The sequence below is a fragment of the Mesoplodon bidens genome (genome assembly GCF_964165515.1).
Source record: "Mesoplodon bidens genome assembly, chromosome: 18".
Lineage (NCBI taxonomy): Eukaryota > Metazoa > Chordata > Mammalia > Artiodactyla > Ziphiidae > Mesoplodon > Mesoplodon bidens.
This window is the reverse complement of record NC_138175.1, coordinates 43,741,439-43,883,997: the sequence shown is the minus strand read 5'-3', so window position 1 is coordinate 43,883,997 and position 142,559 is coordinate 43,741,439. Positions and strand designations below refer to the sequence as shown.

General features: G+C 51.5%; 2 protein-coding genes and 1 long non-coding RNA gene across 4 annotated transcripts; 1 reads left to right on the top strand and 2 right to left on the bottom strand.

Moving 5' to 3' along the window:
• Positions 1-30,665: 30,665 nt before the first annotated feature.
• Positions 30,666-46,810, bottom strand: KCTD15 (potassium channel tetramerization domain containing 15). The gene is made up of 7 exons (XM_081217137.1): positions 46,646-46,810; positions 44,934-45,029; positions 43,292-43,384; positions 42,468-42,643; positions 37,292-37,436; positions 34,311-34,616; positions 30,666-33,182 (listed from the first exon to the last, which is right to left on the bottom strand). Exons 3-7 carry the CDS (start codon positions 43,355-43,357, stop codon positions 33,024-33,026), a joined length of 852 nt encoding a protein of 283 aa, XP_081073263.1. The 5' UTR covers positions 43,358-43,384; positions 44,934-45,029; positions 46,646-46,810; the 3' UTR covers positions 30,666-33,023.
• Positions 46,811-50,880: 4,070 nt separating this feature from the next.
• LOC308606078 lies at positions 50,881-52,527 on the top strand. Its single transcript, XR_014013771.1, has 3 exons — positions 50,881-51,105; positions 51,815-51,873; positions 52,414-52,527. It is a non-coding gene; the product is annotated as an uncharacterized lncRNA (long non-coding RNA).
• A 22,133-nt stretch (positions 52,528-74,660) lies between these two features.
• CHST8 (carbohydrate sulfotransferase 8) lies at positions 74,661-142,297 on the bottom strand (the record flags this gene model as incomplete). 2 transcript variants are annotated; one of them, XM_081216586.1, is made up of 3 exons in its annotated part: positions 74,661-75,767; positions 76,326-76,363; positions 142,168-142,297. In XM_081216586.1, the coding sequence occupies 3 exons, from the start codon at positions 142,295-142,297 to the stop codon at positions 74,661-74,663; spliced, it is 1,275 nt and encodes a 424-aa protein (XP_081072712.1). The 2 variants fall into 2 exon arrangements, with proteins under 2 accessions (XP_081072712.1, XP_081072713.1); XM_081216587.1 differs by having other exon boundaries at positions 74,661-75,743.
• Between the last annotated feature and the right edge of the window lie 262 nt (positions 142,298-142,559).

Below are 142,559 nucleotides of genomic sequence, written 5' to 3'. Positions count from 1 at the left end.
TTTGCCAGTCTTAAAATGCACAAAGATTCTGCGCATATGTGCCCATTTTAACCTTGAATCCTGAAGTGTATCTGGGGTGATTTCCTTCCTCCATTGGTGGATCTGGGGGAAGGCTCTCCTCCCCTCCAGATCTGAACCTCTAAGTGCCTTGTGAGAGAAAAGTGCCTCTTGAAGGTCTGTGTGCAGTGAAACTTTGCACAGGCTTTGAGGGTTGCAGCATGTCCCCACAATCCCCTTTTCCAGATTAAACGTTTGCATCTCTTGTTGTATTAGGAATTTGATCTGCTTTGTGATCATTGCACCTGAGTAGCTGTAAAATACAAAAATACAGCAGTGGCTGGTGTCTACGAATTGGCTGTTTTTGGTGTGCATGCGTGCCTCCATGTGTGTGTGTAATATATATTCAAGGCAGGCAAAATGGTTTACATATTCCCAACCCATGTTAACAAGATGTTCTTTCCTGAACATGTTTCTGAAAATTCCTGAATCTTTCGCTCTGAAACTCAACAATATTGTTATTAAAATGGTTCTGTTTAAAGAACACCTTGGTGAACTTTGTTTCCTTTTAACAACATGCTCATTTTAAAGGTCAGGGTGTTGAGTTGCCAGAGCAGTGGCCTAAGAATAACCTTTCCCTTCTACCTGAGTTTCTGATCCGTGATGTTAGCATTTGGAAACGCTCTTTCCCTTCTAGTTTTTGCAGCTAAATAAGTTGCAGCCCCTTCAGCTATACTCATAAAAATTTGCTTCCAGACAACATGGTCTGTTTATTGTGTAATAATCGGAATGGCACTAAATTGCAGTGATTGCCGAACACCGAGGAATTGTATTAACCTCTTAAGTGCTAAGTGGTTTGCTGTCGGCTACCCACTCAGGTGTGCAGCCCCAATGTGCTTCTGTCCCTTTGCCTCCCTCAGTCAGTGCCATGGGGGAAGCAAGTGTCCTCAAGCCCAAGTCCTGCCTGGGAGCAGGCTGGACCCTGCTGGCACCACACCAACCAGAATAGAGTCCTGCCTGACCTGTGGCAGAGACGATAAACTGTCCCTACCGGGGATCCCAAGAGGCTGGATTGGCCCGTCTTGGCCCACAAAGTCCCACTTCTGTGCCCTGGCTTCAGCTGTGTTGTGTGTTTTATGACAGTTGCTTTATAGCTCAGTTTGAGAATTGATTCTCCAAAGAGCAAAGAGAATAGCTGGTCTTCCTGCCAGAGCCATCATCTTTGGGAAGCTGCTCCCAGTTGGGCGAGTCCCAGCTGCCCTACAGGAGGCCAGGTGGCCATGACCTTGGCGTCCCTGGGCCCTGCCCGCCGCCAGCCCTGTCCACACTGCTGTGGCGAGCGGCAGGCCTGGGAAGGAAGAGTTAACCAGAAATGGAGCGGCGCTGCTCCAGGGCAGGCAGCCTCGCTGCAGAACCGTTCTGCAGCGTTCGTGCAAAGGCAAGTCATTTCCCGAAACACTGCAGACACACGGCCTCAGGCAGCCTAAAACCTTTGGAGACCAAAATGGCTCGCAGGGGTTGGAAGTAATAAGGTGTTTTTCCCTTCTTTCTCCTTCACTGAAATTCTGTGAGGTTGCTCTGCATTGCTGGGGAACAATGGTGCTCTTTTTGTGTTTTCTATGGGTATTAAGATCCATTACGCTGTGACATTTTTAAGATTGGTTATCCTGTAGTTTGGTGTTAAATTGAAGTTGTTTGTTTTGAATTTAATTCTTTCATTTTTCAAATGGAAAAAGGCAGCTCTGCGGTGCGGTGAGGCTGGCTCACTGAAGTGTGCCCGTACTCATTCGGGGGTGGATATCTTTGCCATCCCCAGACCTCGGCAGAATTAGCCCTGATACAACATGACCTATTTCTCTATTGGAAAGTCCGTAAGAATCCTGGGAGACGACTTTAAACACTAGGAACTAGGGGTCGTCTCCATTGTATGTCCAGAGAGAAACAGGATGTGAGCTGGTTTTTAGCAGAATGTTATACATCCAATCTGTTATGCCTAATGCAGCCTGCATATAATTATTACTACTCTCTGTTGACGACAGCAGCAAAATCAGCTTCCATCCAACAAATGACCCAGCAGCAGTGGGCCAGCCGCCTCTGAAAGGACATCTGTTAACTCTTTGTCAAATGCCCTCTCGTTGTCCCTTTCTCCCAAACATCTCTGTGGTTAATTATGACCTGAGCATATGACACAGTCTTTTCGAGTGGAGAGAACTGCTTAGGGGCAAGGAGAAATCTAGCTCCAAGAAATTGTCTTCTCTCGCCCTTCAAAAAAAAAAAAAAAAAAAAAAAGCCATAGCAAATTGTTTTAAAATAAACATTCATTTATTGCACCAGAATAGGTTGTTGGACTATGTTTTGATTAAGCACCCAGATTACAGGGTTATTGTATAGCATTGTGTCGAGAGGCCCAGCCATTCACGGAAAAAAGAATCACATCAAATTCTTGTCAAACCATAAAAAAGTTTCCATCAGAGGAACTTGGGCGGCCTTGATGCCTGTGAGCGGGGAGCTGGCATACATCTGTGCCACTCTTATCAACTCACTAATGGTGAAAGGCAGTTTCGTCTTAATTGGTCACTGGAACTTGGAAAGACCAATCTGATAAACCAGAATTTAGGCCCGGCCCCAATGAAGGAAGTATAAAGTGCCTTCTGTATCTGGCTGCCCGGGGTTCGTGTGGGCTGGGTTTTCTCCCTGGAGCCTGTGTGGAGTGGCTGGTTTCCGGTACTGGAACTGATGTTCCATCTGGGGGCCTCCTTGCCTTCACCTCCTATGAGATGAGCTCAAGGATGCGAGTCCTAAGCCTTCACTTTGGATGCATACATCAGCGCAGGGCTGCACATGTGCCGATCTGGGTCTCTACTCTCTGCCTGCTCACGACCCTGGGCTCTTGCAAGTGTCTCCTGCTGTGGTAGCCCCCTAGCTTCTTTGTGTGGAGATCATCAAAGGATTGCCGGGAACTGGGCTGAGCTGCCCCCCACAGGGCCACAGGACTCAAGCCTGCCCTGGACACCAGTCCTTAAGAAATCCAGAATGGCATCCCTAACCTTGCCTGGGAAGGGCACTCGGGGGTTGAGGGGGTCCCAACGTGACTCAGGAGGGTCTCCCAGGCCCTTCTAGCCTGAAGGAAGCTCCTGATAGCTGCCTCCCAGCTGGACCCCTGCCTTGAGATTGAGGGGCGTAGTTGGTAGCCTGGGAGATTCCAAAGCTTTCAATCTAAGACCCCAGGGAGCCCTGCCCTGTGTTTGGCAAACCCTGACGAGATAGCCTGGCCACAGACGTGACCAGGGACTGTTCTACAATCTGGAGACAGTAAATGGAAACCCATTCCAGACTGATGTTCTCAGATACTGTTTTCATTTCCTTTTTTGCTTCTGAAGGAAACGCATTTTAGTATAATTCAAAAACCACATTATCTGCCCAAATCCCATCTTTCCAGCAGCATCCTCTGAGTTGCCGCCCGCATGGGTTCTGAGGCCTGCTCCTACCCCTTGCCAGCTGAAGGGTCTGTGGGCTCACCTCTTGGAAACCACAAGGGTGAGAGGGGTCTCTGAGGGCCCCAGGTGTAAGCTTGTGTGAACACAGCAGTGCTGCCTCAGACATCAGTTTCTTTTTACGCAGGCGTTTAAATGTGTCTTTGCTTGGAAGCCAAGCCCAGGCCAAGTAGATGGCGAGTTTTGGGGTAGAGGGAGCAAGTCCAGAGGTGGCCAGCTTGGGGAAGGAGGAGCAGCGTTTCTGCCTGGATTTATTCATTCCCTAAGACCCTGACACGGAAGCCACCCAGAGGCCCTAGACCTTGAATCAAAGTCGGACATTTAGGCTCTGTCCTTCCGTGCTGTGTCTCCAATCCCAATCGGGAATAAACATCTGTGTGAGAGAGGTCCTGTTTCCTAATTTGTGGCAACTGGTTCCTCCAGGTAATATAATTATATTCAAAATAAGTTATGTGATGGGAGCAGAATTTGAAGAGAGTATTGAAATGAGCGCTCTGGCTTTGTTCCCTGCTGGCTTTCTGCCAGTGAGGGGTGGGGCTGCGAAATGAGTTTCCGAAACCATGCCCCACGATGCACAGCCAGATGCTGGGACAGATCTCATGTGGTCTTTTTTTTTTTTTAATTGAAATATAGTTGATTTACAATGTGTTAGTTTCAGGTGTACAGCAAAGTGATTCAGTTATACATATACCATATATATATATATATATACACACACGCACACACACACACATATATATATATATATTCTTTTTTAGATTCCTTTCCATTATAGGTTATTACAAGATATTGAGTACAGTTTCCTGTGCTATACAGTAGGTCCTTGTTGGTTATCAATTTAATATATAGTATTGTGTATATTTTAATCACAAACTCCTAATTTATTCCTCCCCCCTCCCCAACTTTCCCCTTTGGTAACCATAAGTTTGTTTTCCATATCTGTGAGTCTATTTCTGTTTTGTAAATACTTTCATTTGTATCATGTTTTGAGATTCCACATATATCTCATGTGGTCTTATGCCTCATCGCAGAACCTTGGCCCTGGCTTATCCCTGGTCCATCCTGCAGACGGCATCTTCCCTGCGTGATTGGGTAAACTGCCTTGTGTCACCCCTGCTTGCTTCCAAGTTTTAAGAACTTGATCCTGGGAAAGGGAGGAGAAGGAGCTGATTAGGAGTCAAACCCCTCATGCCCGGACCCTGTGCCCACGCTGCGCTATAAGGTACAGGCCATAGAAGCTTCCTTGCAAGCCTCCTTTCCCAAGATGCTCCTCTCCTGCTCGCCCAGGACACAGGTGGGGTGCGGACTCGCTTCAGGAGGGGCCCTGAAAAGTGCATCCGGGTCAGTCCTGAGGCCAGGACCCTTCTCTGCCACATCCACAGGGCTGAGGCTTTGGGCCTGAGACTCAGGACCTGAAGTTTCCTGTTAGACTCTGTCCTGGGGATGCACATGTGGATTAAATTAGAGCAATATGTTTTTCTAACAGCATCTTGGCTGAAAAGCCAAGCAGATAAATGAAGACAAACCCAGCTTTATGTGAATGAAAAGCGGCTGATGGGGGAGCCACTTCTGCCTGAAGCACCACAGCTGGCAGGGCTGCCCTCCTGGGCTTGCCCACCCTCCCACCTCCCCCTCCAGCCCTGACCCTGGAAGCACTCACCGCAGGGCTCCTTCTGCCTCTGAATACCCCTCACCGGGCCTCTGCTCTGGCCAAACCAGCTTCCTGCCCATCTCCAAACCTGCTGTGTGCTGCCCACCCCTTGGCCATGGCCGTCACGCATGCTGTGCTCTCTGTGCAGGATTTTCCCTCAAGTTCGTCTGGCACCGTGGTGAAGAGTACACAGTCCACCAGAGTCACCGTGGGCAGGTCGCTTACCTGCTTCGTCTTCAGTGTCCTCACCTGTCAGTGGGGATGATGATGTCTACCCCGCAGAGCTCAGGGAGGACTGGGGAATGAGTCACACGAAGCCCTTAGCACAGCACCTGGGACACAGCTAACATTTGTTGATCGATTTGTTGATCGTCATCACCATCATTACTATTGTTACTACCACCTCCCCAAACACCGCCTGGCCTCGGGGCATGGTTCTGTCTCTGCCCCACTGGTCAGCTTCCTGGAGGGATCATTTCCTCCATAAGGAGTTCCTTCTGCACCTCTGATGGGTGGTTTCATGCTGGCTGAAGGCAGGGAACCCTCAGCGCAGGGGCCTTGTCAGGGTAGCAGCAGAAGTGGAGATGGCAGGTATTTGGGTAACATTTGTTGGTAGATTGGTTCGTGATTATGGGTTTCGGTGTTGGTTTTAATGAGAAGGAAGAGTGGGCCAAGCTCTCCCACAAAGGCAGCCTGTATCCATCACTCCTGGGCCCGCTCACAGGTCTTTCTTATGGAGCTGGTCCCGAGGCCTCCTGGGGAAACAGGTGGTAACTTCCTAGCAGTTGAACACTAGTCAGGAACTGATTAGTCCCTGCATGACTCAAGAGTTTAGGAGCAGTGTTTCACATTATTTGAAGCTGCTCTGTTTTGCAAACACTTTCATGGACTTTCACTAAAGGAGCCCCTTCCTAGTATGACAAAAGCATAAGTGGAATCCTTCCTTCTCCCCACCTAGTGCCCACTGGCTGCTTCCCCACCATAAATCCTTCCTCATCAGACAGCCCCACTCAGCTGACATCCCCTAATAGACGGTAATCTTCAAGAGGGAAGGGAAGGGGTGGTTCTCCGATTCGTACACCTGCCCCCAATGCCGAGGCACTTATACAAGTTACGGGTGAGGCAAGTGCTCCGTAAATCTCGAGTGCCTGAGAGTACTACTTAGGAATGCCAAACCCTCCCCTCCTCTCCTCTCGGCCCTCGCAGCGCTGTATCTGCACTTCTCTTCCGGATGCACAGCGTTCTCCAGGAAGGTAGGGACTGCATCCATCTCCTTACTGTCATCCTCCCAATGCTGAGAACACGGCAGGTGTTGCATAAATAGATGCTGTGAATGAATGAGTAGAAGGAGAGAGAGTGTGAGATAACAGAAAATACATACCGGTCTCTGCCTTCGGTTCCTGGCACGGGGCTCCTGAAACCCTGGTCATTTCCTGGGTGGTAAGAGTGTCTTTTGTTCTAATGAGGTGACTCTGTGGGGCTCCTGGATGACGGCTGGTCCCCAGAAACACCAAGCCATGGTTAGAAGCGTGGAGTTTTCAGCCCCACCTGCGATTCTCTTGAAAAGGATGAAGGGCTGAAAATGGAGTTAATGATAGATCATGCCTACGTGGTGAGGCCTCCACAAAAATCCCAAAAGTACAGGGTTCAGAAACCTTCAGGTTGGTGAATACATTCACGTACCGGGAGGGTGAACCACCCTGACTCCACGGGCACAGAAGCTCCTGTGCTTGGGACCCTCCCAGACCTCGCCCTATGTATCTCTACATCTGGCTGCTTATCTGTATTCTTTATCATATCCTTTTATTACCTGGTCAATGTAAGTAACTGTTTTCCTGACTTCTGTGCGCTGCTCTAGCAAATTAATCAAACCCAAGGAGAGGGTCGTGGGAGCTTCTGATTTATAGCTGATCCATCAGAAGCACAGGTGACAACCTGGACTTGTAACTGGCATCTGAAGGTGGGGGGGCAGCCTTGTGAGACTGAGCCCTTAACCTATGGGATCTGACGATGTCTTCAGGGAGATAGTGGCAGAATTGAGTTAAATTGTAGGATATCCAGCTGGTGTTGCAGAATTGCTTGCTGTGGGAACCCTCCCACACACGTATGGTGATGAGAAGCGTTAGAAGTGAAGTGTTCCATGTGAAAAGTAAAGGAGAGGAAGCAGGAGGAAGGACTGAGTTTTCTTCCTAATACATAGAGAGGGATTGCTAAGAAAATGGCAATGCAGGTTTATTTTACTTTTAGGATATTGTCACAAGAAGATGGCTGTGAGTGTGAAAGAAAACAAGGGCCCTGTGATACCCCTCTGGACAGTGACCTTCACCAAAGGTGGCCCTGTAGGGAATAAATGCCCTCTCTCACTCTCCTCTCTCATTCCAGTCTTGAGCTGGCGAAGCCTGGGGGCTTGACCACCACTAGAAGCCAGAGGCAAAGAGCCCATTAATGTGGACCCCCTGGGCCAGCCCTGAGGGCAGAGAGGGATCTGGAAGTGCAAAAGGAGCATGCTTGGCTCTCCTGGGAAGCAGGGAAGTGATTCCCATTTCTCAGCACTGTTCTCTGATAGGTACAAAAAGGGCCTTCATCAGCTTTGCCGATTCCATCCAGCTCAGCTTTTGACGCTTTTTAAATTCCCCACGGAAGACAGACAAAGATGGACTCAGGTAGGGTCCTGCTCAGAGACAAACCTCTGACATCCCCATCTTCAACCTACTACACCCCAGCCTCAAACAGGGGATCAGAAGTCAGGAGTTTAAAATCACAGCCAGGCTCCATCCCCAAGCTGGTTTGGGATTATCCAGGTCAGAGAGCATGGGAAGGAAAAAAGCAGATTTCTTTTTTCTCTTTGAGTTAAAAGCCTACAGCATACAAGCTACTCTTATATGCATGTCTTTTTGGAGACAAAGGGCAGTTGGAAAATTAGGAAGCAGTTTTTTTTCTTTTCTTTTTCTGATTTGATGCTGGTGTCTTAAGAATCTGAATTTATATTAAAAATGTGAAAGTGCCAAACCTCAAAGCAAGTCTGTGGAGCCAAAGTAAGTGGAGTGCTAGCGGAGAAGAAAAACGAAGGCAAGGTCGTGATGTGGTGTGGTGCAGGAGGCCCTGTGGGCCCGCTTGTCTGGAATTCTGCAGCGCTTGGGTTGTGTGGGATCACAACGCTTCCCAGCGCTTGTTCATATCTTATTGCCACGGGTGAGATGGGCGGGCAGCAGCATCCCACACATTCAAAAGACCTGTGTTACTGGTGGAGGGCTTGGATTGGGTCTCTGTTGGGAAGTCCGAATCTGGGAGACGCCTTATCACCCAGCAGCTCCCCCTTCTTTCTCCATAAAGTGGGGACCCCCTCTCAGGGTCCCGCTAAGCACCTCCCCTTCTGGGTGGTATATATCTTTCTGTAGCTTGCTTTTACACTCTCTCTCTCCCTCTCTATATATAAACATATGTCATGATGATGTGTATAGATCTAGGTTATTCATTTTAATTACTGAATATATTTCATTATATGACTTACTACATTTTATTTATCCACTGCTCAATTAATGGAAATTTACGATAGTCCCACTTTGGGGCTAATAAGCAATGCTGCACTTAACACATTTTAATGTCTCCATGTGCACCTGGCCTTGAGGACTCTGGGGTATGTAGTTAAATGAGGAACTCTCAGGTGATGAGTAAGTGCATCTTCAGCTTTTCTAGCTCTTGCCAAATTCAGCTCCAAATTGTATCGTGAAAGTACACTCCCACTGGGAACACATAACTGGTCCCATTTCCCACATCCTTGCCAACAGTTGATGTTATCAGATGATTACATTTTGCCATTCTTCTTCCTATTTCCCTATTTAATAGTGAGCTTGAATATCTTTTCACCAGTTTATGGACTCTCTCATTTTTCTCACCTATGATTGCCTGATAATATCTTGACATTTTTCTACTAGATTATTCGTATTTTTCTTATTTATTTATAACAGTTTGTGAAACACTCTGGATATGATTTTTTTTTTTTCGGTTATATGGGCTGTAAATATCTCCTCCCAGTCTGTGGGCTGTTTTTTTTGTTTTGTTTTGTTTTAACATTGCTGATGGTATCTTCTGATGTGCAGAATTTTTGAATTTTAATGTAGTAGAAGTCTCCTTTTCTTTTGTGGTTTATAAGTTTTCTATCTTATTCAAAAAATTCTTCTTTAACCTCAATGACATAAAAATATATTCCTATATTTTTTTCTTAATTCAAATTGATTGAAATATAATTTACACACAATAAAATGCATCCATTTTAAGTGTAGAGCCTGACACATTTTGACAAATGTGTACAACCGAATAACCCCGCCTACCAAAGAAAATATAGAATGTTCCCTCACACCTGCCCGGACAAGCTGCCTTCCTACCCTCAGGACCCAGGCAATGACTAATCTGCTTTTTGTCACTATAAATGAGCTTTAACTTTTCTAAATTTCATTTAAATAAAATATACTGCATATAGAATTCTGGCTTCTTTTGCCCAGCATAATGGTTTTGAGTTTCATCCATGTTGTCACATACCATTTATTTTTTATTGCTGAATAGTATTCCGTTGTATGGATATAACACAATTTGTTTTTCCAGTTAATCTGTTACACATTTGAGTTATTTCCAGTGGAGCTATTATGAATAAAGCTGCTATGAACATTTGTGTACAGGTCTTGATTATGTATATATATTTTGCTGTTTCTTGGGTAAATATCTAGGTATGGAATCTCTGGTTCACACAGTCAGTGAATGTTTAACATTATGAAAACCGCTAAGCTGTTTGCAAAGAAATTGAACTATTTTACACTTCTGAAATGTAAGAGAGTTCTAGTTGCTCCACCAAAACTTGGTATTGTCAGTGTTTTTAATTTTAGCCCATTTTAGTGGGTGTTTAGTGGTATCTTATTGTGGTTTTAATTTATATTTCCCTAATGACTAATGTTGAGCATCTGTTTCTGTGCTTCTTAGCTTGTGAAATGTCTGTTCAAATCTTTTTCCGATTTTAAAATTGGGCTGTTGGGACTTCCCTGGCAGTCCAAGGGCTAAGACTCTGCCCTTCCACTGCAAGGGGTTTGGGTTTGATCCCTGGTCCAGGAAATAAGATACCGCATGCTGTGCAACACGGCAAAAATAAATAAATAAATAAAATAAAATTGGATTGTTTGTTTTAGTGAGTCCTTTGTAGACACTATGCAAGTTCTTCATAAGATACGTGTTAAGAATATTTTCTCTCCGTTTATGTCTTGAACTTTTATTTTCTTGACAGTGTCTTTCAGAAAGCAGTTTTTCTTTTCATTCTGATAAAGTCCAGTTTATCAAAACTTTCTTTTATGAAAAGAAAATAAGTGTCTTGTCCAACACATCTTTGCCTACCCCAAGTTCACAAAGATTTTCTCCTATATTTAATACTAGAAATTTTATAATTTTATATTTTACATTTATGTCTGTTAATCTATTTCAAGTTAATTTTTGTGTAAGTTTTGAGATAAGAGTTGAGCTGATTTTTTCCATACAGATGTCCAGTTGTTCTGGCACCATTTGCTCTAAGGACTATCATTTTCCCAATCAAATAACCTTAGCACCTGTGTCAAAAATCAAGTAACCCTTTAAGTGTGCGTCTATTTCTGGACCTCTATTCTGATCTATATTTCAGAATCTATATCCTCTGATCTATATATGTATCCTGACACCAGTACCACATTGTCTTGATTACTATAGTCTTACCAAAATTCTTGATATCAGTTAGTATACATCCTCCAACTTTTCTCTTTTCTTTCAGAATTGGTTTGGATGTTCTAGGCCTTTACATTTCCATATAAATTTTAGAGTAAGCTTGTCAATTTCGACCCAAACATAAAATCCCACTGACATTTTTGATTGGAATCGCTTTGAAGCTGTGGATCCACTTGGAAAGAATTGATATTTTAGCAATACTGAGTCTTCAGTCAATGAACATGGACTATTTCTCCACTTATTTAGGTCTTCTTTAATTTGTATCAACAATGTTTTGTAGTTTTAAGTATAAATGTCTTGAAAATCTATTGTTAAATTTAGTCCTATATAATTTCATGGTTTTAGATGCCATTGTAAATTTTTTTTTATTTCACTTTTCAATTGTTTGTTGTTATTATGCAGAGAAAAAGCTGGGTTTTTTATATTGAGCTTGAACTCTGAGGCTTTACTAAATTCACTTATAATTTCTAGTAGGCTTTTGGACATTCCTTAAGATTTTTATGTATGATATCATGTCATCTTTGAAGAAAAAAAAATTCTTCCTATACAAGCTGTATATTTTTAAAATTTCATTTACTTGCCTTATTGCATTGACTAGGATATTCAGTACAATGTTGAATAGAAGTGGTGAGAGTAGGGCTTCCCTGGTGGCGCAGTGGTTGAGAGTCCACCTGCCGATGCAGGGGACACGGGTTCGTGCCCCTGTCTGGGAAGATCCCACAGGCCGCGGAGCGGCTGGGCCCGTGAGCCATGGCCAATGAGCCTGCGCGTCCGGAGCCTGTGCTTCGCAACGGGAGAGGCCACAACAGTGAGAGGCTGGCGTACCGCAAAAAAAAATAAAAGTGGTGAGAGTAGAAATCTTGTTATTCCTGATCTCAGGATGAAAACATTCAATCTTTCATGATTAAGTATGATGTTAGGTGTAGCCTCTTCAGAGATGCCCTTTATTGGGTTGAAGACGTTACTTTCAGTCCTTGTTTGCTGAGCTTTTTATTTTTCATGAATGAATGATGAATTTTGCCAAAAGCTTCTTTTTGCATCTATTCAGATGATCATATGGATTTTTTTCCTTTATTCTGTTAATATAGTGAATTACATTGATTGCCTTTGAAATGTTAAACCAACCTTACATTCTTCAGTTAAACCTCATTTGGTCATCTATTGTTGGAATTAATTTGCACATATTTTGTTGCAAACTTACACACTGATGTTAATGAAGTATATCAGCCTGGAGTATTCTTTTCTTGTAATGTCTTTGTTTGGTTTCATTATCAGGTTAATATTGGCTTCATAAAATGAGTTGGGAAGTGGTTCCCTCCTTCTGTATTTTCTGAAAGAATTTATGTATGCTTCTAAATGATTTCTTCCTTAAGTGTTTCACAGAAATTCTCAGTCAAGCCACCTAGGCCCCATAATTTTCTTTGTCAGAGGTTTTCAAAGTTATTAATTAACCAAAATTTAAAAACAGATGGAAGACTATTTAGACTTTCCATTTCTTACTGAGTCAGTTTTGATACTTTGTATCTTTCAAGGAGCTTTTCCAGTTCATCTGCATTGTCAAACTTATTAACATAAATTTGTGTATAATATTTCCTTATTATTCTTTCAAAGTTTGTAGGATCTTTAGTGATGACTCCTCTTTCATACCTGATGTTGGTAATTGTCTTCACTTTTTTTGTGTGATCAGTTTAACTAGAAGTTTTAAATTTTCTTGATGTTTTCAAGGTTTTGATTTCATTGATTTTTCTCTGTTATTTGTCCGTTTTCAATTTTATTGATTTCCACTCTTATTTGTATTATTTCCTTCACTCTACTTTCTTTTGGTTTGATTTGCTCTTCTTTTTCTAGTTTCTTAATATGGTATCATAGATAATTGACTTTAGACTTTTCTTCTTTTCTAAATATATGTGTTGAAAGATCTTCATTTCCCTCTAAGCACTATTCAACTGCACTCAACTCCACATTAGCTGTGTACCAATAATTTAGTGTGTTGCATTATTATTATTCAATCAAGATATTTTCTAATTATCTGTGATTTCTTCTTTACTCATTGATTATTTAAAACTGTATTGCTTAATTTCCAAATATTTGGGTATTTAATAGATATCTTATTGATTTTCAATTTAACATTATGTTGTCAGAAAACATCTATGATTTCAATCCTTTTAAATTTATTGAGGCTTGTGTTATATAACAGCAAATAGTGTATTTTGGTGACTGATTCATGTGCACTTGAAAGGAATGTGTATTCTTCCATTATTAAGTATAGTGTTCTATAAATGTCAGTTATGGCAAGATGGTTGATAATGTTCAAGTTTTCTATATCCTTACTGATATTCCATTTACTTTATCAATTATTGAGGGAGGAATGTAGAAATCTCCAACTATGATTGTAATTTTATCAATTTCTCCTTTTAGGTATGTTAGTTTTTGCTTTATGTATTTTGAAACTTTGTTACTTAGTGCAAAAAATTTTAGATTTTTTTATATCTTCTTGATGAATTGATCTTTTCATCATTATGTAATGTTCTTGTTTATCTCTAATAATACTCTGTCCTGATGTCCACATTGTATGATATTAATATAGCTACTTCAGGTTTCTTATGAGTGTTTAAATGGTATATCTTTTTCTTTCTCTTTTAAAAAAATTTTAACCTATCTGTGTTTTTATATTTAAAGTGTTTCTTAAACGGCATATAATTTCATCTTGCTTTTTTATCCAATCTGACAATCTCTGCCTTATAGTGTTTAGACCATTTATAGTTAAAGTAATTATTGATATGATTAGGTTTAAGTCTACCATCTTGCTGTGTTTCTTATTGTACCATCCTTATTGTTCTTTTGTTCCTCATTCCTGCCTTCTTTTGGATTAAATTTTTTTATTATTCCACTTCTATGTTGGCTCATTAGCTATACGTCTTTATTTTCAGTCACGCTCTAGGGTTTATTTTGTGCATCTTTAACTTATTATAGTCTGCCTCCAACTAATGTTATACTACTTCATGTATAATGTAAGAACTATACAGTTTTACATTTTACTGCCTCATGTGCTTTGTACAATTGTTATTATATGGTTTACTTCTATATATGTTATAAACCTCAAATGCATCTTTAGTTTTGCTTTAAAAAATCAAGTATATTTAAAGAATTTTTTTAAAAAAGCAAGAAAAGAGAGGGCTTATATTTATCAACCTATTTACTATTTCCACTTCTCTTCCCTCCTTTGTGTTGATTCACATTTCCATTTTGTATTGTATTCCTTCAGCCTGAAGAACGTCCTTTACCATTTCTTGAGGTGAGGGTCTGCTAGTGACATATTCTCTGAAATGCTGAAAAAAAGGTCAACCTATAATTCTATATCCTGCAAAGGTAACCTTCAAATTTAAAGCAAAATAAAGACATTTTTCAGACAAATGTTTTTGAAGATTACCTTTGCTGAATGTAGAATTACAAATTGACATTTTCTTCTTTCAGCACTTAAAGCTGTTATTCCATTTTCTTCTTGATTGCAGTGTTTCTGACAAGAAGTCAGCATTAATTATCTTTGCAATTCCTGTATGTAATGTTGTAATCTGCCTTTAAAAAATATGTATATTTGCTTCGTCACCTGTTTTCAACCATTTAAGTATGATTTCTTTGTGCTTATCCTATGTGGGGTTTTTGAGATTCTTCTGTCTATGGGTGGACATTTTTCACCAAAATTGGGAGTTTGGGATCATTATTTCTTGAAAAAAATCCCACCCCCACTTCCTTCTTTACTTTTATAGTTGTGTTATACTGCTTGATATTTTTCCGCAGACCACTGAGACTGTTCATTTTGTAAAGTCTTTTTTTCTTTCTGCTTCAATTTATTTCTATTCTATGTCTTCAAATCCAATGTCTTCATGTTTGCTGATTTTTATCTTCTTCAGTATCTACTCTGATATTAATCCCATCCAGTGAAATTTTCATTTCAAATGTGAATTCGTCATCTCTAGAAGTTCAGTCTGGCTCTTGTCTTTATGCATTCCATTAGTCTCATTATGTTCCCTTTAAATCTTTGAATTAAAAAATTGCTGATTAAATTTTTGTTTTTGATGTTTTTCTGTAAATTCCTTGGGATTTTACTCATCAACAACATGTCATTTGCAAATAGAGAATGTTTTATTTCTTCCATCCCGATTTGTATGCTTTTAATTTTTTTTTCTAGGTTCTTGAGATGGGAGCATAGTTGATTCATCTGAGACATTTCCTTTTTCTAATGTTAAGCATTTAGTGCTAGAAATTTTCCTCTCATCACTTCTTTAGCTGCATTTCACAAATTTTGACATGCTGTGTTTTCATTTTCACTCAGTGATATATATATATATCTATATATATCTATATATATCTATATCTATATATATATATATATAGATAGATAGATAGATATAGATATATATAGATATATAGATATATATATATATATTTTTTTTTTTTGGCGTTACACGGGCCTCTCACTGATGTGGCCTCTCCCGTGGTGGAGCACAGGCTCCGGACGTGCAGGCTCAGCAGCCATGGCCCACAGGCCCAGCTGCTCCGCAGCATGTGGGATCTTCCCGGACCGGGGCACGAACCCATGTCCGCTGCATCGGCAGGCGGACTCTCAACCACTGCACCACCAGGGAAGCCCAGTGATATATTTTTAAAATTTCTTTTCAGGCTTCTTCTTTGATCCATGGACTATTTAGAAGTAGGCTGTTTAATTTCAAAGTGTTCAGAGATTTTCTTGTTGTCTTTCTGTTATTGATTTCTGGTTTGATTCCCTTATGGTCAGAGAACACACTCTATATGATTTCAATTCTTTTAAATTTGTTAAGATTTGTTTTATAACCCAGGATATGGTCTATCTTGGTTAATGTTTCATGGGTACTTGAAAGTAATGTGTTCTGCTGTTATTGGGTGAAATACTCTATAAATGTCAATTCGATCCTGCTGGTTCATAGTGTTGTTCAGTTCTATGTCTTCCCTAATTTTCTATTTAGTATGTCAATCAGTTGCTGAGAGTGGGCTGTTAAAGTCCCCAATTAGAATTGTGAATTTGCCTATCTCCTTTCAGCTCTATCAGTTTTTGCTTCATATATTTTGAAGCTCTGTTTTTTGGTGCACACACATTAAGGATAACTAGATTTTTTGGTGGATCAATCCTATTATCATTAAGTAACGTCCCTCTTTGTGCCTAGTCATTTTCTTTGTTCTGAAGTCTACTTTATATGATATTAATATAGTCACTCCTGTTTTTTAAAATTAATTTTTTTTTTTTTTTTTTTTTGCGGTACGCGGGCCTCTCACTGTTGTGGCCTCTCCTGTTGCGGAGCACAGGCTCTGGACGTGCAGGCTCAGCGGCCATGGCTCACGGGCCCAGCCACTCCGCGGCTTATGAGATCTTCCTGGACTGGGGCACGAACCCGTGTCCTCCGCATCGGCAGGTGGACTCTTAACCACTGCGCCACCAGGGAAGCCCTAAAATTAATTTTTGCATGATATATTTCTTCCATCCTTTTATTTCTATTGAAATATAATTGACATGTAACATTATATTAGTTTCAGGTGTACAACATAATGATTCAATATTTATATATATTGCAAAATGTTCACCACAGTAAGTCTAGTTAACATTTATCACCACATATATTTACAATTTTTTTCCTGTGATGAGAACTTTCAAGATCTACTCTATTAGCAATTTTCAAGTATATAATACAGTATTATTAATTATAGTCACCATACTGTACATTACATCTCCCAAGACTTATTTATTTTATAACTAGACGATTGTACCTTTTGACTACCTTCACCCATTTCCTCCACCCCCCACTTCCTGCCTCTGACAACCACCAGTCTATTCTCTGTATCTATGAATTTGGTGTGCTTTTGTTTGTTTATTTCAGTTTTGTTTTGTTTTTTAGATTCCACATATAAGTGAGACAGTATTTGTCTTTCTCTGTCTGTCTTATTTCACTTAGCATAGTGCCCTCAAGTTTCATCCATATTGTTGCAAATGGCAAGATTTCATTCTTTTTATGGCTGAATAATATTCCATTGTATAAATATACCACATATTCTGTATCCATTCATCCATCAATGAACAGTTAGGTAGTTTCCATGTCTTGGCTAGTATATGAACATGGCTGTAATGAACATTGGGGCATATTTGAGTTAGTGTTGTCATTTTATGCAGATAAATAACCAGAGGTAGAATTGTTGGATCATATGGTAGTTCTATTTTTAATTTTTTGAGGTGCCTCCATACTGTTTTCCATAGTGGCTGTACCACTTTACATTCTACCAACCATACACAATGGTTCCCTTTCTCCATGTCCTCATCAACATTTATTATCTCTTGTCTTTTTGACAATAGTCATTCTAACAGGTATGAGGTGATATCTCATTGTGGTTTTGATCTGCATTTCCCTGATGACTAGTGCTATTGAGTACCTTTTCATGTACCTGTTGGCCATCTGTATGTCTTCTTTGGAAAAATGTCTATTTAGATCCTCTGCTCATTTTTAACTTAGACTGTTTGGTTTTTTGCTATTGAGTTGTATGAGTTCTTTATATATTTTGAATATTAACCCTTTATCAAATATATGATTTGCAAGTATTTTGTCCCATTCTGTAGGTTGACTTTTCACTTTGTTGATATTTTCTTTTGCTGTGCAGGAGCTTTTTAGTTTGATGTGGTCCCACTTGTTTATTTTTTGCTTTTGTTGCCTTTGCTCGTGGTGTCAAACCTAAGAAATCATTGCCAATTAAAAAAAAATAATGTTTGCATGATATATCTTTTCCATCCTTTTATTTTTAACCTCCTATGTTGTTATGTTTGAAGTGAGTTTCTTGTAGGCAGCATATCCTTGGGTTGTGCTTTTTTACACACTCTGTCAATCTTTGTCTTTTAATTTGTGAATTTAGAACATTCATTTTTAAAGTACTTATTGATATGTTAGAATTTAAGTCTGCCGTTTTATTATTTGTTTTCTGTTTGTTGCCTCTGATTCTCATTGTTCTGTTTCTCTTTTTCTTGCCTTCCCATGGGCTATTTGAGCATTTTTAGAGTTTCATTTTGAACTCTTTATGATGTTTGTGAGTATATTGCTTTGTATAGCTTTCTTAGTGATTCTCTAGGTATTACCATATACATACATAACATCGCAGTCTATTGGTGTCAGCGTTTGACCACTTCAAGTGAAGGATAGAAATGATGCTTCCATTTAGATCCTTTTACCATCCCCACACTGTAAACATAGTGGACTTCAGAGTTTCCTCTATATACATCAGGTGGTATTATCACTTTTGCTTCAACCACAAAATATGATTAAAGAAATTCATGAAGTGAAGGATAGTCTATTGAATTTGCTTCTATTTTTACCCATTCCATCGTTTTTCTTTCTTTCCTGAATGACTCAGTCTTCTACTTTTATCATTTTCTTTCTGTTTGAAGAGCTTCCTCTAAGGATAGATCTGCAAGCAACAAATGCTCTTAGTTTTCCTTTATTTGAGAATGGCTTTATTTTCTTTTTATTCCTGAAAAAATAGTTTCACTGGATAGAGGATTTGTAGTTAACGGTTCTTTTCTTCAGCACTTGAAAAATGTTGTGCCACTTCCTTCTGACCTCCATGGTTTCAGATGAGAAATTCATTGTCATTTAAATTGATCTTCCTTTACAGGTAATGTATTGATTCTCTCGACTGTTTTTAAGATTTTTTTTTCATTGTTCTTCGTTTTCAGAGGTTTGATTATGATAATATCTTGGTGTAGATTTCTTTTAGTATTTCTCTCATACTTTTCAGTCCCACACTCTTTTCTTCTCTCCTTCTGGGACTCTGATTATATGCATGTACATCTTTTGTTATTGTCTCACAGAATTCTGAAGCTCTGTAATTTTTTTAGTCTGTTTTCTGTCTGTCTGTTGTTTAGATTGAGTAAATTCTATAGATCTGTCTTCAGGTTCATCACTTCTATCCTCTGTCATCTCCATTCTACTATTGAGTCCATCTAGCAAGTTTTTTTTCTTCCAGCTGTTGTATTTTTTAGTTTTGTAATTTCCATTTGGTTGTCTTTTATTACTGCTATTTTTTGCTAAGATTTTTAATTTTTAAATTTGTTTCTAGAGGATTTGTGTCTGTTGAAGAATTTTTATGGCACTGCTTTAAAATTGTTGTCAGGTGGTCTGACATCTGATTCATCCAGTTATGGGAGTCAATTTTCTTTTCTCATTCCAATTGTGGTTCTTTGGAATGATGAGTGATTTTCAGTTGTATCCCAGATACTTTTGTTTTTATGTTATGATACTCTTGACCTATTTAAATCTATTTTATCATGTAGGTTCTGGTATATATTCATCATATGTAGATATATATGTATACCAGAATCTATATGTATTAGTTCCAGTGATGGTTTGCCTATCAGAATCCTTTCAATGTGATTCTAGTCTTCTAGCTTCATTCTTCTAGCACTGCTGGGGCTACTGCTCAATCTCTGTTGATATCATTTGTTGATGTCATTCCTGAGGCCACCTGGTATTGCTGGGACAGCTTCTGGAGGGTTGGGGATGGGCGACAGAAGCTGCTGGGCCTGGATCTTTTTATGCCACTAGCTGATGCTGCACCTGCAGGTGGACCGGCTCACCAACCTCACCGGCTCAGACTGCCTGCCAGTGCCTCTGTCATGGAGCATGCATTAGGGGTCCCCACTAGGTCTAGTCTCTTTGGGGCTTTTCTTTACTTGTCCTTTGTCCAGAAAGAGTGGACTTTCCTTGTCTTTGTTGTTGTTGTTGTTGTTTTTTATGCCCGTTGGTGGTTCTGAGTTGTAGGAATCTTTGGTACCTAGTCCTCGGTATATGAGAGATAAAAAAGAAAACTGGGGAAATTCACTATGTTATAGTTCCTCAAGTCCTGAATCCCCTAGCTAGTCCACCTTCAGCTTTCTGGCTTTAAGAATCTTTTAATCATTGTCTATTAAATAATTTCCAAGATATTTAGTTAGAATTAGAGGGCAGTGTTTTAACACCTCTTCTTTACTCCATTGGTGGAGGAGGTCTTCCTGCCCTAGGTTTGTGGGGATGGTTGAATACACAACTGCTGAGACTGGGCAAATGAGATCAACAGCGTTTTAACAGTCACATATAGTCATAGCCTGAGGGAGGACACCACATGCCATGCAGGGTCACATGGGGGTCTCACTTGAGAACAGAGTGAACAAAGAGGGGCTGTAGGAGGCAGGCTACATAGTGTCAAGAGGGTGGGGTGCCCCCTGGTTCCCACAGGAGAATGTGATTAGCTTATTTGAATAATTCCATGGGCTGGTATGGCACTGAAACCCAATACTCAGGAATAAACTGGAGCTGTGCCTGGTCCCTTTGATAAGGAGGTTGTTTGGCTAACGGACCTCATCTGTGGGAGCAGAGTGAGGAGGGAACTTACAGTTATGCCATTTGAGGGCCTCCTGATTTTACCAGATGTCAAGGCAACACACAATAGTGAGTCTTACAGCACAGGGAGAAGCAGGGAAAAGTATCATCTTTCTCCAGAACTGGAACTCAAGTTTTATTTTAAAATTTATGAGAACTTTGTATTCTGATCCAGGTTTGTTTTGATATAAAACTGCTTTTCTCCAGATCTTCTATTAAAATTGTGGGTATATTCTTGGACCATCAGCATGAATCCTGAGCACACAGTATGCAGCTTGGGGTGATTTAGAAAGTGCTATTTAAGTTATGTTTTTCTTGAAGTATTTTAATTGAAAAGTAATACAACCATATTACAGATAATTTGAAAAATATGGAAAAGGAAAAAACCCTTCATAATTTTAACCTACAATCATATCAATTATAATTTTAGTATAATTTCTACAGTCTTTTTTCCACCCAAAATTTAAAACTGTAAGTATAGAATGTATATAGTTTGTTCATCTGCTTTTTATGCTTGATGGTTTATCAGAGTTCTTCTATCCCTCTTTCTTACCTTAACAATTCAGGCCAACATTTATTAGGTGGGGCTGAGCAAGGGAGGAAGCTGTGGAGGTCCAAAGTACAGCTTGTACCCTGAGGGGTGAGCAGGACATCTGCAGAGGAGAGTAGTTCAGTGCAAGGTTGGGGGTTGTCTGAACCCACGCTGGATGAGGAGAACATCTGCACAGTGGTGTGGCCTAGCACATGTGTCAGAGCCCAAGGAGGATGAAGAAGGCATCAGGATTTGGGGGGAAGGCAGTGACTAGATACTTTAAGCCTAGGGGAGCTGTGTTTCTCACTGTTGGAAAAGGGAGAACACTAGACTGGAATGTGGGGTGTTTGTTAGACTGGAATTAGAATTATTGGTAAGAACTCATGATTTTCTATATATATAGAAATATATACATAATATGCATAAAAGCATGAGTATATATGTGTACACACACACTTACATTCCCTGGCATTGTCCACTAAGAAGGTTTGGGAGAAGTGATACCCCAATAGCAGTGAGCACACATAGCCCTATATCTTGGTTTCTAAATGGTATTCTCCATTAAAAGGAACCAGTGTTCCTTGCAGGAAGGGCTGACTCCAGGACTGGAGCAGGAAAAATATAAGATGACTTTGTTATGCCAGGAAGCAAGGAGGTACTAAAAATGATGAGGATATGTCAAAGGAATATGAAAGCCAGCATAGAGAAGCTCCCACTGGCCAAATCTGGGGTAACTGGAGCACCAAAATAAATAAGGTAACAGATTATGACCCAATGAATAGAATAGAAATGGATGAATAAACCGATAAACAAATAGATAGAAAATTCCATGAAAAATGGGGTATTACATAGTTTCAAAGTACTATTAATTACAAAGAGGAAAGGAGTAACTTTAAGGAGGAGAAACCTGGTAGATCCCACCTTAATCTAATGATCAAAGTGAACATCATCAGTAATGGGACAAATAGAAATCATGTGCCACCTGATAGGATGCAATAAGAAAAGTAGGAATACCCTTCTGGGATATTCTGGCCAAAGATTCATAACCTGAATCTTTATTTTTTAATTAAGGTGAAATTCACATAACATAAACATCACCTTTTTAAAGTGAACAATTCAGTGCCATTTAGTACACTCACAATGTTGTAGAACTACCACCTCTATCTAGTTCCAAAATATTTTCATTACTCCAGAAAAAGCCCCTACTCATTAAGCAGTTACTCCCTGTTACCCCCTCCCCCCAGCCCCTGGAAACCACCAATCTGCTTTCTGTCTCTATGGATTTACCTGTTCTGGATATTTTGTATAAATGGAATCTCATACAATATGTGATCTTTTGTGTCTGCCTTCTTTCATCTTACATAATGCTTTTGAAGTTCATCCATGTTGCAGCATATATCAGTATCTCATTCCTTTTCATGGCTGAATAATATTCCACTGTATGGATATACTACCTTTTGTTTATCTGTTCATCCACTGGTGGACATTTGGGTTATTTCCACCTATCGGCTATTGTGAATAGTGCTATACAAGTATTTGTTTGGTCATCTGTTTACAATTCTTTTGAATATATAAGTGGAATTGCTGAATCACATATCCTGCTCTTATCATGAGACAATATCGGCAAGCCAAAACTGAGGGACATTCTATAAAATAACTGGCTTGTAATCATCAAAAACGTTAAGGATATTAAAGTTAGGGAAAGATGGGGGAAATTTCCCAGACGCAGGAACTAAAGAGACATGACTGCTAAATGCAACACATGATCCTGGACTGGTTGCCTTACTATTAAGGAAGCTACCAGAACAGTTGGTGAAACCGAATGGGTCAGAGGAGCAGATGTTGGTAACGTATCAGTGTACTTTCCTGATGTTGGAGACTGTTTGGTGGTTATATAGGAAAATGTCCCTGTACACACCAGTATTTGGGGGTGATGGAGCATCATGCCAACAAGTTACTGTAAAATGGCTCATAAAAAAATAGTTTTGCCTGGTGCTTACAAATTTTCTGTGGGTTTGGGGTTGTTTCAAAATGAAACAAAATTAATTGAAAATATTTGATATATTTTCCCTCAAGGGCTCTCCATATTTGTTTCCAATTTCCTCCTCTTCTCTCTTGAATATTCTCCATTTAAAGTCTTGCCTCCTCATTCCCACTTGATAGGGCGAGTGTTAAAGTCACCGACGAGCTCTATGCTCCTGAATCCAGCAGTCAAGCCCCAGGCTGCACCTTACTCTTGCCTCATCAGTGGCATCTGGCAGGTTGATATCTTCTTCCTCACTCAGCCTCCTGACCTTCCTCCCACCTTGTTGGCTTCTCCTTCTCAGACATCTCTCTGCTAATCCCTTCTTACCTCTCCTAAATTCTAGATGTTGGGTGCCCAAAGCTCAGTTCTGGTGCCTATTCCCTATGCTTTCGACCCTCACTCCCTTGGAGACCTCATCCAGTCTTTACCTACTACCTATCTACAGATGACCCTCTAACGTCTACCTGCAGCCTGGACTCCTCCTGAGTTCCCCACTTGTGTACCTGACCGTCTGCCTGCTCAGCATCTCCACTCATATGCCTAACAGACATCTCAACTCAACATGTTCAAACCTGAGCTCCCAGCCTTCCGTATTTTGCTCTCCCCCCAATAGTCTTCCTCATCCCAGTAAAAGGCAACTCCATCCTTCCTTTGCTCAAGGGAAAAACCTTGACTTCACCCTAGCCACCTTACTGTCTCTCATATCCCATACCTGAACAGACAGCTAATCACAAGGATTCTTCCTTCAAAGCGTGTCTAGAATCTAACCATCTCTGACCACCTCCACTCCTTCTACCCTGCTCCTTCACCACTCCTCGGAACTATTACAATAGCATCTAACTGGTCTCTCTGCCTCTCCCTTTGCCCCCTCAGTCCATGTCACTCCTCTAATGACCACTCTTCAGTGGATGCTCATCTCACTCTCTTAGAAGCCTAAGTCCTAATAATGGCCCACAGGCTATCTTAGATTGGGATGCTCCAGAGGCTGATGCTGAGACAAGAGCTTGAGTACAAGTGGTTCATCTGGGAGGTGATTCCCAGGAGCAGGGGGAGATAAACAGGGAAGTGAGACAGGAAAGGAAGGAAGCCAATACAAGGTGTGTTAATAAGTGGGTTACTGCTGTAAGCACCAGAGCTCCATGCTTCTGGGGACCTCTGGGAGGCTGCCTAGGGCATGCCTCATAATTGTCAAATGCAAGCAGCAAGGTACCTGGGTATTTATTCACCAACTCCACATTGGTTGAGGGCTACTCCCAGGGAACTAACTCCCTGGCCTGCCCTGCTGCACGCCTGTGGCCAGAAGAGGCCCTCAGACAGAGAGCTACAGGGGCAGTAGGAAGCCAGAGGGTTTGCGTGCATCCAATGGACAGTGCTGAAGGGATATAGGTGGGGCACTGGCAGCATTTTCTTCAAAGGCCCTACATGCTCCAACTTCTGTCCTATACCAGGTACCCCTGTGACCTCACCTCCTCTCACTTCTCACTCCTTTACTTACTCCAGCCACACAAGTTTCCTTCCTGCTGTTTCTCAAACGCGTCATGCATGGTTCTACCACAGGACCTTTGCACTTGCAGCCACCGTGCCCAAAGTGCTCTTCTACCAGGTATCTGCCTGTCTCTCACCTTACCTTCTTTAGGGGCTTTATCTAAATGTTCAGCCCAGCAAGGCCTTCCTGAGAAAACAGGTGGCACCCTCCAGTTAGGACAATCTGAAGAGAGTTTAATAAATTACTATTTACAAAGGGTAGACAGGGTATAGGGAAACTGGAAGGGGTGGTAATTTGCCCTGGGGCTAATAAAGGCAGCCATCGTTACCATACCTAGGCCTGAAACGGCAAGGAAAGCATGTGTTCTTGGAGCTGGGTGGGCTTTATGAGAGGACTCCTAATAGGGGGTGAGGCCTTTGGAGGAGGGATGAGGGAGGCTGACCTCGGTTGCCTTCTGCCCTCCAGTCTCCTGAAGGTGTTTCCCGTCAGCCATGACCAAAAGGAAGCCAGAGGGTAAGGGAACCCCTTCATGCTGTTCACAGATGTCAGCCCACAAGGAACAAGGCAGAAAAAGAGGGACAAATGGTAGATGTCCAGCACACCAGCCAAAATAGCAATACACACATACTGCCTATCCCCTTCTCTGCTTAATTTTTCCCCTTAACTTAGTACCATCTAACCTATGATATATTTTGCTTATTTATTTTGTTTGTTGTCCATCTCCCTCTACAGGAGCATACACGCCACAGGGTTAGGGATTTTTGTCTTCTTCATTCACTACTGTATGCTGGCAGCACCTAAACTAATGCTAGGCATATAGTTGGTGTTCAATGAATAGTTTTTGATTGGATAAGGTGGCTACCTAGCTGTGGCAGACAGAATAATGCCCCCAAATATGTCCACATCCTAAACCTAGGAATCTGTAAATATGTTAGGTTATGTGGCAAAGGGGAAGTAAGGTTGCAAATGGAATTAAGGTTAATCGGTTGACCTTGAAATAGATTACCCTGGATAATCTGGGTGGGCCCAATGTAATCATGAGTCCAGAAGAGTCAGAGTCAGAGATATTTAAAGATGCTACACTGCTGGCTTTGAAGATGGAGGAAGAGGCCACAAGCCAAAGAATGTGGGCAGCCTCTAGAAGCTGGAAAAGTCAAGGAGACAGATTCTCCCCTAGAGTCACCAGAAAAGAATGTGATTCTGCTGACACCTTGAATTTAGCCTGGTAAACCCATTTCAGACTTCTGATCTCTAGAATTGCATGATGATAAATCTGTGTTGTTTTAAGCCACTAAGTTTGTGGTAATATGTCACAGCAGCAATATGAAACTAATACACTAGCTGTTGTTTTTAACGGCTGGAGCATGGGTTCTGGAGCCAGTTGAGGCTGCTCTTCTGGCCCTTGTTATCTGGGGGATCTTGCACCTTTCCTTTTCTCTGTAAATAAGACTATTGATTGCTCCTTCATCACAGCTGTGGTTTAAGGATTTGGTGAGCTCATGCATGACATGCACATGGCTCAGAGCCTGGCCTCCAGTAGCCCCTCTACTTGACCATAGACCCTACAAGTGCCTGGTAGACTGTAGACAGTACATATTTATGGGAGGATAAATACATTTCATCAAATGATGTTCCATAATAGACTTCATCTTTCCTCTGTTTTTAGAGCACTGGGCTTTCTTCTATTTTCATTTTTACTCTTGTTAATAAAACTGAGAATCTTGGGACTTCCCTGGTAATCCAGTGGGTAAGACTCTGCACTCCCAATGCAGGGGACCCAGGTTCAATCCCTGGTTGGGGAACTAGATCCTGCATTCCACAACTAAGAAGACCACATGCTGCAACTAAGAAGTCCGCATGCTGCAACTAGAAGATCCCATGTGCCACAACTAAGACCCGGTGCAGCCAAAATTAATTAATTAATTAATTAATTAATTAATTTTAAAACTTGAGAATCTTTGTGCAGTTTTTTTTGTTTTGTTTTTTTGAAATTAGTCTTCTACTTCAAAACAAGGGTCCCTGTTGGCTGCAAGGCTGGTGCTCCCCACACACAAGCAGATGGCTGCCTTCAGCGCAGCGTGGCTCAGCTCACCCGGCAGCTAAGCACCTCCCAGGACAGTGAGGCCCCACGTGGTCAGCCCAGCTGGAGATGGAAGGTGGGAGGGGAGGGAAGGCAGACTAGAGGCTGTGTCTGAAGTCGTTTTGATGAATTCCATTTCTGGGCTGGGCTTCCACTGGGCTCCTCCGCCAGGGCATGGGAAAGTAGGGGAGGCAAGGGGATGGAGAACCAAGAGCGTGAGTGATGGTGCTGCAGTCATCTGAGCCAAGGAAGCCTCTGTGAGGCAAGAGAAGTGTCAGCGGCCAGTTCAGCAGCTCTGGGTGGTGCCGGCCAGGGTGAGCGCAACCAAACTGCCCTCCTCCTGGTACTCTTCCATGATCGGCGCTCCTGAGGCTACAAACCCACTAACTGAGCAGGGGGGTGGGGGCTTCCCCAGATGTCTGGGACAGTGAGAGAGGCTGAGCTCTGAGAGAGCAGGGGACAGAGGAAGCAGGGAAGCAAGCTCCAGGCTTCTGCAGTGCCAGACCACTTTCCATTTGTCCATCTCTGTGCTGCTCACAGCTGGTGCCCCTATTACCCACAGAACCTGAGTTTGTAACTCAGAGGGGAGGAAAGGGTTGTGAAGTGAAGCCAGCAGGAGAACAAAGGAGGCTTTGCTTGAGAGGGAGGCACCTTCAAGTGAGGCCTCCAGGGCCAGGGGAAGTGACTCACAGGGCCCCGGGGATGGACCCACCCATGAGGGATCTGTGGGACTGAGAATGCAGCCCAGCTGCCCACGGGGTGGGGAAAGGGTTGTCAGTCTCCTGCTCAAGTTGGGTAGACCTCACCCAGTGCTCCCCCTACTGCCCTCCCTCAGGATCTGGTGTGCATCCACACTGGGGGTTTGGGGGCGGCCCTGTGCTCACTGGGCACTGCCAGGCCGGGCTGTTGCCACTGCTTCGGCTTCTGCCGCCTTGGCTGCAGGCACGGTCCCCTCTGCCTAAGCTTCACTCCCATTGGCCCAGCAGGGACCTGGGCTCCCCAACTCTCAGCAGAGTCATACTGCTGCCCTGCCGGAGCGAGGCCATCAGTGCCACCAAAGGTGGCACTGTTAGCGTTTGGCTCCGTCCCAGGCTTCCTGGATGCCTGTGATGAGAACTTGGAGAGCCCTGGCAGCGTACCTCGGGCAGTTGCATAACCTCCCCCAGTTATGCTCCTTATACTGTGTGGCAACCGGGCGAAAATTCCAGGACGTTGTACATGCTCGTACAAATCTGCCTTCACGCTGTTTGGCTGCAGGGAGAGGCGGTCTCTGTGGGCCCCGGGAAATGGGGGTGTGTTCGCGTCCAAGAGGGCGTGGCCCGCGTCCAGAGTGGGAGCAGCCGCCTCGCCCAGTTGGTGCAGGCTGTTTGCCCCAAACCGCAGCTTCCGCGGGAGCCCTGGACCGGGTCCAGGACGCAGATGAGGAAGCTCTGGTGACAGTCTCGACATGGGCTTTGAACAGCAGCCTTGGCTCGCTCCCGCCCCCCTCCCCGGCCCCAAGCAGCTCAAGCCCATGGCAGGTGGTGCACCTCCCGCCCCGTCCAGCCAGGGATGTGGGGACCCCCTGTTCTCCTAGGGGCAGGGCCGGCATCCTCCCAAGAACTTGGCTTGGGCGTCCCAGCGCTTCCCTGGCTCTGGCCCTGCAATTTTAAGGCTTTGTCGCAGTTTGTGATGTCTGTGTGAGGAGGTCCTGGGAGTCAAGGCCTGGATGACCCAGCTGTTGTCATCCTAGAGCCACGACTCAGTCAAGTAAGAGTGCTGTCCAGCTCGGCAGTGAGGCCCAGAGATGGCTGTCAGGATTGGCTGTTCTGTGTAATGGAAACAAAGAGGAGAATCCAAATGCAACTGACCTCCAGCCGTCGCCTTTGTATTCCCCCTTGGGAGTGTGCCTGCCTCTGTCCCTGGATCTCTCATTAGAATTTCAGAGAAGCCTTGTTCACTATGGAGGTGCCAGTCATTGAGGCCGGAGAGGTTGCTGGCTCTACTTGCAAGTCAAGGAATTTGCGGGTAATCTATATTCGATGTTATGACAAATTTGAAAACTGTAATATAGAAAGTTCTTTCCCAGATAACTTTACAGGACCTCAAGTAAACAATTCTTGTGGATAAACAGACATCTTCTCTTAGCCCTGTGGGCTGTCTTGTCCTCCAAGTACCTGCAGTGGCTGGCACATGCTGGCTGTCGATCAATCAATGGCACAGGTGGCCAGGAAGATAAAGATCTTTGCAGTAAGCAGGACCCTTTTGCTGACCGAGGTCCAAAGCCTCTGCAGCCACGTTAGCCCACTGTTCAAGTCAAAGTTACATGACCCCAAAATAGCATAAATACTGTCCAAGAGGGTGAGATTGGAAACACAGGGGGCCTCTTCCCTGTGAATAAACAACTACCTACAGGCAGCAACGCCTGGATACATATTCCAGGATTGGCCCCCACTCTGCCTGAGGCTCTGAGGTTTGAAGAGCTCCCCATGGGTCAAGCAGGTGTCTTGTTTTTCCAGCTCTGGGGCTTGGGAGAAGAGAGCTGCCATCTGGTGTTCCCAAACAAGATCAACCGGGGCAGGGGGTGAGGTTGGGGGGCTTCCCAGGGGCTGGGCTCTCCTTCCACTAACAGCTCTCAGAGCCATGCCCCTGGGCTTACCGAGGACTTGAGGGCAGGGACTGAGGCAGGGGCTGTGAGATCCTTCTCTGACCCTCAACCCTCCCGGGGGTTGGGTTCCATTTGGGTCACTCTGATTCTTCTGAGAGAATGTCACTGCTAGTCTGGCTCCTGGCAGGAAGCTGCCCTTAGCTGCCACCCATACTCTTTTCTTTCTCTTGGTCCACAAAGGGCTACCTCATGAGCCTCAATCTGCAGGTGGGGCAAGGCTTCTCTCTACATGGAGCTGCCTCCTTTGGGTGGCATGGGGGTGAGCAGAAAGAGGGTCAGCTATGTCCTCCTCACATCTGAGCCAAGGCCAGCATTATGTGGCTGTCTTTGTGCTAAACACATTTGCCCACCCACCTTAAAGTCAACAGAAGTCGAGAGCATCAAACTGTGACATCACAGTTCTTACAACATCCCTCATCAGCCCAGATATCAGGCTCAAGGGCAGCAGCTGTGCTCTCCAGCTCTGTCTAGAACCCCCCATTGGCTTGAACCAAGTGCCCTGCCTCGAACTGAAAATCCTCTGGCAGCTTCTGCATTTGAATGTTCCATCTTGTCATCCACTTAGGAGGAACTCCAACCTTGTGGGTCCTCCAGGGCCACCGCAGCTGTCATCCTGTCTCTGGGGAGTCAGGAGGGTGGACAGGGCCTGATGGGATGGGGCCATCTTGGCAGGTAGCTTTCTCCAGAGAACTCAGGTCTGCCTCCTGGATGGGAAAAAGGGTAATCTCCAACCCCGTGCTCTAATTAGGCTTTGCTGGACTCAACCAAATTGGTCTTCCCTTGGTCAGGGGCTCAATGGAGCCATTTCTCACATCCATGCTTCTCTGCCCCTTTGTCAAATGTGTTAGTGGTTTGGTTTACATATACACGTGCACAAAATGAATATAGTACAAAAGGGCCCAACCCTCCACGGCAACTCCTCACCTAGATCAGGAAGATTCAGTATTTGGGACTAGGGCTACTCAAGGTGCTTATTCAGTGGACAAGCCAAGTCCCAAGTGTGGGGAGCAGTGGCTCAAGAGTCACTCAAGCCAGAGCACCTTCTTGTGGCTGCCTCGGTAGATTAGAAACGAAGTGCTAGAGCTGGGTGTATAATTTATAAAATATCCTTTATTTATTCTATGGAACACAGTCAAGTGGTAGCTTTAAAAAAAAAAAAAAAGCTTTTAAAAAGATATTAGTGTCGTGACCCGACTTTGAGCTCCGTGTCATTAGGACAGTGGCCAAAGCCACCTGCTGTAGCTCTGCAGCGTTCTCTTCTGCACGGGCAGAGGTCTGGTGGGGAACAGGGAAGTGTTGGCACAGCTATCTGTCCAGTTGCTTATAATCAAGAATAATTTATGAAAAGCAGAAGTAACACTTATATCGCTGGCAACTGATCAAGAGATTACTTACAATATAGTATATTCATTCCAGGAAGCATAAAAATGTTTGTACTTATTGTTTATGGGGCCTATCTTAGAATTTTAGCATCACTTTGGGGACATGGTACTTCTCTACAAATTTAGAAATTCCCTAAATCATACTTCCTGGTTTGTCTTAATTAGTAAGGAGATAAGAGTAACATCCAGTAAGGTAGTTACTCTTTTTTTTTTTTTTTTTAGCACAATGGTTTAATCAAAATGATAGTTTGCTTGAAAATGTTAAGGAATCTCCACCGACCGGCAACCATGCTGGCTATCATACTATAAAAATCCATAAACACACGCGGCACTGAGCTGTTTCCACAAGACTTCCTTTCTAATAAACACAACACTTTCTCCTCTCAGATGTGAACCTCAGATGCCAAAATGCCCATGTGCTAACTGTAGGCATGTTGCTGAGCAAAGGAGAAGGCTGGCAAGTCTGTCCAGCAAATTCGATTGTACGGTGGGATGGCGACTGCTTTGCGGCCTCAGACAGCACGTGGCTGTGGCCCGTCCCCCAGGCAGGGAGAGCCTGGTGGCCCTTACTGGCATGGGAAAGGGTCCTGGTCAGTTAGAACATAAGGACTTTGAGGAAAAATACAAAAAGACTCATTAAAATTGGAGGCCTGCGTAAGTACATTCAAACTCCTTGGAAAGAGACGCATTGAGGTCTTGTGCTGAGCTAGGGTGACCTGTCCTCATGCGAAGGGCTGCGTGTCCCCTGGCTGGCCTGAGCCATGCATGGACCACCTGCCACCTTCTCCTACTGCTCTGCAGGGCTCTAAAGAGGACGTCAACCTCAACCAAAAACCAGAGGGAGGGAAAAATCACAAACATTGAAGACTGGGTTCAAAAGCCCCTGGACACTTTGGGTCTGCCTTTCCCCAGCTTGCATCTGGTCAGGGGCTGTGAATCAGAATTCCGAATCTGTGCTGCCCAGGGGGCACAGGCACAGCAGTGAGGAAACACCCAAATGCAATTAACAACAGCAAGCTCAGGACCCTTGTCCCTGCCCCACCCCCAGTTACCGCTGCTGGTTCTTCCTCATCTGAACTGAAGGAACCGAGGGAGGAATCCCATCCTCAAACCTCCCTGCACAGCACGGAATGCTGGAATCTGGCTGCCGCTTCTGCACAGGATGGAGCCTCAGTCTTTCGCTTTATAGCATCATTTATGGCATGAACTAGGAACATAATGTGTTTACACAAACACGTGACAATTGTACATCAGCATCTTTACAATATTAAAGGAGTCATATACAAGTCTACAGGCATCGTACAAGGGGCCGTGCTGGCCAGGACGCCCCACCCACCCAGCAGTTCTCTGCGGTTTCTCCAACCCGGGAAAGAGCCATCTCAGGAGGGTAGGGGAACTGTGACAAGGCAGGCGGTATCCATCTTTGGGCCTGTCACCTGAGTGGCAGCAGGTCTGTGAGGACCCCTCAGAGGCAGCCCTCATTGGAATCCAGGGCCAAGAACCCAAGGTATGACTCTGTCCGGGTCTTACTGGCAAGCTAGTGTAACAACAGTCTAATTAAAATTCAGTGTGCATGTGAGTGTGGGAAAATCAGAGTGGAGGACGGCTTCCTGAGCTGGGGACCCAGAGGATGCTGCTGACAGATGGGCCCCTTCACCGTGGGGCCCATTCCTGAGGTAAGGATGTGGCGTGGCCCCGTGGCTGGTCCTGATGGGGAGATGACTTCTCTGGGAGCCCAGGTGTGTGCACGCACAGATAGGAATCGAAGGCCCTGGGCATTAGTTAGTCAGGTGGCTCTCAAGTGTGGCCTGTGCCCCAGGCAGCAGCAAAGGTAGGGTCTCAAGTGGTTCCACAGCTATCCATCCCCCACGCCTGTACCACCCTCCTCCCAGCAGCACAACCCCGTGGGAGCCCAGTTTCAGCCCCTGTGGCACTGCCATCCCTGCATCTGCCCCTAGAGCAGGGACCAGAAGTCTCCAAGCCCTGCTCTGCGGGCACCTGGGCCCGAGTGTCCGGCAGCTCTTCCACCCCCCATGCAGGCATGCTGCGCGTCCGACTGAGCTGAGCACCAGATAAAGAAGCATTGGTCCTTGTCGGCCTCTCTGACTTGTGCACTTACAGTTACTTCCGACTTAAATACTGTAGAAAAATAAGCCATCTCTGACGCAAGGAGACCCACTGGAGTCTGCTGTGTGGTGAAGGATGGACAGCTCCTCAGTGTGCACTGGGGAGGCCTCTGCTGACCCTGCCTTGGCACATGTGGAGCCTCGAGGACCGGACTGGGAGCCGAGGGGCCCAGACAACTGGTGGCCGAGTTCTCCCACCTCGGCATCTTTGGGTCACATCAACAGTCCTTCAGTGGACATGCCTCCAGCATCCCCACATTCTGTTGCCATGACACATGGGGCCTTGGGGCTCTCTGGGCAGGCTTTGGACCCTCCAGCCCCACCCTCAGTCTCATGGCCACCGCTAAGCAGGCATAGGCAGAACTCCAGCACTGTTTCCTGGTCCCTGGGGGGTCCCCAGGGCCCAGAGGCCTCAGGTGGGCACTGAGGCAGGGCCTAGTCCAGGGGCTCCTGCTTTATTCGGACAGCAGTGGGCGTGGGCTGCGGTCGCCGTTCCTCCCGGCACAGCACATATTCACTGAACTGGGATGAGTCCACGCCACCCCCGCAGGACGCAGCCATGCTGAAACCCCTCTGGAACAGCCTCTCCAGGACCTGCCGGGGAAGAAACAGGGGTCAGTCATGCCCGGCTGCAAGAGTCTGCCTGCCCTGCCTGGTGGGCAAGCGGGCACTAGTCAGGGCAAGCTACCTTCTCCTGTTAAGACATGTCTTGCTTGCTGACAGAGGTCCCTGCAGTGGGCCAGCCACAGAAGGGACAGGGGGCAGCCAGGCCCCAGGGCCCCTCAAACAGCCAAACCTGGATGGGCGACCACCCTGCTGCCCTCAGGGGTCCACGACCTTGATTGGGCCCCTCTCTCTCCAGACACATGGTCCCAGGTCCCCCTCCCTCACTGAGGCCCCAGTAATAGAGACCCTGCCCCCAGCCTCTGGGCAGCCACCTGCTTCCCTGAGCTGCGAGTCCCAGATGGTTTGTTGCCTGGGGGCCCATCAGCTCAAGGGAGCTTGGGGTGGAGAGGAGGCGTCCTCCTGATGTTTGAGTCTCTGCAGGTCTCCGTGTCCACGTGGGCGGGCTTGCGCCTCTGTGAGGGCAGGGCCCGGTCACTGTGTGTGACACCTGGATCCTGCAACTAGCAAGTTCTGACGGACAGCTTGCGTAATTTCCCCCACAAAGTCCACTCTGTCCCAAGCCTGAAATAGGAGTCTGCTCTTGGGTCTGGAAGTGCTGATGGAAAATAGGGCTCCACTCCATGTGGGGCTTCCCAGCTCTTAGACCCATCTGGGGAAAGCCAGTCCAAACACGCACTGGGCGGCTGTTTGGGTGCTGGTGGCCCCGGGCAGCATGATGAGGAGGGGGGCTCCAGGCCGCCGCCACTCTCAGCCTCTGACCTGCTGCTCCCACTGCCTGGGTTTAATTTGAATCCAAAGTCAGACTCTGGGTGTCAAATGAAGCACACTTTGTTGAAAATACTCTAGGCCATTTTTAGAGAACATCCTTTCAGGAAAAAAAAAAAAGCATAGATCAATTTTTTTAAGTCCACCCCCCAGGCGCCATCATTTAATTATGAGCGGGACATAAATTATGCATCGACACATTGTTGCCTTTTCTGTTAAGATGGCACTGGAGGGCCTCGCCATTGCCGGGACCGAGCCTCCCTCCACCTCCCTCTGCCGCCGGAGGGCGCCGGCGAGGCACGGGGGAGGCAGCGGCCGGCCAGCCCTCACCTGCACCGAGTTGAGCCGGCAGTAGCCGTTGAGCGGGAAGCGGATGACGTGCGTGGGGTCCTGGTTCCAGCCGGCGTTGACCGAGTTGCACATGACGTCCCCGGTCTCAGGGAAGACCTCCTCGATGAGAGCCTTCTCGCCGCTGAGCGCGATCCGCTCACCCAGGTCCGGCGTGACTCGCACCACCAGGCAGTCGCAGGCCCGGCTGCGGCGCCGCTGCGCCTGCTCCTGCTGCCAGCGCTCCAGCTCGCGCACCATGGGCTGCAGCTGGTAGTAGCGCGCCTCCTCGTACAGCAGGCTGAAGTCCTGCGGGCACGCGCACACGGCTGGGGGAGGTGGGGATCTGCCCTGCCGGCTACAGGGGGCGCCCGTCTCACAACCCGCACCCCCAGGGCACAGTGTGGTCTGGGATGGTTTGTCCCCATTGTAGGGATGGGGAAAACGAGGCTCGGCTGAATGTGTGCCCCCCAAAAAAGGTCTTGCCTCCATCCAGGCAGCGGCTGGTGTGCACCTGTCCCAAGACCCCCTGAGCTCTTCCATCTGGCCCCAAGCACTGGGGGTGGCTTCATCCCCCTGAAGCAGAGAGAAGCCTCTGGATAGACCCGGAGGTGAGAGGAGCCAGAGGCTGTGCGGATGCCTGGAAACCTGCTGATTTGTCAGCAAGGCACTGGGCAGCCCCGTCCTCACCTGCCCTGGAGGAGCTCACCGCGGGGCAGGGAGGCGAAACAGATCTGTCTGGGTTGGATTTTCGGCATCATTATCTACCAGACCTTCTCTGAGCCTCAGTTTCCTCATCTACAAAATGGATGTAAACACCCAGCTCAAAGAGGGGGTGGAGCTTAAAGGACAACAAGATCGGCCCCTGCGCTTGCAGGCAGTATGAGGAGGTGTCTGGGGGGACACCCACCTCTCACCAACAGCCCACTCCCGGGCTGGCAGGCTCGCACCAACCACCCCTCAGGCCCTGATGATCAGACCACTGCCCCGGTCAAACACATGTTCACCCACACCCACCGCAGCCCTGAGTAGCTGAGGACCCATGACCACCCCACTCAGCTTAAGTCCGGCTGGTGAGCCTGAGGACCCCTGGGGGGAGGCAAGGAAGCCCAACCCGCAAAGCCGGGCCCACCCCACTGTCCCTAAGTCCGTTCCTCCTGCTGACTGACCCCAGCTTTCGGAGTCACCCCAAGGGAAGCCTCCCCAGGCCTGTCATCAGTCAAGAATGCATCCTGTGGAGCTAGAGACTGTCATACAGAGTGAAGTAAGTCAGAGAGAGAAAAACAAATATCGTATATTAACACATGTATGTGGAACCTAGAAAAATGGTACAGGTGAACCGGTCTGCAGGGCAGAAATAGAGACACAGATGTAGAGAACAAACGTATGGACACCAAGGGGGGAAAGTGGCGGGGGGGGGTGGGGATGGTGGTGGGATGAATTGGGAAATTGGGATTGACATGTGTACACTAATATGTATAAAATAGGTAACTAATAAGAACTGCTGTATAAAAAATAAATAAAATAAAATTCAAAAATTTAAAAGAACCCATCCTGTCCCTCCACAGGGGTTCCTCAGGGCACCATGCCGGGCCTCTGCTCTCATCCACGCAAGGTTTGAAATGATGTCTGCAAACCAACAACCCCACTTCCTTCCTCACAGCCCAGAACATCTCCCCCAGATGCCCCACCAGCTCTTCCACACAGGAGTGCGGTGCCTGTTCCCTGTTGTGCGGTGTGGTGCCCCCAGCCTGTTCTACCCTGGGCCTCCACACATCCACTCAGGACTGAAGCTGCAGGCCAGAGGCACCCTCGAGAGCCCCCAACCCTCACCATCCACACCCGTGGCTTCTGCATCTTCTTCCTAAGCAGTGAATCTAATCTACCACTCTGTTCCACCTTCACTGCCTCTACCCTCCTGCTCCCCTCCGCATCCTTTTCCACACAACAGATCTGATGGTCATGCCCCTACTCACAACCCTTCCACTGCATTCAGGGTAAAAAGCCAAATGCTGAGCCAGCCACCAAGGTCCTGACACCAAGCAGCAGCCTTCCTTCCTGCTCTTCCCTTCCCAGTTCATATGGTCCCAGGCTGCCACCTATCCAGCTCCTTGCCCTCCCCTCTCCCCTCCCCACCAAGGCCCTCACACCTGTCTGACCCCGTTCCTCCGCCATGACCCAGAGAAATAGCCTTGCCTCCAAACCCACCCAGGCCCGCTTTCCGCATGGTTCACCCTCACAATACTCTCTGTTTCTCTGAAGTGTTTGCCCCTGTGGAATTCAGGTGTTTCTTTGTTCATCATCTGTCTTCCCACTGGACCGTAACCACTATGGGGACAGGACCCACGTCTTCCTTGTCTTTCACTGCATTTTCAGCCCGAGTTCGGCTGTTGGTACCCAGGAACTGAATTGAATGAAGGAGAAAACAGCCCCAGGGCCACTGGGTCCTCTGGGTGCCAGCAGGAAGAAAGAAAGGAAGGACATTTGCTGGTTGGAGCTGGGGTAGCCCAGGCATGGGCTTCCTGCCTCCGGGATCCCCGTGCCGTGAGGGGCCTGGCACCGGGGGCAGGACTCTCAGAACCAGGTCGGCTGCTGCAGACAGGCTCGCCCGGAGACCTGGGGGCAACCTTTTGTTTAAGGGTGTTTGGTTTGGATCAGTTTTCCCCCTGCCAAGTGCCTACAAGGAACAGATCTGGGAACCTCTAACTCCTGTAACTCCGGCACATGACAGTCGTTCAACACGACAAACATGAAACCAGGGTAAGCGCCACTGCCACTGCTTAATTGTTGTTACACCCTGATAAATAAGCTAAAAATGTGAGAAAACAAAATTAGTTTAGAAAAACTGATTTAGCCCTCGGCTTCATTGTTTAAGTTTTTATGGTTGCCATGACAACTGTGGGTCCATTTATTAAGTCACAGCCTACCCTGTGTAATGCCACCGCACAGGCAGTGTGCCGTGCAGCTGCCGGCTGCGGACTTACCTTGAAGTCATCTGGGAGCAGCAGTTTCGACGTCCGCAGGAAGCTCAGGACATAGCGGAAAATCTCCCCATCCCGGTCGATGAAATAATGTTGCTTCAAACTGTCCAGGACGATGGGCTCGGTGCCATTGAAGAGGCGGCTTATTCTGGGAGAGATGGGGGCGGAGATGTGGGATGGAAGGGCGGGTCCACCTGCCCCACCCCGACTCCTTAGAGCTCTCCCTGCTGGAGGGGCCAGGGGCCTTACATGGTGACTCTGGGCTGCGCCAGGACTGCAAAGGATGTCTGCACACGCCAGCGGCAGCCAGGCCACAGTCAGCCGGGACACCAGCACGGCAAGCAGCACGTGCACACGCCCCGCCTACACTCACAAGCCACAGCCAGAGAGAGGCACACCCAGCTCTGTACACCCGCCCGCCCGCTGACACAGGTTACAGGCCTGGAAAACTACAGTGAGACACAGACACAGCCACCTCGTCCCAAGCACACAAACCCTTGCCAGACAGAACTGCCCAGAAAACCCCCACTGACCACCAGACATGCCAGCTCACAGCCGCCCGCCCAGTGAACACATGTAAACCAGCTGCCACGCTCCCGGATCACACACATCCATCTCGCCCACCCGCGTGAACGAGCAGTGGACAGGACACACCTGGGCAGCAGGCACGACGTCACATGGTCCCCTCCCTCACAACACACAAATCACAGGCAGACCCAGACACATCCCGGTGAGGGACACACCAGGCAGCACGGGTCCACCAGAGACAAAGCTACGTACGCTCAACAAACTCACAGACGAACCACCCACAGCCCTGCGCTCAGGGAACCCTAGGGGAGAACAGAGGCAGGCACCGGGGACAGCACGTGTGTGTGCAGCTACAGTGCACGCACGTACACACACACACACACATACCCCAGTGTGTACACACATACCAGTGTGGATGCACACAGAACAGTGCACACACGTTCTCCAATGCGTGCACATGTGCTACAGCGTGTGCGCACCGGGGAGGGGACCGCGAGGAGAGGCCAGGTCCCAGCACCCCACCTTCTGAAGGGCAGTGGCTCTGACGGAAGCACAGGACCTGCAGGAGGCTCTCGGGGCGCCCTGATGCCTGGCCCTCTCCACTCCAGGGAGGAGGAACCGGGCCTCCCCACTTCCCAGGGCGGCAGGCTCTGGTTTGGCTAACTTCCCCTGCAGACCTCAGGCCCCGGTGGGTGGGGAGAGTTAGGATACCCCGAAGAGGGGTGGGGACAGCCAAGAGCTTGACTCGGGAACCGCAGGGAGGTCGGCAGGGTCTCCCCAGGGGCAGCACCTCCAGACATCCTTCGGCAGACAGGCAGGGCCGCACACACGTCCCCAGCTGGACCCTGCACAGCCCGGGAGAAGGGTGGCCCCGACCTGGGCCCCAGGCCTTCCAGCCCAACCTGTACAAGCTGAGGCTTAGCCCCCTCACTCTCTCCCTGCACCGGCAAGACCTCCCAGGAGGGCTCCCCTCTCCCTCAGGAACCCCCTCCTCCATCTGCTTCAGGTCACCGCTCCGCAGGCCCTGCCCCACTCCGGCCACTGTGCGCCAGGGCAATGAGCTGGGGGGTCACGGCACCCAAAGCCTCTCTCGGGTCCTCCAGCCACTCTGGTGGCCTGGTACACTTCACATTGACACCAGCCACTCTGGTGGCCTGGTATACTTCAGGCATTGGCCAGGAGGGTCTGCTCAGGGGTACAGTGACTAACCTGTTCTCACTGTGGGGACATGGCCCAACAGGGCTGTATAAAGGGTAAGGCTGCCTTGTAGATGGGCATGAGCAGGCCAGAGCCCATGGGGAGGTGTGGAGAGGCCCAAGCCTGTGGAACCAGTGCTACGGTCACCCAGATACAACTCATCTCAGAGCTCCAAAGGCCACGGAGCCCTATCAACCCCCAGGCCTGATGACAGTGACACTGGGGAACACAGCCCCGCTGGAAAGCTCTGTGGGCTCCATGTCCTATTCCAGGCCTCAAGCAACCCCAAGACCTAACCTCAGCAGAGCTTGGGCATCCAGATGTCAGAATAAGGGCCACCCAGCAGCCCTGGAGACACACAGGACTGAGCGAGGCTGCCAGGTGCCATGGGCAGTCATCAGCAGACTGCTGAGGGACCCCACGTGGCACCAGCAGGGAGAAGTCAGAGCCATTTCCATAGGTTAGCCAGCAAGTGTGAAGCCTCAGCCTCCCTGCAGAATTTTCTCCACCCTTCTTGGTTGAGCTCAAGCTCTCTGTGCAGCCAGCAATGTTACACGGCTGTTTGTGTTGCAAACCCTCCTGACATCAGGCTGTGAAGCTCCAGACCTGTTGGTCTAGAGGACTCCCAATCTACCACATTCCAGGGCTTCCTGGGTTCTAGGTTGTCTTATTGGTCCAAGGCTAGAAGGCTCTCAGTCTGCCTTATTTCAGGACTGGCTGGTTCTAGGTCTTTCCACGGGTTCAGTGTCTCTTCACAGACTAAGGCCTTTCATGCCCTCAGGGTCTGAAGCTATCAAGGACATGAGCAGCTTGAGGGAAGGTTAGGACAGTCACTTCAAAGGGAGCTCCCGACAGCGTGTGTGTGTCTGTGTGTGTGTGTGTGTCTGTGGTCTTAAGGGTCCATTCCCACCCCAGGCCACTCTCTGAGGGAGGCCGCAGGTTCGGGGTACCAACTTCAGAAGTCTTCCACAGAATAAGCTGGCCAGTTCTGACCCCAGCTGATAGGGGTTGTCTTCTTTTTCTTCTTCTTTCTTTCTTTCTTTTTGTTAAGCTTTGGCTCCAATTTCCTGCATGTTTCAGTGGCAGGTTTTATTAGTTCTAAAGTTCCTGGACATCTTAATTTGTTGCTTCCCACAGCAAGGATGAACGCAAGCGTGGGGCTGCCATGGCAGGAGCTAAACGCGGTGGCAGACACAGGAGTCCACTCCCAGCCCCGGGCAGCTGGGCGGGGCCGGCTCTGGGTGAGGACCCGTTGGCGCTCCCTGCCTTGCCAAGAACCAGAAGCCCAGGCATAGCTCTGTGGGCACCGGGACCTGAGGGGCTGGTGGGGCTCCTGGCATTGCCCAGGGTGGGACTTTGCTGACATTCAGAACCCCGTCCACCCCGGGTGACCTTAACACAATTCTCCATCTCCAGGTGACTTACACATCGGTGACCCTGGGTGAGGGATTGATCTTTGTTTCCAGCATTAGTGAAAAACAGTTTTTTTATTTTAATAATTTACTCAAAGAAGGACGAGAGAGATCTGAGGGGCTCTGGCCAGCAGAGCTGCCCAACCCACTTCTCAGGCCTGGCCTGACCCACTGTCCTGACTGTCCTACAGGTCACACCACCCTCCCCTGGCCTCTAGGCCAAAGCTTCAGGCTTGAGGAGCAGCTCTCCTGTGAGCCAGAAGCCATCCAGGCAGAACAACAGATTCAGCCTGAGGCCCAGCCCCAGGAAAGAATGCAGACAGCCACCCGCTCTGGGCACATCCTGCTGGCCCGAGGGTCCCACAGGTCATGGGCCGACAAGATGGCCCGCCCCATGTCAGAGCAGGACAATGGGTGAGGATGGGCTGTGGGTCTGGCGGGGGAGGACCACCCCCTGCCCGCCCTGTTCCAGGCAGCAGCCTGGAGACAGAATGAGGAGGCCGTTCCCCGCGGGCCTGGGCCATGATTACTCCAGAAAGGCAAGTGTCTGATTTCGGAAAACACTCTTCAGAGAGGTTGTGGGCAAGGGTTTTATGAATTTCACTCGCAAACGTCGTCAACCGATTAAGGGATGATCTATCTCAAACAACGCGCGAATGCCGCAGAAGGCAAAATTGAAATTAAATAAGCAGAATCCATCTCCCATCCTAGACAGGGCTCTGCCAGAGAGTGCCAGGCCGACACAGCTGACGTGGCCTCCTGGATGCTGCCCACTCCGAGACCCGCAGGTCACAAGTGCCCCAGGCCTAGCCTCTGTCTGCTGAGGGAGTGAAGCTCCAACCGCCACCTGCACCCGATTCCCCAGATTCTGAACGACACGCTGCATCCACCTCTAGCACTGCCCCCTGGAGGGCGCCACCCTGGCCTCCAACGAGCTCCCAAAGCGGCCACTTCCACACACTATGAATCCTCCGTGCTCTGAGCAGCCACACCAGCGACGAGGCAGCCTGATCAGAAAGCTTCCCAGAGCCGATCCCCCTCGGTGTCTGGGGGATTAATTAACTCCTCTTTTTATTTTAAATGTCTAAAACAGAGGTGATGCCCTGCAGCCGTGGCCCTCCCGCCGCCAGCCCTCAGTGGTGGCCGCCTCACTGTACCAGGAGCAAGCAGTCCCAGGCTCAGCAAGCAGCATGCAGCAGCATCTCCAGGGGATGCTCAGAGACCCATCCCACCTCTGGTCAGCCCTGCTGTTAGAGGGGGAAGCCAGGTCTGCCCCTAGGAGAGAAATGCCTGAGAGGCAAAAGCAGGAGAGTCAGCAGTGCCTGGCGCCTCCCACAGAGGAGTCCAGGAGTCAGGAGCACCGGGGAGCTGGGCAGAGTGTAAAGCTCCCTGTAGGGAGGGTCCTGGTCAGAGACGCTTTGCCCGCTGATGGCGGCATGTGGCTCATGCTTATCCATAGCTGTGGATATTCCTGAACATCATGGAATTCCTAGTCAGTCACTGCAACCCCCCCAAATCCAAGGGAGCCTGCTGCTAGCCCTTAGGGTCCAGCCGTGGCCACCCAAACAGGCAAAGATGACAAACTGCAGCTCCCCCTCACCCTTCCCCTTATGCTCTATCCCAAGGGTTAGACTCGGACATAGGATGAACTATTTCTCCCCAGCATGACCCCAAGAAGTACGCAGCATTGCTCACGAATGGTCCCCTGCAAAGGCCAGGCTTGAGTCTCACTCAAGAGTAACCTGAAGAAACATGAGATTCCCCAGCCAGCTGCTGGCCAGCTGCAGGTGGGGCTGGCTCTGAAAAATGGCCTCTGCCAGTGAGTCAGGAACTCCCCCTAACACTACCAATGCCACCAGCTCAGGGTCACAGGTCCCTGTGCAAAGCAGCCACTGACAGGGGCACTCTGCTTCCTAAACCCTAGTTCCCCAGGTCTAGGAGCAGGGGGGCCTTGAAGAGCCCTGCGTGTTGGCTGGTAGCAGGTTACAGATGCTGCCTGTCACCACTGCACGCCCCGGTGCCATGAGGGGCTTGGCTCTTACCTGGAGTCAGGGTACTTGGTGAGCGTGGCCAGGCTGCTGGTGTACATGTGGCCGCCCACGTCGATGTGCACAGGCGCGTTGGACTTAGTGAGCTGGGCTGGCAGTGGGATCCCCTGGGCGGCCAGGGGAGACACAGGCGACCGGGTGAGAGACAACCGAGACATGCTTCCTCCCTCCTGGAGATGGAAACAAGGCACAAAACAAGGGTTTCTCCACGACGGAGCTCTGCACTCCTTTTATTGCCAATGTGATCACAGATCTAATCAGATCACTTCTGCCTGTGCCTGATCACATATTCAGCTGACAAATTATGGCCACCACTGTAATTAAGTGTATTTGCATCATTTTCTTCAAAGTACCAGAGGGAAAAAAGAAAGATGCTTATTAGCAATAAGAAATCAAGAAAAAAAATTTTTTTTCAAGGTGTCAGCCTCCAGGGGCATAAAACAAACTGCAAAATTCTAATTAAAGGTCGTGGGCTTATGTGTTAGATGTGAAATATCCCTTGACAAACGAATCACCAATTTGTGAATTGGGATTCAGGGGTTTTTGCAAGTTTGTCTCAGTAACGAGACACCTCTAAATTAGTGACTTCCTCAGCACCTAAGGCGTTGAGTTTTATACATGTAGTAAATTTCACATCAAATTAAGAGCATTTTTGTTTCAAAAAAAAACCATAATCGTACGGCCAGTCAACAGCCATCTCTTGAATGCCACAGCTATGGCTAGGGCTGCGAGGAGGGGCAGCCAGTGAGCTGGCGCTTGGGAAGAGGGCAAAGGGGAGGACACCAGCCCTTGACCCAGCCCACCCTGCTGGCTCTCACCGCGGTGCCAGTGCTGCCGTGGGCGTGAAGCGAGGACCCGCTCGGCCGCTCCTTGCGGTGAGGCATCTAGGCTTCCATCGCTGCCCAGAGTATCTGTGGGAAGCACCAACACAACCAGACAGGACTTACTCCTCAGTGGTCCTGGGCGCCACGTCTCCCAGTCAAAGATGCTTACAATCCTGCTTTATGAACATGCGTCCCAGGACCCCATGCCCTACCACACTGCCCGCTACTATCCTGTCCCCACACCCCAAAGCAAGCCTCCGGGCCATAGATTACTTACACAGACACACACAGACACACACACACACACTCACTCACTCACTCACACATGTGTTTTCAGGGCAGCTCCATGTCTGCTAATTCAGCTAATGACAGTACTGAAACATATGCTCACCATTATTGCCCCCCAAATGTTTCAGAACAAATCTGATTTTCTTGGTATTTTGGTTTCAAGACACGTTACCAAGCATGTCTCCTCTTGCTTCAGAGGGAACCCTGGGAACCACAGCTCAGAGAGGATCCCCCCCACCCTCCATGGGCTGGGGAGCCCCAGGACCTCTTTGAACACCATCTCTGCAGTGTTAAGATGCAGTTTGCAACTGGCTGGACACAGAGAAGCCAGGGAAGAGTGAAAGTCACTTAGGAAGCCACCGCTCCCCCTGTGGCTCCTTAGAGAAGAAAACTTGTCTTTGTTTGCCCAGCCTGCACCTCTGCAGTTTCTCCCCAGACCCCGGGAATGGTCTTATCTGTGCCTAATACATGCCAGATCCCTTTAGGATCACAGCCCCAAGGCATTAGAAAGCTGGCCAGAAGGAAACAGCAGTTCAGCTAATGAACTCTCTCCTGCCTCTCCTCTGAGCCGCAACCACCTGAAATAAGATTGTCCCACAGTCTCTAGAAGCTGTCTGAGAACACTTTGCAGGCCCTATGCTGGAGAAGAGCAGGTTTAAGCAGACCCTTCCACTGACCTGGGGCTGGGGGAGACGTGCACAGTGACTGTCATCCCCCCCGCCCCCACTGGCTTCCATATACCTAAACCTGGACTTATCCGTTGCAGGGGTAACCCGAACCTCTCTCAAGGATTGACTTTGTGCCTTGAAATTCAACATCCAGTTTTAATACATGAACCAAGGTCCAATGAGAATCAAATCCTGCAAATTTAAGCCGGGTCACTCTCCCAGGATTTGTCCTGCCCTCGGTGTCCTGGCAAGTCCTCTGACAGGAAACCGGTGGGGGTGGCTATTAGCAGACAGTAATGTTTAACGTCTAGCTGTCCGGGGTCTGCTGCTTTGGGCATTCCTGAGTTCCCGCAAGCTTCAAAAAGAAAACCAGGTCACTTATCTCAAGGAAGTTCTGAGAAACCAAAACATATCTCAGGAATGGGCTATCCTGCCCTGGGAGGCTCTGCTAGGGAGGAGTCAGAAGGAAAGCCACGCTGAGGATAAACTGTGCTGCAAGGAATTCCGATGGAACGTCTATCAAAGCAGTCTGCACAATGCCGGCCCTACTGCCAGGACACTACTCAGAAGTGACATTTAACACCAAGAACCCGTCACAAAAGCTGCTCCATCCTGTTCTCACCCAGACTTTTCCATCGCAAGCACTACTACCTGATGTTCATGGCACACCAGAAACTCACCATTGGAAGCCCCAGGCTGTACGCCTTGCCGCGAACCTCCACTGCTCCCTCTGACAAACGCATCTGTGCTGGACAACGACCCTTTCCCCGAGACCACTGCCAAGGTCAGAAGCATAAAGTGGGTGCAGGAAGAGACACAAGTTCATTCCGCCAGCACCAGCATCAAACCCATGACCGGCCCCAGCTCGCCACGCCCCTCCCGAGGCTCAGCCAAACCGCCTGTTGCAGGGGCCTCGGCGGTAGTGTGCTGCACGGCCCGCGGGTCTCCAAACTGGCTGGGTATTGACCCGCTTCTCCAAGCTGCGTAGGGAGCCCGGGGTCCCGCGCCCGCCCGCCACCGAGCCCCGCCCGCCCGAGCAGAGGGAAGCGAGCAGAATGCCATGCTCATTTACACACAAAATGATTTTGTGTCCCATTGTGCTCGCAGTTGTTCAGCTCTCTGGGGGTGATTAAACTGGCTGAGCTGCGGCAGCTAGAGACGATTTCACTAAATCGCTTCTTCGTGAAGTCGCTTCTTTGCTAAGCTGTTATTTTAACCATAAAAGGTAAACAGAAGGCGACTCGAGAACTCCCTTCAGGTCTGCGCCCAGGGCGCCAGCCCCGGGCAAGAGGGCCAGGGGCCTGCAGAATTGTCCAGGGGGCGGGCCGGAAGGGAGGCAGGCGGGCCACCTGGCGCGCGCCAGCCCGGCCGCGGAGCCCGCCGGCCGGTGTGAACTTCGTTCGGGGCGGCCGGAGCCGGCTGGGTGCAGGCCGGCGGCGCCGCGGGCGGCGGTGCGGCACCCAAAGCGCCTGGCAGGACCGCGAGGGTGTGCGGCACAGGCGGGGCGGAAGACAAAGTTAAATCAAGAAGCAGACACTTAGAGACCACAGATGGGAAGCTCGCCTAATTAAGGACGTAAAAGCGCTTTTGTTCTCAAAGTTTATTGTTGCCGGGATTTAAAAAAAATTAATTGAAACTAATGCTGTTATTCACTCGTGCACTTAAATTCCTTCATGCACATTTGAGACGCAGAGTGAAAACTTGAAGCTGATCTTTATGCAGTCGGAGGTGGGGGGAGCGGGAGGACTGAAACGCGCTCCAGCTACGGGAGAGGGGGGCTGTTTGCGAGTGTGCCGGTGCGCGCGTCCAGGTCAGGGGGTACCGGCGGGAATCGGGGATCCGGAGGCGGCGATAGCATCTCCGCGCGGCCCGCCTGGGGCTCTAGACCACCAGACCGCCAGCCCCTCCCGCTCCGTTTCGGACTCGCGGGTGGGCGTCAGAGGACGCACATCTGTCCCGTTGGAGACTTTTTCTCTCTCTGATTTGGACACCAAGCCGGGCCCGGTCAGCCGAAGCCCCGGCTGCGTGAGCCGGGTTCTGACCCCGGAAACACGCCGGCCCTGCAGGGCGCTCGGCCCGGCACTGAGGCCCGAGTGCCGGGACGTGAACACCCCCTCACCCCCACCTCCCCGTGCGGCAGGAAGCTCGGTGCCCGCCCGCGTGGGGAGGGTCCACCCAGGGCCAGGGCCGGCCCACGTGGGCAGTCCCCCCCTCCCGCACCAGGTCTTTGTGCTGGGTGCCCCCGTGCCGCCAGCCCCCGCCGCCCTGCACCGGGACAAAGCAGCCGCCCCTCCCACGTCCGAATCACGGCCGGGCGACTTTCTGGCGATCGCAGCCACTTTAAGGACAGGGGTGCGCGTCGTTGAGCGGTGGCCGCCCGCGCGAGGCTTACCTCGGAGCCGGAGCGGCGGATCGGACTCGGGCGCAGCCCCCGCCCCGCGCAGCCGCTGGTCTCGGGCGCCGGGCGCAGCCTCGTCGCCTCCGCTCGCTGCGCGGGTCGCTCCGGTCTCGTCCTGGAGTTACTTTCTCTCTCGCCCCCAACCCTCCCCCCACCCACCCCTCCCGCCCCGGCCCCCGCTTCGCGCGGCCCCTCGCGGCGCGGCGCGCCGGGGCCTCCCCTCCCCGCCCTCCCCTCGCCTCCTCCCCTCCTCGCGGCGGCCGCCGCCGCCTCCTCCTCGCGCCGCTCTCCGGCTGCCCTCCCGCCGTTCCCACCTCCTCTCCTCCCTCCTCTCTCTCCAGCGGCCTTCCCCGATTGCTGGCGAGAAAACCAGCCCCCCACCTTAGCCCGTAGCCCGCGCCCCGTCGCGGCCGAGCCCGGACGCAAAGGGCAACGATCCGGCTCCAAATTACCCAGCGCTGCGAGCGCGAGCGGGAGCGCGCGGCGACTCCTGGCTCGGGGCTCGGCTGCGCCGCGGGGCAGAGGATTAGAGTCGCAATTAGCTCCGCGCGCCCGCGCCTGCCGCGCTCGGCGACAAAAATGCGCCGTTTCCCTTCCTTTAGCCGGGCGATCACCACCCGCCTCCCCCGGAGTCCGCGCCTTCCCGTCGGGGCCTCCGCCAGGACCCTCCCGGGAGCGGTGCGCCCAGGCCCCCGCGCCCTCCGCCGCCCAGCCCCCCGCCCCCCGCCGGCCAGCCACGCGGCGCCCGGGCCTCCTCCGGGCTCGGGAGGGGGCGGGGGAGAAGCTGATTTTAATCATTGTCATTTCATCTGATGTAATATTTCCCCGGGCGCTTTCAGCTGGGCATAAATTTTCGGCTCCCAAATAAGTAACACAGGGCACGTTTCTCACATTTCTTGACTCCTCGGTTACAAAGAGGAGAGCAGCCGCCGCCGCGGCGCCCGGGGGTAGGGGCGGGACTTGGGAAGAAACTGGGCTGCGAGTCGGCCGGGGCTGCAGAGGAGCCGGGGGCCCGGTGCCGCCCCTCCCCCTCCCTGGCTTTCCTCCCCGGGTCTCTGCCCCGGCTGCCCCTCTACCAGGGAGCAGCGCCGCCCGTGACGTCTGCGGACACGCGGTCGGCCACCGCGGGGGAGGGGCGCACGGGGGGGCGCCCAGCCGGCCCCCCGCCGCCAGACGCGCCATTTCCTTTACGCGCGCGGCGCGATGGAGACGTCTACCGCCAAGACTCCCCGCGGCGCTGAGGCCTGCGCCCGGGGCGTCCCTCCTGGTCCTCGAGTCGGCTGCCCCTTCCTCGTCCTCTTCTACCTCCTCCTCCCCTTCCTCTTTCTCCTGTTTCCCTTGCGCCCCGCCCGTCCCCCCGCCTCCTCCTGGACCATTTCCCGGCTCCTAGGAAACGGAGCGCGGAGCCTCCGGTGCAGTGCGTCCGGCCTGCACTGCGCCCCCGTCCGGCTCCGGGGACGCCCGGGCCAGAGCCAGGCTCGAGCTGGAGGACCGGTGCGCTCCGGCCGGGAACGGCGCCGGGGCCCCCACCCCGAGCTCCAGCCGGACCTGGACGCCCTCTAGCGGCTTCACTCACGGGAGGGGCGCTGGTGAAAAGAGGACAAGGTGGGGGCCTTCCTCCCTTGACCAGGAGACCTCGCGCGTGGAAAGAGGGCTCGCACCGCCGTTCTGTAACTTCTCCACGCGGGAATAAGGAGAAACTTTCCTCCTAAGGGAAGGTTTTATTTATTTATTTACTTTAGAGCTCGAACTACAGGAGAAGGGGGACATTTTCTCATTAAAGTTACATCCCTGCAGTTAGTTCAATTACTTGATATATGCAGAAGATGTTGTTAATTTATAGATTTAAATAGCTTACAAAGATGCCGCAGGCCCCATCAGTTAATTTCCTTAATTTATGGATTCTTCGCTGCTCCTTGAAGAGAAAGGGGCCCAGGAAGTAGGTCAGGGATCTGTGCAGCGGCTCCCGCACGGCCCACGGGCTGCCCAGTCTGCTCCCCACGCCCTGGCGCCCCCGGGCTTCTGGCTCCCAGCTCGGGCCTGACGGCACCACTGTCTGCTCTCTACATCTCGGCCAGGCCCAGCAGATCTGCTTTGCTCCTTGGTGGCTGCCCCAGTCTCTCCAGGGCTACGCAAGGCCAAGGAGCAGCAAAGCCCCCCTCTACACCCACCCCACCCAGCACTGAAGGGATGGGCCCAAATAAGAAGTGAAACAAGTATCCAAATTCTTCGATCTCCTGTGTCCTCTCTTAAATGCTGGCTGGGATCACAAATGGAGAAAGGCGCGTGTGGATACCCCAAACTTCTTCAGGGAAAGAAACTTCCCCCTTCTCAAGCCTTGCAGTGCTTGCGGGGGAGAGGGAGGCATGAGGAAGAATGCTCCAAACCCGTTTGAGGAGCAGAGACCCACTGAAAACTTGCTTGTCATGGGGCCACCCCTGTGACCCCATCGCCCCTCGCCCCTCACCCCTCACCCGCTAGGTGCCTGCTAGAGCTTCTTTGTTTTGTGTTCAATATGGATGAATATATACATATAAATTAATACTTAGAAGATGAGTATAAACTAAACTGTTTTAGGAAGCCACATGGCGATGTGATTAGTATTGGTATTCATGATTTAACATTTCTTTTCCCACTAGATGAAGTTTCTAAGATTTGCAAGGTACATGTCAAGGACGGGTGTATAAATGGATTTTTATTTATTCACAACTCCAAGACTAATTGCTTCTCTTTGCCTCAAGGCCATGAGATTGGTTTTAATATGACACTTCAAAAGTATTCATGGAACTACAGAGATACTAAGTGTCATTGTTTAAGAGACAAATCTCACTGTGGTACTGGTGACCCTGCAAAGAGGATGATGTTCCATTTCATTTTAAATTCCTCGATGTTTTTTTAAGAGTTTCACTTTATACCAACTATATTAAAAATGCACAATTTAATTGAAACAAGAACTGACCATTTTGAAAGACCTTTATTTCCTTAATATTGCTGGGAACTTTGTTTTCATATTCCTGAATCCTTTTATTAAAGAGCTGAACTTTATACGTGTCATTAAGAAGAGTAAGTTTGGGCCATAATTTATTCTCAAGTGTTTTAAAAGTTCCCAGCTAAATGTCAACCATCTTTTACATTGAGAAACTTGGACGTGGGCTGTGATAGGCATTTAATGATCTGTGGTATATAATGTAGTGGTGAGGTTTTGTTTTTTTTAATTGAAGATGTATAATTAGGACTGAAAACATACTGCAACATCTTGTGAAATACATCGTGTTTCATTACTATAGTCCAAGAGATGAAATTGGATGTGAGTCTAATCAGAATGGAACTTGCTTTATCAGTAGATTTGACTAGCACTGGAGCCATTATGGTTCACATATTTTAAAAAGTGGGTTCAAACCTGAGCTTGCTTTGAGGCTGCTCTGCATGAGCTCACATGAAGCTGAGGCGGGTCAGGCCCTGCATCAAGGTGTTGTGGACAAGACCTCAGTCTCCAGATGTTTCAAAGTGGCTTCCAGTGTGACTTTGTTGTTGCAGTGTGCAGACTATATTTTAAGGTCAAGACCTTAATGAGAAGATGAGGTCCCAAAGTCTGCTGAACTCAACCTTCTCAGGAAGTCTGTGACCAGATAGCAGATGTACAGGCTGAGACACAGCTGCTGCCGTCCGAGAGGGGAGAGTGTGAGGGTAGGGGGATGGGGAGAGGCTGGGGTGTTAGGGCTGTCTGCTCCGCCACCCCCAGGCTCTCTGGGGTGAAAGCCAGGCCCTCCGAGGTCTGCGCCCACCTCCAGACTCAGAGATGGCCCTGACCAGGCTAGGACAAAGCCAGCCTGGCCCAGAGATCACAGTCTGACATCCACTTGGCCTCTGCCTCCATTCCAGGAATCCCCCAGTCTTCCCTGTAGGACCCCAGTGAATCTGGAAACTAAAGGGAGTGATAAAATGTGGGGCTGTTAGCTCCGCGCCCTGCAAACAGGGCCTCCTGACTGTCAGCCAGGTGACCGGCTCCCTGGAGAACAGCGGTCCAAACCTGACTGAGGGATGGCAGGTGGGGGCCAACTGCCTGTCCTTGAAGTTAATAAAACAAGACCAGCCGGCTCTCACGGAGCTCGGCTCAGTCCCCAGCACTGTGCTCAGTGGGATTTCTGGTTTCTGATGGGAGGGAAAGCAGGGCCTCTCTCCAGGGGCTACAGACCACCCCCTCCTTCTTGCCTTCTGCCTGCAGCCCAGGTATGCTGCTCAGAACCAAATCAACCTGCCCTCCCCGGGAGCCAGCATCAGGGTGACAGCGATGAGACAAGACTGCGATCTCCTGACCAGGAATCCTAACATGGTGGTGGCCTGTGGATGACCTCTGGGGGACCAGGACCCCCTCCCCCAACTTGATCAATATTCTGCATCTGAGCCTTCTTCCCAAGAGAAGTTTCAGCATGTTTACCAGATTTTCAGAGACGGTGAGTTTGGGTGCAAGTAACAAAACCTACCTCACAATGGGCTTCATGATAAGGAAAGTGGATTCTTTTGCATAATGGCAAGTGGGAGGCAGAGTGGTCCTGGAGTCCATTCAGAGACTCAGCGGAGGATTCAAGGACCCGGGCTCTCTCCACTTTCCCCTGCCATCCTCTGCATGTTCTCCTGTCCTTATGCCAGGTCCTCTCTGGTCTCAAGATATTGTAGCTCAAACCTTGCTATCTCCCTGGACATGCGTGGAGAACAGGGAAGTGATCCAGTGGGCCTCACAGCCCTCTTTGGTGCACCATTGGCCAACTTGCAAGCCAGTCCCAGGGAAAGCGTGGACCGATCAGGTCTAGTCCTGGCTTGCGAGGGGCTGGGGTTGCTGCCCTGGGCTGTAGGGTGAAAGGTAGACCCTGCGCACAGTCAAGATCTGCCTTGGGGGAAGGAGGAGAGGATGGGCTTTGTGCTGGGGGCCCCAAAGGTGAAGAGCTGTTGACCAGAACCCTGAGCTGGAAGGAAGGTAGAAGCTAAACAGGAAAGAGAATCCCCAAAGGGCACCTCCAGAGAGGCTGCAACAGAGATGATGCTCCAGATCCTTCTAGGGTCCCAGGAGACACCCGACCTGGCAGAGTATGGCTGCCCCCAGGCAACCAAGCCAGGCCACTGACCCCAGGCCCTCTGACCTCCTCACCTCTGGCTTCTTCTCAGGGCTCCTTCTCTCGAGCTGCATCAGTGAAGTCCCAAGGTCCTCCCAGCAGCCCTTCAAGGTATGGAGACGAGGCTGTTCCCTGCAAAAGCACCTGGCATTCATCAGGGCAATCAACATGTGTTTCTCTCCCCATGCAACACACAGAAAAGAATTCCAGAAAGATGAGGCTATTGCAGTTGCTGGGGGCCGGTGAGGCCCTCTCTAGTGTCCTCCAGGTCTCTCAATCAATGTCAGGCTGGCTCGGATCCCTGGGAGAACAGCCCTCAATACCAAGTCCTGTCCTTAAATGACTTTGTGTGGCTGCCACTCTGGCTCCAGGTGACCATCAAAGTGGCCCTGGGGTCACAGGACTAGGGGCCCTGCAGATGCATTTATGTGGGCCTGAGGGAAAGCAAGAGTTGAGACAGTGAGGCAGCCTTTGATCAGTCATCAACCCTGTCCAGGGCTCCTTCCTCTGGCCAAAGCTCCGTACACTGACCCTCTTCCACTTCACAGGCAATTCATTCGCCTTGGGCCTAGGCTTTAGGGAGACAGTCTATGCATGGCATGAACTTGGAAGTCTGAGTGCAACTGGGTGACCTTGGGTTTCATCTCGCAGAGTCCCAGTATCCTCCCGTGTAACCTGAGAATAACGATGATGAGGAGCTGATGCCCTTGCTGGGAGGATTCACGGTGAGAGCAGATGCAGAGAACTTGGCTCAGGCCAGTGTAAGAGCTCTTGGAAGGGTGATGGTTGCTTCCTCTTCCAACTGACCTTCCTAGAATCTCTGGTGGGGCTGTAGTTACACCCCCGGATCCTACTCCAGGTGCTGTTGGCCCAACACCCACCTACAGGAGACACACAGAAGCTGGGGAAAATGAGAGAGACGGAGGCCCCTCGAGTCCAAGATTTGGGGATTGAAACCTTGTGATTGTATAATTAAGATAAACATGTATACGTTAAAGGGGAGAATGTAAAAGTTGCCTAACATTTAAAGACAAAACACAAAACTTCAGAGAAATCTCATGCTTGCTTTGGGCCATGCCTCTGGGGTGGGGCTAGGAAGTGTCCTCAGGCTCCTCTAAGCCCAGGGCGCTTGGGGGTGGATGGAATCACAGGTTGGGACCCAGGGGGCAAAGAGGAGCCCCAGAGGCCAACAAGGGTCTGCTGATAAATTCTTCTCATTTTTCAAACTGTGAAACTCTTTACTGTCTTTTTAAAAGTAATTTTAAGTTTCAGTAAACACTGCATGATCATTGTAGAACACACACACACACACACACACACACACACACACAGTGAAACGTACAAAGGAGAAACAGAAATTAGTTTCTCCTTCCCTGAGAGCAATGAGTCAGTAATTTGGTGTTTGTCCAGCCATTCGTCTTCCTGTTCATGTACACACACAGACACACAATTACACAGACTAGCACAGATATGCACACACATACACACACTCAAGGACACACAAACACAATCACAGACACATACAGCCACAGATACACATACAGTTGCACAGAGACACACACGCGGATATGCAGGTACACACACGATCACATGCAAGTGGCAAACACAAAGGGACACGCAGCATGCACACATACATAATGTTGCACAGGCACAGATACACATGGAGTCTCATAGAACCACAGACACGTCGTGTGCACACCATCCAAGCAGGTATGCAAACATGCACATGTGCACATGGTTTTTAAACCATGGCATCAAACTACTCATACTAATCCGCAGTCTGTCTTCCCCCTTCTGTGTATTTCAAAATATAGAAAATAATCTAACAAATATCTATACACCCACCACCCAGGCATGGCAAATATTAACAGCTCAAATATTTGCTTCAGATTCCTATTTTAAAATCAGATGAAACGATACAGACCAGTTAAAACCCCTCCCTTCTTCCCCCACCCTGTAATTGCTACCCAGAAGTTGCCACATTCCTGCGCACCTTTTTATACTTTTTGCGACACATGAATGTATTCATAAACAATGATGACATTTGTGTCTGCTTTAAACTTTCACATAAGGGGTGCCTCCTCTTGCATTGTGTTTTGGCCACTTGCTCTTCTCACATCTCTGGGCCTGGTAGGTGCCCCCCCCGCCTTGCTGCCCCCTTGATCCATGCAGTGGCCTCTGCCTCCTGCCCTGGCCCCCATTCCTCAGCCAGCTCTTCTGTGTATATAGGCCAAGGGCCCCCAAAGGCCTCTCCCGTTGGAATTGGGTCTTTGATGCGTTTGCTGAAAACAGTGGTTTCTGGCCACTGTGGTGTCAGAGGTAAGGAACGGCCCCACCTCCACCTCCCACCTCCCAGCAGGCTGCTTTTGGAAGAGGTGTTTGGATGGGTGTGGTCCACTCCTCCCCTCCTCCTCCTCTCCCCCTCCTCCCTTTCCCCATCCTCCTCCTCCCTCTCTCCTCTCCCCCCTCTTCTCCCCCTCCCTCCACCTCTCTCTCTCCCTCTCTCCCTCCATCTCCTTCCACCTCTAGGCGATGCAAGCCTCTGGCTGAAAAGCTGGAAGGTCACCCAAGGAAGTGCAAAAAGAAAAGGCATCTTGATATATCTCAAAATATTATCTCCAGACTAATTCTGACAGTTCTGTTTCTGCATTTAGGTCTCTTACCCTTTTAGAATTAACTTTTGTTTGTGGTTTGAGGTCAGGATCTAAAAAAGAATTTGTTTTTCAAAATGTCTAGCCAGTCTTTCGGGTGAATCAACTAGTAAAAATTTTATATTAGGCTTTTGTCTGGGACTGGGGAGAATCAAGGTCTTATTTTTGCTTTCTAATAGAGGAATGTGGGATTACAGGTAAATTGTAAGAAATTAAAACATTTGTTATTTTAGTAATTAGAATTAGTTACAAATTAGCCCCCCTCCCCTCCACACACACCCTGGCAATCTCATATTCCTCTTCCTAGGGAACCTCAGTTTGGCATGTGATAGATTAAATTATTGATAACAATTTTTCCGTGCCCTGTAGTGGCTTTAGACATCTATGCCCTTGCCATGCTCGGCAGAACGCACTCCACTCCCCAATCCTGGGCTTCACCAAAGGGAAGTTAGCAGGTGCAGCACAAGGAGCAGAGGCTTGAAGTTGACTCCTGTAGCTGAGTTTGCCTCTCGAGCTTCTGCCATTGCAGTAGGAAGAAAATGCCCCAGGCAACTGCTGACCCTCCAGGTTGAGCCCCAGAATGAGACACGTGGGGTGGGGCTGCACCAGCAACCATGACACATGAGAAATAAATGCTTATTGTTGTATGCCACTGATATTGTGTTTCTTTGTCACACAGCAAAAGCTGACTGATACAAACTGTATGCTTTTGTGTGTGTGTGTGTGTGTGTACAATCTCAATCCAATCTGAGTGGGAATGTATATACTATATGTATATATGATACATTTTATTCTATGATTTATAATTATATGATATATATTTATTATAGATTATATATAAAATAGAGAGTATATAAAATTATATAAGTGTGTATATTATATATGTTTGTTTATTTATTATACACCTTGGCCCACCCCTAACATTTGCAGGACCAGAACAAGAGCATAAATGGAGATCCACCTTTTTTATTAATTTTATTAATTTTTTATTAGAGAATAGTTGATTTAAAATGTTGTGTTAGTTTCTGCTGTACAGCAAAGTGAATCAGTTATACATATACGCATATCCATTCTTTCTTAGATTTTTTTCCCATATAGGTCAGTACAGAGTTTTGAGTAGAGTTCCCTGTGCTATACAGTAGGTTCTTATTAGTTATCTATTTTATATATAGTAGTGTGTATATGTCCATCCCAATCTCTCAATTTATCCCCCCCCTTATCCCCGGTAATCATAAGTTTGTTTTCTACACCTGTGATTCTATTTCTGTTTTGTAAATAAGTTCATTTGTACCATTTTTTTAGATTCCACATACAAGCGATAACATATGGTATTTGTCTTTCTCTGTCTGACTTACTTCAGTTAGTATGATAATCTCTAGGTCCATCCATGTTGCTGCAAACAGCATTATTTCATTCTTTTTTATGGCTGAGTAATATTCCATTGTATGTATGTACCACATCTTCTTTACCCATTCATCCATCTATGGACATTTAGGTTGCTTCCATGTTTTGGCTATTGTAAACAGCACTGCAATGAACATTGGAATGCATGTATCTTTTCGGATTATGGTTTTCTCCAGATATATGCCCAGGAGTGGGATGCTTCTAGCCTTTAATCCCTTAAAGCCTTAAAGCTCTTTCTCAGGTCACCAAAGACCTACATTACCTCCATTTCTCAGCCCTCACGTTACTCCACCTCTCAGCAGCCTTTGGCTCAGCCAGCCACACCTCCCCTTCCTCAGCTTGATGGTGATCTGTGCCGCCCAAGAGCTCCCAGCTCTCTTCCTCTGTGAACTCCCTCCCTGCCTCCTCTGAGGTTAGGGGAGGCCCCCAAAATGCGAGACAAGCCTGAGGAGCTGTGTGCCACACCACACGCCTTCCCTGCCTGGGCAGTTGTGGAAGCTGGTTTTGAGATGGAGCCTCTATCAACCCAGTTCCCAAGTGACCATGATGAGAAGAGACCCTGCTAACCCTCATTGGCCCCAAAGAGTGAGGGAGAAATAAACTTTAGTCTTTTTCAGCCTTTGAGATTTTAGGGATATTCGTTTATGCAGCATCACTGCCCCTGGACTGGCTGCTGCACTTGACATCTGCAGAGCAAACCTCGCACCTGTTTCTTTCCCCTCTTACTCAGCCCACTGCTTTCCAGTTTTGTTTGCTGGCTCAGCACCCCTATCTGGCCATTCCCAGGCCTCCTTCTCCTCTCCTCTCACCTGTTATCCCTCCAGAATCTCACTCACAGCAGTTCTGCATGACAATGACTCACAGATTTACACCTCCTCCCACCTGCAGGTCCCGCTGCCTGCCCACCTGATGCCTCCTGGGGGATGTCCCAGAGGTTCCTCAGACTCAACATATCCTGACTCAGACTCATGATCTTGCCCCCCCTTCAAAGCTGGCCTCCCCCTGGTTTCCCCAGCTTCCCCTCCCACTCACTCATTTGTGCAAGCCAGAACCTGGGAGTCATCCAGGAACCTCCTTCTCCTTGACCCTCTTCTCCATTTCCCATCTCCGTCCATCACCAGGGTCTCTCAAATTACCCACCCACGTTTCTCTATCACCACCTGCACCACCCTGGTCCAGCCGCCTTCTCCTCTCATCTGGATGCTGGAAGGACTATCCTGTCCTCATTGCTGTCAATCTTGCCCTCACAATTTATTGTCCTCATGCCAGCCAGAAGGATCTTTTCAAAAGATCGTGTAACTGCTTGCTTAAACCTTGCCAAGACTTCCCTTGCTCTAAGAGAAGATAACACCACCCTCAGTGGTGCACGCGGACTGGCCCACCTCAGGGCCCCACTTCCCTGCTCCCCCTCAGGGAGGGCTCCTCCCTGGAAGCAGGCTCGGAGGTGGAGATTATCAAAGGAGGTTCCTTACAGAGTGCTTTTGCATCAACATTTGTGCAAGGGAGGGCAAGGAAGCAGTGGGCAGAGGGAGAAGTTGAGCTCTTATCAGTCTCCTCAGAGGTCTCAGCTGACCCCACAAGGAGCGCAGAGTTGTCCCCCACATGGGGCAAGTGTGCTGTGCTTCTGTGCCGCCATATTGGTGGCTGGATGTGTCTTTGGATGTGGGGTGTAACCTTGGGCAAGGCGTCTCTCTTCACCCGAGGCATTCTCTGAAGGGAGCTGATGGCTAAAGGCTTTCTACAGGCAACACTCCCAGAAGTTGGGGGAGTAAGTTCTTTCGTACTGAAGGGGGATTTGGTGGTGCAAGAAATGTCCGACACAGTCCATCCCTTGCATGACCAGGCTCTACTTTTTCAAAAACATGCAGGGAGCAGCTCCTCCAGGATTCTGGTGTGCCTCTGCCTGGGGGAATTTAGAAGAGAGGGTTAGTGAGATTAACTACAACCTCCACTGCAGCAGTTGGTCTTGAGGCTACAATCGATACTCATCTTCCCTTGCCTTCGTTATCAGTTCTGGATTCCCCCCACGACTGTTCTGGTCTTAATGACTTTCCTGGTGGAGTAACCAGACCCTCATCCCTGAGGGGTCTGAGACCCTGGCAAATATGACCTTCTCAGGCCAGAGTTGCTGCCCTTGCCCATTGACTGTCAAAACTGGGCTGGGAAATGCCAACAAGCAACTGGGTTAACCAGGCACCAAATCTACCTCTTCCTACTCCCTACTGTATAACAAAAAATGCTACCTCTTTCTGATGATCAGGGTCCATTACCCCTGCCAAGATGGTGAATCTTCTTTCTTGCTGGTCCCTTGGCACAAGGAGCCTCAAGTGTCCTCAAGTGTCCAGGCAGCATCTATAGCCATAATTCACAGAACTCTTACTGTGGTCCTTGACAGAAGCATTCTTTATTAGAACCAGGCTCTCTAAGCCCTTAGAGCCCAAGACCGTGGGAAGCACACATTTCCCAAGTGGGAGGCTAGGAGTGGTGGCAAGCAGGACACTCTTACTTCCACTCCTTGGTTCCCAGACCCACCTTACCTGCAACGTAGTGTATTCATTTCCAGTTGCTGTTGTAATAAATTACCCCAAACTTGGTGAGTTAGAACAAAATAAATTTATTATCTTACAGTTCAGGATGTCAGAGCCTGAAACGTATCTCACTAGGCTAAAAATCAAGCTGCGTTCTTTCTGGAGGTTCTAGGGGAAAAGCCATCTCTTTGCCTTTTCCAGCCCCTAGAGCCTGGCTCATTCCTAGTCTTATGGCTCTTTCCATTATCGAAGCCAGCTGTGGCTGGCTGAATCTTCCTCACACGGCATCGCTCTGACGCTCTCTTGCTTCCCTCTTTCACTTAGAAGCACATTGTCCCCACCCAGATAATTCAGGATAATCTCCCCATCTCAAGATCCTTAATTTAATCACACCGGCAAAGTCCCTTTTGCCAAGTAAAGGGAACATATACACAGGTTCTGGGAATTAGGACATGGACGTCTCTGGGGAAACGGGTTGTTATTCTGCCGACCACACACAAGTAGACCCATGTCAACCTACTGTTGATTTAAAGTGTACGCTTTGCTCTGGAAAATGGCACCCCATCTTTGCAAAATATTAACTCCGAGCTGGTGCTTTAGCTGTGCTTGTAACAGGCCCTTCCATTGCTTTATCAGATTGTCAGATTCAGGGTGATATAGGAAGTGTTATGACCAGTGCAAATTATAGTCGTTTGCCTCCCCTCATACCTCCATTGCTGACGCAATGTTTTGTGGGACCCTGTGTGGGTGCATCAAATACTCTGTAAGCCCTTGTATAGTTGTCTGGCTTAGGCCCTGTGGGCAGGAAAAGCAAATCTGTACCCAGAATATACTTTTACTCCTAAGAAAATGAACCACTGCTCCTTTCAGGATGAAAGGGATGCAGTGTGGTCAACTTGGATCTGTAGGTTGGTGTCCTCAAGGAATGGCACTGTGTGTAGGACTTAGCTTTGGCCTCTGTTGCTGGAAGATTGAACATTCAGCAGCAGCAGCAGCTGGATCAGCCTTGCTGGGTGAGATCCCCTGCTGTTAGACTTCTTCATAGCCTCCACCCTGCCACTTGTGCCGACAGTGAAGAGGTCAATGACAGGAGCTGGTTGATGTCACTTGGCCAAATCATTCTGTTGACTTGGTTGTTTAGTGCCTCTTCCATGATGGATGCTCTCCAGTGAGAAAGAAAGCTTCACACTTTGTGCCATGTCCCATCCACATGATTGCCCCAGATAGCCTAGCTTCTAGTCAATCTCCTTCTAGTCTCCCAACTAGAAACCCTATTAGGTTTCTATTGAGCTTCTATTTCCATCAAAGAGGATCACAGGTGCTCTGCCCAAAGGTCTACAGCTCTACCCACTGGGAAGATTTCAGTCTACCATGCTCTCTCAGGGTCAATCCTGAGTGGGGCTGCAGTGCAGGCACCACTTATTTTTTTTACTTGCTTCCACATACCAAGCCAACACCTCTGTGAACAAAGCTGGTCTTTCATCAGCTGGTCATACCCCTCATCATGTGGCCATAGGTGTGAATCAATGGAGAGTCCTTGGTGCAACAGTGGTGGATAACAAGGTAGTCTAGGCTACCTGCTCGCACACCTTGCTTATGGCTTCTCCTCCTGCTCATACTTGGTCTTAGATGTTCCACTTCTGTCTTATGATGGATGCTGCTGGGTCCACTTGACCTTCTGACTTGGTGGGTCTGACAGAACTCAGCTCATGATGGGCAGCGCTACAGTCTGAATGTTTATGTCCCGCTAAATTCATATGTTGAAACCTTGACCCCCAAATATGATGTCATCAAGAGGTGGGACCTCTGGGAGATTCTTAAGTCATAAGGGTGGGGCCCTCATGAATGAGATTAGTGCCTTATAAAAGAGGCTCCAGAAAGATCCCTGGCCCCTTCCACCACATAAGGACATGGTGAGAAAATGCTGGTTATGAACTAGAAAGAGTGCCTTCACCCAGGCATGCTGGTGCCATGATCTTGGACTTCCCAGCCTCTAGAACTGTGAGAAATAAATATTTGCTGTTTATATACTATCCAGTTTATGGTATTTTATTATAGTAACCCGGACAGACTAAGACAGGCAGTTATGGCTGCATTTTCACTTGGTGTCCCATGGTCGGTCTATACCAGGGCCCATAGCATGCTAGGAACTACTTTTCAAAGGATTTATAATTTTCCATATGGCATGGCCTTGTGACAGAACCTTAAGAGTCTGCATTGTAATCCTCCCCTTGGGGCTTGCCAAAAACTCTACATGGTATCTTTTCCCAGTGCTGATACCTCCAATACCATAGGATCCTCTGGGTCGTACAGCCTGAGTTGGCACCTCTTGCATCATAACCTGGACCTGCTGCAAAGTCCTTTCCATCTCAAAGCCAGCAGGTTTTCATGTCTCCTGGTATGTGGTCTGGAGTAGTCCAGACCACATGTATGTGGACGGTGCCTTCAGAACCCAAGGAGGCCTACCAAGCATTATACTTCCTTCTTTGAGGTGGAAGGTGCAAGATGCCATTATTTGTCCTACGCTTTGGTTGCCCTGGCATGCTCCAGACCATTGCAGCTCCTAAAAGTTTTATTGTTATGACAGGCCCCTCAAACCTCACTGGGTTCACCCTCCTAATCTTTGGAGTGCATGTGTCTTACTCAGGCCCACAATGTACTAGCCACTTCTTGTTCATTCATTCTGATGAGCACGAGGTTATTGATATGGCAGACCAATATGATATTTTGAAGGATGTGGGGCCAATCCAGATTTTGGGGCCTATAATTGGACAGAGACCTGGAGAGTTAATGTATTTCTGGGGCAAGACTGTGAATATACACTGTTATTCATTCCATCTGTCTCGTTTTTGCAGGGGCAAACTGGTCAGTTCAACAGAGCTATAATGAGGACCACTACCCTTAGATCCTTTAGCTTTTAAAAGGTAGCACCATGGGAATTCCCTGGTGGTCCAGTGGTTAGGACTCTGCACTTTCACTGCCGAGGGCCTGGGTTCAATCCCTAGTCGGGGAACTCTTGCAAGCCCCACAGTGCGGCCCAAAAAAGGTAGCTCCAATATCTGCCACCACCCTCCCCCTCCCCCTCCCCCAATTGGGATGCGATATTGTTTTTGTTTGTTTGTTTTTTGCTTTTTTTTAACATCATTATTGGAGTATAGTTGCTTTACAATGGTGTGTTACTTTCTGCTGTATAACAAAGTAAATCAGCTATACATAAACATATATCCCCATATCTCCTCCCTCTTGCATGCAATATTGTTTTTTATATACTGTCTTGGAAGCAGACAGAGGGCAGTTTCAGAGGTTTCCTCTTTGCCTGCCCCACTACAAAAGCTCTCACCCCACAGGCCAAGGAGTCAAAGTGGGGCTTGTGACAATTACTAAGTCTCTAATTACACTTTGGGGAGTGGGGAAATGACCACTGGGTGAATCTGTGGATCCAGTGGATCCACTGTAAGCCAGGCTTGGGCCAGCATTCCATCTGTTACCTGGCCTGTATGTCCCCACTCTAATGGAGGGCCGCCATGACACATCAGAGCTCAGCATATCTATATCAAGTTGGACCCTGTCCAATGTCCTAAACTTACTTGGGTAGCCTCTTTCCCCAGGATATCTTTGGAGAAGGACTGGGGGTATGATTACTAGATATTCTTGCTTTTTGTTACAGGCTCATCCTGGAGGCTTGATTTCTCCTTCAGTCATTGGGTTCCTGGTCTGAAAACTGACTTACCTCCAGAAACTGGGCAAGGAATCATGACATTTTTTTTGGTTGGGAGGATTGCCCTGAGGCTCCTGATTATCCATTCTTTTTTTTTTTTTTTTGTGGTACGCAGGCCTCTCACTGTTGTGGCCTCTCCCATTGTGGAGCACAGGCTCCGGACACGCAGGCTCAGCGGCCATGGCTCACGGGCCCAGCTGCTCCGCGGCATGTGGGATCTTCCCGGACCAGGGCATGAACCCGTGTCCCCTGCATCGGCAGGCGGACTCTCAACCACTGTGCCACCAGGGAAGCCCCTGATTATCCATTCTTGATTTCTTTGACTGTATAGATTGAGTGTAACATTTGTTGGCTGCCCACCTATTTTGCTTCCAGGGAACACCTTGTTCTCGAGGACCTGCTATAGGCCAGGTCACCTGGGGCCACTCTGACCGGACCACCCATTATAACAAGTGCATCCACCTCTCTTCAGATGGGTAAATGTCACCACTAGACCTCTATCTTTTTTGGGTTCTCTTGCCCTCATTGCTGTCAGTGACCCTTGTGCCGCAAGAGCTGATCCTACCAGCAGCCCAGCGCCCAGAGGGGAGCCGTCACCCATCATCTCAGTGATGCTGACGCTCCTCTCACGCACACATTCCCTGCTGCTTGGGTAAGTGGTGTGTCTGCCCCTTACCCAACATAGTCCTCCACCGGTTTTCCCTGCCTTGGGGCTTTAGCACATTCACTCTAGCTCGCCCACATTGCAGAGCCCTTTAAGTCCCCTTTCCACCATGACTTCTTCCATGCTTCTAGCAGAATTTTTGCACCATCTCTTGTGGTCCTTGCTAGGGACTCTTGCATCCCAGGAAAGTGCTCTCACATTGATAAGCCCTCCAATCATTCCAACCTTACGTGTCTCTCCCTGCTCCCCCGTGGACTTTGGATGATGCACCTTCAAAATCCAGTCCCACCTGTGCTCTCCTGGCTCCTGCCAGGACCCAAGGGCTATAGTTCCTTTCCTTCCTTATCAAGTCCAGCACTGCCTTGGCCCAGTCATGGTGTGACTTGACCCCTAATTAATAGGTCTAGTGGCCAGAAGGGGAGGTGGGGGCAGATCCTGTAGGGGCTGTATAATGTCTTGCAGAGCAGAGATCTCTGCATTTCTTCAAGGAATAGTGGAGCATTAGTTCTTAATAGGGAAGAATGGGTCATTTCTGCAGGCTCAGAGCGTTCGGTTCAAGACAATCTAGGGATTTCAGATTTGGGGTGCATCAACTCTGATGTCCCATCTGAAACATTAGGGTGCCATCCTCTCTCCACCAGAGTATGATCTTGACACAGAGCTGCTTAGGTTGAGTTTAATCTTCTTTGCTGTAGCCTTGATCATTTCAAGGCTTTTTTTTTTTTTTTGGTGGCGCTGTGCGGCTTGTGGGATCCTAGTTCCCCGACCAGGGATCAACCAGGGATCGAACCCGGGCCCTTGGCAGTGAAAGCGCGGAGTCCTAACCACTGGATCGCCAGGGAATTCCCTAAGTTTAATCTTCTTTGGAACTTGGCTGCTCTGAGATTCTCCACCTTGTCTGCCCTCCTGCTACAGGACTCAGGGACCTCCTTTAGGAACAACATTGTAAATCAACTATACTTCAATTATTTCACACTTAACTCTTAATTGCTCTCAGCCTTTGGTTATCTTTTTTCAAAGAGTTAGTCAAGTTTGGCAATAGCCACCTAATTCCACCGATTTTGCTTTCCCCTGATATTTCTCAGGTGTCTGAATAGTTGCCCTCAGCAGTTGCATTTCCTTCCACAGGTAAACGATCTCAATTCATGAAAGGTGAAAGTGGTAACAATTGCACCATCACCTTGTTGTAAGAGGAGCTACCCACCTACCACTGTCACCAGGCAGGCGAGATGGGTGAATCTGCTCCTGAATCCCACCCCAGCACCTGCTTTCTCAGCCTCCTCAGCCCTTGCTGCTGTAGGTGGGGTTCTCCGGGAAGCAGAACTCATTAGCATGCAAGAGGTTTATAAGGGAGAGTTCCTGGGATCAGCGCTTGTGGAATGGAGGGGAAGAAAGCAGGATTAGATGGAGGGAGAAGTTGCGCTCTCACGCTGTGTCAGTTTCCTGTTGCTGTTATAAGAAATTGCCACAAATATTGTGCCTTAAAGCAACACAAAGGTATTATCTTACAGTTCCAGAGTTCAGAAGTTGAAAATGGGTCAACAGGGCTGTATTCCTTCTGTAGGCTTTAGGAAGTATGTGTTTCCTCACCTTTCCCAGTTTCTGGAGGCTTCCTGCGTTCCTCGGTTTGTGGTTTCTTCCTTCCATCGCTCTGACCACTGATTCCATCGTTTTCTCTCCTCCCTGACTCTGACCCTCTGACTCACTTCATAAGGACACTTGTGCGCACCTGGATGAGCCAGGATCTTCTCCCCATCTCGTGATCCTTAACCGTAGTGGAAAAAATCCCTTTTGCCCTGTAAGCTACCATATTCACAAGTTCTGGGGATTACCATGTGGACATCTTTGGGGGCTGTTATTCCATCCAGGCATGTGGAGCTTTGAGTCTGGATGACCCTTCAGAATTGTTGGGTGAGCACGCTGGGCCTTTCTATTTCCATGTTGATTAGATATTGGGTGTGCCGTGACCTCAGGCAAGCAGCTGTCTTTAGCCTAGACAATCCCTTAAGAGGACTGCCTGCCAGCAGCACTGCTGACACTGGAGGGTCTTTACTCCTGAAGGGGATCTGGGGGGCTCATCATGGCATCCACCACAGCCCCTTTGCTCCAGCCCCAGCAACCGTCTTCCCTCCCTCACCTGGCCACACAATCTTCACCCCAGGACATTTGCACATGCTCTTTCCGTGCTCCGCCACCTGTCTTGATCTTGGCTCCATCACCACTTCCTCCAGGAAGCCTTCCCTGACTTCTCTGTCTAGGTCATCTCCACCGTAGCCCTCTGAAGCTCATGATGCTACACCTGCAGCATTCCTCCTTCGTTAGCATCAGACTCCCCAGGCAGAGCAAGCTTTGCAAGGCAAGGATGGGGTTTGCTTTTGCTCACTATTGTGTCCCCTTCACTGAGCACAGTGGGCCTCACATAACAAGTGCTCAGAAGGTATTTATTGAATAGGTGAATGAGAGGACCTACTGTTTTCTTCATTAGGTGGATCCGTCATATTTGGCAACACGAGTGGATCGCATTTGGTCCTTCTACTTCCCTACTGATGAAGATTCAGGCTGTTTCCAGTCCTTTGATAATTCACATCATGCTGCAATGAACATTTTTCACGCATATTCTCATCTCCCTGCCTGGAGTTTCTGCAGGACAGATCTCTAGAGATGGAACTGCTGGGCCCATCAGAGTGTCCCTGAGGCTGGGACTGGGAGTCAAGGGGCCTGTCCCTCCCTGGGCAGCAGTCCCTCCCCTGGTGAGTCCCCTGCTTGAGTTTCTGCCATGGGCACAGAAAGAGCAGGGGAAGTGGGTTCACAATGGGACAGAGAAGCATGAAACAGCCCGCCGAGGGAGTGGAGGTAAGCCCGATAGCAAGAGCCTTGGTGGCACTCAGGGTCCCAGGCCCTGGGCTTCTGCAGCCCTGCTGTTAAGTCCCCGTCTTACTGGACCCTTCATCAGGTCCTCCTTCACCTGAAATTGGTGCCAACAGATTTCTTATACTTGCTACAAAAAGGTCCCAGCTGTTATAAGTGCCAATTCTTGTCATTGCTGTCTAAATATGTGGCTTTTACCTTTTACATTCCTTTCTTGGGAAATGAGGGGTGTGTGTGTGTGTGTGTGAGAGAGAGAGAGAGAGGGGGGTGGTGGGGATGGAGGGATCTGGGATAAACTTTTGTATATATTCCAGAGGTCTCTGAAAAGATGATGCATTCTCTGGGGGTGCAAAGTTATATTTATTCTAACTATAAGCATGTCAGCGTGAGCCCCTTGTTGGCCCTGGTAGGGGGCCGGGCTGGGTCTCTGGGCCTGGCTCTGGGTCAGAGGTGGAAAGAGGGTGACATGGCCAAGCACACTCTCAGACCTGGTGCCAGATCCTGTGTACAGGGCCTGCGGTGTCAGCGGCTACAGCGGGGTAGGGTGGGGGATCGCTGCACCAAGGGGCCTGGGGTGAGGGGCTGAGGGGGAGCAACATCAGAGTCTGAGCAGCTTCTGGGGTTTGTGGCAGGGGCTGGCAGCAGGCTGGTCTGGGATATTCTTTTGTGCCCCGTGGGCCGCCCCCCCGCAGTGTTCCTGCAGGGGCAGCGGAAGCGCGAGTGACCCGTCTGAGTGGCCGAGGATCTATGAGGGGATCCCCACTCCCACTGTCATCCCACATGCTGGGCCCTGGTTCCGGGCGGGAGCACATGGGTGCCATCACCACGTGTCCCTAGCACGGCGCCTGGCACATGTGACCATTCAGGAAACGTGGAGTGGATGGGCGCCGACGGCCTTGGCCTTACCATGGATCTGTTTTTGACATAGACAACCTGTCGCATCTCCCTGTCTCGAAGCCTGGCTCCCCGTTGTTTCCAGCACAAAATCCAAATCTCCTTCTCGCGGCCAAGAGGTTCTGCCCTCCGCACCCCGCACACGTGCTGAAGGCGTACACCCTGCCCGGACTCAAGCGCTCTCTGCCTCGGGGGTGGCCCCAATTCCTGTCCTTGGGGGCAGCCCTGCGGGATCACATGCCCTCTCAGCCCTCGGGCTCCAGAGGCCTGTGATTGCGCCCCCTGGGGCCGGGCCCTCAGCCCCACCCTGGCCCCTCCTACCTCAGTTCACTCCGCACAGACCCCCATCAGGCCGGCAACCCTGGCTGCAATCCCACGGAAAGCCCAAGCCCTGAAAAATGATGGCGAGCTTTGTCCCTGTGCCATTAATTTTCCTGTGACTGAGGCCTCCCCTCAGGGTGGGTGCGGGGCTGGGGGACGGATGGCACCTGCTCGGCCTGCCAGGACTTTGCCAGTGGGTGGTGTGGATGGCGTTTCCCGAGTGAAATGCCGCGTGGAGATGAATGACCCCTGAGCTGTGGGCTCTGGGCGCACAAGGCCTGGGTGGAGCTGGCGGGGGTGCTCCGTGGCCTGGACACCCCCCTTCCCCACCCCGCCCCCCGCCCGCCCCTTCAAGGAGAAGGGCTGCGGGCTCTTCACCGTCACCCAGGTTCCCAGGATCTCCCAGAAATGCTTGCCTCGGCTTCATGCCTGAAACCTCAAACACAAATAATTTCCAATTTGCCTGAGAGTTCAATCGCACAATCCAATGTTAAATAATAGATTAGATGCCTTGGGGAGAGAAACAGGATTTAAACAGAAGAAGTAAATAAAAGGAAAGGTAAAATTCAGCACATCGGCTCGGAGGGAGAGAACGCGAGCTTCCCCTGCTGACCTGCATCCGCTGCCCTGGCCTTTCCTGCCAGGCTGGGTCCTCTTCCCTGCGTCTGCCAGGACTGCCCTTGGCGCGCCTGCGTCTCCCCACGAGCTGGTGCTGGCTCCACCCCTCAACAGCCTCTCCCACCAGCTCCCCAAATAGAGGCCCGGCTCATAGCCCAGGCAACTGCCACGTAGCCCGCGGTCACGCGATGGGGCTGGGTGCAGACACCCGTGTGGAAGGGTGGCATCTTTAGACCCAAGAGGAGGCTGAGGAAGGTATGTCTACGGGACAGGACTTGTTTACAAGCTCGGGGACTGAGGTCGCGTCTGTCCGGCAACCTTTCCTTCTGCCCACCCTGCCCTCCACACACCTCCTGCCACAGTCTGTCCCTGTCACACAGAAACCGCACCGTCCCCAAGGTTACAGATCCCCAGCTCCCACCTTACTTCCTCCACAGACCCTCCCACCTTCCCTCTGCCATCAGCCCTTCTTGTCCTCATGTCCCTCCTTGTCCACCCCAGATCCCTTGGGCCACTGTTTCTCTGTCCCCTCCCCTCTTTCCACCCCACGTGCCTAGGAGGAGCCCAGCTCTAACCTTTTCTGTGCTGCTAGAGAAGCGAGACACCACACTGGGGGACACCAGGGCCAAAATGCCGGGGTTTGAATCCTGGAACATCCTTTTAATAACTGTGTGAGCTTGAGCAAATTACTTAACCTCTCTGTGTGTCACTTGTCTCTTCTGTAAAAAAGGGGAGGATAATGACTGTATCTACATTACAGGGTTGTAGTGAGGATTACATAAGCTAGTATATACGAAATACATAAGCTAGTGTATACGAAATACATAAGCTAGTATATATGGAATACATAAGCTAGTATATACGAAATACATAAGCTAGTATATACGAAGTACATAAGCTAGTATATACGAAATACATAAGCTAGTATATACGAAATACATAAGCTAGTATATACGAAATGCTTAGAGCAATCCCGGGTAAAGCAGTAAAACCAGAATTCTTAATGTTGCTCAGGGGCCTAGGAGGGAGAGAAGCGGCTTGGGTTAAGATGAAGGCACTGGACAGAGAGCGAAGTACACAGATTGAGGACATGCTTAGGGGACAGAGAGAATGACACGTGTGAAAAGGAGGAGTCCAGGGCCGATCGGGAGAGATGGGAGGCTTGGTGGGGACGTGAGACGTGAGGTGCCCTGAGATATGCCGACAGAGGTGTGGTGTGGGGTCTGAGGTCAGGGCTGGAGGTGCAGGTTTGGGTGCCAGCTGTACAGCGGAGTGCAGCTGGCTGAGCTGGCCCAGGGAGTGTGTCGATCAAGGGGTGTCTGTCGAATTCAGAACGTGGGGTAGTCGGAGACTCTGAAGCGACCCATTTCCATGGGGGGCGGGGCACTGGAAGGCAGACCACGGTGGGCTCAAGAGCAAAAGGCTGGGGAAGGAGGGGACAGAAATGGGCAAGGGCTGGAGGGGATGTGAAGTTTTGAAGAGGGAGCTGAAGCCTGAGGAGCCGGCAGAGAGAGGGCCTGTCTCTGAGGAGGAGACAAAGGGCTGGGATCCAAGAGGCGGTGGAGGGCTGACCCTGGTCGGGCAGCGGGGAGTGAGAAGCGGGGTCAGTGCACACAGAGCATCAATTTGACTTGAGACAGTGAAGGCCTTTCTGGTCCTCGCCTTTCCTTTCACTGCAGTAAGAGGCACACCGTGAGCTGTGCACATTTCTGTGTGTGTGTGTGCGTGCGTGTGCATGTCTGTGTAAGTGTGTGGATGTGTATCTCTCTGTGTCCCTGTGCACCTGGGTCTCTGTGCATGCTTGTATGTCTGTGTGTGTGTCTGCATGTGTGTTTGTACCTATGCCTCTGCGGATGTGTCCCCAGGTCTGGATGTGTATGTATTTGTGAGAAGGGGTGTGTGTGTGTGTGTGCATGTCTGTGTATGTCTGTGCCCGTGTGAGCATGTGTGTGTGATGCAGTCACAGAAGGCCTGCGTCACCCTCATGGAGAGTGGAGGACAAACGCCGGCAGGTTTTTGGTGGCCCTGAGAGCTCTGTGACGGTGAGTGTGAGGACAGCCCAGTGAGCCCTCTCCTCCTGCAGTGGAGGGGGGTGGCTGCTCTGGGGTTTGCCAGGGGCAGGAGATGGGTCAGGATGTACCCCAAATCTAAGCTTGCCAAAGGAGGGAGTGAATCCAGCAGGGGTGATGGCAGATCCCCGCGCCAACACTCCTGGTGACACTTGGCCCTTCTGCTCTCTGTGTCCTTCGTGTTGACCAGTCTGTGCTTTCCAGGGCCTCCTGAAACCTTCTGGCCCCATTAGGCCCAGGAGGGGCGCTGGGGATGTTTGGTGTTAGGGCAGATGTGTCCTCTGCAGCTGGAGGGTTTGAGATTGACCTCCAGGGTCTGCCCGGAGACAGACCTGGAGAGGCAGGGTCCCCGTGACCCTATAGATGAGAGGGACAGAGGGCAGAAGAGCGACGCGGTCTCCAGTGGTTCTGGGGGATGCTCCGACCCGCGTGAGCTGCACACAATCGGCGTGTTGCTGCCACCTCGTGGGCCTGCCGGGGATGCTCAGGCCTCTGCTCAGGAGTGAGCGCGTAGCGCCCTCTGGTGGCTCAGTACTGTCTCTGCTTGAGAAGATGTGCGCCCTCCCGCGCTCCCCCACTCCTTAACAGTATAGACGCCCAGGGGCGGGGCGGTAGGCGGGCCCAAAAGTGAGGGGTCTCAGCTTGACTGCTTGGGTGGGATTTCAGCTCCAGGTCCTTCCGCTGTGCAGCTCTGGGCAGGCCTCTCTGTGCCTCAGTCTTCTCACCTATAAAGTAGGGTAAGGCATGGTCAGGGCTGCTGGGAGGGTATATCAGGCAGCCCATGGGAGAGGGCATCACGGCACTGGCCCATCAGGAGCGCTTGATTCGCGGTGGCAAACCCTAGGCCCCATGGTTTGGAATTACTTCTGACCTCTGACACCTGACCCTTGCCCTAGGCTTCAAGTGAGCTTGGGAGCAGACCTCCAGCCCACTCTCTCCACCTCCCCTCCTGGAGGCCGGCCCAGAGACGGGGAGGGGGCAGGAGCCTCTGTTCCCACGTGGCCCCAACCCCAGCGGCTCCCTTGGCCATCCTCTGCTGTCTTCTTACAGCCGAGCCTCCTGTGCAAAGGGCCCTTCTGGGCAGCATGAGGAGTCAGGGAGCAGCGCAGGCCTCACCGCCAGGCCAGGCTGCCCGGAAGAACCAAAGCTCAGGGCTGTCACGTGCCCTCCCCTGAGCCTGGGCCCGTGGACCACGGAGCCCCCTCCACCCAGCAAGATTAGCCAGGGCTAGCACACTCCCCATGCCAGGGGCAGCTCCCCCAGCCTCATCCAGGGTCATTGTACCCACCAGCATGGGGCCCGGAGATGGGGGTAGGATTATTTCAGCCCTGCTCAGCCCCAGACTGCCCACCCCCAGTTCCTGGATACCACCCTGGTCCACTCCTGGGTCCATAGGTCAGCAGTAATCCCCTTGTGCCCAGCTCTGGGTGAGATCGGGGGAGATACCAGGACAAAATTCCCATGGTTAGCCATGGGTGCTCCCCAGAGAGGAAAGGGCTACGAGGATGGGGAGAGTGAGGGGAGACCACCTTCTGCCCTCAGGGCTCTCCTGGGGCTCCCATTCCCCCACCGAGGGGTCTTAACCCTGAGAATGAAATTGGTAAACAGGCCCTGCCTGGGAGGGGATAGGGGCTCTGGATGACTGTCCCTCCATCCACTGCCTGCCCACCCCTGTCCTGAGCCCTTTTGTGGGTGGCCTGGCCCACGGTGACAGCAGATAGGAGGGTCTGGTCATGTCTGGGAGGCCAGAGGTAACTGAGACTCCTGTCCGACCATCTGGCTGGACCTCACATCTCATCTCCCCAGGGGACTCTGGGGCTTTTGGGGATGTTTATTCTCTTCACCACTTAGAGAGCAGGTCTCATGTCTAGGGAGGTCTCAGCTGCAGGGACTTCACTGTGGGCTGCCCCAGAGAGGGCCTATTTGGAGGGCCAAGCTGGCAAAAGGCACTGGGAGATCAGTGGTTATTTTCCCAACTTGATGGGCCGGGTTGGCCCCTGGGAGGAGGCTGTGACCCCTTCTTGGGTCCCTGACCCAGAGGGCCCCCTCCTTCACCACGAAGTGGTAAACAGGTTAAATGGGGCAGGGAGGGGCAGGGGAGGGGCAGCACACGATGGTCCCAGAGAGGAGGGAGGAAGGTCCACATTCCCGCCATCCTCCCAACACATATACGGGCTCACACACGTGTACACACCCCCTCACCCCAGACACAGATGCCCATAAGACACCTACCACACCACTCACACACACTTATACACGTACACATAGACTCACATGCTCACCATGCGCCCCCCCAGAAACACACACACACACACACACACACACACTTTCCTTTGTTGGCAGTTAAGTCCACTGTCCTTAGGGCTGTATGAGGCTGGGCCTGGGGGCTGGAGCTGGGTCCAGCACCATCTCAGTGGATTCAGGGTGAAGTCTCAGGGCTGGGCTTCTGGAGCTCATACTGGGGACCATCAAGCGGTGATCATGGTCATTGCCTGGACTGTGCTTCTGGCATGGCCACCCGGAAGGAAAGCCCCTCTTTGACGGGTGTGTTTGTGTGTACATCTGCCCAACCCAGGCCTGGTTGTCTCTGAGAGATGACACAAGATGTCTTTTCCTACCCTCAAGTACACACACACACACACACACACACACACACAGTCATTCAAACCATGGAAGGATGGTCCCTGGGCAATCCTGATCGCCTCCAAGCAGCAGCAGTGGGTGAAGGTGCCCTGCAGGCTGCCCCAGCTGGGCTTCTGGGTGTCTTCTTGCTGAGTAGAAGACCAGTGACACTGCCACAGTCTTCGCCAAATGCATCCTAGAGCAGAGGCACTGTTTCTGCATTAGGAATTCCACCTCACTTTGTGAGCACCGCAGCCTAGGGGCAGCTGTTTCTGGGTCATGGTCAGCCAGGCCCCTCCCTGCCTCCTCTCACATTGACCTGGCCCTGGCTGAGGTGTTGAGGCATCTCTGAGCCTCTCACCATCTGCCTTCCTGCCTTCCACACCTGTGAATCCCTCAGGCCCTGACCCCAGCCTCCTCCCTGCCCCTCTGGATTCCTTCTGTCCGATGGCCCAGGCCACTTTCAGCTGGAACCCGAGCGGAGGCCTCACCCTGCTCAGGGTTCTAGGACACATGTGGCCCTGAGCAGGTAGTTGGCAGCCTCAACCCCCTTGTTCTGCTGTTATACCTTTCCAGAGCCCAGAAAGAAAGATGGAGCCAATCATACTAGTGTGAACCTGGCTGGGATGTCCCACCTCGGGGAGCAGTAGCGCCCCTTCAGGGTCTGGCAGCATCTCCCTTAGCAAATGGGAGCAGACTGAGAGCAAGCTCTGGGGCGAGAAAGGCCACAGAAAGATTCAGGGGGCATGCAGCAAACTGCGGGCAGACAGGCCGACAGAGAGATGAGACCCAACGGCGGCAGACAGACAAGCCCCTAGAAACAGCCAGGCAGCACTTCCCATTACAAACAAGACCCCCAAACAGCCACAGTCATACCCAAACTCAAAGCTCCAACAAACACTTTCTCTGAGTCTTTTCAAGAATCACCCTGGGGCTTCCCTGGTGGCGCAGTGGTTGAGAGTCCGCCTGCCGAAGCAGGGGACACAGGTTCGTGCCCCGGTCCGGGAAGATCCCACATGCCGCGGAGTGGCTGGGCCCGTGAGCCATGGCCGCTGAGCCTGCGCGTCCGGAGCCCGTGCTCCGCAACGGGAGAGGCTACAACAGTGAGAGGCCTGTGTACCGCAAAAAAAAAAAAAAAAAAAGAATCACCCTGCCTTTTGACAATTTCAGACCATTTCTGCGTGTGAAAATGTATGGTTTTTGGGGGAGAAGTTTGCTCTACAGCTCCCCCACCGCCCCAGCTGGTTCACAAGTGGGCAGGCAATCCTGGTAGCTTTGAAGTGGTTCTGTCAGGGAATGCAGTCAGGGATCAAGGCTAGTTCAGGGGGTCTGCAGATGACATCTTCTGGCCAAAGCCCTGCTTATCCCAGGGTTCAGAAAGCCAAGGATGGCATCACTCCCTGCCTGGAAATGCCACACCCCCTGACACCCATGTGCAGTGTCCCATTGACCCCAGGGGCAGCCCCCAAATAGCAGCTTGCCCAGAGAGCTTGTCACTGCTCTGGCAGTCCCCAGAGGGCCCCCCACAAAGTGCACTGACAAAAAGGGACCTTGATGGTCCTCCACGGGGACAGGTCTATCTTCTTTTTTTTTTTTTGCGGTACGCGGGCCTCTCACTGTTGTGGCCTCTCCCGTTGCGGAACACAGGCTCCGGATGCATAGGCTCAGCGGCCATGGCTCACGGGCCCAGCTGCTCCGCGGTATGTGGGATCCTCCCGGACCGGGGCACGAACCTGTGTCCCCTGCATCGGCAGGCAGACTCTCAACCACTGTGCCACCAGGGAAGCCCTAGGTCTTTCTTCTTTGGGGATGAACGTGCCGGTACCAAGACGGGAGGACCCTACTGATGGAGACCTGGCCCTGGGAGCCTGAGGCGAGACGCTGCTGGCCTCCTGCAAGTGAGCTGCTGGGTGTGCTGCTCCTTCTGCTCGTGCCCTGTGCTTGCCTGGGCAGGGTCTGCAGGCGCGGGGCTCAGGCTGTCCTCAGGAGAGAGAAGGAGCCCCAGAAAGCACGGGGAAGGGCCCCTGTGTTTCCACACCAACGCACAGAGTATGGACACGGCTGCTCTGGAAACCATGTGCTTTATTTGGAACCTCATTCCAAGGGAACCTCCCCCCTGGGTCATAGAAAAGCTGCAAACCCTGTGGTTTGGTACAAGGCAATGGCTAAGGGATGCGGGAAATCCCTTACAGCCGGGGCCTTTGTCCTCTGGGCCTCAGACTTCCCTGGTCATCCTGACTCTTGGCAGAGCTGGGTATGGGCAGCTGGGACTGCTGGGGTGTCCAGCTCACCGCCCCCAGCATCTTCCTTATTTGAGGAGTATGGAAGTGGGTATGGGACAGTGGCCAGGGTCCCCATCCAATGCCTGGGCCTCTGTGCCCCCCTGAAGGGCCTGCACCACCCAGCAGGCAGGGCTTCTCAGAGCCTTGTTGCTCTGGATACATCTCAGCTCCCAGGTGAGAACCCACGGAGCGTGGGATGCCCCTGCGGGACAGGTGAGTGGGTGGGGCAGGGCCGCCCACCGCAGGTGGGCCCCGCCCCTCAGTATAGGTCTGCGAAGGGCTTGGAGTAGTTGAACATCAGGTAGTCCATATAGTAGAAGTCGTAGGTGCGCTGCCGCTGCGGGGTCGAGAGCTGGGCGAAGTACTGGTGGGCGATCTGTGCGGTGGTCCGCGCCTCTTGCGAGTGCCGGTCCTTGAACCGCGGGAAGGTCAGGTTCCGCGGCGCGCGGATGAGGCTCAGGAAGAAGTCGGCGTCATCCTCCATGCTCTCAAACTTGCCCACAAAGTCATAGTCGATGAGGCAGGGGCTGCACAGCCGGCTGACGTGGTCCCAGTGGATGTCCATACCCACGGGCCGGTGCACGTCCAGCAGGTACTGGATGAACTCGGGGAACCGCACGCCGGAGCCCGTCCTCAGGGCTTCCCGAGAGGCGTTGGCTCGGTATCGGGCCAGGATGGCCTTGCCGAAGACGGGGTGATAGTAGCTATTGGGGTGCTCAAACTTGTCGCGGAAGGCAGAGACCAGCCTCTCGAAGGGCTCGCGGACGAAGAGCATCTTGGTGTAGGTGCTGAGACGGTGAAGGATGCCCTGGCGGTCGAAGGTGTCCAGCCGCTTGAGGGCGCTGCCGTAGTGGACGGTGTTGTGCTGGATGTCGGTGGTGGACGAGGCCAGCCCGGCCAGCACCATGAGCACCCGCTTCCAGTTGGAGCAGCCTGCCTTGGGCACCTCGCAGTACAGCACGCGGTGGCGGTCCTCCACGAAGATGCGGGACACGTGGCGGGGCGTGACCGCCCTGCGGCTGCTGCTCGCCCGGTACTTGGCGCACGCCTCCCGCATCACCCGCTTGCGCTCCTGCTGGCTCTGGTGAAGGCTGACCCAACGGCCGTCCAGGGCCCGGGGTGCAGGCCGGACGAACGTACCAGCCGAGCTGTTGGCCGGGATGGCCGCCGCAGCTGGCATTTTCTTGATAAGCAGTCGCCGGCGGCGCTGCCGGGGTTGCAGACGGGCCCCCACGTTTAGGTGGGCTTGAGGCTGCTGGGACACCTGTAGGTTCAGGCCCCTCGGGGCCCCGCTGGACAAGTCTCGGGTGATCCTCTCTGTGGGTGCCTTAAAGTCACCATCCTGGGAACTGCCTGATGGGAGGTCCTGGGGCAAGAAGAGAACTGGTTAGCAGGGTGGGCAGGTCAGCTGGGCACTGAGGGTCACACAGGTCAGGCCCTCGCCACGGCCGGGGTCCCTGACCCCTCTGTAGACTGCGTTTGTTCCAAGGTGATGGAGAGGGGGACAGGCTGGCCCTGCAGGACGCGATCCCTTTGGTCTGAGCCCCCATAACAGCCCCCACAATCCCCTCTCCCCTCAAGAGGCCGTGGTGTGAGGTGCAAGTGTCATTTAGGCCACAAGATGGCGCAGGTCTCCCAGGAATAGCCTCCTGGTGACGAGGGGCAGGGGGAGCTGGTGGCCTGGGGGAGCCAGGTTCAGAGGTAATGCTTCTTTCTATCAGCACAGGCCAAAGCCGCCATCCAACGGGAAAGGGAAATTCATGGGGCCAAGGTCCCAGGCTTTGTTCCCAAGGCTCCTGGGAAAGACAGGACACATTTTTCTTTCCAAGAATGGATTTACTGTGATCTCTGGATTTTCTTCCCTGCCCTCCCCAACTTTCCCCAGGTTGCCCATGCTGAGATTCATCAGACTCTCAGAACTCACGCTGTGGGGCTCCTGTGGCCTGATGTTGAACTTTATTCCTGAAAAGCAAACAGAGAGGATAGTGTTAGCGGTGGAAGTATCATGTGGTCCACAGGGACCTGCTTACAGGCTCTTGACTGTGGGTGCCTGGGCTGGAAAAGGCAGTTCGGGGGGGTGGGAGGAGAGGCATGGCATGGTGCAAGTGCCCCTCCACTCTCCTACCCATGCAGAGAGTGGGAGTGCAGCAGAGACTTGGTCCCACTGGCTCCCAGCTGATGCTCGCTGCTGGGTGTCCCACCTCCTGATGTGACCATCACGAGGGTCCAGAAGGCACCCTGCCCAAGGGTGCCCACATACCTGCCCAGTGGAGCAGCCAGGAACCTCACAGCCTGCCCCCACCTCACACTTTCATTAAGTCATGGGGAAGGGCCCTTCGGGAAGATCTGTCCGTCTTCTCTTTATACCCTGTCCTAGCTCTAGCCTTTCTGTGCCTGAAGAGGACACACTTGTACCCATACCTTGGCACACAGGCCTGGGAGTGGAACACACTCTTTCCCCTCCGACTTGGGCCTCCCCACTGGCTCCAGAAAGTTCCTTCACCTCGGCATCTGCTTTGCGATTTTGGCCATCTCAGCTGGTCTTGGGGGTCCGGGCTGAGCTGGCTTCATCCTGCTCACCCTGGTTTCCTCCAAAGGGCTGAAGAGAGGCCCGCACAGTGACTGATTGCCTGGTGAGCCTTTATTGGCGACTAGGGGGAGAATGAAGAGAGATCAGTGCATCACTGGCCACACTCCAGACTGTTCGCTCTGTCCACCAAGGAGGTGCTTTGCCTGCGCTTATTTGCCTGCGCTTATCACTCAGGATAAGCTCTGGGGAGTCGAATCTTTGACCCGAGGAGAGGGCTTTGCTTTGGTCCGTTTGGTCCCAGTTTGGTCCTTTTCAGGGGAAGTCCTAGGAGAACAAGAGGATTTCCTCTGGGGGAGCCTATTTAGGAGTCTTGGCTTCCTTCCCCATCCCAGCCTGGCCTCTGAGGCATCGGGGTTCTTCCTGCCCCTGTGCCAGGTGAGTGGACATTTCTGCTCTGAGGCTTTGCCAAAAGCCACAGTCACAGTCAGAACTGGCCATCCTTTAAACAAACGGAAAGCTCCAACTTCCAGCTGGCACAATGGGGCGCCGTGCTGACCACACCTGACTGAGTTCTGGCTGCTGCTGGGGGTGGGGATTGTTCTGAAGGCACTTCCCCTGCTGTCTCTGTGTACACGGCAGAGGTCCAGTGGCTGGAGCCCAGCTGGCGAGGGGACATCCAGGTCTTCTGTCCCTGACCCAGGGACTCCGCTGATTCCTTGTGAGGTCCATTTTTACAGGTTCAGCCACTGCTATGACCCTGGCCTTGTACTGGTCAGTCTGAGGATGTGCCCACAATTCTCCTTCATTCTTCTGCAAGTGAGAGTGGGGGAACGTGAGGTCACCCCTGGGCTGGAAAACCTAAATTCCCTGAGCCTGCCTGGAGCTTTTCTGAGTCCCAGAAGAGGTGGAGGTGAAGGCACAACTTATGTTGCATCTTTCTTCTCTGCAATACTATTCTTTGACCTCTTTGCCCAGAGGATGACCCTTCCCTGGGCAAAGGGCAGAGTGTCCACACCTTCCTGGGCATCCCCCAGCTTCTGTGCATTATGTGTGTGTGCATGTGGCTGAGCCCTGAAACAGGCCTTCCAGACTCTTCCATGGAGAGGGGGAAGCTCCATGTAGAACTGGCTGCACCCCTCAGGGGGTGGGGTGTCAGCAGCGGGTGCCTGACCTTGAGGCAGGAACCTCTTAGAATTAAGCCCCTCAAAGGGTCCCCCTCTCAGCCCAGAGCCTCCTTCCCTCTGCCGCCCCCCCTCCCCGCGCCCTTCCACATCTCTCCAGGTGGCAGTCCCCAGCATGAGCTTCCTGAGCTCATTTCCCTCTGATACGTGCAAGTTCTCTCTTGCAGCCAATGATCACAGATCCCTTCACCAGAAGGGACCCTCTGCACACGCACTTTTCCTTCATGCTGCCGGGTTTCCTTAATTATTTTCTGATGGCAGCTGGCTCTGCTAAATCACCTTTCCTCCTCAGAGCCTCAGACACAGGAATTTACTCTGCTTGTCAATCCTGTCAACTTGTCAAGGTGCGATGGTGCCTATTTATATTCCTTTTCTGGAGCAAATGAGTTGTGTCAGATTTGGCCAAGAACGGGGTGGAGGAGCCACTTACAAAAGGCATCTTGCCGGGCTTCCCTGGTGGCGCAGTGGTTGAGCGTCCGCCTGCCGGTGCAGGGGACATGGGTTCGTGCCCCGGTCTGGGAAGATCCCACATGCCGCGGAGCGGCTGGGCCCGTGAGCCATGGCCGCTGAGCCTGCGCGTCCGGAGCCTGTGCTCCGCAACGGGAGAGGCCACAATAGTGAGAGGCCCGCGTACCGCAAAAAAAAAAAGGCATCTTGCCAACAGGTGAAGTCAGATGAGGATGTGCTTACAAAGTCACAGCCCCTACGGCTGCGACCCCCCATCAGCTCTATCCCCACAGCCTGGAGGGTGGTGGGCTGTGAGGTCTGACCCATTTTCATCTGTGCAGACTGGACAGGAGGGCTCTGAGCCTGAAGGGTTTCCAAGGCAGGCCAGGCCAGAGCTCTGAGCACAGCCTGGAGAGAAAGTCCTTGCTGGACAGAGCCCAGGGCTGGGTGAGTCTCCTGAGCTCTTGGCCACTTTTGCCCAACAAAGCCAACCTGGTTGCAACTGTCCCCTTTGAAAAAAACAATTATCTTGTGGAAAACCCAACAAAAGATCTTATGTGGAGCCTGAGTTGGCCACAAGTTGCATGTTCGTGACCCTTAAACTTATGGCAGCTTGTTTGCAGACTGTGAGCCTATCCCACAGGGCCACTTTGGAATAAAGACACTTAAGGAAGGAAATGTAACAGAAATGGCCGGAAATGGCCCTGCTGGCCAGGGTCCCGGTGGCCCTACTTTTTTCTTGGAGGAAGCTGCTCTTTCACACACTGTTCAGATAAAGGCTGAAGCAAGGACCACTCCCAGCTCTGAGCATGTGACAGCCCGGAGGAGCCTTGGGCATCTTGAGCCTGGGGCCTGCGCATTCCCTAGAGAACTGCACTTCAGGACCCTGGACAGCTCCAGGGAGCAGCCGGGGAAGGGCCCTCCCTCTGTTGCACCATCAGGAAGGTATTGTCCCCAGGAGCCCCTGGAACCCATGCTGCGGGGGACTTGGCCTCAACACAACACCACCTGCCCAGCCCCCAAATAAGTCTAAGAGGTAGATAAAAGCCATGCCCCCAGCCTTCTCTTCCATCCAGTATCACCATGCTGCGTCCCACCTCGCCTGTCTCCCTCACGCCTACCCTGGGACAGGAACCCCCAGTGCCAGTCATGCACAGCCTCTGCTTTCAGAGTCTGAGTCACCTGTCCTCTCCCTTCAGCATAAAATTAATAACCTGTAAGGGAGCCCTATCCCCCTGCACGGAAAGAAATAAACGACCACTTTCTCTCTCTGGACAGAGGAGATTCGCAGAGTGGTTGAAACACATGCAGTATGATAACAGTGAGCGTCGGGGAGAGGAAACAAGGTGTGAGCTGTTGGGGCTGCCAAGCGCCCTCCACACTGTGAGCCCTTCATTGGCTGAAGGTTTTCTTCTGAGCGTTTGGCTGAAGAAGCTTCCTGGCTGCCTGCCAAGGGGATGCAGAGACTGATGAGGGTGAGAGGCCAGCCCTATAATTAGGCCATGCAGCCTGGGTCTGCAGCAGAGCTGGGGAGGGGGGGTCACTGGCATGTGGGCTGTTGGGGAGGACGGTCCCTAGCCCACCACTCCTCTCTGAATCACAGGAGGGAGACCTGCTGTGTTCAGTTCAGAAGTCCCAATCCTGGATGCCCAGGACCCACTGGGGGTGGGGACTAGGGACCAGCCTTTTGGTCTGGCTGTGTAGACAGGTGACACTGACGTGGGTCAAAATAGGACTCAAGTGCCTAGAAAGGGCTGCCTCATGAGCCCTTGACCTCTTAGCCCCAGGTTGGTCATTTGAGGAGAGTGACTGCTGTTCTGGCTGCTCAAATTCCAGCCCTAGGCCCTGGTGGGCAGTGGGGAGAGGGTCCTGCCACTCTAAACACTGCAGCCTTGGGGAAGGCATGGCTGTCCTGAAGGAGTCAGACCCACAAAGAGGGACAGAGATGGGAGAGAACTGGAGGGGCCAGGAGGGGCCACAGGCTATGAGTGCAAGTGCAAGGTCCCTGCCCTGTCCGAAGTTTCAGACTCGTGGTCCTTGGAGTCCCCAGAGTTTCCTGCATTGAGCTGGGTTTCCTTGGCTCCTTTTCCACAGCCTGGCTCTTCTGGCGGCTGAGTCTGCATGATGGACGTCCCCACACCCAACTGTGCTGTCCGTCAGGCCAGGAAACTCCAGGGGTTCCAGGCTGGGCGGAGCCAGGAGAGACACCAAAGGCAAGTCCCCCACTGCACTCTGGTTGCCCCAAGTGCAAGATCCTGCGTCCAAGCATCAGTCCCACCCCAGATTCCCTGGCAGTTGCATCTGGTGGGATGAACACCGTTGCCCTGCTCTGCTGTTTCCATATCCCAATTAGAAATAAGTTGATCCTGTACCTACCATGTGCACTGGGAGAAAGGCCTTCATGCCCTGGGGCAGCCCTGCCTGGCTGGCCAGTGTGCAGGACCTCATGCGAGCGGTGATGAGCTACAAGGTGTGAGACTGGGATGCTGGCAGGAGAAATGGCAGCCAGGGTGCATGTGCTGGCTGCTCGGGTCAGGGGAGAGACTCTGAGGGAGTTGTGAGGCCCCACTCTGCAGGGAGTCTGAAAGGTTTCTGAATGAGGGTCCCCCAGAGAAACCACCAATAGGATATGTATAAGTGGAGGAGGGTTTAGTTGAAGCAATTGGCTCTTGCAGTTGTGGAGGATGGGTGAAATCTGCAGGGCAGGCCACGGCCTAGAGACCCAGGGAAGAACTGATGGTGCAGCTCGGGTCTGAGGGCCGCCTGGAGGCAGAATTCTTTCCTTCTTTTCTCCTAAGGCCTTCACCTGATTGGATGAGGCCCACCCACAGTATGGAGGGTAATCTCTTTACTCAAAGTCTATTGATGCAAAGGTAATCATATCTAGGGACTTCCCTGGTGGTCCAGTGGTTAAAGACTTCACCTTCCGATGCAGGGGGTGGTGTGGGTTCGATCCCTGGTCGGAGAGCTAAGATCCCACATGCCTCGGGGCCAAGAAACCAAAAACATAAAACAGAAGCAATATTGTAACAAAAAATCAATAAAGCCTTTTAAAAAGGGTCCACATCAAAAAATAAAAAAATAAAGGTAATCACATCTAAAAAATACCTTCACAGTAACATCTAGACTGGTGTTTGACCAAACATCTGGGCACCACAGCCTAGTCAAGCTGACATATACACTTAACCCTCACAGAGGGTGTAGTAGTTTCCTAGGGCTGCTGTAACAGAGTACCACAATACAGGCTGATGTCAAAATAACAAAAATTTATTCTCTCACAGTTCTGGAGGCCAGATGTCTGAAATGAAGGCGTCAGCAGGGCCCTGCTCCCTCTGGAGCCTCAAGGGGAGGATCCTTCCTTGCCTCGTTTAGCTTCTGGCTGCCTCAGATGTTCCTTGGCTGTGGCAATTCAGATCCAACCTCTGCCTCTGTCTTCACATGGCTCTGTCTTATGTACCTGTCCCTTCTCGTCTGGTCGTTTTGAATTCGGGCCCACCCTAATGACCTCATCTTGATGACATCTGCAAAGGGCCTATAATATGGTCACATTCACAGGTACTAGAGGCTGAGACTTCCACCTATTTGGGGGGGGCGCATAATTCAATTCATAACAGGGGGGAAGTGACTTCAGACGGCTTTCAGAGCACTGGGCAGGGATAACCTGGAGGAGGTGAGAAAACACTTCCCTTGCTGGGTTGGGTGGTCCAATCAGTAATGAAGGATTGTGTTAGTTCTCCGTGTTCTTGGGGCAGAAACTGTGTCAGACAGAGTCTGGCACAAGGTCTGGCACACAGCAGGAGCTCAGTAGATGCTTGTGAACAAGCCGAGGCTGCCTGGACTGAGAGCTGGCCCTGGAGTGGGGGCGGGTGTTGGGCTTCTCTCTGCAGCCCAGGGTTCCGGCTGGAGTCCACCAACCCCCGGCTGCGCTTCTCCGGCTCGGCCTGGAAGCCTGAGAAGCATCTGTGTGTCTGGGCGGCAGGTGCCAGCCGAGTAGCCGGATGCAGACAGGAGCTGCGCTGGCTGAGGGTTTGTCCACCCGACCCCGGCTGTGTGGGGTCTGTGTGGTCGGAACTAGGACACACCCAGCTGGCGCCCTCCCATTGCCACCTGGGGGGCACCTGGCCAGGGCCTGCTCCTGGGTCCTCACAGTGGCTGTATCCCCTCTGGCTCTTCTCCCACCAGCTCAGGCTCTGCCCTTTTGAGGGCCAAGCCCTCCTGACAGCCCCCTCGGCCTCTGTCTGCCTCATTGTGAGCTGCTCCCTTCCTCTGGGCGGATTGTTAATTTATGCAGATTTGATGCAAAACTCAGCAATTAGAGGGCAGCCTGGACTCAAGGCACAGAATTCAGATGGAAGAAGCCTCACCAAAGGGCCTTAAATTCTCACTTGTGTTCACTGGAAAATTCAACTCATTAAATTCTCCGCTAGGGACTCAGCTCACAGCCATGCCACCTCTGCTGCCCCCAGGGCCCAGGGCAGGCAAATGGGGCTCCAGGCAGCTGGGGGCCCCAGACGAAGGTGCCGGCTGCTCCTGGAACCAAAAGGTGGCTCTGTAGTCAGTGTGGACCTTGGGGAAAGGTGGGGGTCAGGCCACACATGCTCCTGGGCGGGACAGCAGGTGGCCCTGCAGGGCTCTGTCTTTTTGCCTCAGCCTCTGCGGAGTGGGGAGAGGTTCTTCAAGTTGTTCTGAGACAACCAAACTCACAGTGGGGTCACCTTTGGCCCCAGACCAGAGCAAGGGCTTCCTCTCCCTTCACCTAGAGACTCCACTCTGAGTCATAGCTTTTAACAAGGGGTCAGCATATTTAAAAAGAAGGAAAAAAAGAAAACGAGAACACTGCTGTGTGACCTTGACCTCACTAAACTTTAGTCTCCTCACCAGGAAGATGGGATAAAAATACCCATCTCCCAGTTCCACAAACGTGTAAATGAAACGATGCACAGTGGTGGGCATAGAGAGAGTACACAGGATAGAAGCCACCGGCCCCTGCTATTCCCATCAAATGGATACCTTCGCCCCAGCTGAGTTTCCCTGAGCACAGCTGCCGCCCGATCGCAGGACCTCTGGGACGTGTCTGCGGGGGAGGGAAGCGGGAATCTTCCCGTCTTGGGCTGATAGGCACCTGACAGCTCAGACCGCGACTTGTCTTGTTTAGCGATTCCATTCCCTCGCCTCTGAGATTAGGATCCACATTTCAACTGGGTCGTTCCTTGTCTGCTCAGCCTTGGCTGTGAATCCCCTTGGAGCTGTCAGAGTGGAGCACTGGAGCCGCCTGTCAGTCAACCAGCCAGTTAGAGGGTCTGCAAAGCCAACAGCTGTCCTGCCGTTCCACCCCTACCCATCTGCCCATCACTTGGTTGGGTGGGGGGTGTCCCTGAGCGTCCTCCGTGTGCCCGCCTGTCCACAGGGGAGGGGTCCTCAGCTCCCACTTCGAGGCTCTCCTGTGTCAGAGCCTGGGGGTGACTCCACCATGTTCAGGGGGTGTGTGTGGCCCCAGCACACGTGCCACGCACTGCTCTGCGCCCTCACATGTGCACGTTGCACGGAACAGGACCTGGTACGCTGTGCTGCTACACCGTGTGTGCCAAGGGGATGCATCACACCACATCTCTGTGCCGCACACACGCGTGCTTCCTGCTGTGTGCTGTGGCCTGTGCTGGGCGGGGAGGCTATGTTCATGTCCATGTATGGTTTTTGAGAGCACGTGGCACATGCTTTAGAGCAAGCCATGCCTTTCCTTCCCTTTATGTATTCCTTCAACACACATAGGCCTTTCCAGGATAAGCAGGAGCTAGTGAATGCTGCTGCAGATGAGAAAGAAGCAAGCTCGTGACACTCGCCGGCAAAGTCACGGTGCCCCCGGTGGCACCTGCAGCGTGGGGGCTGGTGGCAGAACACGGTCACGCAGGCCACCACGGTCTGTCCATTCACTCCACACTGACTGAGCACTGTATGTGCCAGGCAGCGTCTTAGGCACCAGTGACGGCGTCTTGGCCGTGAAGGGGACAGTCGTGGCCCTGCCCTCATGGAGTTTACAGGAGGTGAGGCGCTGAACAGTGGGTCCATGTGTGATGGCAGTCATGGAGGACGTGGCAGGCAGCAAGTGGTGGGGACACCAGCAAGTCCAGGGCGTCAGGTGAGGTCTCCCTTAGGTAGTGACAATTAATTGACACCTGAAGGTAATGAGGGCATTCCTGGCAGAGGTCGATGGCCTTGACCATGACCGCAGGGCTCATGGAATGCAGAGATGCAGAGACTGAAGGGTGTCCAGGAATGGCAGGACCATGGTGGCTGCAGGGAGGACCAGCAAGAAAGGGGCCGTCTGGTCCCGACAAAGGTAGCAGATCCTTAACTTCTCTCCTGAGGCCCCAAGGGGAGCCTAGAAGGGCTTAAAGCTGTTATCTTGAATTCGAGTGATTCTGAGATGAAGAGCTGCAGACAGAGCAGAAAGGCTGGTCCGTGGATGTTGCCATTGTCCGGGCAGGACATGTCTGAGGCCTGGCCCCAGGTGATGATGGTAGAAAGTGGGGAAACGTGCGAAGAATATTTCAGGAGGAACAGTCAGCAGTAGGAGGTGTGCTGGTAAATGTTTAACATCTGGCTCCGTGGGCGGTGGGGTTGGGGAGGAGCCTCACTTGTAGTGTTTGCTGATTTCTGTGGTGTAAATACTCCTACCGTGGCTGATTCCAAGCTGCTGATGTAACTGTGGAGTTGGGCCCTCGTGGACTAGCACCAGTGGGGCCCCTGGATCAGCAGGACCTGGGGGCTGACTGGGACCCTGGCTTCTCGCTTGAGCAGTAGGGGTGTGCTGGTGGCATTTCCTGCGAAGGGGGGCAGATCCTCACTGAGTCTGAGACTGAGACGCCTGTGGGTCTCCCAAGTGCAGATGTCCATAGGGCAGCTGAAGTAGGGACGATAGGGGCATGTGTACGAGCTGGGGCACATTCCATGGCCTGTGGTTCTCTGGGGTCGGTGATGGTGTGGGACCAGCACTTTCCAGAGGACAGAAAGCAGGGCAGATGCAGCCAATTACCTGAAGCACAGGCCGTGGGCCTGGCCTGAGTCCTGCCTTTGTCCACAGCCCGTGGGGAGCCACGGCTCCGGCTCTGAGTCACTGTGAGCAGGTTAAATGGGATGGATGTAACGTTCCTTCCGTTTGGCTGTCAGGGGCCCCTGGTGACTGCTCTGCAGCCCGCTCTGCAGGGAGGGGCCTAATTTGGCTTGAATATTGGTGAGTTCCTGCTGGGGGTTGCCAGAAAATAAAAACGAGTGAGTCATGCTGGAGCCTGAGGCTGAGATGGCCCCACTGAGGGGCTGCCTGTTTTCAGGGAAAATGCCAACAACACCAACTGGCCCAGGCCTGTGACTGACTCTCCTTCTCTGGAGCCGAGTCAGGCCATCAGAGGCTGCCGGCGGGGCAGCCTCATTACTGCGATGGCCTGGCCACAAGATAATGATCAGGCCGGCTCAAGCCGGCTTAAGGATGTGGCGTTCTGGCCGCAGCATCAGTTACTGAGCTGGCCTGTGGCTGTCATCCGTCACAGCTGCTGCCTGCGATACCCTGAAGAGCCACAACAGTAAATCCGTCCTAGCTGATGGTTCCTTGAAGGGCCCCCCACGTGCTGCAGGGGCCGCTCGGTGAGGGAGGCATCCCAGGTTCCCAGGGGGGAGTCGGGCTCCTGCAATTGAGACTGCAAAGGGCTGCCCAGGGGCTCAGGGACGGATGCGCTGATCCTCAGAGGGCCGCCCCAGATGGCCGTGCATCGGCAGTCACGCTGTCCAATGATCGTGCCCGGAGGGGCCCCTGGCCCCGACTCCAGCACCTCCCAGGCCCATCCCCTCTCCAGTGTCTCCTCCAGCACCACTGGACCCCCCACCCCGCCTCCCCGAGGGGCAGTGGCATTTCAGGGATCATCCTGTGTGCCCCTGAGCAGAACTGAGCGCCTGGTGACTCACAGATGGCAAGGGCAGGGCAGGGGGCCCTGGGAGTCAATCCAGCTGTCCTCTGCCATGGGTCTGGAGAGCTGCAGTCCACAGCTAACCCTAACCCCAAGGCAGGGCCTTGAAAGTGGAGTCGGTCCAGCCAAGGACCGGGCCACCAGCAGCTCAGGAAGTCTTCGGCCTGAGGACTTGGCCGGGTCCTCCAAGAGGTAAGGCATTAATCCTGGCCTTGGCAGTGGCTGGCTGTGGAGACGTCACCTTCCCTGGACATCTGGCTAAGACCCACTCACTCTCCCTTCTGTCTGGCCAGCTCTTGGCTCTGCCCAGCTCATCACCCTGGGGTCCAGCCAGCAGTGGACCTGGCTGGCTGGGGGCTGACCATGGCATCCCCAGCCACCCTGGGGAGCACAGAAAACCTGTCCTCCCACTGCTCCCTCACAGCGTGCTGGAGCTGGGCTCTACAGCCACATCACACAATCATGCAAAGACCCGCAGGCCCTGTGTCCCCGGCCCCCAGCTCACGAAAGGTAACCAATCCTGGGGCACTGACTGCATGGCTGAGAAAAAAGAGGAGGGCAGAGGGGCCCTGCGGGCTGCAAGTTCAAAGGTCTTTCTGGAGGCGACTGGGGAATGGCCTGCAGAAACCGGAGGCCTAAAGGAAGAGGAAAAACTGATCAGGATTCTTAAACCCTAATGTAGATGAGCAATGCTGGGCCTGAACGCAGGCAGGGCAGGGAGATGAAAGGGGAGGGTAGATTCTGGAGAACCGCCAGGTGGGAGGGCTGGCGGGTTTGGTGAGTCAGGGGTATGAGGGCTGAGGATGAGGGAAGTGTCTGGGGTGCCCCGTATAATGCTATCCGGGGGAGGTCCAGGGGGAGGGAGGAGCCAGCGGGGGAAGACAACACCCTGGGTTTGTTCATCTTGAACCAGAGACCCAAGACTTGAGTAAGGCCTGCAGATAGAAGCTGGAAACAGTGTCTAGACACAACCCAGCCCAAACTTCCAACATCCTTGAAACACGAGCCAACATAACACTGCAAAACAATACCCTCTTAGCTCTGAGCACAGAATATTAAGTAGAACTACACACTGGAAATATCATCCAGCATTTTCACAATTGTCATGTGTATTTAGAATTTGCCGAAGCAGCAGAGACCCCAGTGTCCCTCCGGCCAGCAGCATTTTGGGGGTGTCACCTTAACTCTGAGAGGCACCCTTCACAGGGAAATGCCTGGGTGGGGCACAGGGGCTGCTGGGTTCCTGGCAGGCACTCTCTGAGGTACCCGAATGTTCCCTTCAAGGCTCAGTTCTCCTCTTAGGCTTGGCCTGCACATTGGCAGCAAAGCTCTGGAAGTGAGACACGCCTGCTTTGCAAATAGAACATGGTCCCTGTGTAATAGCTGCTCACAGGGTGGCGAGGGCCACTGTGAACAGAAAGCTGAAGAAGATATTCTGAGCTGTCTTCCTGCTTCCTTTGAAGTCCAACCAGCAGCTGCTCTCAGGACGATGAGCACGGATCACAGGCACAGACGCAGCCCCTCCTGGCTATGTGCATTTCCTTCGGAATTAAGACTCCTATCTGGATTACTGGGCATGCGTTTTGGGCACCTCTTTGCAGTTGAGAATGTGCAATCCCACGAAACAAAAGCAACCTGGCTCGTGCCTTGTCCTTCTATGCCTGTGTGCGGTGGAGATGAGGGGCTGCCCATGTTGGTGTCTTTGGGGCCATCCTCTCTAGAATGAATGGTTCTCTGGCTGGGTGAGAGCAGCTCAGCCCACTGAGGCTTCTTCTGCGGGATTAAACATCATTCCTTCTAATGACTTAATTTATGTCTGGAGGTTTACAGCTCCAAACAAAATATTGTGATGATGGCAATAAATCACACCAGGGATGTTTACAACGGCGACTAGAGTGTTTTCTGTTTGTTAGGGAGGTGATTACAGAATGAGGGGCTGCGGTGTAATAGCTCATGTGGGGCAGGGAGTGCCCAGGACACACGTGGCATCAGGCAGAGGGAGGCTTGAATGCCTGAGGCTTTTGTGAGAATTTGTGGTTGGAGATGGCAGGGGTTTCAGAAGAGCTGGAAATCCACAGGAAGGCGCTATTCTGGGCGCTGGAGGAGGCTCACGGGTGGTGGACATCCTGAGAATATCACTTCCAGCTTTCAACCACTGTCTCCCCTGCTGCATCCCCGACAGAGGGCACAAGCCGGCTGATGTCAGGGCCCAGGAACCCATGTATGCCGTTCCTCTGTGCACTGGACAGCTTCTGGAGCACACTGGGGCCATTTGCCAGTCTGCAGCCTTGTCTTGGGTGGGGAGAGGACCTGGATGGGCTAGGCTAGAATGGCTCTGCAGGGCTGAGCTTCTGGGAGGAATGAGGACCAATCGGGCTGCAGACAGGTGCCCCTGGGCTGGCGTCTCTCACTCAGATGGTCAACAGAGAGTGATCTCTTTCCCCCGAGACATCACCCTGCAGAGCAGAGCTCAGAGGAACTGAAGTCAACCTCCAGGTTGGCCAAGGATTTAGATAGGACCCCAGCCTGGGCTCAGGAAGAAACCCACAGCCCTGCTTCCCCGGCTCCCGTTCTTCGCTGAAGTCTTCTGTCAGAGACGCTGTCACCCATGCCCCCAATGGCTGGGAGTGGCTGTCCCTGTGAGGCAGGGCAGAGGCTGGAGTTGGCATGCAAGGAGGGCGCACATGTGAGGGGCTGCCACAGAGCCACCTGGACAGTTCCCACCAGACCAGCTGACGCTCCATTCTGGCTGGAAGTCTATGAGAGCCCAAGCCTTTTTGTTGGTAAAATGAATCCTGTCCCTGGCATCAAACTGGGGGAAAGGCAATGGGAGGAGGCAGGACTGGGGTCAAGTTCTGGGGGGAGGTCTGCTGATCCCACGGGAACACAGCAGCTCTTCTGGCACTCTCTTCCTAGGCAAAGAGATGCGTTCTCGGAGGAGCCCCATGGCCTTAAATGCCACATCAAAGACAGTGTGCCCACTGGAGGTCATGAGACGGGGTGACTCAGGGATGCTGGGCGCTGGGGGAAAGTGATGCATGACCAGGTATTGGCCCCAGCCACTGCTCATGGCACATTTAACTGGGAGGTGTGGGTGGGGAAATCAGGGTGGGGGGAGGCTCATGTGGTGCACAGGGGATGTCTTCCACATCAGACGAGATGCAGCACAGGTGATGGTTGGGGAGAGGGCACATGAGTGGCACACTGACAGCACAGAGGATAGTGGGTGGGAAGGGAGGAGGATGGCATGTGGGTGGTGATGGATGGTGGGTAGATGGTTGGTGGATGGGGGTGTGGATGGAAAGTGGATAGTGGATGGATGGGTTGAGGTCCAGGGAAGGGATTTCAAAAAAAATTTTTTTTTAATTGGAGTATAGCTGGTTTACCATACTGTGTTAGTTTCTGCTGTATATCAAAGTGAAAGTTACACATATACATATATTCACTCTTTTTTAGATTCTTTTCCATATAGGTCATTACAGAGTATTGAGTAGAGTTCCCTGTGCTATACAGTAGGTCCTTATTAGTTATCTATTTTATGTATAGTAGTATGTATATGTCAATCAGGGAAGGGATTTGAGATGGATGCTGGGTGAGGACTGGACAGGTGGGTAGCTGGAGGGGTGACGGAGGGATGCGGAGGCTACACAGACACAGGCAGGCTCCAGTCCAGCCCCACTGGCCAAAGATGCAGCCTCTGGTCGTGGCTTCCCTGTGGGCAAGATGGACGGGAAGCTCAGTCCCTGACCATCTTTGGCTTCCTTGATGGTCAGGTGGTGGCTTAGGTAACAGCTCCAAATCAAAGGTAAGCCGGCACCCCCTCTGACCCCCCTTGAGCCCTGAGTGTACATCCTGGCCGTTTCAAAAGATGGCACTTCCCTTTCCACCAAATGCTGAGAGCGATCTCCAATATGTCAGAAGACAAAGCTTCTGTCCATCTTTGATTAAAACAAGGGCCTCCCCCCCAAAAAATGTTGTTTGTTTTGTAAAGTCTGGCAGATTTTGATAAGGAAAGCTTCAGAACATATAATACCAAAACTTTTCCAATTCCAGGCAGGTAAGGAATAATGGTAACGTATTTCAACTTCAGAAGCAAGAAATAACCTTTTATCACCTAATTTAACAACGTTACTGGGAAAATATGTTAGGAGAATGTAAAAATGCTATTTAAATGATAAAATATGCTGTCTTGGATGGCAAGGATTTTAATTGCCACACTCAGAGTCCAAACACACTTCTATGCCAGCTCTGACAAACACCGCTAATGACATGGTGTCCACAGAGGCGCGGCGGAGAGGGTCAGCATCTCCCCCGGGATCTGCCAAAACCCAACAGCTGTCTGGGCTCTGCAGTGCTCATCAACATCCCTGCCTTGTGAAGTATGAACCGGTTCGGTATTAATATTAATCGGCCAACACATTAATATTAATCAGTTAATATATACTTCCCATGACAACAAGAGATAAAGGAATCTTATTATGTGGGGGATCAGGGAACACGGAATACCTAAGTGGATTTCTTTGGGACGCACAGCATGAAGGAGCCTAAGCCTCTTACATGTGTCGTCTCCGCAGAGAATAGAACAAGGGCGCACTAGCGGGCAGAGTCACGAGCAGGAAATGCCTGGGGCAGGGTGAATCCTCTCCAGAGGCAGGGAGATGTTTCCCCTAGTTGGCGAGCAGGTTGGTGGGACCGTGGAGGGTGTGGGCGGCCCTCACACCCCTTCCTCTCAGAAGAATAGCCGTTCCAGGGGGAAGCAGGCTGCACAGCCCACAAGGAGAGAACACAATGGCCCTGCCCTCGACCCCCAACCCTCCTGGTCCTGGTGAGAGGGGTCCATTGCTTCTGGAATGAATCATCTGGGACCTGGTGGGTGCTGAGGACCCAAGGGTGTCTCATGCACTTCAGCAGGGGAGGTCTTGCTCCTGTTTTGCATGAATGAGAGCATGAATCTCAGAGAGGTCACGTAGGCTGCCTGCGTCCACACGGCTGGCCCTGTGGGTGGCAGAGCCGGGGTCCAGGCTAGACCTGTCTGACTCGGTGCCCTTGTTCTAACCATTATGCCACACTGCCTGTCTGTGTCTGGGGACAGTGGGCTGGCCAGGCAGGGGGTCACAGCAGGTCTCACAGAGCCATCACGCTGGCATCACATGGACAGAATGAGCACTTGTGCTGCCCACTCTGGGGTTCCTGGGGAGGCCACCCTGCTGGGCAGTGGCAGGGGGTGTACGGGGGCGGGGCTCTCTCCACCAAGGACTGCCTTCCTGCATGCTCACTTGCAGACAGCTTCCAGAGGCAAAGGCACATCTGAGCACAATTAACATTTTAAGCGCTAATTATTTTACTTGGGTGTCTAAGTCTGAGGATCCTTCAATTTCAGTTTAATTGGAGAAAAATGGTCATCAGTTATTGAACAGCGGGAGGGCGGCTTCACGCTTCCCCAGTATCGAGCTTCCCCAATACCGAGCCAAGCTGAGAATCATCCAAACATATGGGTCGCCGTGGCAGCAGACGTGCCTCTGTGCCAGGCGAGGGTGCGGTGGGCGGGCCTCGGGCACCCTGCCCTGCCGTCCCTGACATCTGCTGGGAAGGCTTTGGGGCCGAGTTACTCGCCTTTTCCATTTTGTTCCATTTTCTGCAACAGCATCTGTTGCAAGAAAACCAACTGCAAGAGGAAATGGGATTCATTATTAAAAGGAGAGCTTATAATGTCCCCTTCACTCCCCCTGGAACTTGATAATAATCTGAGCTCATAATGAAATCCTCAGGCCCTCCCTGGCATGGCTGGGAGGGTCGGGGGCTGGCAGGGGGTGCACTTACCTGCAGCTGAGGGACATAAGGGCTGTCCTGGACGGGAAGCTCAGTCCGAGGGGCTTGGGCCAGTGCCCATGGCTGCCTCTCCCTCCTCTGGGGGTGGGCACCCGGTGTCCAGGGTCTCATAGGAGAACCATGAGGTTTTGGTGCCCACACGTGTGGAAAGCTAAAAGGAATGTTTTATTTTGCTTTGCTTATTTTTTTTCCTTCGGTCCTCTATGAGCAAGCAATTTAGAGAATCAATAGTTCTGGGCCCCTGACAGGGAGCTGAGAAGGTGGGCCCCAGGAGCCTGGCTGCTGGCGGAGTGGGGCTGTGGCACTCTCCTCTGGCAGAGTCTCTGCAGACTGGATGGCCTGGCCCAAGGCTGGGGGAGGGGGTTGTGGAGGGAGGGGTGGCCCAGGTAGCTCTGGAGAGGAATGAACAAGAGACTAAGGAGAAAGGGTCTGTCCCAGTACATGCCCTTGCTGGGGACCAGAGCCCCCGGTGAGGGCATCTAGTTTTGTGTGCAGCTGGAAAAGCTGAGTTCAGCTGTGACCAGCCGTGGCCATGTGACAGGCCCCTGCCCAAGAACGCATCCTTCCGACCCCCACTGACCCCACTCGGTAACCTCCCCTAGTCACAGACTCCCTGACCCCATCAGGGTCTCCTTAGTGCCCCCATGCTGTCACCACCCTGCTCAGGATACCCTTCTCAGGCCTCATCTCTCTCTCTCTCAGCTTCCAGACCCCTGGCCTTCCTCCTTGGGGAGAGACCCCACTTCCCAGGCAGGCCTGATAGACCACCCTGGTGCAGGGTCTGGGTCCTTCCAGGCCTGACCCCTCAGGCCTGCGTCTGGGTGCTGTGGCCCCTCAGTCATGTCAGCTGCCTGGGATCACCCTTAATCCAAGCTCTGGCTTCACAGAGGCCCTTGGGCCCTGCAGGACTCAGGCGCTGCATCTGAGTGCCTGGCATGGCCCCTCCTCGCCTGATGTGTGCAATGACCCCAGTCTTTTCAAGACCCCAGCACTGTGTGAGCCCACTGCATGTGCCCACCCTCTGCAAGGGGCCCCTGCCTCCCTTCCCTGGAGCTCTGATCCTAGAAGGCTGGGTCTCCCACCTCAGCGGCCCACCCCCCACACCCAGAGACCACCCAGGGAAGAGCCCACTGTACTCCCACACCGACCCTGCTGTCCTTGTCAGTGAGGGTATTTGTTGATTCCAGGTACCTTTGTAGAAGCTCTGGACCCTTACAGAAGCCCACAAGGTCGGTGCTATGTTGACCCAACTTGACCCATGAAGAGACAAGAGATGCACACGTTAAGCCACCCAAGGGCGCACAGCTAGCTGGTCAGTGGCTGAGCTGGGATTTAAACCCAGTGGTCCTTGGCCCCAGGGTCTGCTCTCCTCCCCACCTACTGCTTTCTCAGGGTCTTGCTGAGCACGGGACACAGGCTGCCCTTGCTACCTCTCCTCAGCACCCAGCCCCCCCATTCCACTCCCAGTCCGCACAGTCTCTCAGGGGGTTGACACAGCGTGGGGACTTTCCTTGCTGCCTCCCTCCAGCTTCAGCCTGGGCCGTATCTGAAACAGCTTCTGGAACTTCTCTGGCACCCTCAGGCATCTGTGTGCAATTGTGGGACATGAGCTTCCCAGCCTGAGTTTCTTCTTTAGACTCTCCCTGGCTGTCTGCCTTCAGTCCTGGCTGCCTCCCCCGGGCTGTGGTCCCTGCTACCTTACTACACCAGCTTCTGCATTAACGAAGGTGGCCTGGCCCTGAGGGTCTGAGCTGTGAGAGTCCCCACGGAGCCCATGAGCAACAGCAGTTCACTGGCCTGCAGGCTCAGTTTCACCAACTCTCTAATGGGACATCAGGGGCTTTGTACCCACAGATGAATGTGTCTCCCAGAGGAAAGGGTGACATGAAGAGCCTGGTGAAGGAGGATGCAGCCACTGTGTTCAGATGGCAGGAGCCCCCGGGTGCCCAGGTGTGGACCAGACCCTCCATCTTCCCCTCCTCAGCTGGGAGCCCCACCCAGGCTGCAAGCAGAAGTGAACCCCGGGGAAGGAAGGCTCTGGTGAAGGGAACCTGGGCTGCTGGAGGGGACAGGGCCACAGCCGCTCAGTGGCACTGGCACCAGAATGCAGGTGGCACCATGTGGCTGCAAAAGCAAGCCCTCCTGCCGGAAGCTGTGGCTTCCACTTCTTGCCTTGCCCGGTTCCAGACTCGCTCCGGTCCTGCATCTCCTCACGTGGAAAATGGGATGATGAGGGGGACTCTGGGGAGGGCGGCAGGGGCTCATCCACAGGAGATGAAAAGCAGAGTGCCCGGGGCTGCTAACTGCCTGGGGCAAATTTAGATCCGAATGCTAAGTATCACACAGTGGGATGGTCTGGCTCTAATAGCCCCTCCAGGTCAAATGAAGAACTGAGTTGGGTGCAGGTGCAGATCTAGCCTCAGGCCTGAGGGAAGCATGGCTTGGTCCTCGATGGGGGGAGGTGCTGCACAGGGCAGTTTTGTCCACAGGCCCTCACTCATCTCCTTCTGCTGCCCCTCCTGAGAGAAATGGGAATCTCCCTCCACGGGACCATGCTTAGGGCTTGTCAGGGGTGTAAACTTTGTAGCTGCACCCAGCAGGCAGATGCGGGGAGAGTCAAGACCAGCCTTCAAGCTGCCTCCACAGTCGCTACCAAAAAGCCACGCCTTATGTGTGTAAGTGAAGACGAGTTCAAAGCTTAAAAGGCTTCTTTAGAATTGCTTTTGTCATGAAACATTTCATTCACGCAAAAGAAGATATATAACATATAATGTACACAGTACAAAGAAAAAGAGCACGAACATCCAGGTATCTACGACCAAGCTTAAGAAACAGAGTTTTATCAACAGTATCAGTATCACCCAGACTCCCTCAGCCCCTCTCAGACGTCCCTATCGCACCCGGCCAGGATAACCACTACACTGAATTCTGTGTTTATCATTCCCATGTCTTTTTTTTTTTTTTTTTGCGGCCTCTCACTGTTGTGGCCTCTCCCGTTGTGGAGCACAGGCTCCAGACGCGCAGGCTCAGCAGCCATGGCTCACGGGCCCAGCCGCTCCGCGGCATGTGTGGTCTTCCCGGACCGGGGCACGAACCCGTGTCCCCTGCATCGACAGGCGGACTCTCAACCACTGCGCCACCATGGAAGCCCTCCCATGCATTTTATTTTATTTTTTTAGATTTTTCTTTTTTTTTTTTAATTAATTAATTTATTTTTGGCTGTGTTGGGGCTTCGTTTCTGTGCGAGGGCTTTCTCCAGTTGTGGCAAGCGGGGACCACTCTTCATTGCGGTGCGCGGGCCTCTCACTGTGGCGGCCTCTCTTGTTGCGAAGCACAGGCTCCAGACGCGCAGGCTCAGTAGCTGTGGTGCACGGGCTTAGTTGCTCCGCAGCATGTGGGATCTTCCCGGACCAGGGCTCGAACCCGTGTCCCCCTGCATTGGCAGGCGGATTCTCAACCACTGCGCCACCAGGGAAGCCCGCCATGCATTTTAAATGTCATTTTTTTTTTTTTTGGCATGTGCTTACACTCCTAAGCAACTTATTTATTTTTGCAAGGTAGCCTGGAATTGGCCACAGTGGGAGTAGTTACACCACAGACACTGGAAACTGCTACAAATCAGGGCTTTTTCGGTTTGTCCCCTGCACCCAAAGCACGTTAACCAGAGTGTCTCTGGTCGTAGGCCACCTCCATGAGGAAGGCATCACCTTCCAGATGAGGCTCCTGTGAGCCCAAGTCAAATCTCTGAATTAAGGGTGCAGCTGTGAGCCATCAGCAGCCCATGCTTACGGTGGCGGGTGGTGGGTGCATCACTGGGAAAGCAGATCTGGGCGGGGCAAAGAGTTAGAGCAAGATCCAGACTAGAAGTGACCCCACAAATCTGTCCCCTCATTTTTTTATTCTACGGCTCACAATATTTACAGGCCACTCCCTGGAGTCAAGCACATGCTTACCAGAGCTCTTCCCAACCTGAAATTATTTATGACTTGGCATTCAGGGAGGAAAAGCAATTTTCTCGAAATGTCTGATGTCATGATATATAGTCCGTTTGACATGCATGTGCCCAAACCCATTGCTCTGCAGGTCTGCCCCTCAATTACTATTACCCTGAATTAAAAAGGAGAATTAATATTGCTTGGCAGGACACTAACTCAAGTAGTATCCAAAGAAAATGCCTAGAGCATCTTCTAGAAAAATACATGCCTTGGAAGAAATTACAAAATGCACCAGTTATTTGGACAGAGCATTGTTTCCTAGGGCTCTTTGGTTAAGTGATGCTGGAGTGAAGTGATGTCCGGTCTCCTGGCTCATGGAGCCCCCCTCCTAGCTACTCAAGGCGGCACGGCTGTGTAAGGTCACACCCCTTTACTGAACTTCACTAAGGACCACATTGCCTGTGTCCAGGTATGCCGTGACAGTAAACTCGAAGAACATGCCTACCAACAGATGAATGGATAAACAAATTGTGGCATATCCATACAATGGAATGCTACTGTCTGTAAAAAGAAACAAACTACTGATACACATGGCAACATGGGTGAGCTCACAGACCTCACACGCTGAACAAAAGAAGCCACACTGTATGTACTGCAGGATCGCACTTACATGAAATTCTACAACAGGCAAAACTAATTTCTGGAGTCAGAATAAGATCGGTGGTTGCCCGGGGGATGGGGACGCGGAGGTTGAGTGAGCAGGCGTATGAAAGCACGTTCTGGGATGAAGGAAATGTTGTATATTTCGATTGGGATGATGGTATACATTTGTCAGAACGCACAATGAATGTGTTTTCCTGTGTATAGATTATACCTCAATTAAATTGATAAAAAATTGTGTGAACATATTTTAGAACTCTGAAGTGCCATATTAAATAAACCTGCCATTTCCGTTTTAGAGACCATGCTTGTATCTCAGGAACCAAATGGCAATTCCTGGAAGGAAAAGGCTTTTATAAAACTGAAAAAAGAAGTGAATTCAGTAACATTAGCTACGGCTAATTTTCAATGATACTTGAGTAAGCAAAGCAATTTGGAAAAACTGCTCCCCGAGTTTCCCTCCAGAGATTACTCCCGGCTGCAGAAAGTCGCCTCACCCAAGGTCGCATCTTCCCTGGGGCTACCTGCATCCAGTAACTGGCTGATGCAGAGTATGAAGGCTCCAGCTCCTTGCATCAATTCAGGGCCATCCTGCTCCAAAGCTCCACATGGGACTGGCTGACTAAATCACAGTCTGACTTCTTCCTCTGCCCACTCTTGCTTCTCTCCCTCCCCGCACAGGTGTTGATCCGAGAGAACACCTTCCACAACACATGCCCTGCACTTCCTCAGAGTCTGCTCCAAAGGAATCAGACAGTTGGTGCCAGTGGTCTGAGAAAGCAGATGCGAAGATGAAGTGTTAGAGTTGAATCACCTGATGGCCAGCCAGCAAAGAGGACCCCGGACCCGGTGGTAGGTGGAGCAACAGATTGTCCCTGGCAAGAGGCAGTAATACAATTGTTAAAATGTTTACTGGTGGTGAACTAGGATGGCATACCAGTGGAAGGAAATGCACTGGTGTATACAAAAATGTATGAGAAGTTTGAGAAATAGGGGGCAAATAGTAATTTAGGGACAATGCAGTTGGTTGGCTATTGCCTCTTTGGCAGCCTATCAAGAAACTCTCATCTTCTGCAGCAGGAGGACCAGCCCCAGGACTTCATAGTAGGAGCAGCAGAGCTGCAGAGACAGTTCATTCTCAGCAATGCCAGGCACCTGATGAAGGAATTGGAGCCTGAGAAATGGGATGGGGACATCTGGACTGATGTATGTGAGGAGAAAACGGACTCTACTGGGAGAGGTGAAGGATCCATAAAACAGGCACTGGCAGGAGCCAGGAGTATACACAGATTCTGCGGGTGTTAGATAAGAAAGCAGAAAATCAAGTTGGATAAGGAGGAACAATTTATAGGGGAGCGTTCTCTTGGGATACAGGATGTAAGAGTATTGCGAGGACCCCAGGTGATGATGCTAACACGCTGCTAGGATGGCTCTTAGAAACACAGAGAAGGCTATGGCCCACACAAATGAAGCAGAAATGATAGAATTGCTGTGACTGACAGACAGTGGAGGAAGAGATCAAAAGGCTCACAAAGGTGATCATGCCAGCTGATCTATGAAAGGCTAAAGAACTCACCACATGACTGAGTTTTGTAGGAGGACCTGAAGGGTACTCTCTTGTCTAAAGCAATAGAGAATGCACTGGTAAGACAGGCACCAGCATCAATGAGAAGCTCAGTGGTGGCTCTCCTGTGTAGGACAGGGCTGAATAAAGAGATGCCATTATAGATCAGGACTCCCTGATACCAATGGGAGACAATAGGCTCCTGAAATAATACAACCCATGTGGCGGTGCTTAGACACCATAAACGAATCTTAATGAGCAGCAATGTCAGAGTGTCAGCCAAGAGAAGCTGGCCTGCAGAAAGCTATGAAGAAGGTTAATAGAACACGTCATCCCAAGGGCAAGAAAGATGGGCAGCCAACAAGGGTACTGACCAATATATACAACCAAAAGAAACCAAGGATGGACAATCAGGAGGTTGAGGGCCACTGATCCAATAAAATGGCACAATCCCTGGACCAGTTTTCAAATCCAGAACTCAATGATTGAGGGGAGGTTGGGTCCCCAAGAGGAAGAACCTTATGTCATCGTGGCAAGTGTACACAGTAGTCCTTCCTCAAAGTGACTGGTAGCCATTTATTTGGATAAATGTACACTGCAGGGATTGGGGGGAATGACATCTAGACTTTTCTAGATTTTTGTCTGAGTTGACATTTATACCTAGGGACTTGGCTCTTGGGAACCTGACATGTAGCCTTTCAGGTACAGTGAGGGAATATAGGGACCAGGTAATAAATGGCCCATACCTGGTTCAAGTCAGGTTCACAGACTCCCCCACCCCAGTGATCATTTTCCCCATCTCTGAATGTGCAATTGAAATGGACATATGTGATAGTTGGCAGAGGCCCTATGTCCTTGACCCATGGGATAAAAGCTACCATAGTAAGGAATACCTAGGAAGCCTTTGGAAGTTACCATATCCCCTGAGCCAAGATATTAAATCAAAGGTAATATTTAATTTTCCATTTTGCCATTCCTGGGGAAATGGCAGAGATTAGTGTTACCTTTAAAGACCTAAAATATGCAGGAGTAGTCAAACCATCAAATCACCGTGTAATTCACTAGTCTAGTCCCTACAAATGACAAATGAGTCCTGGAGGAAGACGGGAGATTGCTGCAAACTCTATCAAGTTGTAGCCCTAATTGTAATCACTGTGTCGTGTGGTATCTGCTAGATTTACGTGGCCTTGGGTACATGGTATATGACCATAGTTTGACAAATAGATTCTTTTTCATCTCTGTCAAAGAAAAGTATCAGAAACAGTTCATATTGACTTGGAATGGACAACAGTAGACGTTTAGTTTGCTCCAAAGCTATTTTAACTCTCCTGTCCTCTGTCATGATATAGTCCCAATAGACTTCCTGCACGTAAATCTCTGTCTCAGAGTCTGCTTTCCCAAGGAACTAAGCATGCAGTAGAATGAAATGGAAATACAGCTTTGCAATCAGAGGCCAAACCCTGGTTCAGGGCCTGGCAAGACTGAAGTCACAGGCAGAGCCGATTCAGACAGGATCACGTCAACAGCTGCAAGGACTGGGAGCACGACTGAAGCAAAAGGCCAGATTCTTGCCAGAATCTAAGCTGCACCAAGAAGCACAGCAACTAGCACTTAGGTGACTGAAATCAGGCTGAGGCCTGGCACTAAGACATTCCTGAAAATGGGACCCTGTGGTGGCAACTCAGCCAACTGGAAGAAGGGTGGCTGTTTTCAGGACCATGGACAGCTCCCAAATGCTATTTCGCCTCCAAGGTTTGGCCCCAGGTCGTGTTCTCTGGTCTCTCGTTCCAAGAGCCCCTGGAAATGTACAGTGTGAAGTCTGTCAAAACATCACTATGGATAACCAGGTGAGGTCCTGGCCATCAGCATAATCAAGTGAAATGACTGCAACTGAGTGTCAACACCATGGACAGTTCCTCAAACTCAGAAGCCAAGATTTGCACATGCACATGATACCAGTTCTGGGGGCTGATACAAAAATAAATCATTTATCTCCAGAGGGGTTCACTGTCCAGTGGGAAAGACACGTAGGTCAACTTATAATCCCCTTTATGGGTCCTTGAACCTCCTGAGATGAGAGAGAGAGAGAGAGAGAGAGAACAAACAGGAGAGGAGAGGAGGAGGGAGGCCCCAAAATGTTAGGATCCACTCCTCTGGCTGAAACTCCATGCTGTGGTTTAATCGTGAGAGTCTAACAGTATGTCTTAAACTGCCAGCCTAGGCCTGTTTCAGAGTGATTCTCCTCTCCCTGGAAAGGGTGTTTCCACTAATTCCCTAAAGTGACATAGTCCAGCAGTGTCTTTGTCCCAGACTCACCTTCCCATGGCACATGGCCACACAGCCTGTGCTGTGTGGGGAAAACCTGTGTCTTCTCAGCTTGGTAACTGCTGACTTTGAACTTAGTATGGCACATGGTTTTCATGTTCTGCAAACATACCCTCACCCTTGAGGGTCATTGGAGAGGTCCCTCACCTTCAGAGATTGGGAATTTCTACCAAGGAACCCCACAAACCATTGTGAGACACTCTTGGAGGGAGCTGCGAGAGGTCTGCTCTATGACCTGGTTTGACTTTCTCTACTCAGGGCTCCTGTGGTTTGCTGGATGGTTCCAGCACAGCCTCCTATTTGCATCTAGTTCCAGGACAAGTGGTTGGCATTTATTACAAACTGATTTAGAAAATATTTAAAAGCACATATTCCTTTTAAAAAGTAGTATGGGGCTCCCCTGGTGGCGCAGTGGTTGAGAGTCCGCCTGTCGATGCAGGGGACACGGGTTCGTGCCCTGGTCCGGGAAGATCCCACATGCCATGGAGTGGCTGGGCCCGTGAGCCATGGCCGCTGAGCCTGCGCGTCCGGAGCCTGTGCTCCGCAACGGGAGAGACCACACAGTGAGAGGCCCGTGTACCGCAAAAAAATACAAAACCAAAAACAAAAAATAGTATGGAAGGACTTATAAGGAAAGTGACAAGGTCCTCATTCTTACCTCTCCTTCTTTCTGAGAGTTTACCTCCTCTAACCAGGCTGCACCTGACCAAAGCCTTGAGCGCGTGGCACCACTTGCCAGGATGTAGGCTTGTCTAGTTCTCTATGGCTCCTTGTTTATCAGCCCCAAATCCCATTAGATCCCTTGACCTTCTCTTTCTGAGAGATGCCCAGAGCCTGGATGTCAGAGAAGAGAGATCTCATTTTCAGCTCTTACCTAAGCATTCAGGGAATATTAGAAGACACAAAAGTGTGTTTGTAAAAATACATAATACATGTGAACTCTTGGGAACAATGTTTTGGGGCTGATGGAATGAGCCCTGAATTCCATTTAACACGCAAGCAGACACAAAATTTCACACCTATGCATTCACAAATGTAAGTACCACTCGAGTCTCACACTGTGATTTGCAGCAAAAAGTAAATAAATGACTTAATTTCTATTTATCAACCAGCCCTGAGCACACAGGAGAAAACAACAGCGTAATTTGGGATGAACAAGTCCAGACACCGTGTGAGGTGTCTGAGGATGATCAGAGCCCCACGGGAGGAAGACAACTGGTCACCCAGCTCTGAAGGAAGGGGAGGGAAGGTTTTCTGCTTCCATGACTTCTGGGTGGATGGGTGACGTCGGGGTGGGGATAACCTTTCTCTGCTTGTTATTGCTCCATCTTGTGGGAGTGGGAGAAGCATCAGCTCGGGCTGGTAATAGCCATGGCTGGGAGTGGGCTGGGGAAGAGATCAGGTGGTTGGAATGAAAAGTAGACTCTAAATCTCCATGAACTTACATTTTCCTTGCGCTCTCCCTCTCTCTCTGCAGATGGAAATGGAGAGAGGAGAGTCAAGGCACGCCCTGTGAGTTTAAGTGGTAAATGGATTTCTGAAGGGGGCAGGGCTGGGTGGGGAGCTGTGTCCGATCTCCTTGGACACAGCCCATCCCAGGGAGTCTGGCTGGAAGGGAGAGGAGACAGGACTCTCACAGCCTTAATTAATCCTGGCAATTTCCTCTGTGGAACCATCTGTGCCCTTGCTAGAGAACTTGTACCTCATCTCTCCAGATGTCCAAGAGAACTAATATGGACATCAGAATAACAGCACACAGGTCCGTGCTGGCTTTCTGGCTCATTTGTAGTCCACGACTCCCTGCATCTGACAGAACTAGAGTTTTGAAGTAATACGGGAATGTGTTTGGTAGATTCCACTCTGCTACAGCCACCTGGGTTGTGGCGTTTTGCCAAAAGCCGGGGGATGGCGAGCTCAGAACGACCGCAGAATCTTTACAAAGGTTGACACGAGTCCTCCTGCCTCTGCAATTGTGCCATTTCCCCAATTAATTTTAATGACTCGGGGAAGGGCAGAGATCAAATGCTGCCCCAATTTTCCAAACATACATTTTCAGGGCCTTTTGAAGTACCCAGTTCGTGACCCCATCTTCTCACACAGGCTGAGGGTGGCCAGGGGACACAGAGTCCCCAGATCAGTCCTGGGAAATTATAAGCAGGTAGAGACTATGATACATTTATCTAGCAGAATGTTCTCTAGCTGCATGTCATATCCTCATCAAGAATGGGAAAAGGGTAATTGGATTTAAATGTCAAGATGTTCCCAGTGTAGTGTGGAAAGCACATCTCTATTTTCTCAGCTACATTTTTTCCCCCCTTTGGTCTTACGATAATGAAAACTGCAACCACTTGTTGCTGAAGATGACAGAAAATTCTCCAGGGCTCGGGGATAAATGCTGAGTCACAGCCCAGGGGCCAGGTGCGTGGCTATCAAATGCAGAGGTCATGTGACAGGTGGTCAGGGGAAGAGGGAGAACCCAGGATTAGGCAAGGGGATAGGCTGGGCGGAGGACAAACTGGAGAAGGCCCAGGGGGAGCCTCAGGGGAAGAGATGGCTAGGACATCCATCCTGGAAGGAGAGCGTGACAGGCCCAAGCACTCCCCGCCGATAATTCCTTCTTGGAGTTCTGTCCTGTGGCCTTTTTCTGGATCTTGAAAAGCTGACGCTAAGGATCGGATGGCAAGGGGAAGTGAACTGTCTCCCCCATTTGTCTCAGCTCTAATCAAGTCCACCTTTATCCCTGGTCACCAGGCAGTCAATTTCCACTGCAGGGGACAGCTCTGAATGGATGTCCCACTGGCCCTGCACTTGGATGTAGAATGACAATGACACACCACACATTCGTTCTTTCATGTACGTTGGGGACAGGGTTGTGGGCTGTATCCTACATGGCCACAGACCCCCAACTTCTGTGGTGTGGGGTAAGGAGGTGGGGGGGCAGGGTAGTGTGTCTGCTGGTGGTAGACCATCTCTTCAGGAACAGGAAGGGAGTCTGGACAGCCCCAAGGACATGGGACCTCTGCAGTGTCCCAGGTCCCCAAACTGCCCATACACACTTATCTGCCAAGGAAGCGGTCACCCAGGTTGGCCTGGCAGGCACAGACTGTGCATCTAGTCTGAGCTCAAGCAGACCCCACAGAGTGCCTCAGAAGGGTCCTCAGAGGGATGCCTTCTCTGTAAAAGTGAAGCCCCGCTCTCTGGAGGTGGCAGTGCCCAGCTAAAGAAACAGCCAGGTGCAGGGGAGGGGAAGCAGGGGAGCCTAAGTGCCTGTAGGAAGCGCCACCTCCCCACCCCTCACCTTCTGGGAGAGGCCCTTGTGATCCCGATGTGCGTCCAGGGTTGAGAGCCCCCGGTTCGACCAATGCCTCCTCCCCCCACCCCCAACCCCATCATGCTTGTAGTTGACGAAGCAAGGCGGTTTCTACCGCAGTTGGGAGTGGAGTCCTGGAGGGCACCCGGGAAGGCAGGCAGGACCCCAGGGCAGTACTGAGTCTGGCTTAATCAGTTCCTGGCTAGTGCTTCACTGCTGGTTTGCAAAAAGCACCTGGACTTTGAAGCACTCTCTAATCCAGCCTCCAGCCTCCTCTCTTGCCCTTGAGGGGTCCAATTCTCAGTTCAGTAAGCACAGCTGATAGGACAGGAATGAAAGCAAATCATTCAGCCTGAGGGCAGAGTTGGGGCTGCTGCTAGGAGCTGAGAGGAACATAGGCTTAGGAAGGGATTCCCGAGACCTCCTCCACCCGGAAGGCCTCCAAGACTGTCCCCAGGCTGAGAGCCCATGCAGGGAAGCGAGGCTAGAGGCCTTTCTGAGAGAAGGCTGGGGCTCAGCTGTCTGTCTTGGTCACCACAAGTTCTTGGCTTGGTTGAGCTAAGGTCACTTGTGGCCCCTCAGCGAGGAGCCGTCCTCCTCATTGGTGGTGGGATGGTACCTTTGAAAACGCGCAATCCTTAATTAGAAAGAGGTGGAGGAGACGTTCAATTCCATTCACAGGGGTGAGTGATCCTTCTGGTGGAAGGCAGAGAGTCTGATTTTCTATGGCTGGTGTAGAGCAAAGTGTGTGTGTGTGTGTGTGTGTGAGAGAGAGAGAGAGAGAGAGAGAGAGAGAGAGAGAAAAAGAGGGAGAGAGAGAAGGAGGGATGGAGGGAGGGACGGAGGGAGAGGGACTAGGTAAGACCCCCTGGCTGTCCATAGGCTGGGGAACCAGGAGGTGGACAGCACTCAGCAGGAGGCAGGCACCACTCCCTCTCACAGCCACATTCTCACGCTGCCAGGGGCACACTGGGTGTCTTTCCCTATCAGTCTGTGAGTTCTCTTCTCCAGCTCAATTGCTTATTCTGCATGTGAGGTGTTTGAAGCCTCATCTGGATGTGTCCCCTCACCCCCTGCTGAGAAGCAAGGGGCCTCTGTGGTGGGATGAGTGCCAGCGGGGGGAGGGGGCCCAAAGCTGTCCCCGCCTCTCTTCCACTTCTCCCCAGCCAGGCTGTGTCCAGGGATTGTCCTCATCTCTGCCAACAGCTGGGATTTTTCTAAAGGAAAGCCAGGTCTGGTACTGCTGCCGGCCAGAAAGCACATGCCTTTAGAGGCTGCCCTCCTCCCCCCCCGCCCCCGGGCCACAGACTTCCCCACCTGAAATTTACTACAGGCTCTAGGCCACGGCATGGAGGACCCTCGGACAGAGACCCCACCCACCCTCTGCTCAGCTTGATGAGGGGAGCGGAGAATGTTTCGGGGACCAACTCGGGAGGATTCACGGTCGTCACTGGGACCTCATCCCCAACTCACCGTGCAGGGTTTGTACCCACTCCCTCACACCCTGGGCAGGAAGGATACCCTGGGTAAGTCCGAGCTCCCAGAGAGGGGGGCTGGGCATGATGGGAGGGGCAGCTCTGGGAACTGGAAGCTGGGTCCCCACTCCCAGCGGACTCTGCTGCTGGTGTCCCTCCTGCCTGGGCACAAGTGCCCTCCCTCCTTCTCCCCTCACTGAGCTCCTGCAGTTGGGGTGACAAAGGAAGGGCACACTCCTTGGAGTTAGCAGCCTGGGGTCTGGGCTGGCTAGCCACCACGCCCACCCCTTCCTCCCCACCCCACCTGAGGGCAGCACCCCGAGTCACGCTCTGGGGGCACACCCCAGCAGACACACCCTGCTGCCTGCTCACAGAGCAGTGAGCCTTGACTTGAAGAATTTACAAGATCATCAACTAAAGTCTCAGCAGCAGGCACGGGGGTGAATTGGGGGCCCCCTGAGAACCGAGCTCCTAGATGTCAGGTGTGATACACATAGGAAGCTTGCACTCTTAGGTCACATGTTCTTCTGGAGCTGAAGCGAGAACCAGGGCTGATTTATCTATTCTCCTCCATCTTGTGCAGAGAGGGTTGAAGATGGCATACAAGAAATGACAGCATAGGGCTTCCCTGGTGGCGCAGTGGTTGAGAGTCCGCCTGCCGATGCAGGGGACGCGGGTTCGTGCCCCGGTCCGGGAGGATCCCACATGCCGCGGAGCGGCTGGGCCCGTGAGCCATGGCCGCTGAGCCTGCGCGTCCGGAGCCTGTGCTCCACGACGGGAGAGGCCACAACAGTGAGAGGCCTGCGTACCGCAAAAACAAAACAAAACAAAACAAAAAGAAATGACGGCATAAACTAAAAGCGGGTCTGACAAAGGAAAAACAAATGAGGGGCTGTAAATGGACCCAGAAGCAAAGCTGAGAGTTGCATTTCACAATGACGTATTCACTTGGGAACAGGCTGTGATATGATAAAGAATATAACCGGTCTTTGTCCTGGGGTTCCTGGCACAGAGCTTCAAACTCCCTTGGAATTTCCTGAGTGGTAGGGGTCTTTGTTGTGCTAACGAGGTGACTCTTGCTGGGCCCCTTGAGAGCTTCAGGATGGGAGTTGGTCACCAGAAAGGTCAACCACCCCTGATTAGACGGTTGGAAATTTCAGCGCCTGATGGAGGGGGGTGTGGGGGCCTGGAGACTGAGTTCCACTGTTTGGTCAATGATTAATTGATCCTGCCTCTGTTCTGAAACCTCAGTAAAAACTCCGGACACTGAGGTTCAGGGGAGCTCCTAGTTAAACACAATGATGTGCCAGGAGGGTGATGTGCCCTGACTCCATGGGGAAGGACATGGAAGCTCTGGGTTCAGGACCCTCCTGGACCTGCTCTATGTGCATTCTTCATAATGAAACTGTAATTGTGAATATAGCACTTCCCTGGGTTCTGTGAGTCTTTCTAACTAGTTATCAAACTTGAGGGGATTGTGGAACCCCTGAATTTGTAGCCCATTGGTGAGCAGTGTGGGTGACCTGGGGACTCCACTTGTGGCTGGTGTCTGCAGGAAGCTCAGTCGTGTGCAGGACTCTGCCCTCCACTTGTGGGGTCTGACACCCAACTCTGGGTGTCAGAGTCAGAACTGTGTTGTAGAACCCACCCCCCTCCTAGTGGCGGGAGAAACAGAACATGGGCATGAGCTTCTCAAGAGCCAACACAGGACAAAGATTCTTGTTGACCTCATCCTTAAATTAAAGGCAATCATGAACTTCAGGGGGCTCTTTTCCAGACCCTCCAAAGAAAGAGGCAGTGTCACAGGGAGCACATCCAGCTGGACTCACAGGGCAACGCTCAGCGTGGTGGCAGACCTGGCCGGGTTGAAGTGGAGGCTCTGCGGCCCCAGCGTGTGGATGAAGGGCCCCCCCCACACCCGCACCCCAATCTCTTCCATGTGATCAAGGTGCTGAGATGCCTCTCCTGGTTCCCTGAGACTGTGAGCTGCTTCAGGTGGAAATGGGGCCTGAGGCAGCCAGCAAGGAAAACAGAACATCCTCGCACCTCTCCTCTGCCCAGGGTCTTCTTGGGCAAAGGAGAAAATTAGGCCACCCTTGGCTGCACAGGGCCCAGGGCTCCAGGGGAAGAACTTGAACTTGTCTCCAATCATTGTTTGCAGACATCTAGACACATAAAGACACATCCAGTGAGATGAAGGTGAAACCGAGTCCCCCTAAAACTGAGTTCTCCTGCCGGGTTTATGATTCACCTCTCTATCCAAAACTTTATTCCCCTTCTGGTCTTGCACCTGTTCCCCTCCGGATTGAGGAATATCAAAGAAAAGGGGGATTGAAGCTGAGCAAGACACTGCAGGGCCCTCCTGTGTACAGAGGCCTTTCTGTGTCCTCTGTTTCTTGTTTGTAGAAAAAGGCTTTAGTCTCCAAGGCCTTTCCTGAGTTCCAAAGAGCAGATTCAAGCAGTTACTAATTAGGGAAATGAGGGAAGGCAGGAACAAAGGGAAAGCAGTCAAGAAACAACAGTTCAGTAGTAACAGGGTTCTAATTCCTCCTCAAAGGCTGTATGGTTGTTCTGCAGGAACTAACCCCCACTCCCTCCCACCAGGTGGAGGGTGGTGACCGCGTGCTGAGGACAAGCCTGTAGACCCCAGACTGGTTGGAGCCAGAGGTCGATGATTAAGATTTCTGAAACACTATCAACCAATCAGAAGAAATTCATGCCCCTTGCAGCCCTCACCCCCATCACACCTTTAAAAACCATATGCCCTGACCAGCCAGGAAGATGGATTTGAAACAAGCCTATGTCTCCCATCTTCTCGGTTGGTGCTCTCAGTCAAGAAATATTTCTCTCCTCCAAACTCTGATGATTCGGTTTGTTTGGCTTCACTGTGTGTCGGGCACACAAACTTGGGTTCTACAGCAAAGGGGGCAGCGGCAAATGCCCGACCCTGGGAGGGTCAGGGGCAAAAACACGTCCGAAGGAAAAAGATTACACGTCTGCATCGCCCCATGCTGAGCTTGGTCCCCATATTATCTCATTTAATTCTCACAATGACCTGTGAGGAAGGCTCTGTGATTAACCTGACAGCCAATTTACATATAGGGAAACGAATCTCAGAGAAGTAAAGTCTCCCTGCTTCATCCTTGCCCCGTCCCAACTGTTCCTCCACACGGCAGCCAGAGTGATCCTTTATAAAGTAAATCAGAACATGTCATTTTCCTATGAAAGCACCTCCAGACCCCGCGGTGGTACCCAAAGATATCCCTGCCTGGTAACTTCCTTTGCAATCCCCTCTCCCCACATGTGAGAGACCAGCCTCTAACACACAACACACAGGAGACAGCTAATGTGATGGATGTCACTTCTGAGGGTAAGTTACAGAGACAATGAGATGCCTGTTTGATCTGCCCTGTCCTGCTTCCTTGCTCTGAAAGAAGCCAGCTCCTGTGTTGTGAGCTGTTCTACGGAGAGGCCCACAAGCAGGGAACTGAGGGAGTTCTCAGGCCTGAGAGGAATAACTCCTGCCAACAGCCATTTGGCTGAGCTTGGAAACAGATCCACCCTTAGTCAAACCTTCAGATGAGACTGTTGCCCCAGCTACACCTTGATTGTGGCCTGTTTCGCTCTGAGCGTCCACTGGATTTCCCTCTAAGCTCCACTGGTAACTGAGGTCTGGAGCTCCTGGAATGCCCACAAAGCAGGGCACTCTGGTACAAAACAGGGTCGGGCCCATCTCCCCTCCATCTCACCCCTGTTAGATGCCAGCAGACCAGTTCCCTGTGCTTTGTCAGCACCTGGTCATTTGCTCTTCTTGCCCGTTCCCAGCCCCTCCCACAGGACAAGATGTGGTCCACAGAGGGTGGGGCCGGAAGTTGGACTAGAGCAGCTGACACCACGGGTGTGTGAGCTTGTCTCCATCCCGAGCCCTAAGGCTCCCTCAGGGGTCAAGCCTGCCTTAGGATGCACTTTTTCCCCTGGGGGCCCCAGCTGCTCTTGACCTCAGCTCACAGTCTCCCAGGCAGCTGGAAGGGGTGGGGTCTGCCTCCCTCCCACCCCCCCATTCTGTGCTCCCCCACATCTCTCTGCCCAGTGGGCTGCAAGCCTCTTGAGGGCAGGTGCACATCTGGGTACCTGTAGCCAGCCCAGGCATGGCCAGAGGAGAGACCAGGATGCTGATTGAACCAAACCCAAGTATCAGGGAATAGGCTGGGAGCTCTCTCCCGAGACTGCATGAGGCATGGTTATATGAGGTCCAGCACAAATGTGCCCTTTCTTCACCTGGCACCAGTTGGCACTACTTCTCCACCTGCCTTCTTTGGATCTGGCAGCTACTCTGGAGGACATCCGTTGTTGGGGACTGTGATGTGTAGTCCTGGGAAAAGCCAGGGGACGAAGCAGACACTACCCAGAAAGCTGAGGGGCACCACCACCCCTGTAATAGGAGCCACCCCCAAAGCAGCATGTGCGTACGACCAGATGGAGGCCGTAGACACCACCCTTGGCCCAGCCGGAGCCAGGAGAGGTTTCTGAAAGGGATGGGGTCGTGTTTATTATCCCAACTTTGTCCAGGAAATCATGGGTTGGGCTGCATTTATCTGAAAGAGTAGCTAAGCAGTCTGCACGAGGTGGGCTGGGGGATCTAGAACAAAACAATTCAAATCTCTTCTGGAAATAAAGTTCTGCCTGTTAAGACAGAATTTCTGTTGACTGCCACCGGTGGGGCTGTGACCCTGCCATGAGGCTAAGGCTGGCTGGAGCCACCAGGCTCTGCGCACAGCAGGCCCACATTGGTACTCGGCTGCCCACAGCCCTGCCCTTGACCCTTTGAGGACACACCCATCCATGACCCACCACAGGTGGTAGAGCCTGGCTGGTTTCGGGGCTCAGTGGGGCCAGGGCGGCGGGACTCTGGAAGGAAAGGCAAGGGGAGGCACATAGGTTTTTGCAAACAGCACACAGAGGCTGGCCTGGAATGCAGCCACCAGCCCGCTACAGCGGAAGGCATCCCCAGGGAGCAGATTCACTTGGCACCTGGTCACGGTAATTACAGCTGAACTTTAAAACCTAACGCAGCAAAACCGCAAATATTTAACACGTGCTCCTCCCCCCAGGAGGCACGGAGGAAACAGGAGCAAATGGCCGGATTCACAACATGAACTCCGAGTCTGCTCACAAAATGGGTTCATAAAGAAGCCAGCTGAGACAAGGTGCACGACCCGCAGCAAGCGGCAGCCCCCCGCCCCCAGCGCCGCTCCTCGGGCTGGGGGCAGGACCACGTGGCACACACACGTGCACTGATACTCATGTGCATGGATGCACCTGCCCACAGGCCTGCAGGCCCCCAGCCCCACACCCCCGTCCTCGGGTCTCACAGGCAGGACTCCTCGGGTGGTGCTAAGAGCTGCTATGGGAGCTGGTCCAGCCTCCCAGGTTAGCACGAGACTGTGGTCTGACCCTGCCTTTCTATCCCAAGCTATGAAGATGGAGGACTTCCAGGAGGGGATGCCCACAGTACCAGGCCTCTCCCCTGGCAGGAGCACAGACTCAGCCTCACAGCAAGGAAACACATGGTTCTGAAGAAAGGGAGGTGATGTGGGAGCGTCATAACTTAGGCGCAGCTGGGGAGCAGGACACTTGGCCGCCAGTGGTTCCTACGTGACTCTGGACAGAGTGCATCGTCCCAGTAGGTGCACATGCTGGGAGGGGGACCCGTCAGGTCAGGAACAATCGGGGAGTGTGGCCAGGTCTGATGCTGGTGTGGGTTGGGAGCAGCGTTGAGGCTGGGCAGATGGGAGGCCCGGATGCAGGGCCAGCTGTCACTTTTTCTTCCGGCTCCCTTTGCTCACGACCCTCAGCCCACGTCTCCCTCGCCCCTTGCCAGGGGAGCCCCTCCTTTGTGGCAGTTGGGATGAAGATGCAAACCCAGAGCCGCCCTTGCCAAGAGTGGGGCTGGATGCCGTTGTGCAGAGAGGCAAGTATTTGGTGGGTCTCTCTGCTCTGGGGAAACGGACCTAGCTCCATCCTGTTTCCCACCCAGCAGGGAGATCTGAGGCCCGAGACCTTGCCACCACCCCTAGGCTGATGCCTCCCATTTAGGCGGCCCAATGCCCAGTGTGGCCAGGCCCGCGTGACCTGGCTCTGTGCTCTGCCCTACCCACAGCTCCACCCTGCACTCCCAGCGGGCAGCACGGTCATCTCAAGAGATCAGTGGCCTGAGGACCCTCCGCCCAGGTCCACGAAGGCCTCAGGACAGAGTCAGGTCAACTCTAGTCCCCAGCTGACCACCCTCTCTCCCAGGTCCAGGGAGGGAATAAGAGGGATTGTGCAGGATTCCCCCACCCTCTGAGCAGTGACCCTCCTGCCCCATCCCGGCTGCTTCTCTCTGGACTGGCAGGAGAGCAGGACCCCCTGCAGGAGAGAGTCCCGAGGGGCCCCATTCCAAGCGCCCAAGTGGCAAGTCCAGCTGAGCCCAGGCCCCCGCCCAGACCACCCTGAGCCGAGCCTCCCCGAAGTGTCTACCATGACTGGAAGAGGGGACACAAAGGGACAGGGAATGCTGGGGCCAGAGGTCACCTGTGGCTGGATGCCCCTGCCTGGCTCTCCTGGCGTCTCCTCCCACCCGACCCCTTCCCTGCTCACACCTCTCTACAGAGACCCCCAGAGTCCCAGGTGAGGACCAAGTGGGGGGTCAGGGGCAGGAAGAACCACAGGAGAAATCCGACCTCTCACCCGTGTGGCATCTGGAACAGATGAGGAAGGGAAGGAGGGAAGAGTCACTGCTTTCTACTCAGGAGGACACCAAGGCGCCAGGGGGAGGAGCTGTCAGAGGAGGGCATGCACTACCTCCAAGGCCCCACCCAGGGCCCAGCAGGGAGCCCGGGCTGGCGCAGTGACCAAGGAATGTGCCCCTTGGTTTCTAATTTTCACCTTTCACAAATTTCATTACCGAAAATTCCAGGTTTGAAGGAGTACAACTTCAGGCTCAGCTCTCAGAATGAGGGTCTTTGAGGAGACCCGACGGCGGCCAGGGGACGCGCTCCAGGACGGGACGCCCTGGGGTTGTCTCTGGGGCTTTGAGGGCTCAGCCTGGAGCTAAAGAGAGATGCCCTGCCAGGCGTGGGACCTCCTAGCCCTGATCAAGGCTCTGTGACATGCAGAGCCGTAGACCTAGAGACCCAGCTGCGACCCCTCAGTCACACCCACAGCCTCCCAGCTCCTGATACATCCACACAGTATGACACACCTGCACACACACACGTTCACGGCCCTTGTAACATCTGCCTCCCCACCCCCGGCACGTCACTCGCACAGCTGAGTTGGACGGCTCCCCAGAGCTCGGAGAAGTCACTACCGGCCCCCTTTCCGCACCACCTGCTGGGTCCCTGCTCCAGGGATCTGCCTTGGAGCAGCTGCAGGCTGCCTCTGCTCCAGCCTGGCCCCTAGCTGGGGTTGGCCCAGGTGGGGCCCCTCTCTCTGGGCCCCCTGGAACAGCCGCGGAGAGGAGGGGCTGCTGGGGATGGCCCGGGCCCCTTCCCCTCCCCTTCCCCAAGCGGCCACTCTGGGCAACTCCAGGCTTGCTAGGCCTGCCATAGGCAGCAGGCCCTCAGCAGACCCTCTTCTGCCCTGAGGGTTCCAAGGGCGGCAGGCAGGAAGGAGACGGGTGCAGGGGGCAGGCCCAGGTCTGGCCTCCACCCTCTCCAGGGCCATCCCCGGCAGATGGGGCCCACGCAGCAGCACCCTCTGGGCCCGCTCCTGCACGCAGTGAGGGAGGGGCGTCCTCCAGGCTGCAGGCGCACATTTTAAGGTGTCTTCAATTATTCATAGACACTTGGAAGAGCTGCCTGCCTGCTGCAACCTGGCAGCCACCCGCGGAGGGCTGCTTCCGGCTCCTCTGGCGGGACGCCAGAGGGGTCCTGGGTGTCTCTATCCAGGATGGGAGGACCACTGGGAAGGCGAGGCCCCCCAGGCTGTCCACGGGGAGAGAGTGGCTGGCCCAGCATCTTCCCCTTGTGAAAGGCTGCATGGGGTTAGGGGCCCCACGCCAGGGTGCAGATACTACCTGTGGGTCAGGGTCTCTAGGGAGGAGGGGGAGGCAGCAAAGCAGGAGACAAGTCGGGACCTGGCCAGGGAGTCTGGGGTAGGGTTTGGGTTTCATGGGCAGGAGCCAGTTTAGGGCCTGGGTGGCTGGTAACCAGGGGAACTTGGTCAAGGGCACGTGGCCAAAGGCCAGGGTCATGGAAAACCTGAAGCCAGAGGAGCTGGCCTCACCCAGGGCCTGCAGAGTGGCTGTTGTGAGCCCCCATGAAGGGCTGGGGCACTGAGAAGGAAGGTCCCGTGCCCTTTAGGCTGCACCTGTTCGTGCCCGGGACGCGAGACCTACACCAGGGAGAAAAGTGCCCACATCCTGTTCCTGCCCACCCAGTCTCCCCGTTCCCATCCCGTCAACACCCACTTTATCCCCGCCACACTCTCAGCCCCTGCAGTTTGGATGGGGCAACCCCCCACACACCAAGACGGACATGTGATCCAGCTGGACCGACCAGCTTAGTGACAAAGCTAGGTGATAATGGAGGCCTGGAGATGCCAGGGCCACCCCCCTGGGGAGAGGCTGCCTGGGAGTGAAGCCCATAAAGGGAAAGCAGAGGCGAAGAATGGAGAAGCTGAGTTCTGATGACGAAGACAGCACCTGAATACAGCCCTACCTGATGCCATCCTTTTCAACTGAGATGTCCCTGTCAACCCAGGACCCTTCTCCGTATGGATTCTCCTTCTCTCTCTGGCACCTGTTGACTCCAGCAGGAAAGGTACAATGAGTGAGAACAGAGCTCCAGCCACCACTCCTCCCTTCCAGGCACCAGCTAAGGGGGGCGTGAAAATGAGATGGCCCAGGGCAGGGCATCCTGCAGGCACCCCTCGCCCGGAAGGAGGACTCAAAAGGGGTACCCAAGGGGGCTGCAGCCTCTGGCACGTACAGCAGCACCCTGATGACAAACAGAGGCACCTGGCACACACCTTCATGTAGACACACACATGCGTAGATACATACACGCACAGACACGGGCTTCTAAACGCCTGTGCATGCACACACACGGACACTCAAGAGATATGCACATAGACACACACACACACATACAGACACACACATTCTCAAACAGATGTTCACAGTCATATGCACACACTTACAGATAAGTCCTCAGGCACACCCCAAAGGCCAGGCATTCACCCTCTAGGCTGCGCACATGCACATGTGTACTCACGAGCCCAGGGCATGCTCACGCTCCCACTAAGCCACGGTGGGATTGCGTGTTGGGAGTGGAAGTGTGACCTGGCTGAGGACTCTCGGCCTGCAGGGCAGTGGGACAGAGCCTGACACTGCCTCCTGGTCGCCAGCAGGCCCCGGAGGAGAGCCGTGGATCTCGGGAAGGCTGAGTGCCAGGTGAAAGATGACTAGCTGTCACTCAGCACTTGGTTGATGCCTCTTGCTCTTGACAAAGAGCTGACACGTTATTGATCCACTTAGTGTACTCATACCAGCAGCCTGAGCCGGGGTGAGCTAAAGAACTCAAGGAGCAGGGCAGGAAAGGGCCGCGTGGGGGCGAGGGGCGGGGTGCTGGGTCAGCAGTTACACTCGGGTGGGGAACAGTCCTTTCTCCCCAGAAACCTCATCTCAGCAGTCACGCCCCTTCCAGGTTTGTGTCCCAGTTGTGAGGGCCCAGCCCAGGTTGCAGAGGGGAAGGGGCGTAACCAGCGAACAGAGGGAAACTTGATGACAAGACCACAGGAACACTGGGTGTGAGGAAATGTCAGCATTTGGGCCTTTTTCCTGGAGATGCTGGAAAAATGAAGCTTTCTCTCTTTTTCCTGAAAGAATTCAGTCCACAGCCAGGGCTAGAGCTTCAGTCTATCAATGAGCCTTTATTGACCTCCCTCTGACTTCCTTCTTATAGTGCATTTACCTATCCATCCATCCATCTATCCACTCACCAACCTGCCCACCCATCCATCCATCTGTTGATGTGTCCATCTGTCCATCCAGTTGTTCATCCATCCACCTACCTGCCCATTTGTCCACCCACCATCTGTCCATCCATCCATAGGTCCTCCCTTCTTCCCTCCCTCCCTCTCCCTTCCTTCCTTCATCTATCCATCTATCCATCCTTCCATCCATTCAACAGTTATTAAGCACTTAGCAGGTGCTAAGTCCTGCATCCTTTATGGTGATGGGAGGTGAGAAGGTGGCTGGAGGTGGACAGAGACAGGAACAGACCTGGGCCCTGTCCTGAGGGTGCCCAGTCTTGGAGGACAGAGGACGGAGAACTGAGGGTAGACTAGACTGTTGTGAGCAGGCTCGGGGCGCCCTCTGCTGGTAGCAAGGCACATGCACAGCTCTAAAGCCAAGGGGGGCTCTAGGGACCTTGGAACTGGGCTTCAGCGGGTGGTCACAGGGCTCCCAGAAAGGGTCCTGAGGGACCACCAGTGTTCCCACAAAGTTTTCATTTGTGGATATGTGGACTTTGGGCTTCCTGGTGCTACACACCAGTCACATCTGGGACAAATGGCTTTGAACCCGGGGATGACCATAGGCACAGGCCGAGGACAAACAGAACATGTGTGTCCAACTAGGCTTCGGCCGCCCTTGCTTGGGCCAGGTCCAAGCACCTGCGTCCAAGCTCCCTGTGTCCAGGCTGAGCCAGAGCACAGCAACGGCCAGAGCACGGCCATCCCTGTTGTGGGCTCCCCCACTTCTGACCCCAGTTCCCAGGCTAGGCTGACCCTGCAGAGGGAAAGGAACCAAGGGGTAGCATTTAGGATAGGCAGGCAGGGTCCTGCCCTTGGTAGCTCTGGCCCTGCACCCCTTTGCCTGCCCAGCTCCCTGCCTGCTGCATCCTCATGGCTTTGGAGTGGAGATGTTGCCCAGCTCTCATCAGGGCAGGTGCTGCAGTCCACATGGGAGCCCCGGAGGGTTAAAAGAGGGAAAAGGTCGCCCCCTGCAGCGAGCAGACACCAGGATTGGCAGCAGAGCTTCGGCTGTGCGTGACTTTGGCTGGTAAACCGCAGCCAACGGGATGGAGTGCGGTGTGTATGTATGTGTGTGTGTGATGTGTGTGTGTGGTGTACTGTGTGATGCGGGGTGTGTGTGCGTGTGTACACGTGTGGGTGTGTGTGGACCGTAGGGCCCACACGGCTCCTCCCTGCCCCTCCCAAGGTACCAGGAACCTCAGGTCCTTTCCCTCCTCTGTCAGGCCGGTTCTCTGGTCGGGAAGGTCTGGCCGGGAGTTCCCACCGCTCAGAGGGGTAACTCCAGCCTCTGCAGGAGAAAGCCATCGAGGCACACAGCGGGGCTGCCCCACCTCCCAAACACTGCCCGTGGAGAAACCAGTGTTGAAGCTCTCGCAGCGGGGAAGCCGGAGCCCAGGTGTCTCCTTGTGGCCCTAAGCCTTCCCATCGTTACCCAGCAGCTGACACGCTGAGTGTGCAGTGGCACTGTCACGACACATGCCGGCAGCCTCTCTCGTTGGCTGCAGAGATGTTTGCAGGAGACAGTCACAGGCCATGTAAAGCCCGGCTTGCTGTGAGTGGTTCTGGTCCCCCTGCACAAGTTTCTTTATTTCTTGTAACTCAAAATAAATTGCTCCAGGCCCCACTCTGCTGAGGGGAGGCTCAGGCTCAGCCATGTCTCTCCCCCTCTCTTCCTCTCGAGGGTCCTGAGAAGCCCCCCGGCCTACATAGTCTGGGGTGTCCAGGGAAGGCCCTTTGCCTTCTGTTCTCCTTGGTCATTGCAGGCAGGTGGAGGTCTAACCCTCCGGCACCGTCCAGTCTCCTCAGGTGTCCCCCATTGTCCTGCCACTTCCTTGGACCTGTCACCCCCTACCCAGGGAACCCCAAACACCTACCCCTTCCTAGCCTTGGGCAAACTCCATTCCTCTCAGCTTTGGACACTGAATCTGCCTTATATCTTTCAAAGACACTCCCCGTTCCTTTTCCCTAGAACAATTCCTCAGTAAGCTCAGGATTTCCAAAACAGAAGCCAAAAGTAGGGGTGGGCGTCTCCTCAGATACAAACCCACTCCCTCACAAGGACACAGAGAGACTTGGAAGGAAAAATTCAACTGGGACTAAACACAGGTGACTGTCACCATGGCTTATCCGGCAACTCAGCACAGCCCCTTCCTGCCTGCCCTGCAGGTCCCCCTCCCTCACAGACACAGGGCCCCCTACCCCAGGCCTGTGTCTCCCTCCAAGCCTGTCCTTTTCCCCAGTGGAGAGGCCTTGCTCTGATCCAGCTTCTCCAGTTTAAGGCCCCCCGCCTCCCGACCCACATCCGGCTGACAGAAGGTATTTGCCTTATATCAAGGGAAGTGTAAACGGTTTTAAAAAAACATTTTAGCAGCTTCAGCAACAGTTAGGAAAACATGTATTATTTTGGAGGTGTCAGACGCCCCCCCACCCACCATCTCTGGCTCTAGAGTGTCACACCTGTGACACCACCAGGGCGAGAGGCGCTGGCAGGCAAGGCAGTTCCAGGCCCTGGAACCAAGCCTGGGGTCCAGAGCCCACCATCACGCACAGCAAGAGCTAGGAATCTCCTTCCCTCTCTCCCAGCAGCAACAGGGATTCAGGATTCAAAGGGCAGCTCCATAGGCCTCACCCACAGCCGTGGTGGTCTCACCCCAAACCCACCCCCCCAAGCCCCAGGTGGCTATAGCTCCTCCTCATTGGGTCCAATGGGGCCAGAGAGCCCTTGGCTGAATCTGCGTTGCTTCTGTGCCCTCCCCTGCAGACCAGGCGGCTTCTGGGTGGACACAGTAGATTGAACGTATACATTTATCTCATTGTCCTCCCAAGATTCTAGTGTAATGACAGCCAAGGCATAAAACAGATAGAGGCCCATGGGAGCAGAGACCTGGAGGGGGACAGCAGCAGATGACAGATTCCAACAGATTTTTGGAAGTTGGAAAGTGGCTGGAGGGTGGTAACAGATTCCACAAGGTGAAGGAAATGTGTAGCTGAGCTTGCAGAGGCGCATGTGGAGGGTTGATCTGTGTCACGGAAGCTAGGACTTGGAGAAGCACAGCTGCCAGGGTTGACGTGTAGGCTTGAAAGCCTAGCAGCCAGGCAAACTGTCCCTTAATCACCACCCGCACCGTGACCCCACCCAGCAGGAGATGGAAGATCTCACCTCTGATGAAACTGCAAAGGGCCTGAGGACTCCAGGCTGAGAGGGGAGCAGGGCAGCTCTGAAATAAGAGGATTAACTGCACATACCAGGGGTCTCCCCCTCAGGCTGGAGATCGCAAATCTCTCTGTTATGGGTTAAGTTGTGTCCTCCCAAAATTCATATGTTGAAGTCCTGACCCTCAGTCCTTCAGAATGTGACTGATAGGGACTTTAAAGAGGCAATGGGGCTTCCCTGGTGGCGCAGTGGTTGAGAGTCTGCCTGCTGATGCAGGGGACACGGGTTCGTTCCCTGGTCCGGAAGGATCCCACATGCCGCAGAGCGGCTGGGCCCGTGAGCCATGGCCGCTGAGCCTGCGCGTCCGGAGCCTGTGCTCCGCCACGGGAGAGGCCACAGCAGTGAGAGGCCCGCATACCGCCAAAAAAAAAAAAGAGGCAATGAAGTTAAAATGAGGTCATGCGGGTAGATTCTAATCCGATATAACTGGTGTCCTTATAAGAAGGAGAAATTCAAATACAGATAAAGACAGATCATGTGAAGACACAGGGAGGAGACGGCCATCTGCAAGCCAAGGAGAGAGACCTCAGAAGAAAGCAATCCTGCTGACACCTTGATCTTGGACTTCTGACCTCCAAGACTGTGATAGAATAAATCTCTGTTGCTTACGCCCCCCAGTCTGTGGTAGTTTGTGGCAGCCCTAGCAGATAAGACACTCTCCCTTGGAAGGCTCCAGTTAGATGGCTGATTCCTCCCCACACTTCATGAAGTAAAGCCCTGCCCCCGACCTTACTTCAAACAATCAGGTGTTTGGTGACCTGCTCTCAATTATGAATCGATATCTAAGGGTCATCAAGCATCTGAGGACAGCCTCCAACACGAGAGAGACCAAAAGAAGCAAACAGATAAAGATGACCCTAGAGGAAACAGAAATAATTCATGAACCAGCCAAAAACTGCGAACACCTTAAACAAAAATCAGGGGGGAGCTGGTTAAATAAATCAATGGTACCTCTTTACAATGAATACCATAAGGCTGTTAAAAAGGGTGAAAATAATCTTTATGTGTCTATGTGGAAAGAGGTCCACCATGTAGCATTAGGTGAAAGAAAATAGATTACAGTGTGCAGAATGTGACTGCATTTATGCAAATTACACGTACCTAAGAAGGGCCTGGCAGAGGGTGGTAGGCAGGCTTGCAGTGTTTATGGGTTGAGAATATCTTCTAAATGGACTCACACATGTGATAGTAAAACAGTGTCTATGGCTTTCCTGACCTCCAGGCTTGCCCAGTTACCTCTGGACCCATAGAGGCATTCGTGTTTGACCTGGAGGCCCAGGAACTCGTATACCTGCCTGAAGAGGCCAGCATGAGGCCAGGCACACAGCAGACGCTCAGTGACTGCTTACTGGATAAACAGATGGATGGATGGATGGGAGGTTGGCTGGCTGGTTGGACACGGTCACATGATCATGCAGGTAGCCAGATGACAACTGAGGTCAGCTAACCCAGCAAGGAGGTGAGGGGCATCCTGGCACTGAGCTGTCTGCCTGCTGAAGACCTGCACACCTCTAGGACTCCTGTCACCTCCCGTCTGAGCAGACAGCGATGCCCAGAAAAGAGGTTGAACCTGTTGAGTTGCCAAGGCAACCAGAAGCATGCTGGATGCAGAGCTGACACTCCCAGGAAGTCTGATCTTCCATTTCTTAAATCACAGCCCTATCAGCCCTACCTCAAGGCCTGTCTCTATCAGTTCAGAAACCAGCCCTCTGGGTCTGCTTTCCCTCCCTGACCCCAATTCCAGGAGAAGTTGCAAGACGCCAGCCAAGACCCCTAGGTTCCCCACCCCTGGGAATGGGAGTCCCAGCTCCTGAAAGAGCTCAGATCATGCAGGGGACAAGGCACGGGATGACACAGCCAGAGAGTGAATTGGGAGCTGCAGGCCATTCACAGAACACCCATGGCTTGGACCAAACAGCAGCCCTGGGAGAGTGAGGAAGGGGAGGACCAAGGGTGAGCTAGTGACTTGTTTGAAGACAGGGCTGGAGTTCTATTTTTTTTTTTTTTTTTTTTTGCGGTACACGGGCCTCTCACTGTTGTGGCCTCTCCCATTGTGGAGCACAGGCTCCGGACACGCAGGCTCAGCGGCCATGGCTCACGGGCCCAGCCGCTCCACGGCATGTGGGATCTTCCCGGACCGGGGCACAAACCCGTGTCCCCTGCCTCGGCAGGCGGACTCTCAACCACTGCGCCACCAGGGAAGCCCAGGGCTGGAGTTCTTTACTGGCTGGAGCAGAGGGGCAGCTCAGATGGCAATAGGGCAAACACGGAAACAGCAGGGCAAGCATCCTGGACAAGCCGTCTAGAGAGGAGTGGGTGTGTGGGAGAAGGTGGCAGCCGGCGTCTTTGGCGCTGGGGTTAGGGGTCTGTGGAGGGAGGGGCTGGCTGGGTTTGCAGGGAGGGTGCAGTGGGGACACTGTGTTGAAGAGAGTGCTGTGTGTCAGCAGGCTGTGCCTTCCTCCTGATGGGCAAGGCTGCTCTGCGAAGCTGGAGCCGAAGTTCTGAGGCTTCGGGCAGTGTAAGCAAGCCTGGTGTCAGGATCCCACCTCAGGCGGGATAGGGAAGGAGGGGCTGGAGCAGGGGGCATGGGGAAGGCAAAGGGAGGGACACAGCCAGCTGGGTCAGGTCCCAGAGGAGGAGAGCAAGAGATGAAAGAGCTGTCAAGATTCTGGAAGGACCCAAGCCTGGGCTTTGTCATCTGATGACGAAGAGATGTTTGCCTGTGACCTCTGATGAGGCCTGGAAGCAGCCTGCCCCTCTCTCTAAGCCTTGCTGGGCCACAAAAGTCTCCTAAACCAGTGTGTCTCAACCTCAAAGCGCATTCAAACCACCTGGGAATCTTATCAAAATGCAGATTCTAATTCAGTAGATCTGGTGGCAGGCCCTAGAGTCTGCATCTTTAGGAAGCTCCCAAGCTTCGCGGATGCTACCGATCCACAGCCACACTTTTTTTTTTTTTTCTTTTTGCAGTATGCGGGCCTCTCACTGTTGTGGCCTCTCCCGTTGCGGAGCACAGGCTCCGGATGCGCAGGCCCAGCGGCCATGGCTCACGGGCCCAGCCGCTCCGCGGCATATGGGATCCTCCCAGACCGGGGCACGAACCCATATCCCCTGCATCGGCAGGCGGACTCTCAACCACTGCGCCACCAGGGAGGCCCCACAGCCACACTTTAAGTAGCACGATTCCAATTATGAACCTTTGCTGCTAGCAATGCAGAATCTTGGGCCCCGCCTAGACCCAGAGAACCAGAATCTGTATTTTAACAGGTTGTCCAAATGATCTGTAGTCATGTTAAATTCTGAGAAACACTATTCTGAATCCAATGGCTTTCAAAATCGCTTGCACAGCGGAGTTGCCTGGGGAGCTCTGAAAACTTCCGCTGCTTGGGTCTCTTCCCCCAGAGATTCAGATTTGATTGGTCTTAGGCATGAGGAAGCTCGGGCATCAGCTTTTTAACATCAACACAGGTAACTCTAACACGGAGCCCAGGCTGAGAACTGTTATTCTACGTTGTGGCTGCCCCTCCCGGTGCCAAGGTAGGTGGAAGCTGTGGCATGCAGGCTGCTCTCACCCAGTCCTGCAGTCCTCAGCCAGGCTCTGCCTGGAACCCGTGGCTCAAAAAACCTGGCAGATTCAAAACCCCAATCTCATCGTCTCCAGAAATAACAGTTTGAAATGCTCGGGTTTTGCCTGGTAGCTACATGCCTCAAAGAATGAAGACCTTGGGGAGGGAAAGAGGGTTGTGCTGGTGAGTGTGCCTCGGTGGCATTTGAGATGGTGCCTCAAAGACAGCTGAGGAGGGAGCCTGTCACTTCACTACTGCTGCAACGGTACCTGTCAGGGTCACCAATCCTTGTTCTTCTGCTTGGAGAGAAGATACCGGAAGATGTGGCACCTCCACAGATCCCCGTGGACTGGGAGAAGCCACAGGTGGCAAGTGGAACCTCATTTCACCCACCCACTGAGCTACGCTGGTTCCTGAAACACCAGCGAGCATGGCCAGGCTACAGACCCTTCACGTGTGTCAGGGATGGAGGGACCTGCGCCAGGTGATGCTGGGGTTACCTATGGCAGGTAGGGGCTGTGAGTACCAGAAACTCCAGTGCTGGGCTCAGGGCCTCATTGCTGGTGACTGGCTGCTGTCCATGGGGTGAGGGCCCACACTGGTTGGACAGTCTCTATCTACATCATTTCTGAAGGAATCACAAACTAGGGGGCTATGGGGTTCTATAGCATGTTCCTATAAATGAGGTTGGACAGATGGTGGAGAGAGAGATGGATATACAGATAGGCAGGATGCAAGGGCAGAGGGTGACCAGGGCAGGAGCTAAGCAGGGTTCCAGCACCTTAGCTGGGGTGAGGGGAGTCCTGAGACTACAGCAAGGAAGCCCTCTCTCCAGCTTTTGGCTCAGGGCTGCCCCCACTCAGGGTGAGGTGTTTCCACTCTTAGGCTTCTGTGGGACAATCTGCCTAAAGTAAGGTCTAAAATTAAGGCCCAATATCACATGCTGCCTTGACACCTAGTGAAATCAGGAGGGCCTCCAATGGCCCAACTGCAAGTCCCCTCCCCACTCTGCTCCTGCAGATGAGGTCCGCTAGCTAAACCACCACCTATCAAGGGGACCAGGCACAGTTTCTGCTTTCCCTGAGTAGCAGGTTTCAGTGCCCTACCAGCCCATGGAATTATTCAAGCAAATCAATGACATCCTCCCATGGGAACCAGGGGGCACCCCACCCTCTTGATACTACTAGCTTGCCTCCCACAGCCCCTGCTTGTTCTCTCTCCATGTGACCATAGGGGAAAGGCATGCAGTGTCCTTCTTCCCCAGGCTGTGAGTGACTAATCAATGGCTGTTGAGCTCATCTGTCCAGTGTTGAGGGTTCACCATTCCCATAACCATAGGCTGGGAATCCTCTTTTACCAATGGGTGAACAGGAGGTGATTAAACAGGTGCCCAGCTCTAACAGTGGGGCTACACTGAGAGGGGCCAGTGCAGAGACTCAGAAGATATACATTATACTTCCAGGGCTGAGCCGCATTTGAAAATAAAGCCCAAAGTTTATTACTATCCCTATTTTCCTCCCTAACAAAATTAGGATCTTAGAATGCTTAAATCCAATTACTGTCCCCATACATACTTCCATGTTATTGCAGTTCCTAAACTTGCAAAATGAGTGTTTGTTTTTTTACAGTAAATATTTATTTACATTTATCTACATACCTACAACTTATTTCCTTACCATTATTTCTTGCATCCCATTCTTTCTGGTTAAATTTTCTTCTTACAGAATTACACTTACACAGTGACTTATCATCAAAATAAAGCCACTTCTGGGAGTGAGGGGAGTGCTGATGATAATTACACCAGGCCACAGGTATAAATCGGGGCTGTCCCAAGCAAACTGGACCCATGGGGAGAGGGTTTGATGCCTTCTGAGGGTGCTATTTATAGAGAGGCTGCACTCTAGCTCAGCATCTTAGTCAGGCCAGAGACCTCACCTCCTGTCTTTGTAGACATCAAGACCCCAGTCCTGGAGGTGGGACGTCTAGAATGACTGAGTGAGGAGCTCGGCAAATTCCTTCCCCCAAAGAAATGACAGAACAGGAAAAAAAAATCAAAACAACTGTTTAAGAACTCTGGAAATTGACCAACGGTATACAACATATTAGGAAACATTTATTCAAGAACTTCTACTGAACTCTAGGAAGAATAAGGTAAGCCTATGGCATTTTAGCCTGGGGCTGCTTCCATCACCCCGACTCAGTTCCCCGGTGGTTGAAGTTCTACCAAGGTAGAGCAGGCCAAGAAGACTGAAACATTCCATGCCCAGGAATGTTGCTGAAAATAATAATTCCAAATTCTCAGCTAGCCCAAGGTTGTGATATGGGTTGAGGGAAGCAATAGACCATGCAGAAATTTAAAGGGAGATTCTAGGAAATGAGACAACTAAAGTGGACTACAGATAAAACCATGCTTAGAGGGAAATTTATAGGTGCAATATCTATATTAGAAAAGAAGGATCTCAAATTAATGACCTAAGCTTCTGCCTTAAGAAACCAGAAAAAGAAAAGAAGAGCAAATTGAACTCAAAGCAAGGAGAAAAAAGGAAATAATAAATATCAGAGTAGAAATCAATGAAATAGAAAACAGAAAAAAAAAAAAAGAAGACAAAAACAGTGAAACTAAAAGCTGATTCTTTGAAAAGATCTACAAAATTGACAATCAGGAACAAAAGAGGGGCCATCACTAACGAATATAAAGAAATACTATCAACATTTTTATGCTAACAAATGAGACAACTTGAGTGAAGTAAACAAAGCCCTAGAAAGACATAAATTACTGAAGCTGACTCAAGAAGAAACAGAAAATCTGAATAAACCTATAGCAAAGAAATTGAATTAGTAATTTAAAAATCTTCCAGCTGCAGATGGTTTCATTAGCAAATTCTTCTAAACATTTAAAAAAGAAATAATGCCAGTCCTTCACAAACTCTTCCAGAAAAATAAAGGAGGAGGAGGAGGTCTAATTCTAAGACCTATGTTAATCCAATACCAAAGCCAGACAAAAAACATCACAAGAAAAGAAAACTACGGACAACTACCCCTTAAAAAATTCCATGACACAGTGACTTCCCTGGTGGTCCAGTGGCTAAGACTCTGCACTCCCAATGCAGGGGGCCCAGGTTCAATCCCAGGTCAGGGAACTAGATCCCACATGCTACAATTAAAAGATCTCGCATGCCTCAACTAAAGATCCCGCACGCGGCAATGAAGATCCCACACACCACAACTGAGACCCGGTGCAGCCAAATAAATAAATATTAAAAAAAAAAATTCCACAACACAATCCTAGCAAAATGAACCCAGTAACAAATAAAAAAGATTATGACCAAGAGGGATTTACCTTAGGAATGCAAGGTTGATGTATTAATGTAATATATTTACAGAATAAAGGATAAAACCATAAAACATCTCAATAGATGTAGAACAAGCATTTGACAAAATCCAACACCGATTTAGGGTAAAAAAAGTTTTTTTTCAACAACCTAGCAATAGATGGAAACTTCCTCAAACTGGTAAAGGTGATCTACAAAAATCCTACAGCTACCATTATACTTAATGGTCAAAGACTGAATGAACGCCTTTGAGATCAGGAATAAGGCAAAAATGTCCACTTTCACCACTTCTATTTCATATTGTACTAGAGGTTCTAGCCAGTACAATCAGGCATGGGAAAAAAAAAGGCGTTTAGATTGGAAATGAAGTAAAATGCTCTTTATTTGCAGACAACATGGCCCTGTATTTAGCAAATTCTAGGGAATTTTCACAAAAAGAACTAGAATTAATCACCAAGTTGCAAGGTACAAGATCAATATAGAAAAATCAATTTTATCTCTCTATATTAGTGATGAACAGTCCAGAAATGAAGTTAAGAAAAACAATTTTAGGGACTTCCCTGGTGGCACAGTGGTTAAGAGTCCGCCTTCCAATTGCAAGGGACACGGGTTTGAGCCCTGGTCCGGGAGGATCCCACATGTCGCAGAGCAACTAAGCCCATGCACCACAACTACAGAAGCCCACGTGCTCTAGGGCCCATGAACCACAACTACTGAGCCCGCATGTCTAGAGCCCATGCTCTGCAACAAGAGAAGCCACTGCAAGGAGAAGCCCGCCCACCGCAATGAATTGTAGCCCCCGCTTGCCACAACTAGAGAAAGCCCACACGCAGCAACAAAGACCCAACGCAGCCCCCCGCCAAAAAAAGAAAGAAAAACAATTTCATTCACTATAGCATCAAAAAGAATAAAATACTTAGGAATAAATCTAACAAAAGAAGGGTAACACTTGTATACTGAAAGCTATATAATATTGCTAATAGGAGTTAAAGAAGATCTAAATAAATGGAGAGGCATTCCACATTCACGGATTGGAAGACTCAATATTGCTAAGGGTGCAGTTCTTCCCAAGTTGACTGTTGGATTCAATGCAATACCTATCAAAATCTCAGCAGGCTTTTTGTTGGCAGGATAGGCTGATCCTAAAATTTACATGGGAACTTACACTGTCTTTACAGAGACTCAGAATAGTCAAAACAATCTTGAAAAAGATGAACAAAGCTGGAGGACTTATACTTCCTGATTTCACAACTTATTACAAACCCATAGTAATTAAAACATTGTCCTGTTGGTGTAAGCATCAACAAATAGATCAATGGAATAGAATTAAGACACCAGAAACAAACCTTTACATTCAAGGCCAATTTAGTTTGACCAGAGTGGCAAGGTAATTCAATGGGGAAAAGATAGTCTTCAATAAACAGTGCTGGGACAACTGGATATCCACGTGCAAAAGACCATACCTCACACAAAACACAAAAATTAACTCAAAATGGATCATGGACATAGATGGAAGAGCTAAAACTATAAAACTTTTAAAGGAAAACATCAGGGAAAATCTTTATGACTTTAAGTTAAGCAGAGATTTCTTAGATACAACGTGAAAAGAATGATCCATAAAAGAAAAAAAAATGAACTGTAGTTCTTCAAACTTAAAAACTTTTGCACTTTAAAAGACACCATTAAGAAAATGAAGACAAACCACAGATGGGAGAAATTATTTGCAAATCTAATAAGTACTTGTATCTACAAAATAAAAATAACAACTCAATAAAAAGACAACTCAATTTAAAAGATGGGCAAAAGATTTGAATAGATATTTCACTAAAGAATATATTCAAATGACTACTAAGCACATGAAAATATGCTCAATAGCACTAGTCATTAGAGAATGCAAATTAAAACCACAATGAGATACCACTGCACACTCACTAGAATGCCTATAATTAAAAAGACAGATAATAACAAGTGTTGATGAGAATGTTGAGAAATTGGAACCCTCGTACATTGTTGGCAGGGATGTAAACAGTGTAGCCAGTTTGGCAACAGTGTCTTTAAAAATTCAACATAAAGTTACCAGACAATCTAGCACAATCTAGCAATTCGACTCCTAAGTATCTGCCCAAGAGAAATAAAACACCCGCATGTGATTGTTCATAGCACTGTTATTCATAACAGCCCCAAAGGATAAACAATCCAAGTGTCCATCAACTGGTGAATGGGTAAACCAAGAATCCATGGAATGGAATACTACTGAACAATAAAGAGGGATGAACTACTGATGCAGGCTACATGACGACAAGTGACCACAAACTTGATGCTAAGTCAAAGAAGCCAGATGTAAAAGACCACATATTGTATGATTACATTTATGGGCAAATCTATAAAGACAGAAAGTAGATTAGTGGTTGCCTGGGGCAACAGGGAGTGACTGCAAAGCGCCTGAGAGATTTGGGATGGAAATTGGGGGCGGGGCGGAGGACAGTGGAAATATCCTAAAATTGGATTGTGGTGATTACAGAGCTCTGTAAATTTATTAAAAACCACTGAAGTGTACACTTAAAATACATGAATTTTATGGCATGTAAATTATACCTGAATAAAGCTGTTTTGTAAAAAAGGCTCTAGCCACAGGCTCGGCGGCAGGGGACCCCTGGCACTCACTGCTTCTTCGCTAATCCATCTCATTTTCTGGCTCCTGGGATTTCCCTTTCCTTCTGGAGTTTTAAGGAAGTTGTAGGTTCTGTTTTACCCAGGGTGGGTGGGCACATCACCTCTGTCAGCCACACTACCGATATTTGCTTTCTTGGGATTCTGGCATTTTCTACTCCCTGAGGAGGGCTGTGTGTTCCTCTCAGTGAAGCAAATGGAAGAAATGAAAAACGGGCTTGGGGGAGGGATGTTCCAGCCTGGGTGTGAGCTCCAACTGACCTCCGGTGTTGGATCTGACTCCCTTATCCCTCTCCCTAGGACACAGGATGGGTCAGATGGGGGTCATGCCACGCTAATGCCCCTCCTTTCTCTTTCTCTGGTGCGTGGAAATTTTAGGATCAGCCTATCCTGCCAACAAAAAGCCTGCTGAGATTTTGATAGGTATTGCATTGAATCCAACAGTCAACTTGGGAAGAACTGCACCCTTAGCAATACTGAGTCTTCCAATCCGTGAAGTTCAGCCTCAGACCCTAATTTACAGGTCCCCAAGTGGAAGGAGGCAGTTCTCGACATCACAGGGCTCCTGGGACCAGCCTGCTTGGGAAGGAGGTGGGAGTCGGGTGGGGAACACCAGGAATTCCCCGTCATCCTACTCACTGTTGAGTTCCATGAGCGCAGGGACCTCATGGTCCTATTCGCTGCAGAATCTCAGTGCCCGGCCACATTGGGACTCAACATTTCTCATATGAATGAATGAAAGTGGAAAAGTGCCCGCTGCAGTAAGAACCCACCTCCTTCTGGGCCAGTTGCCTTCCTGATCTCCCCGACTTTCATCCCAGTCCCCAGGAAGGGACAAGGCCCACACACATCTTGCAAGCCCTGTATATTGTACCTGTTTGACAAGCAGACTTGGTTTAAGCCCAGAAAATCCTTTAATTACTGCTGCTACTTCTGGCTGGGTTCTGGGAAGGAACTAATTCGAGCAGCAGTCACTCGACCTGACCTATTAAGAATGTAATTTCATTTTTTGGTCTGCCCCGGTCGCGGGCAGGGGGTTACAATAACTGGTTTTGCCAAGTTCCTGCTGGAATGGCAATTCATTCCTCACCCACTGCTGTGGTGACAACCCGCAGACAACTCCCACCCTGGTGCCCAAGTCACTTGCCCCAGCCCAGGCCCTGACTGTGTGTGTTCCACGCCTGCTTGTGGCAGGTGGGAACGTCAGTGTGCACTCCAAGGAGGTGGCCCCAAACTTCAGTGGGAAGCATTCCCCATGTGAGCTATGAGCCCGAGGCGGGCACACACCTCATGGTTGTGCACATACACACTTGTACACAGGATCGCGGATGAGAGCCAGACACACACGTTCGCAGAGGTCCCCGTCCTTCACCAGCAGATCTAGGCACAAACCAGAACGTGTATGCAACACACAGGAATGAAGTTCACCCCACACGTCAGCGTGGCACTGTGTGCAGGCTCCCAGGCTGGTCCTCCAACAGTGCGTGTCTCAGCTCTGAGTGGCTGTCAGAGTCACCCATAAGACCCTGTGTCTTTGGGGTCCAAAGACCCAGGTTCTAGTTTAGGCACTGCTACTTCCTGGCTGTGTAACCTTGGGCAAGTGACTTGGCCTCTCTGTGCTTCAGTTTCCCTGTCTATAAAATGGAGACAAGCAGCTGTGAGGCTTCAGTGTGAAAATATCTATAAAGCAGGTAAAGTGCAGTGCCTGGGACACAGGGAGCACCTGGCACTCATACCATCATCACTGCCCAGAACACACCCCCAGGTGCCACCTCCCTGGGTGCTATTGGGACTCTCAGGTCCCGCTCACAGCCCCAGTGCCATTGCCACTCCCTGGCCCTTGCCTCCCTGACACCTCTGCTACCCAGTCATCTTCTGGGCCCCCCAGGTCCCAGGCCTGAATGGTGAACAGTGATCTGGCAGGGCTCCTGGCCTGGGCAGGGGCCCCTTGGGCTCTGGGAAGCCACCGTTGGTCAGTAGACACCTGGAGAAGCTCTGCCCAGCACTCGCTTGGGGCCTGGCTTGGAGTGAGTCCTGCCGGGGCTGGAAAGATAACAAGTTCCCTGCCCACCAGGGAGACCCACTACCTCTCTGTCCTGGGGCGGGGGTGGTGGGGGGAGTAGCTAGGGAGGGTGGGAGGAGGCAAGTCTCAGCCTGAGGGAGGGCGGGAGAGTGGACACAGCCTCTCCTTCCAGCCCATCCAACCAACAGGCGGTGACAAGCATGACCAACTAACTCTGAAAACACCTTCTAAAGTTTGAGCTGCCACTTAAAAATCAGAAGAAATGATATAATTATATGTTACAGATTCCTTGTTTCTTTGAAAAACTAAAAAATAAAAAGGAGGATCTGGCCACGCTGGGCCCGCATTTCACACAGCGCTCCTGGCTGAGGCTGAGCGGCGGCCCTGCCCCAGGAGCCAGGGACCATCTGTTCCCCCCTCCCCTCCCCCACCCCACTCCCTGGGGTCTCCCGGCCCTGGCAGCTCTGCGCTGATACAGTTTCTGATGGGCCTGGTGACCCAACACCATTTTTTTAAATTGACATTCCCCCTCATCCCTTCCTCTTTCCTATCTCCCTCCCTGCGGGGCAGGCCCAGACCCTGAGGGCAAAGGGTTGAAAGCACCCACAGATGTTTGTAGCCTTTGGAGAGGTAGGGTGGGGGTCCCAGACTCCTTCCAGGCTGCCTTTTCTTCCCAGGACCTAAGCACATTCAGACACACAACCAAAACATGGTGAGGGGTTCACAGATCACCCCCTCGGTCCAACCTAGCTTGGAAACCACCTGGGCTGAGAACCACTGGCCAGGAAATGGACCCTTGACCTGCTTTGAGGACAACCAAGCTGGGGTGAGCAGGTAGCTTGGATGGGGAGAGCCTGCTCTATAGGTGGCCGGTCTTCAGGACTGCTGAGGAGGGCTGGGAAATGCCATGGCTAGGCCGCAGGGCTTGGTAAGAGGCAGCCCCCAGCTTCCTGCCTGGACCGCAGGCGGAGAATGGGAAGACCCCCCCGGGGCTCTTCACCCCTCCATCAGGAGCCAGCCGGCTGTGCAGGGGCTCCGGAGCAGCAGCTGTTGGGGATAATGGAACCCATTTAAGTTCAGCTATTTTTCCCAGATAAATAAAAAATTTTAAAAGCGAGAATTGTCCACTGAGTTCTACCATGATTCAAGTTAAAACCGCAGAGCCATAAATCCTGGGAGATAAGCTTTACAATGCAAATATCAGCAGACACGTAACAATGAGCTTCTGGCTTACATGGGATCTGCCTGAGCACCCAACTTTCTGCAAAGATTTCGGGAAGGAGACCCACACTGACCTGAAAGCTACAAGAAAGGCATCATCATAATAGGAGGGGCCAGCATGCCCACCCAGCAGGCAGTCGGTGCCCAGGTGAGAGCTCCACTTGGCCTGGCCCGAGGGCATCCCTGATCGGCCCACCTCCCAATGGACCCGCATCGGCCTCCAGAATCAGCCTCCAGCACTTCTGTTGTCATAACTACAACCATGACATTTTTGGGGTTTAAAAACACAAGAACCAGCTATGGAGAAGGATGACAATCGTAGCAACAGCCTTGTCCTTAGACCAGGTTCTGGCAGAGAACCATTCCTCTGCTGCCCACGTTAGCAACCTAGGACTTCTGGAAGGTTAGCAGGGCCTAGATAAGCACATGTTAGGACCCGACCGGACCCTTCCCCAAGCTGGCAGTGAGATTCACTGTCTCCCTAGCCTCTCTCCCAGAGCCCTGAGACTGCAGACCAAGCGGGGCTGAGTGGGGAGGCAAGCCAGGCAGGAGGCCACCCCCAGAGCCCTGTGCCACTTAGGGATTGAAGTCTCGCCCTGCCCTCCTGCTCTCCCTGGCAGAGCTCCTGGGCTGAGTGGGGGGCTTGGCTCTGATGTCAGGTGACTGATTCCCCCTCCATCCCCCCACTGAAGATGCCTGGTTGGTGCATGGGCACAGAGGTGGGGAGGTACGGGGTGCATGTCCCTGCTAATGCCGGCCCAGGTGCGTTCCCCACGGTGGCCCAGACGAGGTACTTCTGGGGCATCTCACACACAGATCTTGAGCCCTCCTCCTCCTCCCTGGATCCCTCCTATTCATTCTGGGCCGGGCAGATGGGAAAGGGGTCACCCCACACCTGAGCCCCGCTCTGGGCTCACGTAGTAGTGACTCACATCGCAGGTGAACAGAGCCTGATTCACCTCCCAGGTGGGGGCTTGGTGGGGGGGGGAACAATCAGCTGCTGTGGAGACACAACCTGAAACCGGGGCTTCCGGGGTCGGCATGAGCATCGGAACCGCCAGCCCAGCTCAGCCGCTCAGCCCCGCCCAGACCCGGACACAATGGGAGCCCCAGTTTCCCAGCTGCACTGTAATTTCAGAAGGTGTCTTTGTGTGGGTTTTATTAACCAAGACGCCAGAGGAGACTTGGGGTTGGGGCAGGGAGTCTGGCTGCCAAGAAATCTGCTGGGTGTCGGCAAGAAATGCCCTTTGAGGAGATGGTGGAAAAACAGAAAATACAGGAACTGCTGACCGTGACATTTACCAGCAGCAACAGGTGAGGAGGGCAAAGTGAGCCTCAGAAGGGCTTTGAAAGCAGGCAAATCTGGGTTCGAATCCCAGCTCCGGCCACTCGGGCTGTGGGACTTTCGGCAACTGACCTAACCTCTCTGAATGTAAGTTGAGGACAACGATGCCTGCGTCTCACTGGGTGAAGGAAGATGAAATAAAGGCACCTGAGACAGTGCCTGGCGCCAATACACGATAACTATTACTAGGTTTCATGCACACTTTGAAGCTTAATTACATTGTCTCATTTAAAAAATTATCATCATACACGTGTGTGGAGCTCTGTGGTTTTCAAAGGCGTCTTTGTCCATTACCTCATGACAGCCTCACAGTGATCCTGTATTCTATTTTTAGCATTTTACTTTAGTTCCTTTAAAACATGTCTTCCTCTTATTGGATACGATTGTCCCCATTTTCTGTTCTGCTCTCCTTTTTAATGTCCCCACCCCTAGGAACATTTAGCATAACAATGCTGGGACCATTTTCTATTAATATCAGTTTTCAGATTACAGTGATAAGATGTCTGTTTCCTAATTTAATTAGGTGATTCCTGTTATTAGCTCCTACATGCTCATTATTGTTCACTTAGCATATTCTAACGCACCAAAGGAAAAGTGAGGCTCCGGCTAGAGACCTCCAGGGCGTCTTCTGCAGTGGGGAGGGAGGAACCCAGGAAATGGGGGCCACAGCACAGAAGCAGATGCCAGGGGGCTGCAGGCAGGGCGGTGTCTCAGGTGAGAGAGGATGGGGGCAGAGAAACTTCCACTGAAGACGGGCCCGCAGTGGACACTCCTGAGGTCAGGGCGTCCCAGGGAGGGCTCTGTGAGGGTCCTCCCCCCAAAGCAGACTTCAGAGAAGGCTCCAAAACCAGCACCCCCGGGGCCTACCAGCCCCCCTGGGCTCTGGTGCCCACACTTGAGGGCTGCGTGTTCTGACATGGCCCCCCTTTCTGGCACTCGTTGTCCGATTGCCGTGGAGGTCGCATGTCTGCCCCCCCATCAGTACTGTCCTCTGCACAACTCCAGGGGGCACCCTTCACACCACAGTTGAAATCAACCCTACCCTGGAATTAGCAGAGAACACAGTGTGAGTAGTGCCCTCGAAATGTGCAGGCCCTGCCTGAACGCTCCCACCCGACCAAGGCAGGGCTCAGCCATCGTGCCATGGGCTCTAGCCACCCCTGGTCCCCAACCCTCCAATTGTCCACACTGACCCCACCGTGCCTTCCCTAGGTTGGCACAGTGATGGCTGGGCTGGCCCAGCTCACTGCCCACCCTGTGGCACCAGAAAGAACCCCCCACAAAGCCACTCTGGAGTAGAGGAAAGGGGGGACAGGAAGCCCCAGGGCCACACTTGGAAGGAGCACTGCTACAAGCATCCTGACCGCAGCCCTGACTTTGAGAACCCAGTGCGTTCTGTGACAAGGAGTGGGCATTCCAGAGAACCGAAAACTCAGTGGGTGGCTTTAACCAGAGTTAAATTTTCTTTGCTGTGGTCATAGAAAGGCGAGGCGAGGCAGGTGAGGCAGCCTTCGTGAGCCCTGGGCGGCGTTTGGTGAAGAGAGTTTGAACACACGCTTGCAGGTGCGTTGTTTAGAAACACTGGGTTCTGAGAATCCCAGCCCTGCTGATTTTGCAATGATATATTGCCAGCTACTTAACAGGATGGATCACTACAATTACATGTCACTTCTGATATTCACAGTCACAACAAGGTGGTGTCAGTTTCACAAGGGTTGTAGGAAATATATATGATGTTCCACAATGCTGTTAGAAAAAGGTTTCTGGAGACAGACTCGAGAGGATTCTAGTAAAACCCACCTGCCGGGGCAACGCAGACAGCTCCGTGGAAACGAGGGGCTGGCTCCCCTGGCTGGGGAAGGAGTGTGGACTTAGGCACACCAGCCCCAGCAGGCTGCCCCTACCCCAAGGCCACCTTGCCCAGAGAAGGGGGAGGAGGGACGGCCACCGCGCTTCCGGTTACTCCATCACCCTCACGTGGGTGAGCTGTTGAGAGCAGCTACCCCTGTGGCCCTGGCTCACCCAGGGCTTTTGGTCTGGTGGTGTCTCAGGGCTACAAGGGGTCACACCTGGACAAAGACAGTCATTGTAAGAACAAGACAAACCCTCTGACATTGACCCCTGCACATTGGCACAGGCAGGGCCATGTGTCCCTGGTAACCATGGAACCGAGAGTGAGGGCCACGCTTTCTCCAGCCAACACAGCCCTGCCTCCAGGGGACCAAAGCAGGAGCTCTGTCAATTTCTGAGTCAATCCTGGCTCTGTTAATTTCTAACTGTGAGATATTGGGAAGGATACTTAGCATCCTGCGCTCTGGAGAGAGACCACGGGCTCCCACTGAGTCTCGTCCAAATCCACTTCACTGCTTCTGCTGGAGGTCAGCATCTTGTCACCTCTTGTGCCCTGGAGAAGGCCAACAGCTCCCCTCCTCCAGGAAGCCCTCCCGACTCCTCCAGCCAGGACCTTGCCCTCAGGTGTGTGAGAGCGAAGGCGTGAGTGTGTGACCTGTGTGAATGAAGATGCAGGTGGAGGAGGGATGGGCAGGGTGGGAGCTTCCTGCTTTTCTCGCCTGTTCTCGTGGTCTGTGAGTCTGGAACCCTGGGTGGAGGAGTCACAGTGCAACTCCACACACCCTGCCCAGCACCTCAGATGCCATCTGCCCAAAATAGAACATGTGGTCTCCAGCTCCCTCCTCTGACCACTCCCTGTCTGAAGTGTCTGCCTCGGTGAGTGGCACCCTAACCCCCATCTACCAGAGACAGACACTCTGAGCTACAGTCACCCTGAACCCTGATGGCTGCCCTCCTCACCCTCCTCATCCTCTCACCCATTCTCTCACCAACTCTGGGGTTGCCGACCCCATGATGGCCCTGACCCACCCTCTCCCGTCCCTGCCTGCCTGCCCCAGGCCTTGCCAGCTCTTCCGGTCTCACTCAACCCCTCCCAGCCACTCTCCTTCTACCTGTGGTCTCTTCCTCTGCCCACAGGTCCACGACATGCAGTCACTGGAGTGAGCTCTCTGATGGCCACTGCACCCTCAGGATCCCCAGAGCTTTCCTGCTGAGCCTGCAGCAAAGGCTCGCTTCTCACAGTGCTCCAAGGGCTCAGGGGGGCCAGCGCCTGGCTGTGTCTTCAGCCACTAGTCTGGATCCCCGGGTCTCACTCCAGCCCCTAGTGCACTGGGAGCTCTTCGCACGTACATTCTCTCATGCCTCTTTGATCCACGCTCTTCTCTCTGCCAGGTTCTGCTCTGGGACCAGACAGGCCAGACCGAATGAGCATCACTGCTGTTGGGAAGGCAGTAGGTGCCACGGGCAACAGCCGGCTGCCTAAGGATGAATCCGGGCTCTGAAGCCCAAAGTTTTATGGCCCTGGGCACAGCTCGTAACCTCTCTTACCTCAGGAGTCTTGTCTGTCAAATGGTGTAATAGTACTTAACTCAGGGGGTTCCGAAAGTATTAAATGAGTGCTGAGTACTTGTGAAGTGTTTGTCTTAGTGGTGGGCATGCAGTGAGTGGCTGAGAGTGTTAGCCCCCATCAGTGTTTTCTGCGTGTCCATCCTGTAAGGCTCAGGACCTCATTTATTATAAGAATGACATGCATTAAAACATGTAAAGGGCTTAGTACAAGACCTGGCACATGGTAAACTTTTGTTATTATTATCATTCCTGGATGCCCTGGAAGGAATGCCCTGGGGCCTGGCTATGGACCAAGTCATCAGAGGCTGCCCTGTCTGCACTCGGGGCCACTGAGCCATCACTGTGGCTGCCTTTTTCTGTCGGCACCCCAGCACTGGCCTCAGTCCCCAGAGACCCCTCCCATCACAACTACATGGTTTTGGGGAAAGTAAAGAGCTACTTCACTAAAGCGTGGGGTGGCTCACTCTAAGAAAATCCACTCTGCCAAAATCAAACATTAAAAAAAAAAAAACCCCAAAAACCTATTTGTAGTGTGCCAGCAACAGAATCTGTATCATAAGGTCACATTTTTAAAGTATATCAATGAATAAGCCAATCAATCCACTGTTCACTTTGGCTTCATGGGTCACTAACAATGCTTCGCCTCACCCCATTAAAACAAAATCCATCCCACTTAAAAGAATGAAGAAGGAATGATAATAATTAGAACATCACAGGGGAGGGGGCTGGGGGACAGATGGAGTGGGAGGTTGGGGTTAGCAGATGTAAGCTTTTATGTACAGAATGGTCTTCCTGTAGAGCAGAGAACTATATTCAATATCCTATAATAAACCATAATGGAAAAGAGTATTTTTAAAAAAGAATGTATATAGATGTATAACTGAATCACTTTGTTGTGCAGCAGTAATTAACATAACATTGTAAATCAACTATACTTCAATTTAAAGAAATAAATTAAAATCAACTATATTTTAATTTAAAGAAATAAATTAAAAAAAAAAAAGAACATCACTGGACTTGCCTAGTGGCGCAGTGGTTAAGAATCCACCTACCCATGCAGGGGACACGGGTTCGATACCTGGTCCAGGAAGATCCCACATGCCGCGGAGCAACTAAGTCTGTGCGCCACAACTACTGAGCCCGTGCTCTAGAGCCCGCGAGCCACAACTACTGAGCCCACGTGCCACAACTACTGAAGCCTGCGCGCCTAGAGCCCGTGCTCTGCAACAAGAGAAGCCACCATAATGAGAAGCCCGCGCACCACAATGAACGAAGAGCAGCCCCAATTCCCCACAACTAGAGAAAGCCCGCGCGCAGCAACAAAGACCCAACACAGCCAAAAATAAATAAATACTTAAAAAAAAAAGAACATCGCATTGTACAGCCCCAAATGAATGGACGGTCTAGGCACAGGGTCAGTGGCTAACTGACATACCAAAAGAAAGCCGGGCAGATGTGCGTCTCCCAACGGAAGAACATAGGACCACACGTGAATTCTTGCCAAAAAAAAAAAAAAGAAAAAGAAAAAGAAACCAAACCTGCATCTGATCAAGCTGCTAAATTTACTTAATTTATAGGGAATACAAAGAGCAGAAGGCTGTGCTGAGCTATACCAGACAGGCACAATCAGCAAAAATCCCAGCTGTGGGAAACTTACAGGACCTGCGACCCAGTTTCCTCCAATAAACAGCAAGAGAGAAATAAAGATGTGCAGGGTCTCTTATAGACTGAGAGAGACTTAAACGACTCATCCACCAACTGTGACATGTGGGCCTTATCTGGATACTGGATAAAACAAATTGGATATAAAGGTATTTATGATATTTGTGGGACAACTAGAAATGTGAACACTGGTCATTTGGTGAGATTAAAGAACTGTTGTTGAATGTTAAAAAAAAAAGAGTTCTTATCTTTTAAACTGAGAAATATATTGAAATATTTATGGCTTTATGGTTACCAGGGGGTAAAGCGGGGCAAGGGGGGAGGGATAAATTGGGAGATTGGGATTGACATATACACACTACTATATATAAAGTAGATAAAATAAGAACCTACTGTATGGCACAGGGAACTCTACTCAATACTCTGTAATGACCTACGTGGGAAAAGAATCTAAAAAAGAGTGGATAGGGACCTCCCCGGTGGTCCAGTGGTCAAGACTCTGTGCTTCCACTGCAGGGGGCACGAGTTCGATCCCTGGTTGGGGAACTACGATCCCGCGTGAGGTGTGGCGTGGCCAAAAATAATTAAAAAAAAAAAAAAAGAAAGACTGGCTATATGGGTATGTGTATAACTGATTCACTTTGCCGTACAGCAGAAACTAACACTACATTGTAAATCAACTATACTCCAATAGAAATTTAAAAAAAAATTGATGGCTGAATTGAGAGGCCATATGGTATATGCTTCAAAAGGAGAGAAGTGGATGGGGCTGTGGATGGGGCCCTCTTGAGGCTACTGGGTGTTGGGTGCATGGGGTTCATTGCACTATGCTAACCTACCTTTGTGTGTGTTCCAAGCTCTCCATAATACAAAGTTCATAATAAAGACAGGCAGCTCATAAAAAGTCAGTGTGCCCAAACACACACATGGAGTGTACCTTCTGTACCCTCAGGGCCAGCACACTGGGATGTGTTATTCCCGGCTCTGGTCTGCTCTCTTCCACTTAAGGAAGGGGCAAGTGTAGTCTCCTGGGTCAAGAAGTGAGTTTCCTGAGGCCTCAGGGCCTGGCAATATTGGAGACTGAAAAATAGTAGGATAGGTGGATTCTCTGATACCCAAGAAAATCTAATCTTAGAATGAAGGTAGGTTAACCGGCAGTGATTTATGTTCCAGGAGGTTTGATTTAAAATATAGCAAATGTTTTGGAAAATATCGCTTGGTTTACAAAAGTTGGCAGCCCCATAGGATTGCATCTAATGCACAAACCAGGTGAGATTTGCTGACTGGTGTCTGAGAAGTTCAGGTGTTTTTAACAGCTGGTAGCTGTGTGGGAGAAATCTGAAGGACACCCCAACCCCAGGTGACCACAAACAACTAAAGGCTCTGCCTGCCTTCTCAAGCTTGTTTCTGGATTTTCACCTGCCCACCCTCCCCCTTCCACCTTGATCAGTGCCACCAACAGCGGATACCAGACACTCCATTCCCAGGGAAGTTGCTGCTGCTGCGAAAGCCAGAGTAGCCTGTGTGGAATTTCCTCTGAAGGTGCCCCGCACCATCGGCCTTGCCTGATCCGGATGACAGGGCAGACCCCACACATCCACACCTCCCGCGGGTAGAAATCCTGACTTGTCCAGGGTCCTTGGGGCCACCCACCCATGCAACTGGATACATACACTTTGTAAGTACTGGTTTTCAACAGATAAATGTAATCAAGGTTTATATGCTCAAAGAACCCAACAGGATGGGACTGTTTCACTTCAAAGATCAGAAGAAAATTGTAACTAATGTTGTGGAAAATTACTTTGATATTGCTTTCTTGGTACCGAATCACAATTAGGCTGCTGTGAGAAGTACAGGGAAGGAATAAATGAATAGCAACAAATCAACACAAACAGCCTGTGTCAGGAACGCTTTGCTCAGGGAAAGTAATGTAAGCATTACTTAAGGTTTTATGACTGTGTTTGATGTGATTTCCGTAGAACGTCCAGGTTGCCCATCACCTGGCATGTGGCGAGGGGGTGGTCCAGCTCCACCTACAGCCCGAGGAAGGGAGCTCAAGACCCAACTGTGCACCTTGCCTGGGTTTGCCAGGCCTTTGCCATCCCCGGCTGCAGCGGGAGGGGAACCTCAGCTTCCTGCCATCCTACACGGCCTGCCAGCTGAGGCTCCATGCTCCTCTCCTGCTCACCACTCCAGCCCACCCCAGAAACCCCAGCCATCCGGTGGGCTCCCACCCCACCAGTAATCAAGGAGATCCGCACGTGTGTGCACTGGGGCAGCTGTGCAAGGCAGTGCTGGCTGGTGGGAGGGACAGGAAGCCACGTCTGCAGAAGAATGAGAGGCAAGGGCTCTGCGTTGCCAGCTGCTACAGCACGTTGGGGGGTGTGTGTCGTGGCCACCAGACCCCGAGCCCACCCAGGAAAACAACACCTGTCTCCAGAGGACACCACGGATGGGATACCCAGGTGGACACCACAGACACACTCATGCCTTCTCTCCCAGGCTCGTCCCATAGGACGCAGATCCTCTGCCCACGTGTGCTCCAACCACACATACTCACCAAGACCTGTGCCCAGGATACATGGTGCCATGAACCCCAAGCCCTGTCTCAGGGCCCTTTTTTGGGGAGCTCGCTTCTGCATATATAACCCACAACTGCAGAGACCAACTCTTAGTGCCCCTGCTGGCGCTGCCTGTGGAGTCCGGTTCTGCTGACACAGTGAGCCGGCCACTCTGGGGCTCACGTGAGGCTGCAAAGTCTCCACAGAGGACCAACTCGGTCATGGGCCCCTGCTTTTGCTTCTCCAGAAGCCAGGAAGCAGCCAGACCACCTTCGACAGCCACCCCCTAGGAGGGTCCGGCCCAAGCGTGAGTCAGCCCCCCTGACTCACCCACTGTCTCCTGGAGACCCAGCGCCTGGGCTGCCTCTAGCTGACTCTCTGTGATGAGAGAATCAACTCATCAGCCTCTCCCACCGGGGCCTCTGATAGCAGCTGCCAGGCCCAGGGCCCCAGCTCTGGCCTCCTCGTGCTTCTACTGCCTTGCCACGTGTTGCCTACAGGCCCCCAGTCTGAGCCTGGGTGCAGGCTGCCCTGAGCGTGTGAGTCATGGCTGAGGGGGTGCTGGGGGGGAGGCTGCGGGCCTGAGAGCCCTCCGCACTCAGGGCCAGGGGCCCCTGTGCCATGTCCCGCACTCCTGTGCTATGGGCTGCAGGCAGGGATGGCACAGGAATCCCTCTGCCTAACTCCCCAGCCTCCACACCTCTTTCATGCTGTTCGTGTCCTAGAGCAGAGGGCTGTCATCACGGACCCTCCCCTCACAGGGCCTCCGGGACCCCTGCTGGGAAATGCTGGTGCTCGGGCCTGGCAACCACGCTTTCCTCTCACCCTAGAGCAGAGTGATCCCTGGCCTTGGCCCCGAGCCGGATGCCCTCCAGCCCTGCCGTGCTCTCTGTGTCCCAGCAGGAGGGGCCTGGCCTGAGCTCCCCTCTCCACATCCTGTCCCCGCCGAGGCTCCAGAACCATCCTTCCTGCTCTCCCCTCACTGCCACCCCACCTCTGAGTCAGGGAGGGTACTTCCCTCCAGTGTGTTAGGAGGGAGCAGGTGGGGGGCCAGCAGGAGCCACCTCAGCTTCACAAAGCCAGGAGGTACCCCGACCTCCCTGACCAGCTGGAGAGGCTGAATTCGAGGGGTCCCCAGGGCTGGGCAGAGAATCAGCGTCCCATTTGGGAGGCCTGGGCTCAGGGAGAAGGCATTCATCTTCGGATGTCCGAGACCATGTGGAAGAGGCCCCGAGAGGTGGCAGGATCCTCCTTAAGTCTGGGTTTCACCAAGGCAGTGACCAGCTGAGTGATGGGAAGCCTGGCTGTCCTTCCCCAGAAGAGTGCACAGGCCAGAGGCCAGAGGCCAGAACCCTGAGGCTGGTCATCTGACAACAGACACTGTGTTCCCACACTGAGGCTGAGGACCACCAGGAGGAGGCCAGGGCCCCTGCCTTGGCACCAGAGCAGCGTGGAGACCTGCACCTTGGGTGGGAAAGCCGGGGCCAGCAGACGGCGGGGCGGAGAGTGAGGGCTCACCTGGCACCTGCTGGAGGGCGAGCTCCGTGGGGTCCTGCAGGCTGATGAAGAGGAGGAGGCCTGCAGCTCCAAACAGCAGGATGGACGAGAACATGCAGGCCAGCCGCATCGTTCCTGCTCGCGGGGTCATCCAGGGCTCGCTCTGGGGTCACCTCTCGGGTGTGGGAGGCACGTTCTTCCCTCATCGTCCACACCAGGTGTCCATCAGGCCACGGTCTATGGAGCAGCAGAGGAGAAAGACGGTCCATCACTGAGGCCCAGGGCCCCAGTCACTGCACTTGACCAGCGTAATCCTGGATCGCTCCACCCTTACTCAGGTGTGTCCCTTTCACGTTTTCAAGGCCAAGGAGGTGAAGGGAAGCCCGGTCACCACCTGTGGCCAAGACACCAGC

Bases quoted from the DNA above. Each gene is read 5' to 3' on its own strand.
- KCTD15 (XM_081217137.1), bottom strand. From the start codon at position 43,357: ATGCCTCACCGCAAGGAGCGGCCGAGCGGGTCCTCGCTTCACGCCCAC. The intron at 37,437-42,467 runs GTAAGAGCCAAG...CATCTCTCCCAG, and splicing joins ACCAAGTACCCTGACTCCAG to AATAAGCCGCCTCTTCAATG. The intron at 34,617-37,291 runs GTAAGTCCGCAG...GCGTGCCCGCAG, and splicing joins TGCTCCCAGATGACTTCAAG to GACTTCAGCCTGCTGTACGA.